The sequence below is a fragment of the Sminthopsis crassicaudata genome, chromosome 3, assembly GCF_048593235.1.
Source record: "Sminthopsis crassicaudata isolate SCR6 chromosome 3, ASM4859323v1, whole genome shotgun sequence".
Lineage (NCBI taxonomy): Eukaryota > Metazoa > Chordata > Mammalia > Dasyuromorphia > Dasyuridae > Sminthopsis > Sminthopsis crassicaudata.
In genome coordinates, this window is record NC_133619.1 from 227,325,338 (window position 1) to 227,466,992 (window position 141,655).

Consider the following 141,655-nt stretch of genomic DNA (forward strand, 5'->3'; position numbering starts at 1 on the left):
GGGAGCTCAGAAGGTAGGGTGAAAGGGGAGCCCGAAGGAATACCTGACAGATGAGCCCCAGATCTGTCTAAAAGATACACTAATCCATGTCTCAAAGGTTGTTTAAAGATGTCCAGAGCTTGGGGGACAGACAAGGGAGGTTGATTGATATAGAAATCTACTCTCACAATCATTCTATACAAACAGGATAATCTGGCACTTGTTAAGCCTTTTTATAGCTGGCTGGGCTTCTTCCAGACTCCAAGAAGCCATCAATGGTGGCTGTGTTCGCAAAGGAGGAAGGTAGAACACCTTTACTTGACCTTTCTATCCCTTAGGGCATTTCTCTATATTTCTAGTATTCCTTTGAAAGTTGGCTACACTCTCAACTTCTACTTCCTCACTTCAACCTTGCAAGTCTGGCTGCTGCTCTCCAAGGCCATGGATGAGCTTAACTTCTAAATCCAATGGCTTTTTCTCATCCTCCACTTCTTTGACTTCTACACTTTTGATATTAATATATACCTTTCACATGATATTTTTTTTTTCCTAATTCTCCTCTGTCCTACCATTTCTCACCTGGTTCACCATCAAAACCTTTCACTCCCTAAGTATGGGTTATTCTCAAACATTCATCCTGGGACCTTTTCTCTTTTCTCCTGATACTCCCCTGGTGAGCTCCATAACTTCCACAGCTTCAATTTTCAACACTATGCAGATGACCCCTGAATTTATATCTCCCATCCTAATTTCTCTTCTAAGTGTTGGTTCTGCTTTCACTGATTGTCTGCCTGATACCTTCACCTGATGGCACCTCAAATTCAACATATTCAAGACAGAACTCATCATCATACTCTCCAACCTGCCCCTTCTCCCAAGTTCCCCATTTCTGTAGCAGGTATCACCATATACCTTGGTTTGAAATCCTTTAATTCCCATATCAAATAGTTTCCCAAATCTTGCAGATTCTTTATTTACAATGTCTTTTGCCTCTGCCTTTTTCTACTTTCCTGGTCACCATCCTATTTTAAGACCTTATTATCCATTTACCTGGATTCTTGCCATAGCCTCTCAGTTGTCTTCCTTATGTTCAGCCTTTCTAGCTTCTCCCTTATTTCCAATCCATCCTTCACTTAGCTGTCAAAAGAACTTTCCCAGCAAAGTGTTTATGGAACTGTGTTTGGAACGTATGGAAATGTGTTTAAAAGGATTGCACATATTTAGCTTATATTGCATTGCTTGCTATCTTGGGGAGGAGGGAGAAAAAAATTTGGAACACAAAGTCTTACAAAAATCAGTGTTGAAAACTATCTTTACATGTATTGAACATTAAAAGCACACACACAAACCAAAAGGACTTTCCCAGGATCTGAAAGAAGCCCCATCATTGCTTGCTTACAGCCTCCAGGAAAAAATAGAGACTCTTTTCCCAGCATTGGAGGACCTTGGCAATCTACCTTCCATCTAGCTTTATTTCCATCTGTATTTCTCACCCCTCTTTTTCTGCACTCTGCGTCCTAGCCAAACTGTTCCTCGACTAAAAGCCATCTCCTACATTCAGGCATTTACCTGGAGGGCTATCCATGCCCCCATCCCCACCCCTCACCTCCATTTTTGGATGAGCTCTTTTTCTCAGTTGGCCCTTCCAAGAAGACTTATTTTTTTTAGGTTCAGCTTAGGAAGTACCTTCTCCATGTAGCCTTCCTAGATCCTAGACACCTGAAATTTCTCTCCCCACATTTTCTCTGTATTTTGTATAGCTCTGGATCCCAAAATTGTACCACACTTAATGTGTGACTGTGCCTTCTCCCTCTCCCCTCTGGCTGTGGAAGTTCCTTGAGAGCAGGAGTAGTTTCCCTGGAGCCTCCGAAGAAGGCTAGTAAATGCTTGTTGAGTTTTGGAAGTGAGGGGAAAGAAACACTCTCACTGGAAGGGAGACAGAAGAACTTCCTCACAAGCTCAGTAGTAGCTGAGACACCATTTCCCAAGAACTAGATGGGAGTTTTTGGAGAGGGTTGGGGGGGAGGAGTTGGGTCTCATTAATCTCTGCTGAGTTCCAGCAGGCAGGACTGGTGTCCCAAAACCGAGCTCCCAAGGCCACCACAGGAATCCTCTCGGAGTGGGGCCGGACCAAGGGGAAGGGATTTCAGCTTCCATCTACCCTCCAGCCTCCCTCAGCACCCCCTCCCAGTGCTAGCCACTCCCATAGACATCAGGCTCTTCCCTCCCTTTCCCCTCTTCCCCCCCCCCCAGCTCACAATGTCCTCCCCCTACCCAGGCTGGGGTGCAAGGCAAGCAGGAGGTTCTTGAGGGGGATGGGCTGGGTGGGCGGTTTTCCCAGAGCGAGGAGTGGAGCGGGGCCGAGTTGGCGCCAGCTCCCACAGATAAAGACACTCCTGGCCAGCTGACCATCCAGCTCAGGCCAGCTCCAGCCCAGGGGCCCACACAGGAGCCGCTTCCCTGTCCGGTGGGCAGCACCCATCTCAGCAGGGTGACATGACACAGAGGGAAGCCAGGACTTCTCCCAGGATGCCTGGCCTGGGCGGCCCCGGCGGCGGCGGACCTGGGCTGGCACTGGGCACTGACAGGAAGCGGAGCCGCCTGATGAAGGCGAAGCAGGGACTATGGGGAGAAACTAGCTGGGGAAGTCAGAGATGGAGCAGACCGAGCCCCGCCATCCATAATCCCAGAGCCAGGAGCTTGGCCGTTGGCAGGGTAAGGAGAAAGGGCATCCCTAGAGAAGGTCATCGGAGGTCTGACCCACCAGGAGGAGGGGAAGATGGAGAGCCTCTATGTGGAGGCTATGGCAGGAGGGTGGCAGCGAAGCGCCATGTTGGAGGGCTGGAGCTAGACAATGCTAGTGCTGCCCTCCTAGAAACGGGGTCATCGCTGGCACGGCGGGCACCTGCTCTGGCACGGAGCACTGGGAAGAATGACCGGGGAATCCAAATGCCAGCCTTGCCACTCGCTGCTGACACAGGCAAATCATGTCAGCTCTTTGAGAGATTCCATTCTCCCATCTATAAAGTAGAGCTCACAGTACTTGTATGACCTACCATACGCTGGTAGGAGGAATGAACTTGGTAAAATGCAAAGTGATGTAGAAACGTTCATGATTATTGCTAGTTATTCACCTTTCCGCAGCCTGGCTAAGCCTAACACCTGAGTTTTAGGGGCTCAGAATGGGGTTCGTTATCAGTCAGAGGCTGAGAACTAGGTTTGGGAGGAGGTGCTATGAGCTGGAATAGTAAGATAAAGGAGCCAAATAGTCTATTTTGGAGGAAAGATGGTAGTATTAATTCTGTCTTGGGCCCCTACACAGGGTGAGTCCAGTCCGGAGAATGCAGCCCGGGAGCGGAGTAGAGTAAGGACTCTGCGCCAGGCCTTTCTGGCTCTGCAAGCAGCATTGCCTGCAGTGCCCCCAGACACTAAACTCTCGAAACTGGATGTCCTCGTCTTGGCCACAAGCTACATAGCCCACCTTACGCAAGCGCTTGGCCAGGAGCTGCCGGGGGCGGCCTGGCCCCCCTTCTTGCGCGGGCTCCGCTACCTGCACCCTCTCAAGGTAACTGGGAGATTCTTCTCCCTAGGATGGGGATGAAGTATGCCTGAGACAGTGGGCTCTTCTTGGCGTAGGAAATACTCTGTAGCCGGCAGATTCAGGGATGGAGGAAGGGGAGCTGGCTGCCGAGCTGGGGATGCCCAGGATGCGTGTTGGGTTGTGGGGAGGAACCAAGAACAAATCTCAGAAAGAAGAGCATGCTATAGTGGAAAGGTGACCATGGGCTGCTCCTCTAGGCTTCAACGCCCTTTTTTCTCAGATGGAAGTCCTGGATTAGATGGCCTCTGTGGTCTCTTGCAGCTCTGAGGCTGACCCCGTCTGCCTCCTGAATAGAGAGGAATAGCTAGGAAGACACTGGGAGCTGGCCGGCTCCCAGTAATCTCTTCCTAACACTACTGTACAGCTCTCCTTTGATGGAAAACAGGTTTGGGGACCAAGGCGCTTACCCAACACATCTCCGTCCACAGCAGCACACTCTCCTCACACACAGGTGGTAGAGTCTGGGCAAGGGGCAGCTCTTATTCCTGGAAAACAGTATTGTGGTGGGGGTCAACTGTGTCAACTGGGAAACTTAACTTTAGCCTTCTTTATGACACTTTTCTAATGATTTTTAAAATTAAATAGTATCAAGAAAATATTTGAATTTATTAAAAACTTCTTCCACTAAATCCCTATTCTGAAACCTTATCATGACAGAGTTGTAACCCTGGATTAGAAAGATAGCTTGATATATCATTATCATTCTCAAAGCTTGTGCCTAGTAGGGAGCAACCTCTGAGTGGTTCTCCTGGGCTGAAGAAACTTCACAGACATATGTGTCTGTTATCCCAAGGCCCTGCCTAACTAAATTGGGTAAGGCCCATTGCCAGATTAACTACAGAGTAGAGATTTCTGTCTTCAAAAAATATTATATTGACCTTTAAGGTTTTCAAAGCACTTTTCATTAATATCCTATCCTCAAAACAACCTTATGAGATAACTATTGTTGTCATTTTATAGATAGAAAAACTGAGCCTCAGAGAGTGTGTGAATAGTCCAGGTTTAAGCAATTTGTTAAGTATAGAAAGCAAGATTTGATAAGTCTTCCTGTCTCCAAGCCTAACTCTCTATGCCCTACCACTGTTTTTCATTTATAACCCTAACAATTATCTAAAAACATGAAAGGTGATGAGCTGTTAGTAGACAAATTATCTGGAACTTCTGGAGTAGGAAAACTTAAGTCAAAGCCAAGAATCTGAGTCCAAAGGGGTGAGAATTTTGAATGATAATCCTGACATCACATAGGTAATACAATTGACTTGGTTAAAGAGGTAGGAAAGGGATGGGGTATCACTTCCCTCTACCTTTCATCCAGCTAAAGAAAAAGCCTTCATATATTGGAGAAGGCCAACCTCCTCATTCTCTAGATGAGAAAACTTGGCTTTAGTAAGGGAAGTGGTTTCCAAGTGGAAAAGGTGGGGCTTAAACCCAGAGCTTCTAACACTGAAACAAATGCTCTTTCCACTGTAGCAAATGGTTCTCAAACTTTTGGTCTCATCTTAGGACCAGCTTACTCTTTAAGTTACTTAAAGATTCCAAAGAACTTGTTTATTTGGGTTAGATCTAGCTATATTTGCAGTTTGCTTTGGAAGTTAAAATTTTTTTTTATTATTATTATAAATTGTTCTTATATACTGCTTTGAAAGGGTTTTGGTCCTGAGGCCACACTTTGAGAATGGCTGTGAAGATGACTGACTATTTGGCCCGAGAACCATTGCCTTAAAATTGACAAGAGAATTTAGTCAAACTCAGGAAAAACTGCTTAATAATTAAAGCCATCCAACTGCAGACTAAACTACCTCTAGAATGGATAAGTGGATCCTCACCAGAAAGCCTTCAAGAATACTTAGTGAAAACATTAGTGAGAATTCTTTTAGGTGTGAGTTAGACTTGATGGTCCCAGAGATCCCTCCTAACCCTTAAATTCTATGAATCTCTGATGAGCTATGTCAAAGGGACAGAAGCTCAGGCTTCTCCTTACTCAGGGACCCCATGAGAAAGGGTTGGGATGGAGCAGTACAGGGAATGGACAACAGGTGCTAAATTGACCAAGTCCTTTCACTGGCCAATTAAATTCAGGGCAGAATTCTGGTTATTCATTTAATGACCTCAAGGTGGATGTAGGTTCCTAATGGCCTCCAACTACTGTCAACTTGCCAGGCCCAAGCACTGCCTTCAGAGTGGGTGGAGTTTCATTCTCTACTGGCTTTTTCTCTTATCAATTTTAATTTGACTTTTCAACCAGCACTTAATCAATTGTGTGCCAGGTGTTAGGGAAACAAAGACAATTAATCAGTCCCAGTCCCCACCAGCTTGCTTTTCCAGGAGGGAATGAGAGAAAATCACGTTGATATGGATGTAAATACAAATTAAATGCAAAGTAATTTCATGGAGTGTATGAAGTTTAATGAGGTAGAGATGCTAAAGGAAGGTTAGATTTGGGTTCTAAGAGATCAGGATCTGCAAGAAGATGATTTGAGGTTTCTACTACATGTATTATTAACATTACTTCTTTCCTATCCTTATGTCTTGCAGAAATGGCCAATGAGATCTCGCCTTTATGCTGGAGCCTTGGGGCCATCTGGCCTTGATCCTCCTACTACCAGTGCTCCTGGCCAGAGAATGTGGGAATCAGCAATCAGCCCCCAAGTCCCTGGAGAGGTGGAATTCATTCCTCCCAAGCCAGTCTCACCAACTTGCAGCAGCAAATAACTTCATTTGTTTTCCCTGTGCTTGGCCCCTTAACTTAGTGAGAGGGCCAACTTCCTCAATCTGGCCTTACTTATCTCTTCTATGACTTTCTAGCCTACCAGGTCCATTTCAGGGTCTGCTTTCAGAATTTCCCAGTACACATACATTCCTCATGAAGAAAGAAGTTAGGGTTTAGGGAGGGGCAAAGAGATTTTTTGGCTTAAGGGGCAACAGGGAGTTGAAGGCAGAAATACTGGGACTTTACTCTGAAATATGCTTCAAAGGACTCAGTTCCCACTGTTGGGATTGACAGCTTGGATGCTTGTTATCATATTGGAGTGATGGAATCTTCAAAACCATCTCTCCCTCTTGTCTTTTTTGCAAAGATCTTAATTAACTCTCTGTGCAACCTGAGAATAGCTAAGGATGGCAGGTGTAGCAAGGCATTCAGCTCCAATGAGAATTAAGGAAAGGAGGATGTTCAATGTGATCTTAGCCAAATTCAAAATTGTAATAAGAACTAAGCACCAATTTTGACCCAAGGACCAAAGAAACATCACTGGGAATGATGGAAAAGTGTACCATAAGTGGTTCTAACATAAACCAAATTGAAGGTGACCAGATAGCCCTCATTAGCAGGACATTCATGAATTCTTACTCTTCCAGATATGGCCCCTAAATGCCCATTTTTGTCCTTTACTGTACTCTGCTACTTTTCTTCTCCATTCCTTTTCCTTCCTCTACAAATCAAATTTACTTGTAAACAAATCCTCAGCTCTTACATTTCCAATTTCCCAGCTGCGTTGTCTATCTACTTCAGTATTACCAGATCCTAAATCCAAAACTAGAAGGATCCTCGGGGACCATCTAGTCCAACACATTTTTAGAGTTGAGGAAATTAAGCTCCAGGTAAGTTGTGACTGCCTAAAGTCACATGCCTCTGAGGTAGGATTTGAATCCTACAAATCTGTGTCCAGTGATTCTAGAACCAGTGTACTTGCCACATTAGGCCTCTCCCTAATAGGGCAAATGTTACTCTACAGGTTCATCCTGACCTGCACTGGTGGTCACTACAACCAAGAAGTTCCCTGCCCCTAAAGTAACATGGAACGGAGCCCAAAGCTCATTTGGAGCTAATATCACTGTCAAGATCAGTCCTCAGCCCAAAACCTTCTAAGGATCTGGTTGGGGCATAGGGATGGAAAGAGAGATTTTAGTCTCCTCCAAACTGGTCTTTACATAGAAGCTATTACAGAGGCATGGGAACATTAAGGAACATTTATTTCAATACTTAAGACCAAAGAGGCCATAGACCTGGAATCTAAGATGAAGATACAAATTTAGGGGTCAGGGGCACAGAAAAGAATGAGGCTGGAGGAGAAAGATCAGATTATTGAGGTGGGGTAGAAGAGGAAACAGGGAGAGTTTGAGCTCTGGGGCTGCCCAGGATGTGGAGGAGCAGTTGAGACATGGCTGGAAGCCATGAGAAGGAGGCCTCAGCCAAGGCTAAACTCATAAATCTGCTTAGGACCAGTCTATGGGGAGCCTGGATGGAGTTGCTTCTCAGGCAGCTGCACTGGGGGTGGGAGGGAATTGGGGGCTGTGGAGTGTCCAGGTGTGGGAGGAGGGTGTGAGCACAGTGTTCTTCACTCCAAGACCATAAAAGTCCAACTCAAATATTCTATTTTTAAAAGTTGAATAGCAACGTCTTCTTCATTAGGCCAAGATGGCCTGGGCTGGGGAGAGTGGAGGGGGGAGGATTTTGAAGGGGGAGAAAGTTTGGCAATGCACACTCTAGGGATGAAGGACAGGGGAGCAATCTTTCCAGGGAATAACAAGGGTCAGAATTAGCTAGCTTAGCTTGGGGTGGGGAAGTCTCTTCAACTGCCTATTTCTCCCTTAACCTTTTCAGCAAATATATCTACCTTCTTCAAGTCTCAAGAGAGTCCTGGATTCCTTACTTCAGGACATCACACACTACATGAACTTTTTTCCCTCAACTTTTTTTCCCTCGAGGGAAGGCAGAGATAATAGGTGTGCCAGATGAGAGGTAGGGTAGTGCGGGGATAACCCTGACCTTGCCCCTACCTAGGATCTGATTGTCACACTCTCCTCTGGGGCCGAAGGGAATGACCCTTTTAAATCTCATCACAGGGGCCAAAGAGCACCTCTCCAAGTGCAGCCCTGGCCCCAGGGAGCTTCTGCTTATCAGCAAGAAAGGCTTGAGCCAAGACAGAAGAAGAGGGATGGAAAAGGAAGGCAACCGAAAGGACAAGGGATAAAGGGGACTTGGGAAATGAGTTTCCCAGTGATGGCTTTTATGGTATTTAACCATAAAAAGGTGCCTTCAGAGTAGGCCCAAGACAGCTGTAATAAAGAGGCGGTGAGATGAGTCCAGGTAAAAGAACTGTATTCCCCATATGTGAAGAAGCCTCAATAAGAGGCAGACTGACATTCCAGGGGATGGCACGGAGCGATAGACCCATAGGGACCACTGATGGGAGACTAGGACCAGTTAGAGGGCGGACGGGAGCCAGCTAGTCAGTGCTTTTTGCTTGGGCCTCTACTCAGGGCCTATCCTACCTCATTTGCCCCTATAGAGTATGCTAGAAGCTTCATCTACCAGTCTAACAGGGCCTATGAAACCCCTTAGTTCTGATTAGCAACAGGAGCAAAACAGACATGTTTTCCACCAAAGGGAGATCCTGGGAACCGTGTTTCTTTTGGACCTCTGTCTGAAGATCCTTGTGTCCTTTGGGGGCTGCTGGGCTAGGTCACTGGCAACTTGTCATCCAGGATTGGTGTACGAAGTTGCAGTTGCGGGGAATGGAAGGTTTGAAGTTAAACCCATCTCCCATGAGATCCCTTTTACTCTCCCTGGAGACAATACATTGGTTCTTCTTCTGCATAGACTCCTTTCTGCTTAGGAGCATGAGAAAGTCCAACAATAATCAGAAATAACAAGATGGTGAGTGACAGAAAATCTTATCGTGAGGTTCTTTGGTGCACACTAGATCACCAGGCTCCAATATCCCTGCTGGAGCAGACACTGGCTCACTCTTGGTTTACTGGGAGAGAGGGTTGATGCATTTGCCTTGTGGGTAGATGGAGAAACAAAGACAGCAGATCCTGTTCTGCTCCCAGGTCACAGTGATGTCTCCTGTAGTATGAAGGAATGACCATGGTCTCCCTGGATATGGCCTTGCTCAGGGACTGCCACCACTTCCTCTTCCCCAATGCTAGTCAGCATTCCATTGCTCAGCTTCTCTGGTATCTTCTCTGTCTTATAGGAGAAATCCTGGAGATAAAACAGATGGTAAGGTTGGCACGCTAGAATTGGAGAGACAGGAGTCCTGGGAAAGGATTTTAGACCCCACTTTATACAGATGGAAAAATGTAAGAGATGATTCTTTCCTCTACCCTGTGAGGACCAAGGCATATGATATGGGTCAAGTCAGGAATCTCCCATGAGGTCTTTAGAAAAACTTCACAATTGTCAGAAAAAAAAGAAAGAAAGAAAGAAAGAAAAATGGGGGAAAAAATTAGGCAAGGTAAGGGAATGGATGTGATAAGAAGGTGCTGGAGAGGACGTGGGGGAGGGTACATAAAGAACAAAAGTAAAAGGGTATTTAAATACTACATGTATTACTTCATTATAGTCCTGGCAGGGCAGTCGGTCTCGACAGGAGATGGGCAGGAGGGCCAACAGTCGTGGCAACACTGGATAAATCGTCCGAGGGTTTGGGGGCTGGCCCCTTGTTCCACCTAAAGGCCAAAGGTCCTGATTAGTCTCTCCTAGGCCCTCAGCTCTCCCCAGTCCTAAAGCAATCATTTCTTCAACAATGCTCTTTTATCCTCACACATTTTAGATAAAAATCCTGGCATAGAGAATTGCCTCCTCTCAGAAGCTCCTCCAACCTCTACTTCCTATATAGCCCCCATTATCATTTCTACCTGCTCCCAGCTCGGTTTCTCCTTACCAGTGAGGAGACTGACAAGCAGTCCGATGACAATGACGGTGGTGGAACTGTGTGCACTATACCATAAATAAGAGAGGCTATAGAACCGCTGCAGTCCGGTGGGCCTGGGAGGAGCAGAAGGAAAGAGAGCTACAGTGACCTTGAGGCACCACAACACCCTAAGCCTTCCTCTTGCTGTTCCTCACCTGACCCCTTAGGAGCACATTTCCAAGCCTTGGATGGGCCCCGAGAGCAACCCCCTTCTTCTTTCCCCCCCCAGACCCAGCCTTCACTCACTTGGACCCTGATGAGGGCATCAGTGTGGTCATGGAGACCAACGTCGTGTTTCTATACGAAGGGAAGCCAGTGCCATTGAGTGGAGAGGACACCATCCTCGAGGTCATGTTGGTCACCATACTTCCAATGCCGATCCAGAAAGCCATGATGAGTCCAGCCAGCAGGCCCACCACGGCACCCTGCACCACATACTGCTGCTGAGAATTCAAAGGCTCCTCCTATTCCTCCCAAGCACATACCCCCTCCCCCACTACTGCCAAAATCAAGACCCTGACCCAGGCTTCTTGGCCCTCCCTGGGGCTCCTCTGCATCCGGCTGACAGGGAGCACTTACATTTGAGTTGGCACAAGGGAAGAAAATGCCAAGACAGAAGAGTCCAAGCAGAGGCCCCCCAACCATCCCAAAGATGCTGATTGCTGCCTGGAACGGGTTAAACAAGAAACAAAGCAACATATTCAGTAGCCTCATAGATATCTGGGAACAACTACTTTCTAATCATTTCTAATTCCCAGGATTTGAAGAGTTTTTCCCATCAGTCACCTCATACAGGGTAGAATAAGGAGAGGGGATGAGAAATTTCTTTTGGATTCCTTTCCATGGGAGTAAGCTTTCTACAATTTCTACTCAACCCACTCAGTTTACAAATAATAAACTAAGCTTAAACATTGGAACTGCCAAAAGAATTCTGCTTCATCAGTGTAATTCATAGGTGAGCACAAGTGGATGATTAAGCATGAACATGGAAGGTCATTTCTAACTAGGGGAAGCCAACTCCTACCTTGACCTCATGTCCCACCCTCCCCCAACGTCCCTAAGGAAACCATACCTGCTCTTTCCCACTGTATTCCTCACCTGCAACACAGGCCCCATTAAGGAGGAAACATAGGCCATTCCCAGACATACCAGGCCATAGACTACAGCTAGAGAAGGAGAAAGGAAGAAGACAAAGAGATGCATCCTAATATGGAAGAAGGAAGAAGCAGGACTAAACTCCTTCTTGCCTCCTTTTAAGGTTCTCCCAGTTTCTCCCACCCAGGAGCCTCTTTCTTTACTCTCCCAAGGGAGCCTGGGGCTTCTCCAGCCTGAACACAAGAGGGGCTTTATATTCTAAATACTGAATCAATTATGCACTTAATCCTCTAGGTAAAAAAGTCAGCTCAGTCTGGGCTAGGAACAAGTGTTTAATAAATCAAATCACAATGGAAATGAGTCTGAAAGTGACAAAAAAAAGTATAGAAGAGTCAATTCAATTGAATCCAACAAGCCCTTATTAGTCATTTACTATGTGTCAGAGGCTGTGGATATAAAGACAAACAACTTCAGCCCTTCTTACTCTCAAGCAAGCTACCAGAGTGAAGGGTATGGGAATAAGAGCTTACCAAGGACCTTAGAAATCAAAGTGGCCCGATTCTCTGAGATTTCCGGGAAGTGGGGCCGGATCAGATCCTCTATGGTGACTGTTGCAAGTGAATTAAAAGCTGAGGAGATAGTGCTGAAAAGCAAGATGAAGATGGAGATTTGCTCTGGCTCCAGGGCAGAGCTGGGAGGTTTTTGCACTAAGTAGCCCAACTGGTTGTATTATATGGGATATGGACAAAGTTGTGAAAATATTACAGGAGAGCTGTCATCCTAGTCCATAGCCTGAATGGCCTTCTGGTAGATCAAGGAAATACTAAACAGAACCAGCCTTCTTTCTAGGTGGCAGAGCTCAAGGATAAATTCTGTTAAAGGGCCTTAATTTCAGAGAATGATTTAGTGTCATCCATGAAAAAGCTATCTATGGAAAAAGAGGGAAGACATTCTGGAAGGTAGTCTTCCTATTTGATCTACACAGACAATGGAGTCCTTTGTCAAACTTGAAGGATAAAATAAAGCCAGTCACAAAGTGCTCCACCTTCTGAGATTCCCTCTCAGGGCAGGCAGATCCCTCTGCACGATCTCAGAAGTAGGGCCAACAAACAGCATTGTTAGCTCTGTAAGGAGTTACCTGACAAAACCTTACCTGAGAGAACCACTGAAGAGACAAGCAACAAAGAGCCCAGGTAAGCCAGGCAGTTCCCCCAGGATATCCATCACAAAGTACAGAACCAGCTGTGGACAAAGCAGTGCATTAAATGGTCTAAGAGCTGTGGTGATGAGTCAAACACAGGACCTTCCCAACTCTCTGTGGGATATTACAAAGATGCCTCAAAGCATCCAAGACAGCCAGATTATCCCAAACCTGGAATGCAGCAGGATTGGGAAAGGCTAAATATGTATGTCTATGTGTATGCCAGCAGGAGGTGTAGGATATCAGAATGTTGCCTATATGAATGTTTCACCATACTAGGCCTTAATAGCATGATTAGGAGGAAAGAATTCTGGATTTAGAGTTAAAGGGCTTAGTGTTAAGCCCCCAACTCCATCTGACAGATGCTGAGAGAGAGACTAAAATAATTAAGATTGGGTGCCTGCTTTCACAGGGGCTAGGGGGGGAAGTAGCAGAGAGCCTGGCACAAAGCAAGCTCTCAATATCCACATAGAAATGGAACAATGGAAAAGGTCTTGGATTTGGAATCAAAAGATCTGTATTTGAATCCCCGGTTCTGCCACTTCCTAGCTATGTGACTTAGGGCTACTTAATCTCATAATTTCCTTATCTGTGCCAAGGAAACAAAGGCAGATGAAAATGCCCCTACTCTCAAGGAGCTTCTGTTCTATTGCCAAGAAAAGTGAGTGCTTTGTGCTGTTATTCTTATGGCAGAGCAGCACGATGTCCTATAGGAGGCTCACCTGGTCAGAGGAGTCTTGAGCTTTTGCCCAGGGGTGGTCATGGTAATAGACAAACATAACAAGACCAATGAGGCAGCCAATACAGAGTGTTACCTGTTGGCAGGGGAATACAGCATAGCAGGAACTGCAAGAGAAGACGGGTAGGGGGGGTGGGCACATACATCATAGAGTGCCAGGATACAACAACCCAAATCTCCAGAAGAGTCACCCCATGGTTCTGGGGTGCAGCTGCCATTCCAGGGACAACCATTCCAACAGACTCCCCAAGAATCCCTCCCGTCTCATCTCTTCCTTCTCCTTCAACTCACAGAATGGCAGCCTTCTCGGTGCGAGAGCTGAGGTAGCGCTGAACCTGGGCCTGATTAACTCCATATAAGGAGAGCATCATAAAGACTCCCCCAAAAGCCAGAGTCCAGAAGGTATGCCGCACAAATGGGTCTGGATTCAGGCTGAAACAGAGAATAATCACCTTATGATGGGTCCATGGATAGACTCCCTGCTCTCCTTTGAGAAGATACCAGAGACTGGGGCCAGTCTGGGTGGGTGGAGATTGAGGGAGGACACCCAAAGTCCAAACCACTATACAAGTACTAGATGCACTGAGGGAAAAATCCAGAAGAGCTGCAGAAAGTGAATGTTCCAACTAAGTAAAAAATAAGCTCTTCTGTTTCTCCCTACAAGTCCTGTATATATGTGCTAGGGATGGCCCTCTGCCTAAACCACACTTGACTTCTCAGGTAAAATCTTGGCTCTCTGGACACTTCAAATGTTTCCCTTGCTTTCTTCAATTATCAGGTTCCTTGTCTCAGAATTTCACCTAGTGCTTAGAGCAGCTGCCTTGTGGATAGATCTCAGGTCACAAGTTCCCACATGTTACAGCTGCCTTGGGAGTAGGGGCATACTCACTCAATTCCAGAGATATGGCCATGCTGTGAAGCCACGTCCCAAACACGCCCAATGCCGCCCACCTTGGCAGCCCCCACGATGACCACAGCTAGTTGCCCCAGGAACATGACAGCTGTCTGGAACACATCTGTCCAAATGACTGCCTTCAGCCCCCCCTGCAGAACAAAAGAAGACAGCTTTTTCCACACGTATGGAATCCAGGTCCACCCGCTTTCCTCCTGGTATCATAGTGTTGGGATCCTTTCAAAATCATGGCTACTTTTGTCCCCCATTCCATCCCATCCTATCCCATTTCTCAAAACACAGAGCACTTACCAGACTTGTATAGATAGTACAGACAATGCCTAGAGCTAGCACTGAACCCCACAGATCCAGGCCTGTCACTGCAAGCAAATAACAAAAAAAAAAAAAAAATCCTCACTAGGGGAAGGTTCCTAAATACAACTGATTTTTATAAAACAACCACAATCACAATCATATATACACACAATCTATGCATATAAATATTTTTGTCTTCAAATAACCTTCACTTCTGAAACATATTCCTCCTGCCATGCTCTTGTAATAGAGTAAGAAAAAAGAAGTTCAATATATCAACTCTTGTCTGACAATATGTGTCATGTGCTAGACCCACAGTTCTCCCTCCCACCTCTACCAAGAAAAGGGGAGATGTATTTTCTTAATTCTTCTCTAGAGCCAAGGTTGGTTGTCATATCTGGTGTGTTCAGTTTTTAGTTTTTTCCTCAGACACAATTTAATTCAATTCAAAAAGTTTTCAAATGTAGGCTGAGAGTACTCTGGTAAAGACAGATATCTTGATGCATGTCACTCTAAAGCCAAAGTGAATCGTTATTTGATTTTAAAGTACTTGAATAATAACACTGAGTGAGGTTTGTAATCAATTTAGACTAAGTAGTGAGAGATTAACAAATTTCTAGTTACCGGAATTACCATTTCCCTCACACAAAGTAGTCCAAAGTGACAAACCTCCCCTTTCTACATTGATTCTTATTTGGAAAGCTCTATCCTCCCTCATTTCTTGGGCATTCTGCCAGCCCTATACAGGGGCCATGACTTTTTACCTGCATTGAGTGCCAAGGCTGGGGCATACAAAACAACACCCATGTAGATCACCTATTGGAGGAAGAAAGAAGGAAAAAGGAAAAGAGAAAAGGAAAAAGTTAGAGAAGGATAAGAAAGAGTGGGAAGGGGAGAAAGAACAATATTTCAGCTCCAATATCCCACATTGCTCCTTTGTACCCAAGTACACTTCTCTATGTCTTCTTTTAGTCCTTGGCTTCTCTCCATAGTTCCAGCCCAGGGCTTGAGAATATTTCAAAGTTTAAAGCAACAGGGATATCTCTTTATCTATCTATGTGGGTGTGTATGCCCATATTCTTTGTGCCAGTGGAGGCAAATGAGGGAAGGATTATGTTAATTTCCTGTGTACCTCTCTCTGTCTCATTCATTACCTATCATCTTTTTTTTTTTTAAATCACTAATATTACTTCAATAACTCCATAAGAATAGGGTCTTTCCTTGTAACAAAATACAGTTAAATAAAACAAATGAATACATGGGCCAGATCTGAAAAACGTATGCCCCATTCCACACCTAACTTCCTATTATCCTTTTCCTACTTACCATCTGAAAGATGAAGGTTATGGTTCCACACAGTCGCACAACCTTAGTAAATCGAAGTTCCAGGTACTAGAATATGTCAGGGTAAAGAGAATTATGTCAAAGTCTAGATTTCCCCACCTTTTCCTTCATTCCACATTTCTAATCTCATGCTGTTTATGGAGGCACAGCGGGCAAGGAGTAGCAGGGAAAAATCTTACTTAGTTCCACCACAGACCAGATTTTGGGAATTCTGCCCCATCCCCTCATCACTTTCACAGTCTGCTCTTACAGGATAGAAAAAACCCTGGGATATGAGAGCCTGAAAACCCTTCCTCCCCATCCCTGTATCCTCTTCCCTTTCCACCCACCTCATAAGCACTGGAGATATTCAGTCGGTAGAAGATGGGTATGAAGATATGGGCAGGCACCAGCAGACCTAGTAAGTAGGAACAGCCTAGGAACCAATACTCAGTGCCAGAACGATAGATCTCCCCAGGTACTCCTAGGATGGCCACAGCTGACTGAAAGGTGGCAAGCAAAGAGAGCGCCACAGGTAGGGAGCCCATGCTACGGTTAGCCAACAAGAACTGGCGGACCGTGTTCTGGCCCCGGCTTCGGCGGGCATAGAAGAGCCCAATGGCAAGCGATGACACCAGCAAGAGTACACAGACTCCATAGTCCACAATGGTGAAGTGGGAAGGGGTTGCCGGAGGGGTCGTCGTCGGAAGGGCTGTGGTGGAAGGACTTACCCCCGTATAGAACTCTCTGATGCCCATGCCCTCTACCTAGGTATCCCTCACAGATTCTGCAATGCTTTCCAGCCGTGCAAAGGCAAAAGATGGATTGCAACTACAACCTGGTGCCCAGTCACTCTCCTCACAGTTCTCCTCCTCTGCCGGGGGGCATGGTAGAAGCCAAGCTGTCAAGGGAATCAGGGAATCCTGTCAAAGGAACTCATACCAAGTCAGGCCAGTCCTCCTCCTCTCACTTCCAGGCCTCTTGGTGCTTCCCATGCCTTGGACTACAGAAAGACTGGAAAGCAGACAGATATTATATGCATATATATCTGTAGTGTAGGCTAGAGGAGGATGGAGCAGGGCAGAAAGCCAACACAAAGGTAGGAGAGGAGACATCAGGCCTGGCGAGGAGCAGGATCTGCTCAAATTCAAAGCCCTTGGTGGGTCACCACTCCAACAACTAGACAAAAGTCAACACAGCACAGAACCAAGAATTACAGTTCACCATGTCAGTGGAGCCCGTCTGGCGCCAGACCCCAGCAGGGAATAGGAATGTGAGATTAACCATTTCAATCAGTACTTCTGGTCAAGCTCCCACCTCTAAATGTCTTCCTCGGCCCCTCTGATGTCTCTTTTCATATCCTCCTGAAGTAACCCCATGTCCCTGCAATTCTCCACTACTCTACATCCCCAGTTACAATATGGACCCCTTCCTCCAAAACTCCCTTAGCAGAAACATGGAAGAGTACTGGTGAAGCTGAGGGGCTCAGACCTGGAGAAGGAAGGCAGACATGATAGTGACTTTCCTAGGGGCAGACACATACCTGGAGAGGAGATTCTGCTATAGTTCAGCTTGGCTGATCGAGTGGCAAGAGCTGTCAAGCTTCCTCTGATTAGAGTTCTGACAAGGGACTAAGGATCTGATCTTTTAAGTTGGGCTGAGGTGGGGCCAAGGATGGGGGTGTGAACAAATTCCTACAACTAAAGAGTAAAGTTCCATTCCAGCCTTTCATAGAATTAGTCGTTAAAGCCAGAGTTCCCCTGACAGCCAGGGTGCAGTGACCCCTATGGCCAAGCCCAGAGAGACTGGGAGTAGGTGAATGGCAGAGCTACAGGGTACAGGAATATCCCTAGACAGCTGAGGTTTCTTATAGGGCACCACATGACACTAGGCTAAAGGGGGTAAGAGAACAGGCAGAAGGAAAAGGCACTTCTTTAATCTCACAGATTATACCAGATCAGGAAATTTATGTTTGCTCCAGGAGAAAATATAAACAATTTAGGGAAAACCAATGACTGTAAATGCTATAGGTTCTGCATGCAGAACAGGGGGAAATATGAGAGAGACAAGATCAGTACAAGAGAGAAATAAACAAGGAAAGCACTAGAACTTTGCGGGTGCTGAGAAGTGCTCTTGCTGATACTCTGATCTTCTAACCTTTACTGCAAGAATCAGGGAAGGGGCAGTCAAGTAACCCTAGAAACAGAGTTTAGCTTTCATGTAATCTAGAGACTGATTAACATACTTTACTTTGTATTTTCCTCTCTCTCCCCAGTGGTTCTCTCCCCCCTCCTCCCAGCCTAATCCTCCCTTTTCAGACTTCTCCTTAAGGAAACAGTCTGGCCTTCCTCCCCCAAGTGTCTCTGCCCCTGTAGGCAGAGTATGACTAGACTGTGAGTTCACAAAGTTCAGCCCTGTCTAGGAATCTCTTAAAAACAAGATGGAAGGAGACTGGGGTCTGGCAGATCAGAGGAATCACATGCTCTGCACAATCATAAACCCTATTCTTCCCATAAACCACTTCCCATGGTTTTTGATTGGAACCCTTCCATTTGACACAAAAATAATCTTGATATTATTGCAACATTCTGAGTTTCAAAATTATGGTGGGGATGAAGGTGATCACAACTGTGGCAAAACTAATGAAAGACGGCTGATAGTTGAATATCCTATGAATCGGATGAGATGGAATCTAGTTCCAGCATTACCATTAAATGATTAACTTTGGTCAAATTACTTGACCTCATAGTTTCCTTACATAAAATGAGGAAGGTCTAATATTATGTGCTTCGGGGTAGAGGAATCCTCAGGGATTACCAGCTGCCCTTCCCAAATCCATATCTGGCTTTAAAAAGCTAGGAAACAATCTCCTAAAATCTAGAAATGGGGAATCTTAATAGGTAGGGCCAGTTTCACAAGTAGGGAGAAGACTAAAGGATAGGATGTCCTGCTCTGAAATACTTCCTCCAATGCTTGTCACTGTGTGTCTGATATTCCTTTGAGGTTAAAAATAAAGAAAAGGACTTTTAGTTTTTTAAGAATCCTCCTTTAAAAGGCGAATACCAAAAAATAAAATAAAATAAAATGCAGATGTCACCAATGTCTTAGCTGAAGCCTTGTTTCATCAAATACAGGATAAGAGCCCTTGAAAGCAGATAACTTAAGTACAGATTTCTAATCTCATATTTTCAACTGCCACATGGTTATCTCAAACTGAATGTCCCGCAAACATCTTAAACTCAATCTATCCAGTTCTAAATTCAGTATTTTTCTCTAAGTCTTCCCTTCTTCCTAACTTTTCTGTTATAGTTAAGAGATAACTGCCTATTCCTGGATTCCTTCAAGTGCCAGCTAAATCCCACTTCCTGCAAAAAAGTTTTTTCTAACTCCCCCTCTCCGTCTGGAGGCAGGTGCCCCTCCTCTGGGGTCTATGGGATAGCTTATTGTTCACAGTTGTTTCGGGGCGTCTCCCCTCCACTAACTAACCTTGAGCTCCCTGAGAAGAAGGAATGTCTTTTTTGGCTTTCCTTTCCATCCTGAGTGCTTGGTACGGAGCCTGACATACAGTATGTGCTAATAAATGCTTCAAGTGTGAATGCTGAAAACTATCTGTGCGTGTATTTTGAAAAATAAAAAGCTTTACTAACTGAAATAAAAGCTTGTTGAATGTCATTGTGTCTGATATTCCTTAGGGAGTAAAAAAAAGGGATTTAATTGTTAAGAATTCTCTTTTAAAATACAAATATTAAAAAACTAAAAAAATAAAATAAAATGCAGATGCCTCCAATCTATTGTAAGCTAGCGAGGCCTTGTTCCATCAGATACACGCAGGACAAGCGCTCAAAGGCACTCAAACAAATCCTCTCAAACGCATCCGTCAAAAGTCCTTCTGCCGGAAGAAGAAGCTGCTCAGGGCCCTTGGAAAGGGCAGAGCCTCCTCCTTAGGGAAGCCTTCCTCGTTTTGGAGACCAGCGAGTCACAAAGCTGGAAGTGCGTGGCCCCCGCCTTACCTCCTGGGCTCAGACAAGCGCTAAGAAGTCCCCTCCATCTCTTTCCGGCTCCTCATCACTGGCTGGTCTGTGATTAAGGAAAGGGCAGATCCAATGGGCTTCCCTAAGCGCTTCCCTCTCTTCACCTCTCTGCGCCCCTTCCACCACCACCACGAGGGTCCTCCCGTCTCTCTTTATGTACCACCAGTCACCCACCGCTCACTCTCCCTCCTCCTCCCCCTTTCACTCGGTGTCTGCGGGCAGCAAGCGCTCCCCCCCCACAAAGGGCACGGACCCCGAAGCTGCAAAAAGTCCCTCCCAAAACAGAACAACAAAAGAGAAAAGGCTCGGCTCGCTAACCCCAGGCTGGGATGCTCGTGCCCTCCTCCCTCCCGGCTCCCTCTCCGAGGCTCACCTCGACCGGGCGGGCTGCTCACTTCCTTGCCTCCGAGGCATACTGCACTCCGGCACTGAGAAGAGCAGATAGCTCTAGCTCTCCAGACCCGCCCCCATCCCACCCCAACCTGACCCACCGGCGCTACCCCCAGCGGAGCAGGACGCCTTCAGCACACGTGGGTTTCTTGGGAAGGAGGTACTCGGGGCCGGGAGCGCGCGGATTGATGACACTACGGCCGTGCCTCCGCAACCTCGCCTCCTGATTGGAGGAAAGGCAGCCCACCGAGGCTACGCCCACCATGTTAACTGAGGGCACGGGAAGCTGTACATCAAGTGTCCCTAGAGTCCTTGAGTTGGGCGCTGGCAGGCGAGCCCGGAACTGCAGGCCGGGAAGCCCCCCGAACCTGCTGAAAGAACAGGCGAAGGCCTCAGAGACTGGGAAAGAAAGGAGCTCTGCCCTCCAACGGGAATCGGGAGAGGAAATCCTAAGAAGACCGTCGAACAACTCGAGGGTTGGGGGCAGGAAGGGCCCACTCGCCAGCAAAGAAAGAGCATCTCCTAAAGCCCTCAAGGCGCCCGCGAAACTTAACTCGGAAAGATCATTCCACGGCCGGGGTGGGGGGGGGGAGTCACGTCAAGGTGACGCGCCGCGTAGTCTGACACGTGACCATCCCACGTCACGCGCTCGGGGAAGAGGGAGAAAAATGGCGCCTGTGTGTATGAGCCGGTCTCTGGGCTGGTTGTCTAGGGCTATACCCCTTCTCCTCGCTCTGAGCGTGGGAAGGGCCCCGGCGCTGCCCGAGGTACTGAAGATACAATCGGTGGGCTCGGGGAGGTGGGAGAAGGGATAATGGACCCCGGACCTTGCTCAGGCGCCGCCGCCGCCGCCGCCGCTCGTCTTCGCGGGGCTGAGGCGCGGGACAGGGACCCCCGAGCCAGCCCGAGGCTTCTGGGCCTTCCCGAACCTCTGGGCACCTTCTCCTGACTGTCGCTTCCCTGATCCCCAGGCCCCCGCCCCGTGCCCTTCCGAGTCTTACATGACCTAAAATGTTAGTAAAAGGTCAGCCCAGTGTTCCGCGGAAGGAGTCAAGGAGCTACTACGTGGGGGGGAGACAAGACCATTAACCTATTGGGGGGCCATGTAGTAAAATGTTAGGTCAGCACCCTGGCTGGTGTAGGGACGGCGAGATCCGGGGGGAATTCCCTTTGTGAAACCCCCAGTACCAATGTAGATGAGCTGCTTTAGAGATTTGAGAGCTGCCTGGAGGCAGAGATTGAAGGACTTGCCAAAGGGTCGCCCGTCCTATACCCCTGAAACTGAACTGAAACCCAGGTTTTTCTGACCTTCATACTCCTAAAGATCGATCTAAATACCTGTTGCTGTTTGTGCAATTAATTATAAATTCCAGTTACTATTATTAGTTATAAGCAAGCCTGGAACTGGAAGTCAGACTATATGAAATTTTACAAATGTTATTTAATACACTATTTCTCCACCCCCCCCCCCAAAAAAATCCTGGCTGGTAGATGGTATTATTACCATTTTACAGATGCTGAAACTGAGAGACTGAGGTCAAGTGACATGCCCAGGGTCACACAGCTGGTGTCTTAAGACCTGTTCTATCCCCTGCATTATTTAGCTGTTTCTATTCACTCACACTTAATTAGTTGTATGACCTTGGGCAAGTCACTTTCCTTCCATTTAGTCTTAAAATCTTATAGAGCTAAAAAGTGCCTCGGAATCCAACTTCATTTTGAGAACTAGGGATTTAAGAGTATTTTATATTTAAGAGATAGAATTCAAACTCTGCTCCTTGGACAGCAGAGGCAAAGATCTCTCTGTTGTATAATCTTGGTTGTGTTTGGGAGGGACAGATTTAAGTGATTTACCCAGAGTAACATCCAGGATACTTCTGGTCCCCAGTAAATCTGAGGTCGAGAGGCAGAGGCTGTTGGAGGAAATGATCTCCAAAAATATAACATTCTATGAGTCTGAAGTAGCACTGCTATTATTAAAGTTTCCTAAAATGTCACTTCTTTATCTTCTCCATTTTAATGGGTAACTCATACTCTCCGTGAACAAATGATGGCCTCTCATGCAGATCTAAAACTGTTGCCAGTATTGAGTTCTTGTAAAAATCTTTTGTCTCTCCAACTTGACAGGTCTGTATTTTAAAAGTTATTATACTTATTTAATAAATATTTTGAATGGTAATGTATAAGTAGGTGAAGAACTTTTTATCAACAGATTCAGGTTTGGAAAGAGTGGAAAGTAGTTTCTGAAGGATATTATCTGATGAAAGAATTGATACCTAACACAAAAGAAGGGAAAAAAAAGAGGAATATGTTCTTTTCCAGGCCAGAATGTGGGGAGGGGTGAATAGAGCCTCTTTTAGAGAATCTGGAGTATGAATTTAACTTTTCTATATTAGATGATGAAATAATGCAATCTCATTGTCCCTTTTTAAGGTAGGAATTTACCCTTTTATAAAGTAAGAATTTGGTGGTCAGCACTATGATCATTTCTTTTTCTTGTCTGTCCTTAATCTTTCACATCCTGCAGATATGCAAATACTGTCCAGGGCCTGTATATGACAAGTCAGAGGTTGACCTTTACTGTAAACAGAGACAAGAGTTAAAGCTGAGCGATCGTTGCTGTCTGACCCAACAGGGCACCATTGTGGGGTAAGAAATAGGAATAAGCTGTGTGACTATATACAATTGTGTGATTTGAAACATCATTTTTGATTCTCAAAATACTGTTATGGGCCAGAACTCTGAACCTGAAACAAAGGATTGAAACAAGGTGCTAAGTCAGTGGAATCGATAGAAACAATGATTATTTAGCATGGTATTTAATAGTTCTCTAGTTCAGTACATGTACTTAGTACTTACTTATAGTTCTACAAGATTCACACCTTTAAGAGAGCATATATAAGCTAGGAGCCTCAGCCAGGATTCAGTCTGGGAGATTCAGAAGCCAGAGCTCAAGCTCTTGGAACCAAGACTGCAGAGGGCCTCTAAGAAAGCTACCTGGGCCACAGGAAAGGAGACAAGACTTGGAAAGAGACAATAAAGGATTTGGACTTTAATCCCTGGCTGAGGCTCCCAGAGCTTCTAGTGCACTTGTCTTTCTGGCCCTGAGAGCTTCTTGCTTATATGCCCCATACTGAGTATACACCAGTCATTACATCACTAGGAAACCATTATTTGTTGTAGGATTAAATCAGTGCTAAACTAGATTTAACCACTGTCTCCTCAATTCCACTTAGTACCTCATTTCAAGTTCTGGCCCATGACATCTCCTTGTAGAATTAAATCAATCATACTCAACCATGCTAAATTAGATAACTACTGTCTCTTATCAATTCCACTGACATAGTACCTTGTAAGAATCCTTTGTTTCAAGTTCAGAGTTCTGGGCCATAACAAAATACAACTCTACAGCTACATGGTCCTTATACTTTTTAATCTGCATGTCCTTTTGGGTAGGGAAAACCCTATGGACCACCTGTCACATTTGACTATATAACTACTGAACAAAAACAGTATGATGTTACTTTTGCCTAGCAAGTTTAGTCTTTTCAGTCTTATCGGATTTGGGGTTTTCTTGGCAAAGATAATGGAGTAGTTTGCCATTTCCTTCCCCAGCTCATTTGTTTAGGTAACTAAGGCAAATTAGCTTAAATGACTTAGGGTCACACACAGCTAGACAGTTTCTGAGGCCACCTTTGAACTTAGATAACTGATTCTAGGTCTACCACTCCATCCATTTTGCCACTTAGGAGCTTTATAGACAATTAATAATTGCTGTTAAACTTGTAAAATATATATCTATATCTTTTGTTTTAACACTAAAGCTAATTTTGGATGGTGAAGCAAAAAGGACCACATCTCAAGTGTAAAAATGTATCCTCCTTTGAATGTTACAAAATGTTTCTGTGTAGTTCAGCTGAATAGAAAACAGTAATTGATTTGAGCTGAGTTTTATGACTATGCATCTTTGCATTTTGCATTTTATATTTGAAATTGAGCCTTTTTTGTTGTTTCTTTATCTAGTGATTGTATTAATTATTTTGATCCATAAATGTGTTTTTTGTTTTCTAAAATAACTTAAGATAAATTATTTTTAAAATTTCAACAGTAATGATTTCTTTCTCTTGTGGTTTTTCACATGAATACCAATAAATGTATTCTTTTAGGACAGAATATTATCATATGTATATTTCCAGTTACTTGTTTAATTTTTCATGGAATTGCTTCAAATATAGTCTGAAGGTATCCTTCTAGTCATTTTGACTCCTCCCTCTTCTTTGCCCCAGTAAGTTCACCAACTTTGTCCATTCTTCCTTTATTCTGTTTCTCATATATTTCAGCCTATTACTCTCCATTCCCACTAGCATTATTATAATCTAGCCTTGAATGCATGTATTTTGTGGTCTCTTAATTGATCTTCCTTCCTTTAGTTTTTCTGTACTCTGGAATGTTGCTTATTTTATTGCTAGATCAACTTTAAGATTTCTTATACCAACAGAATAAAGCTTGAATTTTTGAGCCTGGTATTCTAGACACAAGTTTATCTAACAACTACTCTGTGACATGAATATGGCTGTAGCTAGATTTTTTAATGCTTTTTTTTTCTTTCTTCCTACAATACTGGTTATATTCTATATCCATCTCAGCTTGTCTCATTTCTCTTATGAAGCCTTCACTGATCATTCTAGCTCATCCTGATTCATCTCTCAGTAACACATGATATCAAATGCTTCTTTATGATATTGTTATGTTGTTCTTAAATTCCTACATAATTTTTTGTGTGTCTTGTTCTTGTCCTTTCCCTCTAATACATTGTAAGCTCCTTGAGATCAGGAATCTTTTTACACATACCAGTTTAATAGTTCACAGTACTATTACATAGTAATACACAGCATATGGTAGGTTCTCAATACATATTTGTTTAAAAATATATTAAAAATATTGAAGGAAAAGCAATAATAAAGCAGAGTTTTAAATCCAGAGGATTTTGCAGTTTGTACACATCTGCACTTGAGGAAAAACACAAATTCAGTTTTTATTAACTTACATTTTGTACCATCCTTTAATGAGCCATCAGTGATCTGATAAAATATGAGAAACTTTTTTCTAGATGAGAAATACAGAATCTTTTCCTTATTTCCTAATAGGCACAGATATTTTGACAGGTTGGTCTCAGGAGGTAAGATTAAGATGAAGCCCAGCACTTAGGGTGTGTTGTCTGCTCAGCTGGTCTGCAAAAAACAATGTCTAGTTGGAAAAGGAGACAAAAAGACAGGTGGCAAAACAGTCCTGCTGGCAGGAAGAAAAAGTGGCTGTGCCAAGAGGGACAGGATCACACTGACCTTTCTTTTCTTTTAGACTAGATCTTCAGAACTGTTCCTTGAAAGAACTGGATCCACTCTTTACTGAGGCCCATTCTGCCATTGTTCTGTAAGTGTTCTCAGATCCCTTTCTCTGACAGAATAAAAGTGTAGAGGAAGAAGTGGGGGCAAGGGAGGAAAGCTCTTCCAGAAGAAATGTGGGTGCCCTTTTATCTGTTATCAGGTTATCAACCTAGATAGTCCTTTGATTGTTTCAAACTAAAGATCCCTAATGGCAGCGTGTAATGTCTGGGCTAGCTTTCTGGAGGTCCTTTGGACGGGCCTTGGTCTCAGGAGGATAGACAACATGAGAATGGTCAGGACTAGAGTCTAGAGTCTTTATTGTCTCTTTCACAGTCCTTTACAATCTGTATCTGTTATAGTCTGACTCAGTCTTGATCTTAGTGGAGGAGTAGAGGAGGCAGGAGAGCCACCAGGAGGATGGTCAAAAATGAATCATTTCCCGCTTCAGTCCTTATATACCTTAGTACAATTATATCACTACAGCATACTGAATATTGTATAAACTAGAGAACATTATATTGACATACTGAGTACTAAGTATATATGTGAACTAGAGAAGAATCATCATTTCATCAATTCCACTGAGTCAATGCCTTGTTTCAAGTGTACTTCTCCAGCAGCTCTGTACAGCAGGGGTTTTCAAACTACAGCCCGAGGGCCAGATGTGTGCCCTCCTCCCCCCACGTTTATGCATCCTGGGGGATTATGGCATATGGGCTGAGGGGCAGAGACAGAGTGTGAAATTTTGTTTTTACTATAGTCTGACCCTCCAACAATCTGAGGGACAGTGAACTGGCCCCCTGTTTAAAAAGTTTGAGGACCACTGCTCTATATGCCCTTCAAAGAGGAAGTATTCCTGAGGGATATGTAATCACTTCTGATTGGTTTTACACAATAGGAGGTGGTCTGTCATGAAGAGTGTCACTCAAGTGGTCAAAAAGATATAAATTTTCAAATCACCTATCTTTGATAATAGAATCAACATTTTCCCAAGCCTGTCTGAGCAAACACATGAGCAGGAATACACCCATTAGCTAAAACCTAGAATTTCTTTTATTATCTGATTAGATCTAGACCTGGGTAACTCCCCAAAAGAGATTTCCTATACTGGTTGATTTCTGGATGAGGAAGTAGAAAAAAAGAGGGATAGAGGAAATCTTGGTCCTAATGCAATATTTATCAAATATAAGAGAGAAATATTCACTTCTCAGAAGTAGAATTAAGGAGCTTCCCCAGGTATTGCATAGTAACAATTGGTGTTTTTGATTTGCAGGGACTTACAAGCAAATCCCTTCCTGAATATATCTCCCTCAGTCTTTCGTAACTTCACTGAGCTTCAGACACTGTGAGTAGAGTGACATAGGAAACATATAATAAGATCAGCAATATCCAATTGCATGGTATAACAACTATGTATTATATTCAGGGTGCTGCCACGAAAAGTAGACTGTCCTGGAGGACAGAATGCGTGGGAGAATATCACCTGTGGCCCTGACAGCTGTACCTGCTATGGGCAAATTCAATGCAATAGTACTGTGGAGCCAGGTACAAGTTTTCACTTCTGTAATTCTGGGGATTGTCTCACTTCCCTTAGATTCTACTCTTTAAAAAATGGAAATTAGCCCCAGATTTTAATTAGCAGACATGTTTGTTTTTTGTTTTTTTTTTCCTGAGGCTGGGGTTAAGTGACTTGCCCAGGGTCACACAGCTAGGAAGTGCTAAGTGTCTGAGATCAGTTTGAACTCTGGTCCTCCTGAATTCAAGACTGGTGCTCTATCCACTGCGCCACCTAGCTGGTCCTAGCAGACATGTTTTTAAGAGCTTTCTTATATTTCACATACCCTCAATCCATGTAGATAAATTATTCCCATCCTTTCTATTGTTGCTGCTGTCCTGGAAAGCAGTTTGAAGGATTTGGGGTTGGACCAGAAGTGCGGACAGTCTCAACTATAATCGGTCTGATATTAACACAGTTTCTCTTGCCAGCTTTGTGTCCTGAGAATGCATATTGTGTCTCTGATGGCCCAGGCCTCTTCCAGTGTCTTTGTACTACTGGCTTCCATGGCTACAAGTGTTTACGTGAGGTGAAGACTGGGGATGTGAATGAACTGGGGATGAGAAAATTGCACTGAACACCGGGGTGTGGGATGTGGGTTTGTGACAAGAAGCAGGTTGGATTCAACTGCATTGAGGAAACTTCCAGGAGAGAGCTTCAGTTTGTTCCTGGGTGAAGGGGGAATGAGAAAGATGGATGTGTCTTTGAAAGGCTCTGCTGACTGGTTTCTCCTGGCATTTTGCTTTACAGGGCTCCTTCCCACTCCTCATGTTCTCTGGAATTCTGGGCACTACCACGTTTTGCATCTCCATCTTGCTGTGGGGGACCCAGCTTCGCAAAATCAAAGCTTCCTGAACCCGGTCTTCCTATGGAACTAGAAAAAGTATAAGCTCTTACGTGGTTGTCTCGGCCCAGGAGTTTCCTTGCACAGACAGCTCCGGCCTTGACCCGCGGTGCAGGAAAGCAGAGGGTGGAGAGGAGAGCTTTCCTACAGGTGGTCTGGCTGGTTCTAGACCAGGCTCGAAGTTAGAAGTGTTTGTAAAGGCTCCTAATAAAACCCCTCTTTTTAAGGAAAGGTTCGGTGTGAGTGATTTTTTTCTGAGCCGCGCGGCTTGCAGCTGGTATGAAAAGTTATTCCCCTCGGGTTCTTTCCAAAGCCCAAAGAGCGCTCCGGCCCGCCCCGAGCAGCTCTCCCTCCCCGGACCTAAGCAGATTTGGTGACGTAGCGTCTCGTCATCCAGCCACGCCTCCTTTGCGTCTGCTTGGCCCCGCCCTTGACGTCGTGGGTTAGTGGCGCCGTCTCTGCAGCCGCTCCCGCCACCTGGGAGTGAGACTGGGAGTATAGACACCGGTTCGGCCACCTCCGCCGCCGTAGGCCACGTGGAAGGCCAGCGCGCCGCCCAGCTTGGCTGCCCCGCTCCGCACGTGGTCCCCGACGAGTCCTGTGGCTCACAGACTACCTGCGCTCTCCGCGGTAATACGGCTCCGGCTCCATGGCGGCGCTAGTACTGGAGGATGGCTCGGTCCTGCGGGGCCAGCCCTTCGGCGCGGCCGTGAGCGCCGCCGGGGAAGTGGGTAAGCCCCCGGTTTAGGCTCCCCCGCCCCCTCTTTCCTTTGCCCCGGGTCGCTGCCCCGAACAGCCCCCTGCACCCCGGCCCGGACCGTGTCTGACGTGCCCCACCTGTCTCTCCCCAGTGTTCCAGACTGGCATGGTGGGCTACCCCGAGGCGCTCACCGACCCCTCCTACAAAGCCCAGATCCTGGTCCTGACCTATCCGCTCGTGGGCAACTACGGCATCCCTCCTGAGGAGGAGGACGAGTTCAGCCTCAGCCAGGTACGGCCTCCCGCTCCCCGCCGCACCTGGCTGCCCCGGCTCCGCGGGCGGAGAGCGAAGTGCAGCTTTCCCGGGAGAGCGCTAACAGCGCACCTGCAGCCTCGGCTGATGGGGGGGGAGCCTGGTGAGGGGTCTGCGCCCGCCTTCAAGAACCGGGGTCTCTGCCCTTCCGGCCCCTTAGCGCGCATTTGCGGAGCCCCGGCCTCGGACCGTGGAGGGGAAACCGGCCGGGCCCGGAATCGGAGCCCTCCGGGCCCGGGCGGCGGCAATTCGGCTGATGATGCTGATAAGGGCCCGGTCTTCTCTTTAGAATCTATGCAGAGGGCGGCCGCCACACCCATTTCACTTTAAATATTTATGGACTGCCTATGAACTTGATACCCCTGCTGGGTGCTCCGGGAAAGGGATGGGGGGAGTGCCCTTTAATTCTAAAACTAACTAACTCATCCCCTCCGCGGGAAGTTTAACCGGGCAGTTATCCGACTTACTTTACAGATAAGGAAATTCTGGTCTAAACACTGTTCACTATCGCTTAGATAACCCTCGGATTTGGTCTTTCCACCCTCCCGGCCTCCAGAAGCTTTTGGTGGAAGGGGGACGGGAGCCAATTGTACGGGCTTCCGGAGTGGGTGTGTGGTGCCGGGTTTGAGTTATGAACAACCAGCCTAAGTTTAAGAGACTCAGGAAAGTGTTCGGGTACTTGGCCTTTGAGCTAAGCCTCTAAAGGGCCGCAGCAAAGCAGGGGGCGGAGGCCGCTCACCTGAGGAGGATCGGAGCCGAGGCTCGAAGGCAGGAAACCATTGGGTATCAGGAGTTCCCTTTTACGGGGGCAGTGCTGGGTGACTTGGTTAGAATAACCGATTGCATCCAGTCATATAAATAAGGCCTCGAGAACCGGACTTCAGAGTAGTGTGGAATGGCCACTAGATAGTGACAGGTCAGAGCAGTGGTCCTCCAGTTCACTGCCCCTCAGAATGTGGGGGGCCGGACTAGAGTAACAACAAAACCCCACACTCTGTCTCCGCCCCTCGGCCCATTGGCCATAACCTGGAGGGCACATAAACGTCTGAGAACCCCTGGGATAGATAGAGCACTGGGCCTGGCCGCAGGAAGGTCCCATGTGGCTCCGGACTAGTGGGTGACTCTGGACCCCTGGTGGAGAAAAAAGTGGCAAACCACTCCCCTACTTTTGTATGGAAAACGTCCCAGACGGCTTTGATGGGCTGTGCTCACAAAAGAGGTGGACACAACTGAGCTGCTGAGCAACAATTGAAGTTTGTTTGAGTTGGGTAGTGTTATTAGCTGTAAATACAATAGAATAGTGTGGGAGAGGGGCTGAGAAGCTCTGTTGGAAGGTGGAATGACTAATTATAAAGCTCATGTATTTACTTAAAGCTAGAAGTGCCAGTTTCTCCTACTTTAATGACCAAGTCATTCCTTTAGGAGTCATGAGAGTTTTGGGAAACTAAAAATCTAGAACTGATTTCTGGTTTTCCAGAATAGCATTCCCCAACTCTCTTACTGTCTGTTATTTTCTGGCTTAATTATTGTTTCTAGCTCTTTTTTGTAAGATGTTTCTTTTGTCACTTGGAGATGTTGCCATCCTGCTTTTGCCTGAGCTCTTCTTTGGAAAGGGTTCCCAGTTTTCTTTTATAAAGTCCCCTCCATCCTTAAAGAGGGGCCCTCACTTGGCTTTGCCATAGAACATTCCACTGTTAATGCCTGAGTAATGTCTTTTTCAGTCCCAAGTGAACTGAATGTTTCTCTTTGTTATATTTCATTTCAGTCCATGTTTCTTGTTTAGCAATTTTATTTTTCATGTCTTACAAATTATGAGCATCTCTAAGGCAAGGAACTTCAACATCTCCAAATTATGCCAATTTTCTAGGCGCCCTGCTAAATGCCGTACAGTGTTCAGAGAGTAGTAATGATTGCTATCTTACGGCATTTTTCCCACTGACTCTTTTGTAGTGGTTTGAGTCATCAGGGATTCACGTGGCGGGACTGGTGGTGGGAGAATGCTGCTCCACACCCAGTCACTGGAGCGCCACCCGAACCTTGCACCAATGGCTAGAGGAGCATGGCATCCCTGGTCTTCAAGGTACTAGAGGGGAAAGTGCTGACAGAGCAAACATTGTGTGCTGGAGCTGGGGCGAATCAAGAACTGTCCTTAGGGGGAGATGGGATAAAATTGGGACAAGAGATCTGAGGCTGAGATATAAAGGGATCACTAGGAAGAAAAGGGCCTGAGGCTATGGAAGGAAAGGAAGTCTGGGCTCTGGGGCAGATGCTAGGATTTGGATCTAGGTCTAGGACTTGGATCCCAGTGGAAGTAGTTGTGTCATCCTGAAGGGGAAGTTCACCCCCGAAGTCTGAATCTTTGCAGAGCTATTGATTAATAACTTGATCTCCTGGTCTAACAGGAGTTGATACAAGGGAACTGACAAAGAAGTTGCGGGAACAGGGATCACTTCTGGGAAAGCTGGTGCAAGATGGGATAGAGCCTTCATCTCTACCATTTTTGGATCCCAATGCTCGAGCTCTTGTACCTGAGGTTTCCATTAAGGTATGGATTATTGGGGGATGGAATGGAGCTCTGGTGTCACCAGGGCTAACTTTGTATCAGTTATGCCATTAACAGTTGTCCAGAAAACCACAGATTTTCTCCCTTCATCAGGTTTCTCATAGACTTTAGAAGTTGTGTAGTTCCATCTCTCAGAAAGACCATCTCCTTGAACTCCAGAACTGTTTTGGTTTTATCTTGGTTTCTCCGTCACCTTGCACATAGATGCCTAATGTTAGTTTTGTTTTTTTTTTTACATATTGTATTCATATTGAAAAATAAAACAGATTATATTATCTCAAAATACAGTTGCCTACAGGTGGGCCTTGAGAACAGGGAGTAGTAAACTTTTTAATTTGAAGAATGGAAAGGTTGTGAAATATTGGGGAAAGTAGGCTGATAACTGCTATGGTAGCTCTTAAAATGTTACCTTTCCTATCCTTAGGAACCAAAGGTGTACAATGCAGGGGGGTGCCCAAAGATTCTTGCCCTGGATTGTGGCCTAAAATACAGTCAGATCCGATGCCTATGCCAGCGTGGAGCTGAGGTCACTGTGGTGCCCTGGGACTACAATTTAGACAGCCAAGGTGAGTGGAGCAGTGACTAGGAATCACTGACAGTAGCCAGAGCTAGTGGTTATAAACTTGCAGGGGATTCCTGCCCTCAGGAAGAATGAGATTTGTTCTAGCAATAGTGTCTTTGTTGATGCCATATTTTCTGCCCTTATAGATTATGAAGGGTTGTTTCTAAGCAATGGTCCTGGGGATCCTGCGTCTTGCCCCACTGTGATAGCTACACTGAGCCGTGTCCTCTCTGAGCCAAACCCCCGACCTATCTTTGGTATCTGCTTGGGTCATCAGCTGTTGGCCTTAGCCATCGGGGCCAAGACTTACAAGATGAGGTGAGATGTTTGGAAAAGGGTGTGTGCCTCTAGGATGAGGAGGGATGGGGATGGAGCTTGGGGTTAGTGCCATTAGAGAAGGACTTTGAAATGCTTGGGGAGGGGTAAAAATAAGTGTCCTGGCAAGGCGAGATACTTGTTAAGGCAGGTCAAGTTGTGAATTGGTGTTCTGGCTGATTTCTCCCACAGATATGGTAACCGTGGCCACAACCAGCCATGTCTACTGAAGGGCTCTGGACGGTGCTTCTTGACTTCCCAGAATCATGGCTTTGCAGTGGAAACAGACTCTCTGCCTCCAGGCTGGACTCCACTCTTCACAAATGCTAATGATCATTCCAATGAAGGCATTGTCCACGAGACCCTGCCCTTCTTCAGGTGGGGGCCAGATGTGGGGCTGGCTGGCATTTGTGTCTGGTGATTGCTCCAACAAAGGAGCAGTCACTAGACAGAAGAGCTTTCATCCAGGATGGGGGTTGAGGGTGGTGATGAAGGATAGATTGGCAATACTAGAAACTAAAATAATGGCAGTGTGCTACTCCCGGCTCCCCTTCTACAGCGTCCAGTTCCATCCTGAGCACCGAGCAGGCCCCTCTGATATGGAGTTGCTTTTTGACATCTTCCTGGAGACCGTGAAGGAGAACAGGGCTGGGGGCAAGACAGGTGGGGGGCCTAAAGGCAGACAAGATTGGATGGGGGTGGCTCTGGGATGGGAATAAATGTGGGTGTGACTAGAGAAACTGGTATGGTTTGAAGGTTCTGGGACTAAGCCACAAAGTGATTGTTTCATTTTTTTTTTCCCTAGTGGAAAAAGACTAGGCTGGAAGTAAGGGAATCCAGGATCTAGTCTTTGCTATTCTGTTACTAACTCTGTGATTTGGGACAAACTCCCTTTTTTTTTTTTTTTTTTTTTTTAATCTTTCAGGGCCTCAGTTTCTTCATCAGTAAAATTAGGAGGCTGAAGTAGATAATCTCTGTAGTCCTTTTAACTCTAAGTTTCTGTGACTAACTGTTCTTATCTTTTTGTAGTTCATGAAAGGTTAATGGAGCGACTTTGTCCCTCTGGTACCCCCACCCCGAGAGACAGACCTCCATTTCCCCGAAAGGTGCTGATCCTGGGCTCAGGGGGTCTCTCCATTGGCCAGGCTGGAGAGTTTGACTATTCCGGCTCTCAGGTCAGGCTCCCCTTTATTCTTTCTTCCTTCTGGTGTCTGTGTTACTCCCTTTTCCCCAGTTGTCCCCTCCCCTTCCACTTCCTCATCCCACCCTAGAGTGGGCAGAAAGTATAAGAAGAGAGGGGCTGAATCTTGAGTGTGCCTTTGGGATGAAAATGACTCAGATTTGGACAAGTGTAGGTGGATGATGAGGAAGAGTTGGAAGGGAATAATGTTACTAGGGAGTGTTAGGGAACAGTTGAAGATTGATACAAAGGTAGTTTGGCCTCTGGGTGATGACAAACTTCCTACAATTTCAGGCAATCAAGGCTCTAAAGGAGGAAAATATTCAGACACTGCTAATCAATCCCAATATTGCCACAGTGCAAACTTCTCAGGGATTGGCAGACAAAGTCTACTTCTTGCCTATTACCCCTCATTATGTGACCCAGGTATTGTGGTGGTGGTGCTGGGGAGAGGGTGGTGGCTTGATGGTTACTGCTTTGGGAGTCTGAGCTTTATGCCCCTTGCCTATCAGTATGCAGTATTTGCCCCCTTCCACTTCAGGTGATTCGTAATGAGCGTCCGGATGGGGTGTTACTGACATTTGGAGGCCAGACAGCATTGAATTGTGGTGTGGAGCTAACTAAAGCGGGGGTTCTGGCCCGATATGGAGTACGTGTCCTAGGCACCCCTGTGGAGACAATTGAGCTGACTGAGGATCGGCGTGTTTTTGCAGCAAAAATGGCAGAGATTGAAGAATACGTGGCCCCAAGTGAGGCTGCAAACTCCCTGGAGCAGGTATAGTCCTGGGCACTATTTAGAACCTTCCCTTTTTCCTTTGGGCAGGGGTAGGAGGTGAAAGCTTGGGCACTTACCTATGTTCCACCTTTTTTTTTTTTTTTTGCTTTAGGCACAAGCTGCTGCAGAGCGACTGGGGTACCCTGTCCTGGTGCGTGCTGCCTTTGCCCTGGGAGGCCTTGGCTCTGGCTTTGCCTCCAGCAGAGAAGAGCTTTCCTCCCTGGTGGCCCCAGCCTTTGCTCATACCAGCCAAGTGCTGGTGGACAAGTCTCTCAAGGGATGGAAAGAAATAGAGTATGAAGTGGTGAGAGATGCCTACGGCAACTGTGTCACGGTAAGTTGTGTCGGGGAGGGATCCCCACATTTCTGGACAGTCTTTGGATCAGTTGAGCTTAAGGGGAGATGATGGGAAGACTTTAGATATTAAGGAATCAGAGGTAAAACCTATATTAGATTGTGTCCCTGAGACTAGAAATAGGGGAGGGACTCTCAGAAAGGATCCCTTGGATTGATCATTAATGCTTTTCTTATGTTGACCCTTAGTGCAACCTCTTGTCTTTCTAGGTCTGTAACATGGAGAACTTAGATCCACTGGGCATTCACACTGGTGAATCTATAGTTGTGGCCCCAAGCCAGACCCTAAATGACAGGGAATACCAGCTGTTGCGACAAACTGCTATCAAGGTGACCCAGCATTTGGGCATTGTTGGGGAGTGCAATGTACAATATGCCTTGAATCCTGAGTCTGAACAGGTAAAAGACCCTGTGTCTTAGAACTTTGCATATTCCTCTGCCCAACCAGCCACCCAAACCCAACTTTCCTGAGATACATTTCATTGGCTATATGTCCTCTCTCCCCAATTCCACCTCCTCCACCTTCCATCTAGCAAAACCATAGGGCCCTCAAACTGTAAGACTATTGAGGCCTAAAGAAATGGGGAGTCTCAGATCCCCGAGTCTTCTTGCTGAGTTGTGTAGGCCTTGTGAGTTCTTTTTCTCCTGCTGTCCATTTCAGGGAGGACTTTGCGCTCTCTCTCTCTCTCTCTCTCTCTCTCTCTCTCTCTCTCTCAATTAATCAATGGGGATATTGTCCTCCTCTTTCCTAATCTTTCCGTAATATAGCCAGGTAAAAATAGCCCTGCAAAGCTTCCCTAGCCAACAAGATCCTGGGCTTCTGAGTTGGACTCAGCTTATTTATTCCTTCTACCTTACATACTTTTGCAGTACTACATCATTGAAGTGAACGCACGACTGTCTCGAAGTTCAGCTCTTGCCAGTAAGGCTACTGGCTATCCTCTGGCTTATGTAGCAGCCAAGTTGGCTTTGGGAATCCCCCTGCCAGAACTCAGGTATGAGGTGTAGAGGGAGGGATTTGAGGATGATGGAGGATGGGAATGAAAGTACGCAATCCTTTTAGACAGAGAAGATGAAAAGAGTATCCTACGAGAGTTATGGGAATATCAAGGGGCATTGTTAGATTTTCTCTCCACCTCTCCCTTGGCCACTGCTTCTCAGGAACTCAGTTACCGGAGGCACAGCTGCCTTTGAACCCAGCCTGGATTACTGCGTGGTTAAGGTCCCTCGCTGGGACCTCAGCAAGTTCCTACGCGTTAGCACACAAATTGGAAGCTGCATGAAGAGTGTTGGTAAGAAATCAAAAGACCCCATTTCCTGATAAGCATCTGTTTTAGCATGACAGTACACCTCAGCCTGAGTGCCCTTTTAGCTCTGTGAGGGCATTTTCCATAAAGAATATGTCCAGTGTTTCTCACATGTGGGTGTACTTCTTTGCCTTCTCCATGGAGCAGCAGCAATTCAAGGAATTCTGTAGGAACCCTTCTCTTATGGAGGAATTCTAACAACTTAGGTGATAGCTGAAACAGAAATCAGAAACAAGATATAATCCACAATACTTGTGATTCAGCTTAATTAGTTGAAACGAGGGCAATCAAAAGACTTGGCTTACTGTTTAATAGCATATCTTTTCTTGCTCATTCATAATGGAAATTTCTTATTTTATGTTTATTACACTATTTAAAAGCAAAAAAGACACCTTTTTAGCAAAACTAGGTTCATATAGCAAGTAAAAATCAAGCATCAGGAGTAGAAGTGGGATTTTGCTAGATTCTGAAATGACTTTTTTGAGTAATTTTGGGAAAATTAGCAGTTGTAATAGTAATTTTATAAGTAGCAAACCAAAGCTAGGGAGCACAGTGGATAGAGCACAGGGCCTAGAGTCAGGAAAACCTGGATTCAAATCCAGCCTAAGACAAGTAATAGCAGTGTGGCCTTGAGCAAATAAATCACTTAATTTCTGTCTGCCTCACTTTTCTCATCTGTAAAAATAGGGGTAATATTTACATCTCAGTTTTGTTGTAGGAATAAAATCAGACTATATTTGTAAAGCATTTTCCAAAGCTTAAAGTTCTAAGTAAATATGAGCTCTTATTTTTTAGCCAACTCTATGGGAGTTTGTCCTATGTCAGCAGTACACATGCAGAACTTGAAATAGATATTGTAAAATATTAGGAAATAATGGAAACAAAATGACATTGTAATAGGAACAAAGTAATTGGATAAGATTCTTCAGTGTTTTTTGTGGCGATTTTAGACTTCCAAATATATACATAATTTAGACAGTGTGGTCACATATAAAACTGTATTAAACTTTAACCCAAAATGGCTGAACTGGGTGTCTTTGTAAAACATTGTGGAGAGGCCTTGTAGCATTGCCAGGCTCAGAAGCAGACCTCTTGAGTTCAAGGCCCTCTTCTGCCACCTCTCTGCTGGGTGACCTTGGTAAAACTAAGTTGCTGATCTGCCCTGGTAGAAGGAGTTCCTACACTGATGAAATCACAGCTTTGGTCCCTGTGTCATTCTCCCCCTGCCACTCCCATATCCCCCTCGGCAGGGCCTCTCTCCCGCATCCCCTCTTATCCTTGTACTGTGGCCTGCCTGAGCACTTCACAAGTCTCAGACTCCCTTCCTTCTTCACTCCCCCAGGTGAGGTCATGGCTATCGGACGTGGATTCGAGGAGGCATTCCAGAAGGCATTACGCATGGTGGATGAGAATTGTGTTGGCTTTGATCACACGGTGAAGCCTGTCAGTGACATGGTGAGAGGGCACCCCCCCCCATCCATTCTAATGATAGATGAAACCTACTCTCGTTCCCTAGTGTTAGCCTATCACGGATAGCGCCAACTACTGACACTCCCCGGGACCTAGTTGGGTTGGTGACCTATGCCAGAGGCAGCCAGATGGCACAGTGGATAGAGTGCCAGCCCCGGAATCGGAAAAGTCTGAGTTCAAATCCAGCCACAGATATTTACTATCTATGTGACCCCAGGCAAATTACTTTATCTCTGTCTGCCTCGGTTTCCTTAACTGTAATATAGGAATAAAAATAACACCTACCTCTTATTGTTGGGTGGATCAAATGAGATAGTATGGGATACTATTATACTCAGTGGTTGTTAACCCAGTGCCTGGCCCATAGTAGCCATATAGAAGTGCTTGTTCTTCTTCCTTCATGGAATATCTTGATCTTATGTTCAGTATTCTTGCTCAAACCTTAAACTCTTTTTTTCCAACTCCCCTTACTCTCAACCCCACCAGGAGCTGGAGACGCCAACTGATAAGCGGATCTTTGTAGTGGCAGCTGCTCTGTGGGCAGGATACACCATAGACCGACTCTATGAGCTCACTCGCATTGATCGGTGGTTCCTTCAGTGTATGAAGCGCATTATAGAATACACCCGAAAACTAGAAGGATACCGTGGGCAGCCCTTGCCCCCCGACGTGTTGCACCAGGCCAAACGCCTTGGCTTCTCTGACAAGCAGATTGCTCTTGCAGTGCTCAGGTCAGAGTCAGGGATTGTTAGTTGGATTAGGGAACCTTGGAAAGGGGCAGCGATGTGGGTGTTTTTTGGTTGGTTTTTGTGAGGAGAAATCTGAAGACTTCAAAGTCTTTTCTTTGGGAAGGGGGCTAATTAGTTGGTTTGAATTGTTATAAGTTTTCCTTTCTAATCTTTGCCTTAGAACACTTTTATGGACCACTCCTTCTATGCCCATTTCCGACCTTGCTTTCTCTCCAGCACAGAGTTGGCTGTCCGAAAACTACGGCAGGAACTGGGTATCTGTCCGGCAGTAAAACAGATTGATACAGTGGCAGCAGAATGGCCAGCTCAGACTAACTATCTGTACCTGACTTATGGGGTACCACCCATGACCTGACTTTCCATGCTCCTCATGTCTTAGTCCTGGGCTCTGGCGTCTACCGAATTGGCTCCAGTGTTGAATTTGATTGGTGTGCTGTGGGCTGCATCCGGCAGCTGCGCAAGGTATAGGCTTTAATAGAAACTCAGGATTAGATCTCCTTCCTGTTTCCATAATGCCTAACAAATGAATTGTGCCCATAATTAATTGGGAAGGAGATTCCTTCTCACACTTACTTAATGATGATTGATTACTACCCAAGCTACTGTTCTTAGCTCTGCCATAGGATCATGTTACGTATTTGGAGGTCATCTAGTTCAGCCTTCTACCGTGTAGGGATGCCTGTTGCAGCATTTGCAGAAACATTTTGAGTCATGGTGACTTGTTAATTGTTGAGGCAGCTTGTTCCATTGTCTGACAATTATGGGGGAGGGCAATTCTTGGACCCTGAAGCTCAAAGAAACTTTTTGTCTCTATCTAATTCTCCTTCTTCCTTGATACCCCATAGTTGAATAGTATTTCCTTTCATGTCTGAATATCATTTCCATATCTCAGATGGGGTATAAGACCATCATGGTGAACTACAATCCTGAGACAGTCAGTACTGACTATGACATGTGTGACCGACTCTACTTTGATGAGATCTCTTTTGAGGTAAGGGAAGGGAAGAAAAGGTCAAGGTTAACTTGCTTTATTGGAATTTTTCTGAGCTTCAGGAGGTGGGCAGATGGCGACTGTTCCTTGACTCCTCCCATCTCGCCCTCCTGCAGGTGGTGATGGATATCTATGAGCTGGAAAACCCTGAGGGTGTGATCCTCTCCATGGGAGGTCAGCTGCCCAACAACATGGCGATGGCTCTGCATCGGCAGCAGTGTTGGGTTCTTGGAACCTCCCCAGAGGCCATTGACTCTGCTGAGAACCGATTCAAGTTCTCCCGACTGCTTGATACCATTGGCATCAGCCAGCCTCAGTGGCGAGAGCTCAGTGACTTGGAGGTAGGCCTGGTGTGGGGGCTGCAAAACACAAGTGCCTCTTGGTCTGAAGAGCACTGCCTGACTTTGTTGCTCTTCTTAGTCTGCCCGCCAGTTCTGCCAGACTGTGGGGTATCCTTGTGTTGTCCGTCCTTCTTATGTGCTGAGTGGTGCTGCCATGAACGTGGCCTACACCGATGGAGACCTGGAGCGCTTCCTGAGCAGTGCGGCTGCTGTTTCCAAAGAGCACCCCGTGGTCATCTCCAAGTTCATTCAGGAGGCCAAGGTTGGTGACAGCAAAGAGCAGAAATGTCTCTGGTCCTCCCCCTCCCAGGTGCTGCCTTTTCCCACCTCTGGGGGCTGCCAGGTGCTGCCTTCCTCCCCTCCCCCCCACGCCTTCTCCTGTGTCATGAGGCACTGATTTCGGTTGCTTGGGGGTGGTATTTGGTAGGGAGAACTGTGATACTGCATGGTCATTCTCTCGTTGTGGTCCCAGGAAATTGACGTGGATGCTGTGGCTTGTGATGGCGTGGTGGTAGCTGTAGCCATCTCAGAGCACGTGGAAAATGCAGGGGTACACTCGGGAGATGCCACTTTGGTGACTCCACCACAAGATATCACACCCAAGACACTGGAAAGGATCAAAGCAATTGTTCATGCTGTGGGTCAGGAGTTGCAAGTCACGGGGCCTTTCAACCTGCAGCTCATTGCCAAGGTAACAAGGTTGGAAGTGGATGTTAGAGGTTAATGGCTTCTTTACTGCTAGAGCAGAACTCTGGAGCTCAAACTTGGTCATGAGGAGCTATTGTGTTCTGTGCCTAAAAGGTTTGTGATTAGAAGGGGAGAGCATTTTGCCAGTATTCAGAATCTTGAAAGCTTGTAGTCATTGTCCTCTAGGCACAGAGAGCGGTCTTGCTGGCAGCTGTGGACACATACAATTCCAGGAAGCCTTACCCCCAGCCCCTTGGATATTTTAAGTCAGAAGCTGGCACAGGGAAAGGGGGCTCTATAGCCTGCCTGCTTGCCTTCATTTCGTTCCTTCAGGGCCACAATCAACAAGTTGATTGCAGAAAGAGGTAGTAGAGAATGGGGAAATAAGAGGCTGATTAACCAGCAGCAGCAGGTCCTGTTCCTTATGGGTCTTGGGTAATCATTACCAATTCTCTCTTCCCAGGATGACCAACTCAAGGTTATTGAGTGCAATGTCCGTGTCTCTCGGTCCTTCCCCTTTGTCTCCAAGACGCTTGGAGTGGATCTGGTGGCCCTGGCTACCCGGATCATCATGGGTGAGGAGGTGGAGCCTGTTGGGCTCATGACAGGAACCGGTGTTGTAGGAGTTAAGGTAAGAAAGAAGGGGGTTGGAAATTCCTAGAAGTTGGGGTTATGTCCTTTTTCATCCTGGCTATAATCAGCCTTCTGATTAAAATAACATTTCCAAAGAAATCCTTAAAACATTTTCCCCCATCTCACCCCCTCAGGTGCCCCAGTTCTCCTTCTCCCGCCTGGCAGGAGCAGATGTGGTGCTGGGGGTAGAGATGACCAGCACAGGGGAGGTGGCTGGCTTTGGAGAGAGCCGCTGTGAGGCCTACCTTAAGGCTATGCTAAGCACGGGCTTCAAGATCCCCAAAAAGAATATTCTGCTAACTATTGGTAGTTACAAGGTATGGTAATTGGGGTCAAACTAACTTGAAGAAGGGAGGAGATAGAGTTGGTCTCTGAAATGCTTTCTTCCCACCCCCTATTCCCCTCAGAACAAGAGTGAGCTGCTCCCCACCGTGAGGCTGCTGGAGAGTCTAGGCTATAGCTTATATGCCAGTTTGGGCACCGCAGACTTCTATACTGAGCATGGTGTCAAGGTACCTGCCATCTTCTCCACCACATTATTTCTCTTTTACAGTTGTATCCCACTTTTCTGCACCCCCACCCCGCAAAGGGGAGTTTTTGTCCCTTCATTTCCCAAGGTTCGCCTGGGGGGTGGGCGGGACAACAAATAATATAATTTTATGATTTTAAACGGTCTTACTGCAACATAACCCTGTGAGGCAAGTGAAGCTATTGTTTTACACATGAGAAAACTGATCTTCAGAATATAAGTGACTTACTTGCCCATTATCTTATAGTTAGAAAATTTCAAATTTCAACCTTGGTCTCCCTGAGGTTTTTGGCATATCTGCAAAGTCTGGATTCAAACTCTCAGGACCTAGACTACTTTAGATGGGACTCATTTCTGCATCATAGCTAAAAATAGAAACTTACCCCTGAGGGCTTTTCCATGGAGGTAATTGATTACCATTAAAAGTATTCCCTAATCTGCCTTTTCCCTGGGTACCACTTCATTTGGGAGAGGCTAACCTTGCTTTAAGTTATTTTGATGATCTATATTGGGCTTGTTGGGTATATAGGTCACAGCTGTGGACTGGCACTTTGAGGAGGCAGTGGAAGGTGAATGTCCCCCACAGCGAAGCATCCTGGAACAGTTGGCAGAAAACCACTTTGAGTTGGTGATCAACCTATCAATGCGTGGGGCAGGGGGTCGGCGGCTGTCCTCCTTCGTAACCAAGGGCTACCGGACCCGTCGCCTTGCCGCTGACTTTTCTGTGCCTCTCATCATCGACATCAAGTGCACTAAGCTGTTTGTAGAGGTGACTGGGACTTAAAGAATAATTGGGATTTTATCATGACAGTGCTGGCATTAAATGGCATTTCTGCTGAATAAATTGGGTGGCTGGAACCTGGGAAGGCAGACATCCAAATTGTAACATATCTTATTATTGTAACATATCTTATTATTGCCTAACTGGGAGGAGAGAAAGAAACTGGTTGGCTTCCATGTGTCTGAGGTTTGACTAAATACAGTCCTTTGGCAAACAAGTCAAACCAAGGTAGTACAAGGTATTAACAAGATAGTAAATGGGAAATAAAGGAAGGTAGATGAAACACAGTGAAGATCCACAGCATAAGCTTAGAGTGGTGGCTCTCAAAACATTCTTAGAAACATATTAATGGATAATTGATAACAGGGAGTTTAGTCAAACAAGTTACAACACTTCCATTGTTCTTTTTAAAGGCATCAGGTGTTTTCCACAGGAACTTATTTTCTTATAGATCTGCAGGGGAGCAGTAGCGAATGTATCCATCTCTCTTTTTGATGTCAAATTCTATTAAAACACAACACAATAAGGCTGGTCTAGAATCCTTATTCTGCCAGTAATAGTTTTGGACACTCCTAAAATCATCTTCCCTAAATAAAACTTGGTTGTCATCCACTTGCAGGCATTGGGCCAGATCGGGCCAGCTCCCCCACTGAAGGTTCATGTAGATTGCATGACCTCACAGAAGCTGGTGCGTTTGCCAGGTCAGTGGCACATTTCTGCCTCTACCTTGATCCCAACCTTGGCTAACAGGAGCTAGAATATATGGGACTAGGGTTGTGGACCATGCCTATCTCTACATACAGGCATCTTTTCTTTGTTTTCCCCATTTTATTTTTCCTCAGGGTTATTTCCTTGTACTAGTTCCTATCCTTTCTTATTGAAAACTCCAACTTTTCTTTCTCATCTAACTCCTCATTTTTATCTTTCTGTTGGGGGATGGAGTCTCACAAAAAAACTACTCAAATGCCTTTAACAGATTTTGTTTTCCTAGAGAGAAACTTGCCCTCTTCCTCTTTAACTTTTTCCAGGGCTAATTGATGTACATGTGCACCTACGGGAACCAGGTGGTATCCACAAGGAGGACTTTGCATCAGGCACAGCAGCTGCTTTAGCTGGGGGGGTCACTATGGTGTGTGCCATGCCCAATACCCGGCCTCCCATCATAGATGCCCCAGCATTTGCTCTTGCTCAGAAGGTGAGAGATCCCATTCAAAGAGAAACTACTGTTGACTGTGCTGTCCTCCTTGGTCAGCTTCCTCTCCTGGTAGATCTCTATTTTATTTTATTTTCCTGGTAGATCTTTTCATTAATCCTGACCCTAACTCCCTTAAGACACATTGAGGCCCCAGGCTCCCAAACTAATTTTCTTGAGGATATACTCAAGTAGCCCTGAGATATAAGGCCTACACTGATAGTTTATTATTGTCCTCCAGTTGGCAGAGACTGGGGCCCGCTGTGACTATGCCTTGTTCCTTGGGGCCTCATCAGAGAATGCAGGAACCCTGGGTGCTGTGGCTGGGGCAGCTGCAGGATTGAAACTCTATCTCAATGAAACATTCTCCGAACTTCGCCTGGACAGCCTTGCCAATTGGATGGAGGTGGGAAGTCTGAGACTGGGCTGAGAAGGTGGGAGGGTGGTGTTAAGATCATCAGAAGGGGGGAGTGGACCAGCTCTGGCAAGCAGTAGGATGAGAAGGGCTGCAGGAAGGACCAGGAGTACATAGCTGCCCTGCCCAAATGGCCCAAACTTAGCTTAGCATACCTTCTCTGTCCGTAGCACTTTGAGACTTGGCCACGCCATCTTCCTATTGTGGCTCATGCAGAACGACAGACTGTTGCTGCCATCCTCATGGTTGCCCAGCTGGCTCAACGGCCTGTACACATCTGCCATGTGGCCCGGAAGGAAGAGGTAAGAAACAAAAGGCAAAAGAAATTGTTATAGTGTGCGCGCATGTGTGTGTGTGTATGTGTTTGGGTAGGGGGGGAATAGAAGCAATGAGGCAATAGAAAAACTAGTAGTACAATGTAGAAAAATGGGACTGCAATCAGGATCTTTACATCTTTCTGGTAGACCAGATAAAATTCCGAAGTTTGGGGAATTGTCCCCAAAAGTTGGGCCTTTCTGAACTCCCTGTTCCCTTAATCTCCAGATCCTATTAATTAAAGCAGCAAAGGCACGGGGGGTACCAGTGACTTGTGAAGTGGCCCCTCACCATCTGTTTCTAAGCCAAACTGACCTTGAGCGCCTAGGGCCTGGGAAAGGAGAAGTCCGGCCTGAGCTTGGCTCCCCTGAGGATGTGGAGGCTCTCTGGGAAAACATGGCTGTCATTGATTGTTTTGCCTCTGACCATGGTAAGGAGAGGAGATCCCCATGCCCACTTCTTCCAGATGCCAGTTTGGTTTATAATGGGTTAGATATTCATTATGGTAAAAAAAATATGGGGGTGTTAAGCTCTTGATTGAGGGCCTAATGATGTAGAGGGGCTAGCTTCCCCTCTACTTTTGCCTCATTTCAAATAAAGAAAGACAAGCACCCTTCCCAAAACCACCTTTTCCAGTTCTCCCTTAAAGAGGAGCTGGATTCTGAGATGGGTCTGAGAATTCCCATAGGAAAAGCATTTGGGCCTTTCAACAATGATTCCTGTCTTACAGCTCCTCACACCCTGGAAGAAAAAACAGGATCCAAAGCTCCCCCTGGCTTCCCTGGGCTGGAGACAATGCTCCCGCTGTTGCTGACGGCTGTGAGTGAGGGCCGTCTCAGCCTGGATGATCTGGTGCAGAAGCTACACCACAACCCTCGGAGAATCTTTCACTTGCCCCCGCAGGAGGACACCTACATTGAGGTGTGTGGGCTTGGGTAGGAAAATGCACAGAGGAAAACAAGACCCTGGAGGCCTGTGGGAAAGAGGATGTCAGGGTTGGGGTGGGTAGTTTTGAACACAGAAGTTGGAGAGTATGCCCACTTATGATACCCCCCCACCCCTCCACCGTGTTTGGAACAGGTGGATTTGGAGCATGAATGGACCATCCCCAGCTACATGCCTTTTTCCAAGGCACACTGGACACCTTTTGAGGGGCAGCGAGTGAAGGGCACCATTCGGCGAGTTGTCCTTCGAGGGGAAGTTGCCTATATTGATGGCCAGGTATCTGAGCTCATGATTCCCGTCTCTCCCTCGATTCTTGGTCAAACTCTCCTAATTTCTAATTCTACTTAATTCAGATAATTCAATTGTTTCTCCTTCCATACCTTTACTTTCAGTCATTTAAGTCACATTTCATAGAATCTTAGAATTTAAAGGACCTTTGAGGCCATTATTTTCAATTTGGCATGCCAACAATTTTATCATCTGAGCAATTCATGATGGGAAACTTTCTCCATGCCCCTTCTTCCCCCACTCACCTCAATTCATCCTATTTCGATTTATTAGGAAATATTTTTCTCATTTTGAGATAAAAAACTGCTTTAACTGTTACCCATTCATTGATCACGAGTTAGCCTTGGGGGTCAACCAGAATAAGCATATTTATTTCAAAATAAGAACACTTATTTCAATGACAATCCTTTAACAATTTGCAGAAATCATTATATGAGATGGGTCTGCCTTTCCAGCTGCTTATACTCCTCAGGTTCAGGTATGACTTAGAGTTTAGCTACAGCAGCTGTTTCCTCATTGCTGAAGACCATCTGTCAGGTTTGCTGTGTGCCAGCAATTTCCAGGTGGCAATTGGATGCCAACCATTGGCTTTACAATATACACACATTATGAAGGCATTGACTCCCAACTCTTGGTCACTCTCCTGTCCTTCAGCTTACTCTGTTTCCGGAGTCTTCCCTCCCTAATCCTATTCTCATTCCCTCTTTCCTGGTCTCTTGTGTACAGGTGCTGGTGCTTCCTGGTTATGGTCAAGATGTGAGAAAGTGGCCCCAAGGTGCAGTGCCTCAACTGCTGCCCTCTGCTCCACCCAGTGAGAGCACCAAGGTACAGAGCCAAGGATATAGGTGGTCATGGCCAGCTGATTCAAGTGGGGCCACTGGGGCCTCTCAGATCTTTTCAAGATAATTTCAATTGGAAGACAACTTAAGGTCTTCTTTTCAAGATAATTTCAATTGGAAGACAACTTAAAGTCCTCTAATCTAACCTGTATTGTGCAGGTATTTCTTACATAGGTTATAAACCTCTGCTTGAAGACCTTCCTCCCTCCCCAGGCAACATTTCACATTTTGAACAGCTCTGATGAAGACTTTGCCCCCAAAATATTATTTCTACTTTTTCTTATATCTGCCTTTTGGGGCCATATGTCTGATTGTTCTTGTAAATAGTAGCCTCCCTTATTTAAAGATGACTATCATGTTTCCTCAGGTATTTCCTTTGCCAGTCAAAACAACTGATTCTGGCATGGCGGGGTCTCAGATCCCTTCACTGTTAAAGCCCCGCTCCTCTGGAGCACTACTTTGCCATTGCAGGAAACACAGAATTAATTAGAATTAATGGGGAGAATGGTGGTGCCTTTTGGAACAGTCGTGACTCACATAGAGTCATTTTTAACTTGAACCAAAAGCCACCTTAAACACACTATCATGTCATAAGCAAGAGCATTCTAAGGATGGTTCCTTAAATTTGCAGATGATATTGAAGATTGTTTTCTTAAGTGATGAGAGATAAGGGATATTTGTGAGAACAGTGAGTTTGATTTTCTTCAGGGAGGGGAAGGAAGAAGGAACTTTTGGTTGATGTCTCAAAAGGATAGACCCATATTACATTCACAGACTCCTGAAAGGCCTCGACGTGGCATCCCAGGCCTTCCTGATGGGCGTTTCCATCTCCCACCTCGAATCCACCGAGCTTCTGACCCTGGCCTTCCAGGTAAGAGTGCCAGTATTAAATATAGGGATGCTCTTTCCTCATTTCTTTAAAGACCCAGCATAGAGGAGTAGGTCTTTGGGGGCTCAGCATTTTTTCCAAATTGTCTAATTGCTTAACTCCCTAGTTTAAAGAGTCTCCCCACTCTAGCTCTTGCCCTTTCCCTGTTCTTGTTTCCCCATCTTATCCCCATCCTTTCTACCAAGATTGTTCCATTTTTTTCATCCTTGATTTTGGTAATTATCACTAGGGGTGATTGTCCCCTCCCTAGCTTCCCCTTATTCCTCCTCTCTTGTTACGGGCAGCTGTGTTCATCAGCCCAAGAGCCAGGACCCCACAAGGCAACAGAATGTGGGGTAAATCTGGGGCTCTTTCCCCATGGAGTGTCTCAAGTTGCTGTGAGCCTGGTCTTTCCATCTTGCATAAAAGCCATACTGTCATGGGGCTGAGGACTGAGGTTGGGGGAGAAGGGGTGGAAAAGAACTGCTCCCTATGAGTTTGCTTGGTCAGGTCATGTGTGTCTTTGTGTACATGTTTGTGTACTTATTGCAGAACAGAGCTACTCATTTCTTTTCCCTTTACTAACCTGCTATGGCTGCTTTGGTGTGAGCTGGTTTAACATTCACGATGTGATCTATAAGGATCCTGGGAGATAAATAGCTACTCTTGACTCCAACCAAAAACTTATTTCTGCCCTTTTTCCTTTGTAGCTGAAGAACCCAAGGAAAAGCCCTCCCGGAAGGCCGTGGAGCCAGGTGGGAAACTCTTTGTCTAGTGGAAAGTGGCAGGGCTGGTAGGAAGAAAGGGGAGGTTGAAGCAGGCCATGCTCTGACCAGTCACTCGTCTTGTCCCCTGCTGCAGATCTAGCAGGAACTCCTGATAGTTGCTGCTACCCTCCTCCAGTGCCTAGGCAAGCATCGCCCCAAAATCTGGGTGCACCCAGCCTGTTACATCCTCAGACCTCACCCTTGCTGCATTCTCTAGTTGGACAGCATATACTGTCCGTTCGTCAGTTTACCAAAGATCAGGTATCTGTCTTGGGGGGAGGTGGTACATTAGGAGAGTTCTGGGGTCTGAAGGGATTTGGAAGAGGAAATCTGAGAAAGTATTATCCCTGACTGACTCGTGGCCCTCTTCAGATGTCCCACCTCTTCAATGTGGCACACACCCTGCGGATGATGGTGCAGAAGGAACGAAGCATAGACATTCTCAAGGTCAGAACCAAAGGTGTGGGTCGGGGGGAAGAAGGGCTTGAGTTGCCTCTGATGGGAAGACTTCTGTCAGCAATAAGAGGGAGAATAGTCTGTCATTTTCACTTATGGGTCCTCATCACCATATGCGTATGGGATATTACAGCTTGTGATGTGTCTCTTCCCCAGAATATCACAAGAGATTAATGTTTATGTAGTGTCCTATGGAATATTAACCACTCTATCCCTTCAAACATACCCATCCTCATTTCTGCTTTGCTTACCAGAATCTCAGCCTAGCTGACTTAAGGTAGCTTTGTCATATTGCTGAAAAGGCAACCAGATCTTTCACCCCTGCCAGGGAGTATATACTTGTGAATTTCTAGAGAAAAAGTTTTAACCAAAAACTGATGGTGGGATTTCTGTTCTATAACAGGCCTGTGGGGCAAATACTTCTGGGTAGATACACCTTTTCAGGTTCTCTTAAATTACATACTGTGTAGACTTTCAATTGTCCTTGTGGCTAAGATGGAGCCTTGGGGAAAGTTATTGCCTTTGTATTCTTTGGGGTGAATCTATTTCCCATTTGTCCTTTCTCATTAGGGCAAGGTGATGGCCTCCATGTTTTATGAAGTGAGCACTCGTACCAGCAGCTCCTTTGCAGCCGCCATGGCCCGTCTTGGGGGCTCTGTGCTCAGCTTCTCTGAAGCCACATCATCTGTCCAGAAGGGGGAATCCCTAGCAGACTCTGTCCAGACTATGAGCTGCTATGCTGATGTCGTTGTGCTCCGGCACCCCCAGCCTGGAGCTGTGGAGGTAAGAAGGGCCAGGGGTTGTAGGGGAAGTAAAGAGATGCAGGCTTTTGGATTGGACCAGGGAGACTGGTGACCCAACTATGATTGATGATATTTATGCAAAAGACGGGATGGGCAATTTTATTGGCAATGTTATAGTCTCCACTTTGTTTTTAAGTCCTTTTTTGTTTAAAGTCTTCAACTTTGTATTGAGAAATTTTAACAAATGCAAATACATCTAGTATACCTCTGAATTGAGTCAGTCATAATAATGTACAGGCAACAATCAGAGTTAAGGTGCCTCCAGTGCTATCTAATGTAATCCATATATGACATGTACTTCTGGGGGTGGAATGTAAAGATGGCAGAGTAAAGCCAGGAAAGCTGCTCAACCTCTCCTAGTTTCCATGGAAAACCACAAGAAACCAAGCATCTGAACAGAATGAAATCACTCTCCAGCTCAAGCTAGAATGAAAAAACTTCAAGAAAGGTCAGTCTCACTAGGGTGAAAAGGGGGTTCAGCCCAGTTCAGACAGACTAAGAAAGCTGATGAGAAGGTCTATCAGCGTCTAATATCCTCAGTCCTGGCTCACTGGGAGAGCAGTTCAATAGGGCTGTTTCCTGAAAAGAGCAGGCAAAACTGCCCACTGAAACACAAGGGGCCTCTATGCTCAAAGCCAAGACTCAGAGTTTCACAGAAAACTTGGGGCAGCACCCACTTTTACCCTAGAGATCCACCTTAAAAGTAAAAAAAGAGAGACAATGTCAAAAGAAAAGGAAAGAAAATGAGCAAGAAACAGAAAATAATCTTGATCATAGAAAGCCACTATGAGGACACTGTGCACAGAAGAAATCTTAAAAAGTAACATATGAATTGGTCTCAAGCCCAAAGAGGCTTCTTGGAAGTGTTTATGAAAGATTTTAAGAGAGATAGAAGAAAAAATGAGAAAAGAAATGAGAGGTATGCATGAGTCAACAGCTTTAGATAGGAAGGAGGAAATTTGAAGAAAACAACTCCTTAAAAAGTAACCTTAATGTGCAAAATCATACATTAAAAACTATAATAGGGCAAATGAAAGCTAATGACTGAGGCGGCAAGAATCGGTCAAGCAAACAATAAAATGGAAGAAAATATGAAATACTTCATTGGAAGAAACGGCCAATATAGAAAACAGATCTAATTTTAAAATTATTGACCTACCTGAAGACCATGACCAAAATAAAAAGAGCCTAGATAGCATTCTTCAAGAGATCATTAAGGAAAACTACCCTGATATTCCAGAGAAACAGAGAGGGAAACTCATTGAAAGAATTCATTTATCATCTTTGGAAAGAGATCCTACAAGTAAAACTCCAAGGAACATCATTGTGAAACTCCAGAACTACAGGGGGAAAAATATTGCCGGACAAAAACAATTCAAATATCAAGGAGCAACAGCCAGGATTACAAGGCAGGATACAAGAGAAACACTAGGGTAAAAGGTAAGAGAAGGGATAAGTGTGATAGGAAATAAGGTATTGGGTGGGGTGGATAAAAAAAACTTCTAAGGACTGTGGAAAGAGCAAAAGTATATACGGGGAGAAAATAGGATGGAGGCAACTAGAACTAATCATAACTGAATATAATTCTGAAGTTCAGTGGGAATATTAATAGCATCTACTCCTTGGGATTGTTAGAATCAAATAAGATTGTATTTATAAAGCTCTTAGCTCAGAACCTGGTACAATGTATGCATTGTATAAATGCTATTTTTTAGATTGTTTAATTTACAATTAGTTTTTAGTCTCTTTCCTGATCTTACTGTAATTTTAATTGCATCATAATCTGACAACAATGCAAATATTTTTGCCTTTCTGCATTTTTGAGGTTTGTACACCTAATACATACATGCTCAATTTTTATGTAGGTGCCATGTACCTTCATAATTAATATACAATATAATACAATAATTAGTTACTAATAATAGTTAACTTCCCTCCCACCTCCTGATTCTGAAGGGGAAGGTTGAGGTTCCCCATTAATATATTTTGTTATTTATATCTTCATGTTACTGACTTAACTTCTAAGAATTTGGATGTTGGACATTGTGCATATATGTTTAATATTGATATTACTTCATTGTCTGTGGTGCCTTTTAACTAAGTTTTCTTAGCTTCCTTTCTTATCTCTTATAATTAGATTATTTTCGCTTTAGCTTTGTTTGAGATCAGGAATGCTATCCTTGCTTTTTTGTCTTCAGCTGAAGCATAAGATATTCTGCTCCAGCCTTTTACCCATACCTTGTCTGTATCTCTGTTTCAAATGTGTTTGAAAGGGTATGCAGCATTTTTCTTCAGACGATTTTTGTTCTTCCTTTTCCAAGCTATTTGACACTCACTTGCATGTCTATCATTTCTTTTTTCAATTTTTCTTCTACCTCATTTATTTGACTTAACATTCTTTATGAGCTCTTCCAAGAAGGCTCTTTGGGTTTGAGAGGTTTTACATGCAGGTATATGTCCTTTTCTGAGTTGGTGTTTGGATCTTCCTTGTCACTATGGTAGCTTTCTAGGTCAGAGTTCTTTTTTTGTTTCTTGCTCATTTTCTTTCCTTTCCCCACCCCACCTCCCCATTTTGTGGCTTTTACAGTTGAGCTCTGCTCTTGGGCCACCGGGGGCACTTGGGGGTCCCAAGGTTCCTGTGCAGCTTTGTGCCTTGGCTTTGAGCACAGGACCCCCCTTATGTTTTATGTTTTACTCACAGCAGGAAGTAGCCAGACTTCTTGATGTTGCCTGGCAGTTTGCTTTCTGTGCTGGAATTAGAAGCCACCCCTCTTGTCTGCTTTGTTGCTGTTTTATTGGACCAATATCAAGTCTTGGTTGTTGATCCATTGGGATCAAGACCTCCCACTGCTTTTCCCAGATACCATCTGAACTGGATTGCGTGCCTCTTTTCACCCCAGTGAGGCTGATCTTTCTCAAAGTCCTTCCAATCTATCTTAAGCTGGAAAATTGTTTCATTCCATCTTTTCTTGGCTCTGTCATTCTAAATTCTGTACAGAAGCTTGTCCTTCAAGGTTTTCAGGGAAACTAGAAGAGCTCAAATAGCTTCTTCCATCTTGACCACCCTCTTGATTTCTCCAGGAGTCCCTTCCATCTTGACCACCCTCTTGATTTCTCCAGGAGTCCTCTTTCCCTTTTTGAATCAGAGCATCATTTGTCCTTCTCCAATCTTGTGGTATCTTTCTTATTCTCCATGATTTTTCAATATCCTTGACAAAAACTTAGTCACAGTTCCTAGTTCTTTCAGGTCAGTATTGGAGGGTATAATTAAATTATCTGGACTGGGTACCTTGAATTCACTTGGTGCTGCTCTTTATTTATGTTGAACATTAGCTTCCTGTTAGTCATTGATATATCTGTCATTTCCTATGTAAAGGCCACTCTTTCTGAGAAAACAGAAACAAGGTGAGTCAGGCAGGCTTGCCTTCTCCCTGTTGTCACTGCTATCCTCCTATCCTGCCTCTTAGATCTTCTGTTTTCTCCCAGCATACTTAGCCAAAATGCCATTTGATTGTGTTTAGTGACCCCATCATTCAACCTCAAATCATTCTGAAATTGAAGCATTCTTCACTCCTTTTGAATGTCACACTATATTCATTTTCTGTTATTTGTCATTCCTTCTGTGGTTAACCCTACAATATTTAACATATTTATCAACAATGTAGATCAAGATAAAAATTGCTGTGCTGCTTGAATCTGTGAGGGGCAGGTAACACAGGATGAGTTGTCAGAAGTTCAAACTATCTCATTAGGCTAGAGCCTTGTGCTGGATATACTAAGATGAAAAGCTTGGTGCAAATTAAGTGTAAATTTTCATTTGGATACAAAAAAAAAAAGAAATCCGCTTTACAAACAGAAGAGGAGAGAAAGATGATTAGCCAGCAGGTGTTCTGTATGACCTCAAGTGGACCTCAAACTCTGTATGACTCAGCAGCTGGACATGACAGCCGGCAGCATGAATTTGATCTTGCCCTGCAATGAAAGGCATGACTTCCAGAAATAGGAAGGTGATGTAGACCTGGGTCAGGCCTCTTCTGGAGTGTTGGGTTCAGGTCTTGGCAGCATGTCACAGTCTGAATAGTGCTCAGAAATGTTTAACTTAGGGAAAAGAAGACTTGAAGACACCATGACTGTAATTGTAATTTAAAGTGTTGTTTTGTGGAAGAGACATGAGACATGGTTTTTGTTTGGCCTAGAGTACAGAAACAAGTAGGAGTGCAAAATCAATTTAAACTAAATATCAGACAGAGCCTTTGAACAGTTGTTGTTTAGTTATTTATCACTCTTTGTAACCCCATTCAGGATTTTCTTGGTGGAGGTATTAGTTTGCCATTTTCTTTTCTAGCTTATTTGACAGAGGAGGGAAATGAAACAAATGGTATTAAGTGACCTTCTGGGGGTCAGGTTAGTATCTGAGGCTGGATTTGAATTCTGGCCTTCCTGACTCCAGGCCCAGTACTCTGTCCATTGAGAAGTCAAGGGTGCCACCTCTTGGGGAGTAGTTAGTCTTTTACACTAGAAGACTTTCATTTGTTTAAAAAGATATTTCACTTTTTTATCTTTTTGTTGCCACTTAAAACTATGTTTAACATACTACATTAGTAGTAGTTGGGTATGTTGTTCTTTTGCTTTTACTTTATTTGTTCTTTGTCATTTCATAAATGTATACTTCCCTTTTTTCCATTATTCATTACAGTGCAGAATTTAAAGAAGTCCTTTGGGGGGGGGGCAGGTGGCACTTGGGCGCAGCAGCAGGCAAGGGGTTTCAAGAGGCCCTTGGGGGGAGGCAGAAGGTGAATATCTTCACCATCTCATCAAAGAACAAGGAAGCCAGTTTGGATAAATTGTAGCATATCCATGAGTCTATCCATACACCTCATGAGGCCACCTTGTGTTCCTAATGCACAGTTCTTAGACACTGCCCATAGTTGGGTGACCTGAGAGTTAAAACCTTCTCCAACCCATATTGTGCAGATTCATCCAGTTTTAGCCAAACTGCCCCTTTATCATTCTCTTGTTTCCTGGGTCTCGGTTTTTTCTCTCTCTAAAATGGGGGTGCTGGGCTAACTCACCTCTGGACCTCTTTCTTACTGTATGAGCCATAGTCTCCAGATTCTGTCCCTTTTAAGTGGTCAACTCAGGTGTCCCTATTTTTTCTCAGTTTCCTCAGTTGTTAGCACTCTTTCTTTGGTAACCACAAGAAAAGACTTTGTATTAATACATAATTACATCTTGTGTGTGTTGTCTTCTCTTCCACCATTAAAACGGAAAAATCACATAGTAGGATCACCACTTAGGAACAATTTTTAACTTTTCCTGAATAAATGTCAAAAACATTCTACCAGCAATGAAAGCAATAATACCTGTTTTCATTTGCATTACTTTTCATTATTATTAAATGTAGACAATTTTTTAGACTTAACATTTTGCAGTTATTCTCTAGAGAGTTGTTGATAAACTACTTCCCCAACATCTCTTGTGTAGCTTGCAGCAAAGCACTGCCGGAGGCCTGTGATCAATGCCGGGGATGGAGTAGGGGAACACCCAACGCAGGCCTTGCTGGATGTCTTTACCATTCGAGAGGAACTGGGAACTGTCAATGGCATGACGGTAAGAGGAAAGGCCCCTGGTGGATTGAGGTCTTCCCCACATCTTCAGCAGTCTCCAGCCTCCAAAGGGGCCCTGGGTGTCTTAGTGTGACCCTGATGAGAGTGACTTGGGAGACAGTCGTGGGGGTGGTAGGCTCTGAAGGAGATCCTGGAGCTCTTGCATCTGCTGACAGCTTGTGGCAGAGTAGCCTGAGTGAAGGGGCTGGCTCTCTTCCCCAGATCACGATGGTAGGAGATCTCAAGCACGGGCGGACGGTGCATTCCCTGGCCTGCCTACTCACCCAGTATCGGGTCAGCCTTCGCTATGTGGCGCCCCCGAGCCTGCGCATGCCGCACGATGTCTTGTCTTTTGTAGCCTCCAGAGGGACTAAGCAGGTGAGCTCCCCCACACTGCTGCAGTGCGGCATCCCCTCTGGGCCGGGGGGCGGGCTCCTGGCTGACTGGGCGCTTCCCTGCTTTCTTCACCCTTTCTTCTTTTTCCTAGGAGGAATTTGAGAGCATTGAGGAGGCGCTGCCTGACACAGACGTCCTTTACATGACTCGGATTCAGAAGGAACGGTTTGGCTCCAGCCAGGAATATGAAGCTGTGAGTGCTCAAGACAGGGGCATTGCTTGGGGGGGGGGGGTTACTTGGGGAGAAAATGTGGGGCCTTCTCTAGGGGAGGGGTCAAGGAGACCTTGAGCCCAGCCACCTTCCCTCCCTTCAGTGCTTTGGCCAGTTTATCCTCACACCCCACATCATGACACGGGCGAAGAAGAAGATGGTGGTGATGCACCCAATGCCTCGAGTCAACGAGATCAGGTGAGGAGGCTTGTGGGAAAGGCAGTAGAGGCAACTCTGGCTCCCTGAGGCCCTCTGGGATGAGGCCTTTCTTCTCAGGGCTGCCTGAGGGGAAAAGGTGTAACTGGGGACTCACTTTCTGGGAGCACCACAGTGACCTCTCACTTCCCCCCTGCAGTGTGGAAGTGGACTCCGACCCCCGGGCAGCCTACTTCCGGCAGGCTGAGAACGGCATGTATATGCGGATGGCCCTCCTTGCTACTGTATTGGGGCGATACTAGAGCCCAACTCTTAACAGCTGCTCTCTGCTGCTCCTGCCACTGGGCAAGGATTCCTGGTGCCCCCCAGGGGGGCAGCGTACTGAATGTGAGACTGTGGGGTGGCCCCAGACACATACAGACTTGCAAGCCTTTGGGCTGGAACTTCTCCAGCCTGGGGCTGGGGTAGGGTGCCAGGTATGGGAGCCTCCACCTCACCTCATCCTCAGCCCTGCCCCTCTCCCCCCTCACTAGCCTTTAAAGGTTTATAGTAACTTTTCTATTATCTGATCTCAGAGCCATTTCTTGGAATTAATAAACAGCTGAGCTGCCTCTATTTATCCTTTTTTTTCCTCCAAGTCTGCCACTCTCCATAAAGGAAAAGATTTTCTCATGGCCAAGTCTACACAGGACTAGGATTACTTAACGGAACTGTGAGGGCTACGTCTTCATCATCCCACATTGAGATACCCATTAATTCCAGACACTAGTGCTTCTTGGGGAGTTAAAACTCCAGGTACTCTGAACTTAGGGCACAAGTCTGTGAAAGGGTTTAGCTTTTCAGACAATGAGATTCAAAAAGGGCAGAGCCTTCTCATGCCTCTGAAAACTGCTCATCTTTTTGGTTTATATTTTTATTGTGACCTAAAAGACTAGCTTACAAAGTTCAATGTGGAGGGTGGGGGGGTTGAATTATTCAAGTAGGATTATGGTAAAGTAATAAGAGATAAGATTTGGGACTTAGGACACTGTATTTTCCAGAAGGAACAGAGAGGCATAAGTATACTTCTGTATCTTGCAAACACATCCTAATGCTGGAACCATCCTGAGCAAGAAGAATGCAGGGAGTATTTATCTCCTTTCCAAGCAGAGTACTCTTTTCCACTTTCCAAATAGACTTGAAGGTTCTAGATTAGGCCAGCCTTTTTAATTCTAAGGAGACCCACAATATCTGTTGGTCTCCACAAAAAGCCCTATTTTCCCAAAATTTTGTAGTTTCAGAAACAAAATTTAGTAAATTTAATCCAACTTCTTTCTCCACTTTACAAATGAGATATCTGAGAAGTTAAATGAATTGCCTAAAATGGCATAGAGAATCCTATTTGCCTCAGTTTCTCATCTGTAAAATGGGGACATCTTGGTGAAGGAAATGGCAAATCAGTGTAATGCTTTGCCAAGAGAACTCCAAGTGGGATCACACAGAGTTGGACACAACTGAAATTACTGAACAACTATGTGCCAAGAATAAAACTTGAAACTTTGCAAAAGAGAGACAGTCCCATCCTCCAGTTTACATTCTAAAAGGGGGTGACAGCACTTTTATAGGAAAATGGTAGCTAAAGGCAGGGAAGGGAGTTTGGTCTAGGGAGCTAGCGGAATGGGTGAGAGCTGTCATATGGCAATGTATTGCTGTGCCTTTTACAAAAACAATAGCAACACTGAGCTAGAAAGCATATTATAGTTACAGGCAGCTGAATGGTACAGTTGATAAAAGAGATGGGCTAGGAATTATCTAGGTCAAAATAGACCTTACTTGTTAGCTCTAACTCCAGGTAATTCATTTAAGCTCTCCCTGCTTGTTTCCTTACCTTTGAAGTGGGAATAACACCTACCTCCCTGGTCAGGGACGATTATTTGAGGTATTTGTAAAGCACTTAGCCCAGTGTCTGGTATATGGTGGATGCTTAATAAATGCTTGTTTCTTTTGGTGCTAGAGGGAGAGGGGGGAATGATGGTGTTTCATGCCCATAATCTTTACAAACCATGTTTTAAAAACTAAGATGACTGCAGCTATAAGTCGAATTACCTGTCCAAAGATGTGATAAATTTTGATGTGTATAAGTAAATATAATCAAAAAAACTATCAAATTCTAATTAGAAAATTAAAAGTTATAATCATAAAACAACCTCATGAAAAAAAACCATGCCTCAACAGTCTAAAATTAGGAAAGGATATAAATGTGTGTCACACCTGCCTTTATACTTGGAGGTTCAGTATATAGATTATCCTTTAAACATCCTGGCCTCCCTGTTTCTCAATCTTTTCATTTCCTATGTAACCTTACTCCTCCCCCATGAGATGAATGAAGAACCCATGAAACTGAATTTCTGGATAATTAATAATTTTTTTAAATTTAGGCTAGCTGACAATAAATCTGTGGTCAGTGGTTTCACTATATAATCAAAGACTGATCATGGAGAAATTAAATACCTTAATATGCTTTTAGAAAGTATATATTACCCTGACAGGTGAAAATCTATCCTGATGGAAGAATCATTAATGAGGAAGTAGGCTAAAAAGTCTTCTCCTCTGAGAAGTTTGGGGTTTTTTTTCTTTTGACTCAGACTCCTCCCAACAATCTAGATAAATTCAACTCTATAGCTACAACTCCAGTTTGTTAGGAGTGCTAGTGCATAGAATTAACCTAGATTAGATTCTGTTTTACAAAGTTAGGGTCTAGTTGGGTGGGGTCCTACCCAAGATCTAGGAGCATGTTCTCTGAGGATTTAGGAAATCTCATCTATCAGCAATGTCCTTCAGAGATTAGCTGACCTATAACTGGTCGTTGAATGAGGATATAAAGAGAAAAGGCCTTTATCCTAGTTTAATAACTGATTATTAATACTTTCACTCCCACCTCAATTATTCACAGGAGGGATATACACAGGTCTTGCCAACACCACAAATGAACCATTTCTATATTCCTGAACTCCGAAATTCCCTTAACTCATCATCTTGTCATTCTACCTCAACTTTTCAGCTCCAAAGCCTGTTCTCACTGTGATTTCAACCTACTTTCCTCCCTTTCCCATTTGACCTCTTGGTGAGCTAGTTCAGCTTTATACTGTCCTTTTAAGTCCTTTGCCCCCTCATTCTGTGACTGATTATGCCCTGCCATGCCTCAGACCTGGATCACCCACCATCTGCTGTCTTCTCTCCTCATGGATTTTGGGGGTCGTGAGGGGAGGCAATCCAGGTTAAGTGACTTGCCCAGCCTCACTTGACCTGACTCCAGGGTGGGTTTACTCATGGACTGCCCACAAATTAAGAAAATCAAAACCATGTTGACCAGATCCACCCCATGTATGTTAAATGGTATCAGCCAGGTTCTCTGCAACCTGTTTTTTGTTTTTAGTTGTGTCCTGCCCTTTGTAAACCCATCAGGAATTTTCCTTGTGGAGATGCTAGAGTGCTTTGGCATTTCCTTCTCCAGCTCATTTGACAGATGAGGAAAGGGAGTACAGGGTTAAGTGACTTGCCGGGGCTCACACTGAGTCTGGATAACTGGGGGGGGGTAAGCAGAGAGACTGAAGTATTGCCCGAAGGCAAACAGAAGGGCCCTGATGGGCTCAGGTTAGCCTTACAGTTCCCCCTTGCTAGGTCTAGCCAACAAAGCCTAGTCACGCCTCTGAGTTAAATTTCCCCTGTAAAGTCTGTGCAAAGCGGCTACCACCTTTGACACTTTGGGTCAGCGTTTGGGGTACTGCCTCCTGTGGCTTTCCTGACACCCCTCCCCCTTGCCACGTGGTGCATCTCTCCACACCCTGCCTTCTATCTCCTCAGCCCCCATCTGGCTTCCTGGTCTCTCCTTAAGATCTCCACCATGTCTTTGGGTGACTTTCTCATACCTTTTAGGGTGTTGCCAGCAAAGTGCGTGCTCCCATCTCATGGAATGTTTCCTTTCACTTTGGTAATTGTGAGTTTCACCAGGGAATTTGTCTTCCCGTCGTTAATTATTAAAACCCCCTTTCCTTGCAATGTGCTCTCCCAACTCTTTCATATTTGCCATTCCTGGTGTCTATTGGATTTCTTCATTTTGTCTCCTAAATAAAACTACCTTTTGCCAAAAAGAATGACCATTGTGAATTCTTCACATGACTGAAGCCCTCTTTCCTAAATTGCACCATCTGCCTGCAGCCACACCATTCGCTGCAACAGCCACATCAGCTAGTGTCTGAGACCATATTTGAACTCAGGAAGATGAGGTTTCCTGACTCTAGGGCTGGCACTCTATCTGCTCCATCACGTAGTAAAGTAACCCTTTTTCATCTCCCTAAGTTGACTCACTATCCCACGTAGCACACCGAACCTTTTCATTCCTGCTCAGAACTTCCGTAGATTTCCTTCCTTCCACCCTCGGCTGACAACATTCCCTCATGTCCCAGAAAAAAATGGAGGCCATTTGCTGAGAGTGCAGTCTTCTCCCTTCCCTCGTGTCCCATCACTCAGATGCCTTCTGCCACTATTTCTGTCTTTGTCCCTCTCTCACTTGCAAAAATGGCCCTTATTGCCAAAGTTAAGCCCTCTACAGAATGAGTGATTCCATTCCATTGTCTTCTTCAGCAGATTGTCTGAAATTCTATCTCGAATTTATCTTCAGTCTCTCCCTGTCTACTGGCTGCTTCCCCACTCTGTACTCCCTCTCTAAAATCTCTCAACTGATCCACTCCCCCATCCATCCCCCACTAGCTATCACCCAATATCTCCTCCATGTGGGGGCCAAATTTGAGAAGGCATCTCTCCCTTACCTCCCTAAGTTATGGCTTCTCGACCTGATCATTGAACTGAAACTGCTTTTTCCAGAGAGACTATTGTTGTTTGTCCTTCATTCCAGAAGACAACCTTGTCATCAGGGGAATGATGTCATGACTTGGATTTCAATGAGGGAGGGTAGTGCAACGTCAGGGGGTCACTTTCCCCTCGGTCTGGGACCTTCTGAGTCTTGTGGCAGATATAGATCGTACCCAGGAGATGGCCCTAGGCAATGGGAGTTGGCTTGTAAGGTTTCACTTTGACTGAGGCAAGATCCATTCAGTGATTAAGGCTTGGTTAGAAAGAAATGAAGTAAAGAATGGCTTTTTTTTCCCCCTACCAAATCAAAAAGAAAAGGAATCTCAGCAGGGAAACCCTTAGGTTTTCTGACCAATACCACCTCTATTGTTAGTACTTTTGAGACAATTGGAGCCAAGTGGGCTTGGCCTATTACTTTTGTTGGGCAATCCATGAGAGCCAGAGTGATCTCAATTTAAGGGTATAAGTCTTAAGAAATTTAGCCTATGGATCCCAAGATAGGAAGGAGGGGAAGAATGGGAGGGAAGAAGGAAGGAATGACAGAAAAAAAAAAAGGAAGGGAGAGAGAGAGGGTAGGAGAAAGATATGAAGGCTGGCCTCTGGGCCCTTGTTTATCACCCCGTCAAGTGCAACCCACTGAGACAGGAACAACTTTGCCCCGTGTCAGTTTGGATCCTATTTAAAGGAGATGTTAAGGTCCGGGGTGATCTTGCTGTTAAAGAAGAAAGCCTAAATCTTCGTAAATCATCTGGAAGGCTAGTTACTCCCTGAGGCAAACTGGGAGGAGCGCTATTAAGATATAAATGGACCCTTTTGATTTTGTTTAGGCCTTTTGTTCTTAAGTAAGCCTTTTATTCTAGTGGACTTTCCCTTACAGTTCCTCCCAAAGTAGAAGTCTCTTTAAATCTGCCTTATTGTATCTAATTTGAAAGCCAAATTTTGACGTCAAACTCCCGGGTTTTTTTTCCCTATGAATGATCTGCTCTTACTATAGATTTCTGCTAAATCCCTTTTAAGGTTAGTCTGATGTATTCCTTCCTCTCAATGACATTTTCCTCCCGGTTAATGAGTTCCACTAAAGATTGTCTTTCCCCTTGTTAATTGTTAAAAATTCCTTTTCCTTGCTAAAAACTTAGGTATTTAGCCTGCTCTTAGCAACATAATAATATCTGCCCTTTTATTTGGAGGATGTCTAAGCTTACAAATTCTTCTGAGGCAGTTCTCCACACCGGTACATGATCCCAATATATTTTTGGGGTTGGAACCCATAATCTGAACATTTGGGTAGCTAACCCCATCGTTTCGGTAGCCTAGTACAGGAAGAATCTGACTGCACCCCAAAACCTTAACATTCCCATTTTCCAACTCCTATCAGATATCTCAAGTATGACCTATAGACATCTTAAACTCAACATGTCTAGAATTGAACACATTATTTTTGTCCTCAAATCCTCCCCTCTTCCTAACTTGCTTATTACTGTCTCACAAAAATCTTTATAGTGCAGCTACTGGACAGAATTCCAAAACTGATCAGATTAACTCTGAGGACTACAGTGTTTGTGGAGGTCTAGTCCAGATCGGAAAAAGCTGTGGGAGGGAGCTCTCAGGAGGATAAATGGCAAAATACCCAAAGGGGATGGAGCAAAGGCATTTTATTAATCCTAAATAGGAAGACAGCTACAAAATGTAGAAAAGGATTTAAATTAGTGTGAAATAATGAGGATCTGAACTGGAGTGGCAGAGTGACTGGAAGTGGAGATCTGAACAGTCAACAATCAAGTTTATTAAGTGTTTACTATGTGCCAGGTAAGGCACTAAGCATTGGAGACACAAGGAAAATGCAAAAAAAAAAAAAAACCCAAAAAACAAAAAATCTGTGTCTAAGGAGCTCACATTTCTATTGTCTGGTGTTCTCTGACTCTCTGTGATAAATATTAATTAATTAGTTGATGTTGGGAGCTCCCCTTACTAATTCAGATTGCACTTTCTCAGTTTAGTAGGACCTGAATCTGGCTCTAACTAACTTTGAGGCTGATATTCTATGGACTCCACCAAGCTGTCTCTCCTATGCTATGGTTGACATGAATATAGAAGTATCCTGCTTCCTGACAAGCTAAAGGAAGGGAAGGCAAAAAACTCCAATTGGTTGAAATTAGCACAAGCTGCCAACTGGGAGATAAATGAGAGTGTTATTAGAAATCATCAGGAACTATCAACAAGCATATGAAAGATGGTTCCAAATCACTAATAATAGAAATGCAAATTCAAAAAGCTCTGAAGTTTCACCTCACATTCATCAGATTAGCAATTGTGAATAAAGAGGAAAATGCTTGAGGGCCTGTGGGAAAACATGTGAATTGGTCCAATTGTTCTGACAAAGCATTTGGAATTATTCTAGAGAAATCAATGAACTGCGCATATCCTTTGACTGATCAATGCCACAGTTAGGCCTTTATCTGCCTGGACTTCATAGACTGAGGGAAAGGACCCCTTCATAAATATTTATAGACGCACTTTATGTGATCATAGAAGACAACAAAACAAAAAGCCTGGAAACAAAATGAGTATTGAATAACTGGGAACAGACCAGCATATTGTAATATGTAAAAGTAATGAAGCAGAATTATGACAAAAGGATATATAATATGCAAAAGGAAGACTTCAGAGATGGGTATGATGGAGTATTGTTGCCTCATTCTCAGTAGGAAGGATTGGATGATAGATGTGGAATAAGGCATGTATAGTCAGACAAGACCAATAGGTTTGTTTTATATATACATATATGTATATAAACGCATATGTTTAATATTTCTTTGTTGCAATTTAGACTGGCCAGCACTTGGGAGAAAGGGAAAAAGAGAGGGAAGAAAAGACAGGACAAAAGAGGAAAGGGGAGGAGGGGGAGTCTGGGACAGAACCCTGGCAAATACCTATATATTGTGGGTGAGACATTAGAGTGTCCTTGTATTATTTTTTCTGACCATATAAAATATTTTATGCAAAATACTGGCACAGAACCAGCCAGCATGATGTGCCCTCATCAGAGAAGGTATTGTGCTCTATGAGGAAAACAGAATTGGATTAGTCCAGAAGAAACATGAGATATGAAAAGTTAGGGAAATCATTTCAAATGTTCATATGGACTATTGGAGTCCAGCCTGTGGCAGAGCATTCCAAGTTGGTATTGGTCTGATCAGCCACAGTTGGCACACTAACTCAATTCTAACATAGTGATGTCGATTTGTTCCTCTTCAAGAACGAAGGGTAGTAACCAACCAACCAATGGATGAGGCATAGATGAGGATCTTACAAAACAGCCTGAGAAAGTCCAACATGTAACAGAAGCATGACAGTATATCATGAAAACCAAAGAGAGACCATCTTGAAGGAGAAATAGCAGAGTTAGTATTTTGTGCTTCATAAAGGCCAAGAAGGATGAAGGGTGAAAAAAGGCCATTTGTTTAGTAATAAATATTATTCATTATCTTGGAAAGAGCTGACTAACTAGTGAAGAATGGAGCCAGATACCAAGAGATTGAGATGTAATTGGAATTTCTTGGCAGAGAGATAAAACAGAGAGTGTAGAATGAGACATATATTTTCAATGTCTTGATTTCTTTTGATAGACTATCCACATTTTTATAAGGGGGAATTCTATTTGGGGTTGGTATACATTCATGGATAGTAAAAAAGATGCAAAATGAAAAAAAAGAAAGAAGAGCAATTAAAGAAGATGCATTAAGAATACACAGAAGAAAAATGAAATTCAGAAGAGAACACAGCAATTTTATTTTTTGTTTAAATGCATACACTTTAAAGAAAAACATGTCTATCACTATAGACTATATTATAACTTAAGTATCTACAATTATATACTACATAACTATATAATTATATGCTATACTAGTATAATCATCTTGCGCATCCCTTTACAAGTTTCTTTTTCTTCCCAAGGTCACACATTATCTCTCATGCTCTCCTTCTTTGCTCCTGTCTAAAAACTCGATCCTTTGATCATTTCTGCTCTTTCCTAATTTTTTTTAGTCTTTCTCTTATTCATAAGCTTCTTCCTTCTCCATACAAACACGGTCCAATCTACTCTATCCTTAAAAGACCTTTACTTGATTATTCTCTCCTTTAAAGTTATCCTGACCATGCCCAAAAAGTTATCAAACTGTGCATACCCTTTGATCCAGCAGTGCTACTACTGGGCTTATATCCCAAGGAAATACTAAAGAAGGGAAAGGGACCTGTATGTGCCAAAATGTTTGTGGCAGCCCTTTTTGTAGTATCTAGAAACTAGAAGATGAATGGATGTCCATCAATTGGAGAATGGTTGGGTAAATTATGGTATATGAATGTTATGGAATATTATTGCTCTGTAAGAAATGACCAGCAGGATGAATACAGAGACGCTTGGAGAGACTTGATGAACTGATGCTGAGTGAAATGAGCAGAACCAGAAGATTGCTGTACACTTCAACAACAATGCTGTATGAGGATATATTCTGATGGAAGTGGAAATCTTCAACATAAAGAAGATCCAACTCACTTCCAGCTGATCAATGATGGACAAAAATAACTACACCCAGAGAAGGAACACTGGGAAGTGAATGTAAAATATTAGCACTACTGTCTATCTACCCAGGTTACTTATACCTTCGGAATCCAATACTTAACTGCAACAAGAAAGTGGGATTTACACACATATATTATATCTAGGTTATACTGTAACACATGTAAAATGTATGAGATTGCCTGTCATCTAGGGAAGGGAGTAAAGGGAGGGAGGGGAAAATCTGGAAAAATGAATACAAGGGATAATGTTATAAAAAAAATTACTCATGCATATATACTGTCAAAAAATGTATAATTATAAAATTAATTAAAAAAAATAAAGTTATCCTGTATGTCTCCTCCTTTTCACAACCAAACTCACTGAAAAAGGTGTCTACATTAATTTTTTCATCTTTCATTCACTTCATATTCCTACTTTGAAGGCAACTAAATAGTACAATGAATAGAACATTGAGCCTGGATTCTTGGAGGACCTGATTTAAAATCTGACATTTGACACTAATGAGTTGCATGACTCTGGGCAATTCAGTTAATCTCTGCTTCAGTTTATTTAGTTAAAAAGGAGGATAATAGAGGTAACTAGACAGCATAAAGGGCCCACCAGCCCTGAAGTCAGGAAAAACCAAGTTCAGTTCAAATCTAGCCTCAACAGCTAACACTTAACCCCAATTGCAATGGAAACCTCCTTGTAAAGGGAAAAAAAAAAAAGTTTTGTTTTTCTTTTTAATGGGGATAATAGCATCTACTTCCCAGGGTTTCCATGAAGATCAAATGAGATAATAATTATACAATTTTTCACAAATACTTAAGCTCTATATAAACAGATATAAGAAAATGGTAAACAAGATGGTTTCAGAAAAACCTTGAAAGACTTATATGATCTAATACTAAGTGAAGTGAGCAGAACAAGGAGAATATTATACACAGTAACAGCAAAAGACTTACTCTGGTTAATACAATATTCCAAGACAGTTCCAAGGACCCATTATAGGTAGGAAAAAAAAAAAAAAAAAGCCATCCTCTAGAAAAAGTCTAAGTGAAGATTGAAGCACACAGTTTTTACTTTGTTTTACTTTTTCTTTTTTTTTTTTACGTGGCTCATATGGTAATATGTTTTGTATGATGCCACATATATAATTGATGTCATATTCCTTGCCTTAATGGGTGTGAAGTAGAGAATTTTGAACTCAAAGTTTCGAAAAATGAGTTAATAAGAAAAAAAGAGAGAAAATATATGGGATTTTGTGTATTTTGTTTTTGTCATTTAACTTGTTTGGCTTTATGAGATTGGATCCTCCCTATCTCACCCAGGCAGGAGGATTATTGGCTGTTCTTGGGCCCAATCTCAAATTGGTATAGGAGCTTTGACCTGTTCCATTTATTACCTGGGCCAGGTTTCCTTTCTTGGGACATTCTTACCCCTTCACTCCCAGGACATCACTCTTTTGCTAATGAACTTAATGTGAACACCCACTTGGTTTAGCCCACATCCATCAGTCTTAGCTCCCTTGGCAGCAGGAATTACAGGCATGTGCCACCAGTTAAGAAGAGAATATTTGTAACAGATTCTGTGGGAAATTTAAGACTCAATCACGATCAAGTAAAAGGATTGGCTGGCAGCAATAAGAATTACCCAGTTGAAATTAGATCACATAAATTTGTAGCAGACACAATCATCAGGGACATGTAATTTCCATGTATACCAATGGTCAGTGCGTAGCTGCACGTGAGTAGAAGTGAAAAAGTAGATGATTGGGGTTCAGAAAGGAACGAGTGGTGAGAGAGACAAGATAGGATTGTGTTGGAAAAGGTAAAAGTACTGAAGAAGTGACAGCAATATCTAAGAAAACATCAAGAACTTTTATACACTAATAAAGGGGCAGCTAGGTGGTGCAGTGGATAGAGCACCAGTCCTGAAGTCAGGAGGACCCGAGTTCAAGTCCCTTAACTCCAATCACCTCAATAACAACAATAATACAAAGTTACACTTCCTCTTACATAATAGCAATGTGATAGGATTGGAAAAGATCTATAGGAAGAAAAATATGATTGGACAAATTGAGATGGGAACGAACTAGGGAAATGCTTGGATACCAGTTCCTAACCTGCTCTGTGGAGCCCCATTTTCCCACCCCAGTATACAGTCAGTTGCCAACTCTTGCTGTTTCTGTCTCCTCACCCGTCTCCCATTGGACTTTTTTTCTCTACTCGTTCCCTTAGATTATTGTAACAGCCTCCTAACTGGTCTTCTTGCCTTGAGTCTCTTCTACTTCAGCCCATTCTCCACAGTTCATTTGGCTTTATTTATTTTTTTTATTTTTTTATTTTTTTGCTGAGGCAATGAGGTTCAGTGACTTGCCCAGGGACACACAGCTAGTCCGTGCTAAGTGTCGGAGGACCCTTTTGAAAGTCCTCCCCCTGACTTCCAGGCCAGTGCTCTGTCTGCTGCACCATCTAGATGCCTTGATTCTCCCTACTTTTGCCAAAGTGATTTTCCTTAAACACAAATCAGACCATGCCATTAGTCCATATCATTCCCCTACTTAATAAACACCAGTGACTTTCTATTGTGTCCTTTCATCAGGTATAAATCACTCTACTTGTTTTTTTTTAAAGTTTGCAGCCTGATTGTACATTACTTCATAGAGTGTAAAACAGATCTAATAACAACAGTATCTGCTTCTCAGGCTTGTTGTGAAGATCAGGTGAAATAATACTTGCAGAGTGCTTAGCATATAGTAAGTGCTCAATTAATGCTTGTTTCTGTCCCTTCTGTTCCTTACCCACCATGTCATCTCTTACCTCTATGACTTCTTACTGGCTAATACCCCCTTCCTGGAATGTATTTCCCCTTCATCTTTGTCTCACTGAATCTTCTTTCTTCAAACCCCAGATTTTGTTTATTTTCTTGATCCCAACTGTGAGCTCTCCTACAAACTGTCTTATAAATAAGCATAGCTTGTTTTATTTATTTATTATGTATATACTTATGTATGTACTTGCTCCTTCCCCTATTAGAATGTAAGTTTCTTTTGAATAGGGATTATTTAGTTCATTGTATTTTTATTCCCAGCCTCTAGCACAGTGCCTGGTACATAGTTGGTGCTTAATACTTGTTGGTTAATTGTACTATATAATGTAAACAGACAGTGTCTCCTAAAGTATGAAGTTAGATATATATGTCCATTCATTATTCAGTCATGTTCTTCCCTGTGACCTCATTTGGGGTTTTCTTGGCTATAGTACTGGAGTAGTTTGGCATTTCCTTCTCCAGCTCATTTTACAGGTGAAGAAACAGAGGCAAACAGCATTAAGTTATTTACCTGGATCACTCACATAGCTAGTTTAGCATCTGAGGCCAGATTTGAACTCAGGAAGATTTCTTTCTGACTCCAAGCTGGGTACCTCCACTATACTCCCTAGCTGCTCTTAGGTATACATACATATCAAAATGTGATTTTTAAAGGTATTTTGATATATACATATCAAAAGATTACCTGTGACAATTTTTAATGAAAATAAACTCCTTAATTTTGTTTTAAAAGCCACTCTCTTAAAAACTGAAACAGATTTTTTTCCCAGTTTATTTTTTCTTGCTACCAACCCCTCCCCCTCTCCCCTACACATACCATACATGGCTAATATGAAAGTGTTTTTCGTGGCTTCATATGCATAATGGATGTTGTATTTCTTGTCTTAATGAGGGGGAAGGAGTGGAGGAAGAGAATTTGGAATGAAAAAAATATATATTAAATAGTAAAACAACAAAAAAGCCATCCCCCAACCCATTTCTCTTAACCTTAAAGAACACTTCACATCCCTGAATCTCCAAATTTGCACATGGGGTCCATCTATAGATTTCAAATTTATAAGTGTTTCAGTGTTTCATGGGCTATTTGGAAATATTGACAAAGACAATGTTGAGTCATTGCAGATTTTTGTGCGTGGATGGGATTAAATGAAATTGTTTTTAGAAAAAACTAATCCAATAGCAGTATGAAATCTTATCATCAAAGTGCAATGCTAAAAGCACTGAATTTGTATCTAGTGAATTTTGTTTAAAAACTCTGTCCCTCACGAATGCATTGTTGGTGGAGTTGTAAAATGATCCAACCATTTTGGAGAGAAATCTGGAACTATGCCCAAAGGGCTATAAAACTGTGCATAAAATTTGATCCAGCTGTGTCTCCACTGGGTCTGTATCCCAAGGAAATCACAAAAAAGGGGAAAGGACCCACATGTGCAAAAATGTTTGTAGCAACTCTTTTTGTGGTAACAAAGAATTAAAAAATGAGTAGATGTCCATCATTTGGGAAAGACTGAATAAACTATGGTATATAAAGGTAATGGAAGATTATTGTTATAAAAAAATGATGAACAAGTTGATTTTAGAAAGATTTATACAAATTGATGCTAAGCGAAACAAACAGAACCAGGAATACATTGTACATAATAACAGCAAGAATGTGCAATAATCAACTATGAAAGACTTGGTTCTTCTCGTGGTTCAATGATCCAAAGCAATCCCAACAGACTTTGGACAGACAATGTCATTTGTGAAGAGAGCCATCTGCACCCAGAGAAAGGATTGTGGGGACTGAGTGTAGATCACAATATAATGTTTTCCCTTTATTTTGTTGTTTGCTTGCATTTTGTTTTCTTTCTCATTTTTTCCCTCTTTGATCTAATTTTTATTGTGCAGCATGATAATTGTGGGAATATATATAGAAGAATTGTACATGTTTAACATATATTGGATTACTTGCCATCTGGGGAGGGTGTGAGGGAAGGAAGGGAGAAAAAAATTTGTAAGACAAGGTTTTGCAAGCAACTATGCTTATGTTTTGAAAACAAAAAAAGCTTTAAAAAAAAAAAAAAAAAAAGAAATGAAAACAAATTTTAAAAAGAAAGAAAATGCCATCCTCATCCAGAAAAAGAACTATGGAGATTGAATATAAATTAACACATGCTATGTTCACTTTTTTTTTCTGTTTTTTTTTTCCCCCTCTCCCATGGTTTTTCTGATTTTTGTTCTGATTTTTCTCTCCCGATGTGATTTATAAAGCAATATGTATTAAAATAAACAAGCTAATTAAAAACAACAACTCAGTCCCTACTTGCTGTACAAACTTGGGTGAGTTATTTGAGCTCTCTGAGCCTCTGTTTTCTCATTTATAAAATTTGAACACTAATATTTGTATTATCCACCTCACTGACTTTTTGTGAGAAAAGTGAAGCAAACCTTAAGACCATTATAGACATATTTTTTTTCTTCCAGGGGTGGAGACTGGGAACTGTCCGGCACCTCTCTTTCTGTAGTTCTCCCTTAAAGGAAAGTAAGGAACCTTAAATGTTAGGATTATAAGGTGATAACTCAGGTTGTCTAAACAATTCTCTAGCTCAGAATTCACACCTTTGGTTCAGGCCTTTGAAAGGAGTTTGCACCTTTGGACTTCTGGGGGGGAGTTTACATGTTTAAAGGAGTTTGCACCTTTAAGAGGAGCAAGTTCATTAGTTGAAATATTTCCCGCAGGCCCCTGAATTCTCACGGGCCCATTCTCTGGGAGGATACAAGAAGACAACATTGGGCCTGGATGAGCAATCTGGATTGGGGAAGAACAAGAGCTGGAGGAGATTTAGAGCCAGGATTCAGGAAGAAGAGGATTCGAGATTCTACCTTCGCTCTGGCTGGAGGCTCCAGAAGCTTCCCAAGAAACCTGCACATAGAGAAAAAGATTTTACAGAAAAGAGATCTCCTTCCAGAGAAGAATTACAACTGAGAGGCAACAGGACCTTTGCACTTAGATGCTCCCAGAATTTGGAGATATAAGTGGGAAAGGGTGGCTCAAAATAAGTACACTATTATATTGGTGGTAACAATGTAGATTGCTCTAACCATTCTAGAAGGCAATTTGGATTATACTAACATCTTATTGCTAAGTTTGAAAGAAAAGCCTTTTAAGGTTTAGTTCAAGTCCTATTTTCTACATGAAGCTTTTGTTGATCTTGTCCCCACAAATTGTCTTGCACCTATATATCTATAACTATCTGTCTGAGTCTCTGTTTTCTCTCCATATTAGGATATAAACTCCTTCAAAGAAGTGACTTTTTCCCTTCACTCTTTATATTCAGAGCACTTGGCATAGTGTCTGACACAAGTAGGCACTTGATAAATGCTCATAGATTGAAAGGATACCAAGGATATCAAAACCAGAAAGGAGGGTCTAATATGCACCAAAACAGTCTTTGCAACACTTGCTGTGATATTCAGAAACAAAATTAGATTCCCATTGCTTTGGGAATGGCTAAACAAATCCTGTTTCATGATGTAATGACATTTTGCTGTATTGTAAAAAAGAAATAATATAAAGAATTAAAAAAAAACATAGAAATAAATATAAATTGAGGTAGTGAACTAAACAACTATTTAAAAATAATATATTCAATAATGACCACAAGATACAGAAAAAAACTGAAATGAAACTGAATGTCAATCATGATTTAACTCTGTAGAAGAACAGAGACAATGAGTATTCCTCTCATTGGGGATGGGGGTGGGGAGGAGAGGAAGAACAGGGGTGGGATGGGGGGGGTATGACTAGGGAATATTGCAACATTCTGAAACAATGTGTTGGCTGGTTTTGCTTGTTTTACTTTTTTTTTTCTTTGTTGCCAGGGAAGGCTCCCTAAGTAGGGGAGAGAAGAAAAATATATTGGAAAAATCAATATGTTGTTTAAAAAAAAGTTTTTTGGGGGGAGGCATTAGTTTAAAATTTTTGAAAATGAATTAATAAAATAATAAAATAAAAATGAGGGGGACATGTACTTCACTTGAGGTCTAATATTTGACTAAAATCAAATTTAAATGATTTTTGTTGGTAAAATAGCTGACAATAACAAAAGAAAGTGAAAGGGTGACTTGGAAGAATAAGTGCATCTGGTGCACCATGAGGTTCACCCAGACAAGAGGGACACAGAAGGGTAGCCAAGAAATAAGGCTATTTTTGAGAAGTCGTTTAAGGCTGGAGTGGTTAAGGTAGGAGGAGTTTGAAGGTCTGGCTTTTGCTCCGACTTTTTGCCCTCTTCTTCTGCCCACTTTGGAGATATTAACTGAGACCTGTTCTGATAAGGGGCCACCACTGGTCTATTGCACCAGAGGGAGTCCTGGCCCTACAGCCTCAAGGTAAGAGGAATAATAGTGACTCGAAGGCTTGGGGGAAGGTCCATCCAGAGGGAGCCCTAAGGTTTTTTTATACAGTCACCCGGTCCTCACCATGATTCTTTTTCTCTCACTGCACATGTGTTCACTTGTTCTCTGAAGCTGGCTAGACACTGTATGTGTGTGCTCTGATCCACTGCTCACTCTTACATGCGCTCCCTCCTCCCTCTCTCAGAGTTAATCAGCTGTGTAAAGTGCTGCCAGGGCCGCTGCTGATGGATAAGGAAGGGAGGCGGCACTGGACACCCATTTCCCACTTTCTCTTTGTTTTCTCCTCGAGCCTCATCCCCTTTCTTCTTGCCATACCCTCCTCCCGATATTCTGATTGCCTTTCCCTCTCACCCCTTCCCCTCCTGAGATAAAGGAAAAAGGGAGGGAAGACACCTAATCTCAGCTGAGACAGCTGGGAGGAGAGATAAGGCATGAGTCAAGTCCCACTGGAGAAGCCATGGCTAATGGGAAAGAACTCCAGGGAGACCCAGCCTCCCCCCACCCCTGAAATTCAGTGGTATTTCACTGTTCTTCCCGGACAGATACTCTGAAGCCCATTATTTGTGAGGAAAGGTAGGGAATCTGCTGCGCTTTAGCTGAGGCTCCATCCAATCTCCAGACTTTTTTCCCCTCCGCTTCCGTCCTAACCCACCAGACTTTCCAGAAGAGGCTCCCCGTTTTCCTGTCTAAAAATCTCTTCCCAGTCCTCTGGGCCAAAACTTGCCCCGGACGTCTTCCAAAACAGCAGTCCCTAGACTTAGGCTAAATATTGTTTGAGATCACAGGTCACAGTGTGAGTGTGGTAGTGTTTTCACCTCCTTAGGCTGATAACTGGAACTGGAAGAATTAACTGGAATAATTCAGGTTCTCTGATGGGGAAGGACCTATAACTATCCTATGAACCCAGCAACAGCTCAGACTGCTCCTTGTTGACAGGGCTGGCCTGGCTCCTCTCTGGCACTATGGTTCAGGATAACTACTATTCCTCTTATAGCAAGGAGAATTTAGGGGGTAGATATAGAGTGCAAGAGTGTCATAGGTTGTTATAGGATGGCTATGGGAAAAGGCCAAGAGAAACTCTGATTATAGAGGGAATTGGGACACTTGGAGAAAACTGGGAAGGGGGCCAGGGCAATGTGAAATGGACAGAACACTGGCCTAGAGGCATAAGACCCAGCTGTGTACTAACTGTTTTCTTGGTCTAGTTTCTGCATTGGCTTTTCACTCTATGAAATAAGAGCATTGAAATGGTTGGTGGCCTAGATCTCCTATAGCTCTGAAATTTTATGTTTCAGGGATTTGTGGTAGTAGGCAGCAAGCTGGGGACAAGCTGAGCTGCTTTCTGTGCAATGGGGAACTAGTCTGGGACCAGAGGGCTTTTAGCACACAAGCAATACACTAAGACTCCATTATTTAACCCCAATATATGGATTGCAGGATTCACTCCAGAAGAGATCCATGTTGCAATTTCACTCAACTGTGCCTGGAAAAGCTGCCACTGGAGAATATTTCCAAGATAAAATTAAACACATTAACCTCCTTCCCTCTTTTTCTCCCACCATCTCTATTCCCCTCCCCTCCCTCTCTGTCTCACCTTTCTCATCTTCCTTTATTATCTTCCTCCTGTCTCTCCTTCACCCCGATCCCATCCCTGGGGGCCATAGTCAATGAGTCAGAAAACAAGAAGGTATCAGGGACTAGCTAAGCGTGGAAACCAGCTGGGGCTGTTAGTCAGACTTCCCCTCCCTTAAATTCCTGATAGACTGTCAGTCATTTAACCTCCCTCCCACTCTTACTCCATAACGGTCCCTTCTATAAGTCATTTCATCCTATTTCCGGAGTAAAAGGCTCAGGTCTCTTATCTTCATTGCCATGTTCCAGACACCCTCTCAATCTCAGGGTATTACCAGCTGCCACCTTCTCTCTGGAACATGGCACTCTGGGGACTTGAGATGCCTCAGTCCTAGAACTACTGACTAGCCCTGATATTGAGAACCCAGAGATAAGCAGAACTTAAGTCTCCCAAAGTCTGAATCTTTTGGCACCATAGTTGGATATAGGGTCAGAAGACCTAGGTTTATTTAAACCCTGGGTCTGCCATTATGATCCATGAGATCACGGTTATCTAACTTTTCTAGGCTGCAGTTTTTTCAGCTGTAAAATGCGGACAATGTACTTAAGATGGCCTCTGATGTCCATTCTGACTCTAAGCCTAGAATTCTATAATAATGAGTACTTCACCCTAAGATTCTACAGACTTCTCTTAAGACTACAACCAGTCTGCAGGGGAGATCATAACTGTGAACCTCCAGGTCTTCTCCAAAACAGCTCAGGAAGTGGAAATGGAATTGAAGCTGTTCATGCCAAGCATCTTGTAGATTGAACAAATAGGCAGGACTCCACTGGTGCTGGGTGTTTTGAGGTGGATTATTAGCTCTCAAGGGGCAGGAATAAGAAACATGTTGGGACAATTCAGACTCCTGGAGGGCAAGAAAGAGCTGATCCGTTCTTGTCTTAAATCTTTAACTTCCAGCGGGGTACCTGGCGTGTGGAAGGTGCTTTGATAAATGAGTGACTCCGAGAAGTTCTGAGTGCCAGTTTCCAGTTTCACTGGCTCTTTCCCTCCCTGTCCAGCTCCCCCACAGAAGACAGTGCCCGGCACGGTTTGGCATTCCTTTATTGGCCCGAAGCTGCTGTGGTGTCTCCCCCTGCCCTGGCAGAGTGAGAGCACAGCACCGATAGAGGAACAGACAGGACACGACACAAAGAGTCGGCTCACAGAGGCCGCACAGACAGACACGACACAGCACCAATACACGGACAAGCCACAGGCTGTGACAGAGTGCAGACTGAGGGACCCATGGATGCCCAGAGAGCAGCATTGAAGAGGGCTACACGCAGACAGGGGTACAGCAGGCAGACAGACACCGAGAACCACGACCACACGACAGCATAGCCAGCCAGCCACAAGAGATGAATGAGGTACACAGATATGAGGTTATATGGAGTCCTTGGAGGAACAGGGGAGGGAAGATTAGGTTACTCCCCAGCAGCCTTCTCCCCTCCTCATTTTGGCTGCACTTTAATCCGAGACCTTCCCCTCTGAATCTGGTCACACCCAGTAGTGTACCCCCCTATTTTGGTCATGCCCACTGGGGCTACAAGGCTTGGAGGGTAGGAGAGTGGGGCTCAGAGTTGAGGTTGCTGGGGAAGGGAGGGTTATTGACCCATCCTTGGTCCACTCTGCCCAGGCAGAGAAATCAGGTTTTCAGACTTTCAGACCCTCCCTCCCAAAAGGGACCTAGCAAATAAAGAGACCAATACTGAATGTGGGCCTGGCAGCAGCCTGGTGAGGAGATGGTGGTGAGGGGAGTCAAGGAGGTCCCTGGGCAGCAGGAAGAAAGACAGGTGGAGGAGCCTGAAATGCTCAGGCCTGGGGGGGTTCCTGGCAGTTGGGGCACTGAACCATATCAGGTTGGTACTGCTCCACCTGGAGTGTTATGGAACAGAATCCAAAGCGGGTATGGAGCAGAGAGGCGGCTTCTGCCCGGACGGCCTCGGGGTCTGCAGTGGCATCTGTGGAAGAATGATAAGAAGGCGGCGTCAGAGTCCTAAGGGAGATTAGAATGGGGCAAAAGAGAATGAGCTGAAGACTAATGGGGCTTGACATTATGGGGAGGGACCCTTGGGTATTTCACTAAAACCAGTTTGAATTGAGATGGAAACAAGGAGCTGTCCAAGGTTCCTAATTTCATTTTAATGCTTGTGAAAGAGTGAAATCCTTTCCAGAATCCCCCCCCAAAACTATTAGTTCCCCGCTTCTACATGGCCATGTGTGTGTGTGTGTGTGTGTTAGGGGTGGGGGGCATGCATGATTGTACAGGGAACAAAGAGGAGACATCTTATTCCCCCTCCCCCACTCTGGTTCTGCATTCTAGGATTTAATGAAAAGAAGATATCCTGGGAGTGTTATGTCCTGCATATACATTGCCTGGGGCAGCTCTGACACTTACCAATGGCCAGGTGGGCAGAAATAGCGTGGTAGGTGAGAGTCAGGGCCCATAGGTGCAGTTCATGAATTGCCCTGACTCCTGGTACTGACAGGAGCAGGTCCCGAACTGGTTCGTAGTAGATGCCATAGGGAGTACCTATAACGTAATACAATGACTCCATAGTTAAGGGGATCTGGGTCAAATCCTATGCTACTATTTGTATGACCTTCAGCTTCAAAATGACTGGTTAGACTAATTTACTTCTGAGGTCCTTTCAAGACCTGTGAATTTGATTCCCATCCTGCTTGTCTCTAGTTCATGCTTCTTTTCTTTACCTTTAGATAATATTCTAATCCTTAAATTTCAATAATCATCTTTCCACAGGAAACTGTTTCCAAGTGACCTTGCTAATAGTTGTTCCACTTTTGTATTTCCTCCTTCTATAGGAAGAGAGAAAGTTAAGGTAAAAGTCTGAGATGGAGCCAGTCAACTTAAGGGGAAGAGGATAAAAACACCCTGATATTATAGCATTGCTGGGAGATCCCTTAAATGCTGAGTTTATTTTGGAAAGCAAATATGGAACCATACAGCGAGAGCTACAAAAGGGATCCATAGCCTTTGATCTAGTGATCCCCTTGCTAGGGCAATACTGTTAAGATGTTACTGTTCAGAGTGGGGGGGGGGTATTTATCTGTACAAAGATTACACTCCAAGCAATTACCATTTATAATAGCCACAAACTGGAAATCTTTTTCCATGTATTGTGTTCAATGATAGGAAAATTGATCAACAGATGTGTTAGATAGATGCAATAGAATATATTTCCTTATTACACTGAAGAAAGGAAATATGGAAAGATTTTCCTTGAACATAGGAATCAAAATGGATCATTTTGTTACTATTAACAAAGTTTATGTTTTTTTGGGTTTTTTTGTTTTTTTTAATGGAAGAAAAATAAATGGAGGAGCATCTAGGCAGGGCAGTGGATAGAACACTGGCTCTGGAATCAGGAGGACCTGAGTTCAAATCTAGACTCAGTCTTGGCCCTGTTCCTTGGCCCTGATTCCTTCAGAAAGAAAGAAAAACAGGTGGTTGAATTTGTATATTCAATATCGGAGGTTGCTGATAATAGAGGGTCTTTTTTGGGGGGGATTGTTTTAGAAACAGCTTGCACAAAGTAGATTGAGTGGAGCTTGTAGTTTACCTTCCATGAGGATCCGAAGAACATCCCGGAGGGTGGGAGCAGTGGAACCCAGGGCACAGATGGAAAACAGGAAGGTGCTGATAGGGTCAGCTGCTTTATACTGGGGCTAGAGAGAAAGAAGCCAGTAACCATGATGTGGATGGTAAGAGGACTGAAACCTTTAAAGTAGGGGCCCCTTGGAAGTGGGATAGCTGTGCCAGCCTCAAGAAGTCACATTGACCAGTGCCCCTGAATGAAGAATAGGAAATGTGACTAAGGGGCAGCTAAATGGCACAATGTGATAGTGCACTGGCCCTGAAGTCAAGAAAACCTGAGGTCAAATCTGACCTCAGATACTTAACACTTATTAGGCTGTGTGACTCTAGGCAAGCAAATCCCAATTACCTCCAAAAACAAAACAAAACAAAAAACTAAAGGAGATGTAGCTGAGAGCAAGGTCAAGTGTTCTTTGGGAGATATGATGGGCTGCAGAGCCTGAGGTGAGAGTAGGGGGTGATAAAGAGGGGCCAGAGTTTCCCCGTGACCATACCTTGAAGTAAATGAGGATAGATGCAGCCAGAACTCCGAAACTTTGAAGTAAGTCCCCCAGAACATGAACAAACGCCGCCCGTACGCTGGTATTATAGAGATTCAGAGAGCCCCTTTGCCCTTCCTCCAGTGGAGCATACTCAGTTCCCTTGGACCCGTGGCTATGTCCTGGAGAGGCCTGGTGCAGCACAAAAGCCATTCTGGGGAGGAAGGAATCCAGAAGATACTGGACCAGGGTACCAGTCACTTGCTCCACCCTATCCCCAGTTCTCTCCCCTTCTCTGCATCTTTGCTCCCTAGCTCTACTGCATCCAGGCTCAGATCCCAAAAGAAAGGTGGGAGAAGGGAGGGGAAGGCAACCTTCAACTCTCCTAGAGGGAGGAGAGGAACTCTGGTATTTCCAGCCTATTCTCCAAGGCAGACTGTGTCCTCCCTGGGGCTACTGGGAAGTATGTGTGTGCTCATTTAATCTTACAGTCTATGAATGAATGAGTCACACCTGTCTCCCATCTCTGAGCTCTGCCTGGCAAGGCTCCCCTCTTAGACATGAAGCCTTTTAGGTGACCCTAGGGCAGTGCATACGTACAAAAGGTTGGCACAGACAGCAATGCCTGCAGTGATCAACATGGCATCTCCCTCAATGTGGTAGTCACTGTTCAGGAGACGCACAAAGGCCAGATAGAGCAAGACAGCAGTGACAATCCAGAGGGACAGCACAGATGCTAAAGCCCCCAAGGTTTCTGTGGGAGGGAAGCAAGATATTAAGAGAATTCTATGGAGATCAAGTCCTCTGTGAGAAGGGGGAAAATGAGGAGAAAATCATGAGGACAAGAAGACCAAAGGTTGAAGGGGAAAGGATAACCAGGTCTGGTGAGGTCTGCAGAGCTCCCAGGGGTCTTTGAGGGACCCATAGAGTCACATTAAAGCCCTTACCTGAGCGGTGCCAGCCAAAGGTCATGGTTCGGGTTGCTGGGCGAGTAGAGAGCCAGAGAGAAAAGAGACTGCCTGCCATGCTGCCTACATCTGCCAGCAGGTGGACGGCATCAGTCATGATGGCGAGGCTGTGGGCTAAATATCCACCTGCAATACCCCAAGACTAGGGCTAGCTCCTTGATACCATCCTACCCCCAGCTCTGAATCCATCCCCTTGTTTCCTTCAAGAGTCAGTTCAAATGTGATTTCTAATAGGAGGTTTTTCCCGGATCCTACTCCCACAAGTTGACATTGAGTTTTTCCTGTTTGCTGTCTATCTCTAATTTATATGTACACATGTGTACATATAAATTACATCTCCTTGTTAGGGTATACATACATCTCCTTGTTAGGGTGAAAGCTCCTTATATCTCCAGTACTTAACACTGTGCTGAGTACATAGTAAATTCACAAATACATGTCTGTTGACTGATAATGCCCTCATCATTACTGTTCCCTTTCTAGAGTTCCCAAGTCCTCACACCATCCCCTTTTCATTCACTATTCATCCATCCTTAACCTCTTTCCTGTTATGTCCTCAGACCCTTCCAGGGAGTAAAGATTGAAAGGAAACAGCTGCTGAGAGTTGTGCAGGGAAGAGGATCAGGACTATGGAAAGACTCTAAGGCAAGGGGTAGGATGGAAGTTGTCAGACATACCCACAATCTCCCCTGCCATGAAGAGGAAACAGACAGCACAGGCAGCAGACAGTTGCTTCTGGGCCTGCAGCTGCTCGGGGCTAAGGCCAGACCGAGGAACAGAGTCTATGTGGCAGTGATGGAACCTAGGTTGCTCCACAGGTTCTTGTTCTTCCGGGGGGGACTTTGAAGGCTCTGTGAAGAGACTGTTGCCAGGGATGTCCTAAGCCAAGCAGCCTTCATCAGGCAATCCCCTAGGATTGGAGCTGAAAACACCACTTGGCTTTGGTTGTCACTGAGAATCTAGTCCCCACTGAGCAATCCTCTCAAACAACAGAGCTGGGATCCCAGTCCCAGAAATTTAGCAACCCCCCATCCCTACCCCGTATACACCATGAGATTCAGATGCTGTACTAAGCACAGTGCTAAGTACTGGAGATATAAGGAGCTCAGTCTATCACTCTGGAGCTATCTCAAAGCCTTTCCATATCTTACTCCCATCAGAATCTAAGAATCAGCCCTTAAACTTCCCAATTCTTTTTAGTAATCGGTTTGTTTGTTTGTTTGTCTGTCTGTTTTTTGCTTTTCATAAAAAATTAACGAATGGCCCATTTAACAGAAGAATGGAATGCTTTCTTAAAATAAAACCCAAAGAACCAGTGACAGTGGGGAAGAAAATGAAGGAGGGAGTTTCAGAAAAGGGTGGGATGGGGGCCAAGAAGCTAGGGTTGAACCTTTTTCCTATAAGGATGAAGACAAATTCCATATCCAAATGTTTGAGGTTTAGATGGATTTTTCAGCCTCATTCTTGTTCTAAAGAGTGCTATATGAACTGAGCTCTAAAAGGGTCTCCCATCCATTCAGAACCTAGAATAATTGCACCAAATGATGATAGTTATGTACAGACTGCATTCAAGTGCATTCAGTGTAGAAACACACACTCAGATGAGATGTAAGGCCATTTCACATACACGAACACCCCATAACCAGAGAGAGAGAAAGAGAGAGAGAGGGAGAGAGAGAATCTATCTTCCTAGAGAGGCAACAGGCCTTTCTTTTGTTCTATCAGATGAGGAATGGGTTTATGTTCATTTTTCAGTAGCAGGATCTGGATGATTCAATTCTGCTTTGCGGAAGTCTTTTTCCAGGTCTCTTTTAATCTCCCCAAACCCTTCTTTAGAAAGAAAAATTTGAAAGGTGTAAGAGGGACAATTTGGATATGGAAAAGAAAGGAAAATAGAGAAAAAAGAATCCTGTCCAGAGCTTCAGGGACCAAAGGCCCTAAATCTAAATATTCTGTTCTTTTGCAAAAGTCTTTTCCTCTCCCCTCAGCCCCTCACATTGTCTTCTTGTTCCATCCTCCTAGGACTTCCTACACACAATTCCTAAAATCTGTAAGGAGAAGAGAATGAGAAATATAGAAAAAAACAAAAAACAAAAAACAAAAAAAAAAAACAAAGAAAAAGGGACAAAGGAGGGAGATAGAGCGATTGAGAGCTTTAGCCAGAAAGATAGAGACTAAGGAGCAAATCCAGAGAAAGACAGACGGTCCGAGGACCGCAAGCAGCAGACAGCTAAGTGGAGACAAGGCACGCACGCACAGTCTGGCCAGGGTGCAGAGAGAGGGAAGGCAAGATTGAGGGGGTGGGTGGGAAGGGTGTAGCAGCATGGGATTGGGGGGGGATATTAAATAGGAAAGCCAACCAAGGCTGTGGGGGCGGTTCTCCCGCCCCCAGCCCCTCTGTCCCTGGCGGCTTCGCGGCTCATTTCACACCTCGCCGCCCCCGGAACCACGTCTGTGCTGAGCCGGGAATACCCCCCATCGCCCAAACCGCACCTGCTCCTTTTCTCCCCCCTTCCTCGCTTTCCCCGACACTAGTTTTGATCCCTTATCCCCTTCAGGAGAAGACCCACCTCCCCCATGCCGACTTCAGAGCTCGCCTTCCTCAAAGACCGTCAGGTGCCAAGGCCTGCATCCCCACTGCCCCTCTGGCCGCAGCTGGAGTGAAGCCCCCCTCCTTCGCCTCATAGCAAAAAAGAAGGACAGGGGATGCAGGGGGGGGGAGAGGGAAGAAGAGGAGCTGAGGATGTTGGAATTGGGAGCCTCGGGATCTGGGACACCCAGCGTGGTTCGGAAGGACTGCCTCCTGCCAGAAATGTGCCCCTCTCTTCTTCCAGCGAATACATTTGCGGGTAATTGGGATCCCAGTCCTGCTGGCCTAGAGCGATCTGCTTCTCCCTCCCAGTCAGTGAGTGTTCAGGAGGTCAGCTCTGGGCGGCAAGCCGTAGTGGGAGGCATGGGATGAGGGGGGCTAATGATTGGGGGGAATCATGGAGTGGGGGGGATAATGCGGACAGAGGGGAGGGCAGCCTGCAAGAGCAGAGCAAAGGCTGTCCCTGCGGCAGCTGCAACCCGGTGGCCGAGGAAATAAGGAGAGCAGAAGGGAAAAGGGGGACAGTGAGGGGACACTAAAATACCGACCCTGAGGGGGGAAGTACAGGGGAGCAGAGGAAACCTAAGGAATTCGAAGAGACAAATGGGGAAACAGAGGAAATCCTCCTAGGGATAAAGTGAGGGCGGGTGACAGCCGTGGGACAGGCGAACGGATGAATCAAAAGGTCTAGACATGGAAGGTGGGACTACATAGACAGCAGAGAGATTCTGGGGGGAGTGGGATAGGAAGAGAGAAAAGGAGACAACGAAAGGAGGGAAAGCACCATACACAGAGGGAAGCTGTGGGACCGGGGTCTAATAGGGAAGAATTAGGCTCTGACCTCTTGAGACGGAGGCTGCCGGCGCAGCTGTGAGCCCCGGGCTTCACCAAGCGAGTTGTCTCTGAGTCTCCCGCGGCTACTGGATGAGGGTCCATCCCGGGTCCACACGGACCGTCAGTCCGGGTCACTGGGACAGAGGAAGAGGTCGGCCCTTCACGAGCTGATTGGGGCCTGGGGACCGCTCAGTTGGGATCAGGATCCTGAACCCCCGGAGGGGCTCTTCTGGGCAGCGGGGACAGCTGAGACTGTGAGAACTGCGGCGGCGACAGTGGCGACGGGCATCCGGACTGCAGCGCCCCCAGCCACCAGAGCCCCGCCCCACCCCGCATCTTGGGGGCTCTGCCTCTCCCCACTAGGGCCCCGCCCCTTGGCGCCAGCCCCGCCCCCATCTTCAGGTCCCACCTCTCCCCCCACGAGGCCCCGCCTCCAGCTCGCTACCTGGAGACCACGGCCTTAGAACAAGGGCAGCCTCTATAGTACTGGATACTGAGTACCCCACCCTCTAGGAATGTGAGCTCGGGAATCCCCCCTACCTCCCAGAGTCTTTAACCCCTATCGAGTAGGCTGCGGCTCATCGGTTCTCCTGGGAGCAAGGACTGATATCATTCATCACTTAAGAGCTCCCTAGCCCCCTGGTTGAAGGCCATCATAAGGATTGGTCCAAGACCAGGCGCATTAGACTCTCTAGGGCTGGACAGGGCAGGGCAGTGGAGACTGTTCCGGACGCGTGCTGAGCGCGACACTTCGCTCTCCGAGGTAAGTCACTGAGTCTCATTTCATTTTGGGAAATGAGAATGATGCGCCTATTACCTACACCACCTGAAAGCTTTACATGAGCCTTTGTTATTCTGATTCTGGGCAAGGAAGATTGTGGTGGGCGGGAGGGAGAAGAGAGCCTCAGATTTAAGTGTAGCGGGCAGACCTCGAGTCCGGGCAGGGAACGGAGCCTGAGGGCAGATGGGATGGAGGGGTTGCCCGGAACCAGGACTTCCGAGTATCCTAAGGAAGCCTAGGAGGAGCGGAGCATGTAGGAGAGATGCAGGGAGAAGTACGAGGGAGCAGAGGGGCGTGCAGAAAAGCAGGAGAGAGGAACAAGAAAGCAGTCAAGCTAACGCTTTAGGGAGTGGGGCCCGCAGGATCTGAACACTGTATACACAGATACGTTAAATATTAATAGGTATATTGGGTTTACTCCAGACAAGTAAACTCTTCCACTGCAAATTAGGTACCTTCTTTGCAACTTACAGTCTCAGAGTTTGCTAGAACACTAAGATGTTAATTGTCACACAGCTAGTAGTTGTCGGAGGCATAACTCTTCCCACGTCTTTTTGACTCTCTTTGTCATTATGACAAAACTGCCCTTTCTTTTACTATTTATGATAAATAGTGATCGTCATTATCATAAGTAGCTGGGTATATAGTTAGGGCTTAATAGATATTCCTTGATTGATTGCATGATCATGGGCAAGTCTGCTAACTTTCGGTGCCCACACACCCCACTTTTAGACTTAATTTTTTTAATTGATATGTTATTTTTACATCACCTACAGTGATAATCAATAGTCAATAAACACTTATTAGGCGCCTTTTATGTGCTAGGCACTTTGCCAAGCGCTAAGGACACAAATATAAAGACAGTCACATGATCTCAAGGAACTTACATGTTAATGGGGAAGTCAACACACAAAAGAAACATTTTGGGGGGGGAGGGATGACTTTATCTGGTGTAGAGCTCTGCAATTATTTGTACAAATTTTATTCTAAACTTAACACATAGGCAACAAAATGAGCACACTGCACACATATATATTAAAACAGAAAGGAAGACTATGATGTCTTGTGCTCAGCACAAGCACATTTTCTTTTAAAATACATAATATATGTAATTTTCAAAGCAGTCCCGATTGTCTTTGATTCTTTTTGATCTTCTCTACATTTGTAAAAAAAAAAAAAAAAAAAAAAAAAAAAAAAAAAAAAAAAAAAGCAACAGCAATGATGGTCTCTTAGGGCTTCTCACTGGGAAAAGAAAAAAAAAATTTTTATTTATTTTTATTTATGATACTATTGTTTAACTTGTTTTCCTAATTGTGATCACTTACTTCACTCTGACTCAGTTCAAACAAGTCTTTTTCTCAGTTTCTCTGAAATCATCCCTTTTCTCATGTTTTATGAGGGCAATACTATTTCATTACATGCATATTTCATAATTTGCTCTGTCTCTCCCCAATTGATTGTCACTCTTCAGTTTCTGGTTCTTTGCTATGTAATTGCGTTATTATATTTTTGTATTTTTCCTTTATCTCTGTAGGGTGTGGATCTAATAATGATATTGGTGGATTAAAATGTAGACACAATTCAGTGACTTTTGGAGCATAGTTCCAAACTGCTTTCCAGAAGAGTAATACTGCAATTTACACCTCCACTATTAGAAAATCAATATGCTTGTTTTTCCTAGCCCCTCCAGCAATTGTCGTTTTTCCATTGTTGTCATATTTGCCAATCTGATCAGGATATTACTTACATTTCCCAATGTAGCCCTCCTCTCTGTGTCTTCCTAAATTACAGACAGGTTGTTAGTCTGCAATGAAAACAATTACAACACTGGGAGTCATACACATACCCTTCTCAACAAATAAAATGGAAGGATTCCTAAAATTCTACAAAATTCCTAAAATAATATCTTACTTTTTGCATAATTCTTTTTCATTTACAAAGCACTTACATATCGAGTCTCCCAACTGATTCTCATATTTATTTTGTAAAGCTAGAGAGAGAGGAAGCCTGAGGAAAGGTTAAGGGACTAGGTGGGGGGGTAGGGGGTGTTATACAATTAGTTTGATACCAAATTAACATAGTCTCTATCCCTAAAGAGCTTGCAGTCTAAATGAGGATTTAACACAATCTACATACACATACAAAGCTTTTCAAAACAGGTGAGGAAGAAAATGAGGACCATAATGCACATCACTATTTAAGGGCTAAAAGGGAATGCCAGATAATTGAATAGTTGGAATTAAGAAAAGAAAATATAGGACAATCTGAAGAGTTTGGGATGGAGCTGTGAAAGGGTTTGGTGGACAGCAAGACATTTAGAACTTGAGAGAATGGCATATACTCACCTTTGTAAAATGGGAATGGGCAAATCATTTGTAGGGTGGGCGATAAATTGGAATCTGGAGTAACAAAAAATGAAAGTGTTGTTTCCCTAATCCCTCCCTCATCCCATCCTCCCCTTCCCACAAACTTCCCCATTTCTCTTCAACTTTGTTCATATGGCTCCTACCTTGTCTTCTACTTTTTTCCATCTTTCTAGATCTAGTCAAATCTCCTTCATGAGGCCATCTTGGTGCTATGGGAAAAAAAATTTGGGATCTGCAATCAGGAGAGCAAGCTTTCTATCTGTTAGCTGACCTTAGGTAAGTCACTGCCTCAGTTCCTCTATCTATAAAATAGGGAACAACAATATTTAGGTAAGTACTACCCAACTTTGGGGGGGAAGGAATCAAATAAGATCAATTAATTAATATTCACATATTCAGTCATTTAAGGATAAAAAGACCAAAAAAAATGAGTTTTTAGCTTCAAAGAACTTACATTCTATAGGACTGAAGGATTGAAATGTAATATATGTATATATTCACACACATACATTATACACACACACACACACACACACATATATATATATATATATATATATATATATATATATATATATAGGACTTTGAAGGTAAAAAACTATTAGAAGTTGGAGGGGGTGTCAAGAAAGTCTTCAAGATTATGTATGTAAAGCATTTGGTATGCTATAAAAATTTTATCATATATTAAGTCTTTTTTCTCTCCTCCTTTGAAACATCCGTGATTTCAACGGTGTAAAGATAGGTTCCAATCTTTCCATAATTTAGTAGGTAAATTTTAGAAAGTCGGGTGAATCTCAGATTATACGACTTTTTCAGGGTCACACCACTAGTATTAGAGGAAGAATAGAAACCAGCTTTTCCTGATGCTAAGTTTGTTTCGCCCGCTCCACACTGCTCTATCATTCCTGGTCTAGGTATTAGTCATTTTATTTTGTCTATGTATTGCATCTGGGTCCATCTCTAGTTGTTCTGATCTATATCTTGCCACTAGATCCAGATGGCTCCAGAGGAGAAAGTGAAGCTGGTGACTTTGTATAGCCCTTTCTCATTTAAATCCAATCCAATTGCAAGACATGACATCACCTTCCTGATGTCATGGTCCTTTTGGACAGTGTAGGACAAATAACAACAATAATTTCCAGAGCATTTGCTAAACCTGAGAGAGCAAGGGACTATGCATTACCCAGTGCTAAAAATACACTGGGCTAAAAGTTCCATCCATTGTTCCAAGGAAAATAATCAAAGGGAAGCACACATTGTGATGATAATGACGATGATAAATGTCTATTTGGTGCTAACAGCTCATCTCCTTGGACCCTATAATCATGTGCAAGGTTAAAATTTTGAGATGGTCTCATTAGTATAGAGGGATGTGTGCGTTTGTTGATTCTTTAAATCTTATGCATTGTTAATTTGTTTAACTTTGTTAATACCTAACTATTGATACCAACTGGCAACTCATACAGTATTTAAGATTACAGGATATGTTTTGATCCTCACAACAACTTCATAAATTGAAGACTTAGTAGTATTATCATTTTACAAATAAGGAAGCTGAAACATAGAGAGCTGAGACCCAGGAAGCAACTTCCTTGAGTTTCAGTTAGGATTAGTTAGATCTTAAGTTTGCAAATCCAATGACTTGCTTATCTTCTGAAGCATCAACGGTTAATGGCAAGTTCCGACTGAAAGTATAACTGAGATTTAGACCTCCTTATCATAGAGGTAAGGAAGCAGAGACCAATAGAAAGCAAGGGGCTTGCTGAGATCATCCAGAGATCATCAGTTCTGCAGCTAGAGCCAGAATCTAGATCTCCTTCTCCCAAGCCCAGGACTATTTCAAGAGGATCCTAAGTCATTAGAATACTAGAGGCAGGGGCTCTTGGATTGAAGAGTCCTTTGTCCCAGCTAGTGATGAAAGAACAAGTGATAAAGGGGATTTATGAGATCAAGGAAAATGAAGAACATTCTCTGCCACAGGATCATAGGATCAAAAAATCTTAGAACTGGAAGATTCCTTAGAGACCGTCTAATTCACTCTAGCCCCCTCATTTCACAGGCGAGGAAACGGAGGTCCAGAGAGGAGAAATATTGCCCGAGATCACACAGGAAAAATGGAACTGAATTCCGACATTGTGCCCTGTGAGTTCCATGGATCTGTACGTATGTATATATGATATCTGTACTCATAAATATATAGGTATGGGTACATACACACATTTATACCTATATACATACGTGTATCATATAGACATATTTGCATTTTAATGTCTGTATATCTGTATTTATACACACACACTTTGCACTTAATGGGCGTGTGTGATTGGCTGACTTTTACTCTCAGCGTGGGAGGAAGCGGCTGGGACAAAGCGCTCTACCTGCTTCTCAGTGGCAGTTGTGGCCAGCCCGCTTTGTAAACCGCTAAGAGCCCCAGGCAGGCACCTGCTGCTTAGATGAATGGGCAGGGAAGGGAGGGACTCCCGAAGGGTCCCCGGGAAGGAGCGTGCCTTGGACGTCTGCGAGGACGGCCCCAGGGCCGCCTCCTGGCTCCCACAGGCCGGCGGGCTGACCTCCGCGGGGGCTGGGTGGGATGCTAGCCCTGGTGTAGCCTCCACACTCTGAGCCGCTGCCAGGAGCGGAGGAGGTGTGGATTCGCACCTGAAACACTACTAGAAAGCTTGGCAAGGAGCGTGAGGGGAAGGGGAGCGCACGTAACGCGCGACAGCTTTTCTGCATTTGCCAAGTCTGCCCAGCCGGTTTTCCCTAACGAGAATCTGTGACCACTCCGCCCCCGCCACCCGCCTGTACCGGTTTAGAGTTTACCCAACGGGTCCCGTGGTGCTGGAGATGAACTTGATACTTCTTTTCCTCCCGCCCAGTCTCCCCTGCCTTTCACAAGCTGTCTCTAGAATGTTTAGACTTGGCCCCTGCTGACACTCGTCTGTCATCCAATATCTTTATATAATCTTCCTTTAATGCGGCAATCTGAGTAGGCAGGCCAGCTTGAGTGGAGCGAAAGGTTCATGCAATTACAGTAACTTGGAGTCACATCGAGTCTGAGGGACTACAAAGGATTTCTCTCGCTATAGCTGGAATGGTTGTGTCCCATCCTGGAGAGCCTTAAATGCCAAGCCAAGGAGTTTGCATTTCATAATATAAAAGTTAGGGGAAAATATTAAAAAAAAAAAAGTTAGGTGGCTCAGTGAATAAAGCGAAGGTTGCGGACACGGGAAGGACTAAGTTCAAATTCGACTTCAGACATATACTACCTGTGTGGCCCAGGGAAAGCCGTTCGTTCAGTTACCTCACCTATAAGATGAGCTACAGAAGGAAATGGCAAATCACTCCTGTATCTTGGCCAAGGAAACCCGGGAAAAGTTAGGCTCGACTAAACAACGATCCCTAGTGAGAACTAAAATGGGGTTTGAGCAGGCAAATGACTTGATGAAATTAGTGTCTTCAGAAGATTAATCGGACAGCGTTATCTGTTATGAATAGAAGCAGAAGAAAGACTGAAGTGGGAACAGGAAGATAGGCAAAAGTAAAAATAAATAAATGAATGAAATCCAAAAACACCCAATTAAAAAAGAATGAACAGAACTTGGCTTCTGAGAATTGGTATAATGGAAAGAAAAGCATGTGTTTCCTTCCTACTTTGCAGAGGACAGAATGATAAAATTTATGGGAGAGCACTTTGTCAATCTATAAAAGCAGCATGTGTAAGTGATAAATTATCATTTAAAATTTGAGGTGCAAAAAGGATAAATCAAAAGTTGTTTTGAGCCTGAATTTGGTAGAACTTCAGTACCATCAACTAACAGGGAAATTAAGAGAGAAAGCCAATTTGGAAAAGAAGCTGAGGAAACAGTTAGACCAAATACATTTATTAGAAGTGTTAGAAAAAAGTTTCAAAGCTCTCATTTTACAGATGGAGTTAAGATTGAAGTTAGCTCCACAGGGGGAATCAGTGGTAAAAATGATTTGCCCCATAGTAGTAGCAAGAAGTATGACTAAGACCAGTATTTCTCCTGTTATGGAATAAAACCTTTCACTTAGGTCACACATTTCAATGTTTCTTTTTGTTTTAAAAGGGAAAAATTCCACATTTCTTCTCTATAACCAAAATTATTTAAACATGTGCTTGTTTTCTCAACATCAGCATAAAGAATATACTTGGAGCCATAGATGAGATCTCTGAGGGGAGTGAGCTGAATGAGAAGAAATGACATCTGAAGATTGAATTTGGGGGAATCCCATCCTTTTGGAGGTGGAAAAAAAAGAGCTAAGTACTGAAGAATGCAGGTTCAACATATGCTGAAATACTCAGCCAACACTCTTATGGCTAGCAAAGAACTCTGAAACAAAGTGGGTGCATATCAATTGACAAACAGCTGAAAAAATCATGTCATTTGAATGTGTTGGAAATGTTATTGTTCAATGAAAATGAAGACTAAGGGGAATTCAGAGAAATGTGGGAAGACTAGTATGGATTAATAATGCAACCTTGAAAAAAGCATAGCTAAGAAAGTAATACGCATAATAATCACAATGCAAAAGAGCTCTAAAAGGAAACAAGTGCTGAGTATATTTGAAAAAGTGGTGAAAATCGTCTAAGAAGATGCTGAAACAGCAAATTCCCCTTAGACCAGAAAGACAGAACTGCTCGGACACGGACAAAAAGTGATCTATATGCTCTGATTCTGTCACAGTATCAAATGTTTCTGTTGATTTTTATTTTATTTTTTAAAAGGAAAAAGAATTGGGGAAGGATAAGGAAAAGATGTTGCAGAAAGGTAGAAGGAGAACTGGGAGTTTGGTATCATAGAATTCAAGAAAGGAGGCATCAAATTGGTGTGCTCAAATGGGAAGAAGAGACTAGAGAGGCACAAAGATTTCTTTTCCCCTTAAACACCCCAAGACCACCCTGTTAGTGACCTATAAGGAAGGACTAATTTAAAGGACATTGACCATTCCCTCAATCTGCCAGAACATTTTCAATTAACTTTGTTGTATTAATTGAAATTCTACTAATTAAAAATTCATTGGCTTGAGAAATGACATTTTCTTTAAATTTTTTTTTTCTTCAGGCTGTTTATTTATTTGTTGCACAGTCATTTTCCAATAACCACATGCTAGAATCCTCCCAGAAAGAAAACAGTTCAGTGAAATCTACTACTTCTAACAGCAAATGTAATATTCTGTTCACCACTTTAATACCAAGAGGATAATAGAGCAGTGTGTATAAGTGTTTTTTCTTAAAATTCAATTAACAGTATACTACTAAGGGAAAGGTTGGATTATATGACTAAAGGAGAAGGTGTCATGCATATCTTGATGGGAATGATATATTCCCATTACTCTCCTAATATTAGACCAGATAAATTCCATAAGGGTGAATAGGAATTCATATGTGGCAGAGGGAAAGGAGAAGTGAAAAAAGTCATTTTGATGCATGAGAAAATGAAGTAGAGGACAAGTCTGGGGGAAGTTCTACAATAGGGACTTTAGATAAATCAGAGAGGAGGGGAGCACGAAAACACTAAGAATGTAGGAAGCGGAGGAGTGGGACTGCCAGAAGGCTGAAAGAAAGAAAGAAAAAAGGTTTGAAGGTTTTTTGGAGGATCTCCTAATCCTCCCCTCCTCCCAGATAGATGACAAACTATTCCTCCCTTCAGAAAACCAAAGCCATGAAAGGAAAACTCCACAGTTCATTATCTTGCCCTAGATAAGTGAAGGATGGCAGGTAGGGAAAAAAGGGGGGAGAGGGGTTCATGAACTGTTTCCTCGAGGATAGAAGTCTTTCACAGAGAATCCAGGATTGGACAGTGGTAAACAGGAGCTGTACACAGGAATTTTTTAGTCAGGTAGGCCCAGAACCTGGGTGGATGGATAGGGAGCTGGTGAGAAGAATCATTACCTGACGTCATCTGGGTCCACCCCTTGGGGAAGAGAAAATGTATGAGTCACTTGTTTGGTTTTTATCCAGGTCTGTTTTCCAGGAATGGATTTTTCCAGGCAAAGCATACATTCTCTCTCTATACATATAACTAGGGATTTGATAACATTTGGCAAATGCACGAATGAGTGAATGATTGAATATCCATCGTGGGATCTCCACAGGAGCATACTGCCTGTTCTGTGAGTGACATAGTCCTTAAAGGTGTCTGGGGCTACCTCTGAAAAAGGATTCAAGGTTTCTGGCCAAGGCAACCAGCAAGTTTAAAGATGCCCCAAAGCATAGTGTGGTGAAGAGTTCTGGATTTTGAATCACGAGTCAATGTCTGTGTAATAGTCTCCTCTCTGCAATGAGATTTGGTCTAGAAGACCTCAAAGGTCCCTTTAAATCTGTGATCTTTTTAAAAGACCTTCATAAAGACAGATTCCAATTAAAAGCCCTTGAAATAAGGTATTAGGGTAGCAGAGCAGATCAAGTAAAAAAAAAAAAAAACATAGATCATAGCCTTCTGATAGAATATGTTCACATCTGTGTTTTCTCTTTCCTATTAACATAAGTATGTAGGTGCCCAAGATTCAGATTTTTGGGTTTCTAAGCTCATTGTCTGCCCTACCACCCACTTGACTATAGCCTTGTGTGTAAAATTAGGATTATTTTTTCTTTCTTCTCCAGGGGAGACCAAATGTTTCTGAAAGTAGAAAATAGATTAAAAAAAAAAAATCTCAGGCTTGGAGGCAGGAGGCAAGAAAGAAAAAAACAGGTTTTAGCTCAGTAATAATAATATATTTTTCAAAGCTATGTGCTTGTGTAAAACAGGTATGACTGATAAGTTTTTAATAGATAAGGAAACATAGAACTTAAGTCATATGCTCAGGATCAATCAAAAAGCATTAAACATTTGTGTCAGGTAGCATTCTAATGGATAGAAATCAAGCTAGGGAGTGGCAGAACTGACACTGGAATACATCTCTCCTTATTCCCTAATCCAGTGTTCAGAAAAAAATAGGGGAAACAATGGATTTTCAGGAGTAGATCTGAGTGTGTGTGTGTGTGTGTGTGTGTGTGTGTGTGTGTGTGTGTGTGTGTGCCCAAAGTCAGATCTGGAGCTTAATTTTATCCAGCTACTGGGCCAAAATTTCTGTGACCATTTCAGTCCAAAGAATAATTTATCCTCTGATTGAATAACAGCTATTCCATTTAAAGCAGAACCTTATTTTATAACACTTCCCACCATGATTTCTACATTTCAGTCAATCTAATCCAATAAGTATTTGTCAAATTATTGTGCTGGGAATATATCAGACCAAATCATTACATCCAATAAAATCCAAAGAGAATTTGTTAATTACTATGTTTAAGGCATTGTTCCAGTTAGGCTAGCACAAACAGACAGAAACAAAAGACTCCACCAGCAAACAGTCCTTACCCTTAAGAAATGTACATTTTCCTGGACTAAAACACACCTCCCATCCTCTTTTTCTTTATGCTGTTTTACCTCACTTCACCTATTGAATTTCACCTATCTTGTTGTTGTTGTTGTTGTTGTTGTTGTTGTTGTTGTTGTTTGTGTGTGTATATGTGTGTGTATGATTTCTTTTTCATTGAGGCAATTGGGATTAAAGTGACTTACGCAGGGTCACACAGCTAGGAACTGTTAAGTGTCTGAGGCTAGAATTGAACTTGAGTCCACCTGTCTTCAGGGCTGGTGCTCTCTCTACTACACCACCTAACTGCCCTCTACCTGTCTTTTAAATCCCAACACTCAGGAACTATACTAACACAATTACCAAAAATTTTACCCAGAGACAGTTTTAAATAACTGTAGAAATGTTAATTACACAGCAGTAGGCTGAGCCAATATAATAAAAATGGCAATATTACTTAATTTATCCACTTATTGCCATGCCAATCAAACTACAAAAGAAATTATCTTATATAGCTAGAAAAAAAGACAACAAAAAAGAATCAAGAAAATCAAGGAATCCATGGGGCAAGGGGGGAGGAGGAGGAAGAGGAGGAGGAAAGAAAGGAAGTTTAAGCAGTACTAGTTCTCTTAACTATATAATAATCAAAACAATTTGATATGGATAAGAAATCAGCTAATTTTAAGAAGATTAGGTACATAATATACAAAAACAAGTGAGCATAATTAGTGTTTGATAAACCCAAAGATCCCAACTATTGGGACAAGAACTCGATGTTTTGCAAAAACTACTGGGAAAACTAGAAAGGAATCTTGCAGAAATTAAATATACCAAGATGTGTTCAAAATGGATGAATTATTTAGACAAAAATGTGAGAGATGATTCAAATTAGTGGAGCAGGGAGAAAATGACCAATTAGTTTATGGATAGGGGGAGAATTCATGAATAAAAGAGAGAGAAGGGTTCACAGGAGTTAAAATGGACAATTTCTAAAATATATATAGAGAACTGAGTCAAATTTGTAAGAATAAAAGCCATTTCCCAACTGATAAATGATAAAGAATCTTAATAATTTTCAGAAAAAATCCAAACTATCAATAGCCATATTAAAAAACTGTTCTAAATCACTAATAATTTTAAAAGTACAAATTTAAATCACCCTGAGATACCATTTCACACTCATCAAATAAGATGACCAAAAAGGAAAATGACTAATACTGAAGAGAATAGGGGAAATGGTGAAACTGTGAACTAATCAAACCATTCTGAAAAGCAAAAGCTACTGAATTATATGTACCCTTTGACTGAACAATACTGTGGTTAGGATATACCCTAGAAAAGATCGAAGAGAGGAAAAGGACACATCTATACAAAAATATTAACAACTTTTTTTTTTCTTTTTTCTTTTTGGTGGTGGAAAAGAATAGGAAGCAGGATACCTATCAACTGGGGAATGGCTGAAGAAGTTGTAGTGATGGAATACTATTATGGTATAAGAAATGACGAGCAAGATGGTATCAGAAAAACAGAAGACCTATATGGACTGATACAAAATGAAATGAGCAGAACTCAGGAGAGCATCATAGATGGTAACAGCAATATTGTATTGATAATCAATTATGAAAAACTTAGCCACTCTGATTAATACAATAATCCATGACATTTCCAAAGGATTCATGTGGAAAATGCTATCCACCTCCCAAAAGAGAAAACCATTGAGCTTTGAATGTAAATTGAAGTATATTTTCTTTCATTTTAAAACCTTTTTCTAGCTTTTTTTTTTTTTTTCAGGGGTAGGGGGAAGATGACAAATTTATTAATGTGGAAGTTTATTTTGTATAATTATGCACATTTGTAATAGGTTTTGTTTTTCTTGCCTTCTTATTGGGTGGGAGAGGGGGAAGAAAAAAGGGGAGAACTTGAACCTAAAAAGAGAAAAGAATAAAAAAAAAAAAAGACATAAATAATGATCTAGCAAAGAATCCTGAGAAGGAGTGGTAAGACAGGCAAGACAGGAAGGGATTCAAGAGAGCAAGTTTGCAAAAAATAAGGGAGAAATCTCACTAGTGTCAAATGCTGTAGAAAGGTTAGAAGGGTAATAGATTTTGCAGCTGAATGAACAAGAAAAACATTTATTGATCATTATTTATATGGAAGTCTGCTAAGCTCTAGGGAGGCAAAAGACATGGAGATCACTTTTCAATAAAAATGGTGAGCTCCTTGAGGGCAGAGGTTGTATTCTCCCTCCCTTCCTCCTTTCCCTCTTTCCTTTCTTCCTCCTTTCCTCTCTTCTTCCCTTCCTCCCTCCCTCCCTTCCTTTTCTTTATTTTTTTTAAAGTTTGGCATTCCTAACACAGCACAGTGCCTCACATATAGTAGATGATTAATATTTATTGACTGGGTAGGAGGTGTCATAATACAACCTAGTTCTGAAATCAAGAAGACCTGAGTTCAAATCTGTACTCGGACATTTATTTAGCTCTTTTCTTGAGCAAGTCAATTAACTTTGGTTTGTTTCAGTTTCCTCATCTTTAAAATGGAGGAAATCAATTGTGAGAATCAATCAAGATAATAATTGTAAAGGACTTAGCACAGCGCTGGACACATAGTAAGCATTTATATGTGTTAATTATTATTATTACTTAATATTACTGTGTTTTACAGTTATGGGGAACACCAAATCTTATTTTTCTAACTTCCTAGGAATTTTACTATCACTGCTGGATAAATGGTTGTTGAAATGAGAGATAAAGACTTTCTAAGACCCTTAAACTGGGGTTAATTGTTCAATTAGCACTTCAAAGGACAGTGTTGAGAGAAAATAACAATAAACCTTTGGAAGCTTAGAGTGGGTGGGTGGGGGAAGCTGAGTAAGAAAAGGAGCTTGTTTGTCCAAAGTTCCCAATTGATTGGCCCTCCAGTCCTTTCTTCTGTCCTCACCCTTTCTACTTTCTCTTTCTTCTCCCCTCTCACTAAGTACTTGTGTAGTAGTAGAATGCCAGTTCTTGGGTTTCACTCAGATCTTTTTTTAGGATAGCATCTTATTGTTACCAGTGAGTCCAGCCTTAGTAGTACTAGACCTTTTTGCCCATTGAGGCTGTAGCTTTCAAGGATTGGTCCAGGAACAGCTGTGAAAGGTAAACGGAAGATGTTCCTAGTGGCCTCTTGGATTTCATAACCAGAACTCTAAGGATAGAGAGTAACTGACTGGTTTTTTTTTTTTTTTTTCTCTCCCATTTGCTGCAGAAATTGTTGTTTATCCTTCCTTCTGGAAAAGGACTATAACATCAGGGAGAGGATCCATGACCTTCAAGTGAATTGGATTGAAGTGAGGAAGAGCTGGGCAAGGTCACCTGCCTTACCCTCCCCTATAGAGCCATCTGGGTCAGTGGACAGATAGAGATCAAGAGGGCTGGAGATGGCCCAGGATGCAGTGGGAGACTATGGCCTTTCTATGGTCTTCAATAGGTCTGTTTGACTGAGGCAGAACTTATTCAGTGATTAAGGCTGGATAGCAACTGAGGGAAAGAAATGGGAGGGAAAAGTGAGATAGCAGACTTTGCACATAGCTGTGGAACATTATTTGCCTCAATTTTCTTATGTATAAAATGAGCTGGAGAAGGAAATGGCAAAATGCTCCAGTATCTTTGCCAAGAAAACCCCAAATGGGATCACGAAGAGTTGGGCATGACTACAAAAATAATGTATAAAAATGAATACAAGTAGTATTAGGAGAGAGGGCACTAGCATCTGAGGTGTCAGGAAAATTTCCTGTAAAAGGTGGTACTTTTAACTGAGGAAACCAAGAAGTGGAGGTGAGGAGGGATGGTATTGCAAGAAGAGGAGACAGTGCAGCAAAGGAGAAAGAGAGGTAGATGGAGTGGAAGAATAAATTAGCACAATTGGATATTAGAGGGGAGGACTACATAGGAAAACTATGGGGAATGGTTAGTTTATAAAGTTAATGTAGTATCTCGAGCATTTAGCACAACACTTCTTATGTGTTTAATAAATGCTTATTGACAGACCAGGTGATGAAAGGCTAAATAGAGGAATTTATTCTTGACCCTAGTGCTTTAGGCACTTTAGCCTCCAAGTGGAGAATGGCTTGGAGGGGGGGAGGGGGAGGATAGGGAAAAGGGGGTAGGACTTGAGGAAAGGTGAGCAATTAAAAGTCCAGTTAAGAGGTGATGAGGAACAGAACTCAGGCGGTGGTTTTGTGAATGGAAAAGTCAGATGTGAGAAATGTGAAAAGACAAGATGTGGCAAAGAGTTATATATGTGAGGTAAGTGGATGTTGCCAAGGATATAAAGGACAATACCAAGATTGTAGAACTGGGTGACAGATGGTCAAAGGAGATAATATATGGAAAGAGCTTTGAAAACACAGCAGATAGTGGATAGAGTGTTGGGCCTAGAATTGGGAAGACCTGAATTTGAATGTGGCCTCAGATATTTACTAGCTGTGTGATCCAGGGCAAGTTACCTGTCTGTTTCCTTGTTTGTGAAATGGAGATAATGTTAGCATCTACCTCCTAAGGTTGTTGTGAAGATCAAATGTTTGTTTTTAATATTTAATTTTTATGCAGTTACATTTAAAACAATTTTTTAACATTTGTTTTTAAAACTATGAGTTCCAGATTCTGTCCCTTAGCCCCACTTCCAGCTCCCATTACGAAAACACATGTGAGGTTATGCAAAACATTTCCATAAAAGTTATGTTATGAAAGAAAACATAAGTGAGATATTTATAAAGCACTTTTCAAATAGAACAGTGGGTAGGCTTAGAATCAGGAAGACTTCTGAGTTCAAATCTTATTTTAGATATTTACTAGCAGTGTGACCTTGGACAAATCACTTAACCCTACCTATTTCCCTTAGTTTCCTCATTGTCAAATAAGCTAGAGAAGGAAATGGCAAACCATTTCAGGATCCAAATGAAATCATAGAGAATTGGACATGATAGAACAACTGCAACAAAAATGAACAGTGATGGTGATGCTATTTATGATATCTGAGACCTCATATCTCCTATATTTGTACATTACTGTATTGGGTTCCAGTGGAGTAGTAGGAGCTTTGGCATATCCTGTAAAGAAGGAATGATTTCAAGTATAGCTGATGAGATCACAGATTTTCACTCACTTATTTTTTTTTCCTTTTCCTTTTCCTTTTCCTTTTCTTTTTTATTTTATTAAAGCTTTTTACTTACAAAACATATGCTTAGGTAATTTTTCAACACTGACCCTTACAAAACCTTCTGTTCCAAATTTTCCCCTCCTTCCTCCAACCACCTCCCCTAGATGGCAGATAGTCCAATACATGTTAAATATGTTAAATCCAGTATATGTACACACACACACACACACACACACACACACAAACATATATATATATATATATATATATATATATATATATATATATATATATATATATAATTTATACAGTTATCTTGCTGCATAAGAAAAAATGGATCAAGAAGGAAAAAAACAAACAAACCTTAGAAAGGAAACAAAATATAAGCAAACAACAGGAAAGAGTCAAATGCTATGTTGTGTTCCACACTCATTTCCCACAGTTCTCTCTCTGGGGGTATATGGCTCTCTTCATCACTGAACAATTGGAACTGGTTTGAATCATCTAATTGTTGAAGAGAGCCATGTCCATCAGAACTGATCATCGTATAGTCTTATTGTTAATTATTTTCTAAGAAAAATGAAGCCCAGAAATATTTAGTGACTTGACTAATGTCAAACAAATGAAATTTGAAGTATGAATTCTAGTCCTATCATTATTATTATTTTTTTCTCCTTGAGGCTGGAGTTAAGTGACTTGCCCAGGGTCACACAGCTAGGAAGTGTTAAGTGTCTGAGACCACATTTGAACTCGGGTCCTCCTGAATTCAAGGCTGGTGCTCTATCCACTGCGCCACCTAGCTGTCCCTAGTTGTATCATTATAGAGACAACATGGTATAATGGAAAGAGCCTTGGCTATGGAATTAGAGAACCTGGATTCAAATTCTGCTCTTTCTCTTACTACCTGTGTGAGCTTGGGGAAAGCACTTAATTTCTTTGGTCTCAGTTGCTTCATTTATAAAATAAACTCATTAGGCTAGATGATCTCTAAAGGCCCTCTAAAGGCTGTCACTCCAGAATTAAGTTCAGAAAGGCTCATCATCAGAGCATTGCCCAACTAAGGAGTAAATTTTTTCAAGCACAGCAATTCATGGAAAATATTTACTAGAGGAGTAAAGAGATTATGATCTATAATGATGGAGAGCAGAGTGTACCCCATGTTTTGTGAAATAACAAGATGCATGATGTATTAAAGTATTAACTGATATCAGTAGAGAATGTTCCACTCCCTAAGTCTCAGAGCATTTTCTTTAGTGCCAATGTATTGATACATCCCATCTGCCTTGAACCCAACACATCCTCCTTTATTTCCCCCATTTTTCTCTGGTCGTCCCTCTTCTGCCCTTAGACAAGAATGGCCAGACATTCCCAGGAAAGTTTTCTTGAGAACTGATCACAGGCTGTGTAGGAAACTTTCAACTTTTATAAAAGGATCATTCCAACTCTGCCAATTCTGGCAGATGGAAAATGGGAATAATACTATTTGGACTATTTACCATAACAAGTATTTTATTTTTACAAATACATGCAAAGATAGTTTTCAACATTAACCTTTGCAAACCTTGTGTTCCAAATTTTTTCCCTCTTCCTTCCCCTCCCCGCTTTAGGTAGCAAGCAATCTGATATATTTCCATATTCATCATGCCATATAAGAAAAATCAGAAGGGGGAAAAAACGAAAAAGAAAAAAAAACTAAGCAAACAAACAATAACATCAAAAGGGTAAAAATACTATGCTTTGATCCACATTCAGTCTCCATAATTCTCTCTTTGTGTGCAGATTGCTCTTTCCAACACAAGTTTATTGGACTTACCTTCAACAAGGCTATTGTAATGTATCTTTAAAAACTTTTTGTCAACAAGAGTTATATTATGATTATAATGTTACATCTCCTTTCCTAGAGATACAGTGCCTCGCCCTCCTTTCCCCTCTCTCCCAGGGGGTTGCCACTCAAATCCATTGAATTAGAAGGAAAGTCATCTTACCACAACTTCCCTCAGTCTTTCTCTCCCCTTTTCCCCTTTTGCCTTTTTTCTTACTTCTCTTTACACTTCTCCTTTATTGACGCTAAAACAAAACAAAACAAAACAAAACAAAAAAACTGCATTAGTGATTTCATTGGCATAAGGAACACTCAAGGAAATAACACTATTTACCAAAATAGATGAGCTTGATTGGGGAATGGCTGAATAAATTGTGATATATGAAAGTAATGGAATATTATTGTTCTGCAAAAATGATGAACAGGCTGATTTTAGAAAGATCTGGAGATCTTTCTAAACTGATGCTGAAAGCCAGGAAAACATCTTACACAGCAACAGCAGGATTGTGCTATGACCAACTATGTCAGACTTGGTTCTTCTCAGCGAATCAGTGATCCAAAGCAATCCCAATAAATTTTGAATGGAAAATGCCATCTGAATTTAAAGAGAGAACTATGGAGACAGAATGGAAATCAACACATGCTATGTTCACTTTTTTCCCCCTTTTTCTTTTCTTTTTTTTTTTTCTTCTCTCACGGTTTTCCCTTTTGTTCTTATTTTTCTTTGCCAACATGATTCATAAGAAAATATGTAAAAAAATGTGCATGTATAATCAAAAAATATGTTGTTTTTCCACATAAGTAGGGAAACTAAAAAATTTCAAAATAGATGAGTATCTCCTGATATTTACAGCCTTAGAGATTTGCCTAGGTAATTAAGTTGACTTGTTAATGGTTGCTATGTTTCAGAAGACCTGAACCTAAGTCTTCCTAACTCCTCTTTGGGCTTTCTATGCTTTTTATCACTTATTTATTTGGGCATAATATGAAAAAATCATATGGTGAGGGAGTGTGGCACAGAGATGCTTTTTGAAGCAAAGGATCATTCAGGTATTTTGAGTCACGTTTAAGACATTCCCTTGTCATGAAGAAACTGAAACAAATAGGAGTAAGTGATTTACTGAGGGTTACACAGCTAGGAAGTGGCTAAGGCTGGATTTGAATAAAGATGAATCTTCTGACTTCAGGCCCAACATTCTATTCACCTGGTGCAGAAAGACTGGGAGTCAAATACCACCAATGGTACATATTGGCTGTGTGAAATCATATAGAGTGGTCTATTCCCCCATCTCCATGAAATGAAAACAGGAAAGAAAATAATATTTTACATGTGGAAATGCTCTTAGAGCTCAATAATTACATTTAATTATTTGATGTTCTTATTAAAAAGTTTTACATGCTCTACTAATTGAAAATCAAAGACTTGCCTGGTCTTAATTAGTCTCCTTACCCTACTCAGCTCTCTTCTTTCTATCCATTCTTTTTCTTTTAAGTTTTATTTATCCCTTTATGTTTTTACGTAAACCTGGTAGAAAAGGAAAAAAAAACACTCAGCAAAAATACTCCATAAACACTTCCAAACACTGGATACACTATCAAGAGTCTGCCTAGTAGTCCTCCACTTTTGTGCCATGAGACAGTACCATCACCTCTCATCCATTCTGCATGCTGCAGTTAGGTGAATCTTCCTATATTGTACTACTTGCAGAAAAACCTTTAATGTCTTCCAACTGCCCACACCAGTAGATTGGGAGATACTAATGAATCACAATATTTGCTTGGTAAATATTTGAAAACTTTATCATGTCCACATGCCTTCTCTGACATTTCCAGCTTCCAAGCACGGAAGGGATGGGGGCAAGGAAAGATGACGGCAGTGTTCCACTTACTTGTTGCTATCTTGATCATCACTGTTAGTATCCTGATCTCTTTCTTCATTGCTCATAAGATTTAGGGGAAATAAGTATCCCTTCTTCCTGAAAAGGTGGGGGCTCCTGGCTTAACAGAATAGTGCTTTATCTCTAAAGTACTTACTTTTTATATATAGTACATTACTATACAAGATGGCAAGCGATCTGGTATATTTTATACTACACAAGACAGCACACAATCTGATACAGGTTGTACGTGTACATCATGTTAAACACATTTCCACCATAGTCATAGTGGTGCTGCTACCTTTTCATCCTTATCACCCTCTACTTTTCTACGTCATCTACATCTATAACTGGGCTGATTCCTACTTCTCTATCAGGTTTCCCTTACTACCCCAGGTTACAGTCATCTTCCCGCCCTCACTCTTATTGTTCCTCACTCACTCGGCTTGCTGCCTTACATTGTTAGGCTATTGTGTTGGTTGTTTAATATGTCTCGATTCACTAACCAGCCATTCAATCATTCGGCAATTATTCATTAAATACCTACGAGGTGCAAGGCGCTTTACTGGGTACAAGAAGTGTAAGGCAAGATTTCTGCTCTCAGAAAAGTTGGGCTGTGATGGGCGACGCCATTAGAGCTCCAAGTCAGGGCAGTTAGGACTTCCCCAGCACAAGGATGTGGGCATTTCTTTAGGAAAGGGAAGACGTTTCTTTCCCATAATAATCTGATATCCGAAAGCCCCCAGTTTCATTGTTTTGTAGCCGCCTAGAGCTTTTAAACACTGTATGTCTCATCTTGAGTTAGGATCTGCCGTCCCCATTGTCCTATCCCCAAAGCACACCTTCTCTGAGGTTCCTCTTCCTCAGTGGTGTGACCTGGGCTTTCAGGTACAGATTTCCTCCTCTGCTTCTATTGCTGCATGACTTCCAGCCGACTCTCTTCTCCTCCAAACACACCACAGCAGCAACAATCTATTTTTTACCTTAGATGACATCATTCCTAGTTAAGGTTCTTGATATGATTCATGGATGTATTATTTATTTATTTTATTAATTTTATAATTATAATTTTTGACAGTACATATGCATGGGTAATTTTTTTTTTACAACATTGTCCCTTGCACTCCCTTCTGTTCCAAAATTTCCCCTCCTTCCCTGCATGCCTAGTTGGCAAGCAGTCTTATATATGTTAAATATATTACAGTATATCCTAGATACAATATATGTGTGCAGATCCGAATTTTTTGTTGCACAGGAAGAATTGGATTCAGAAGGTAAAACTAGCCTGTGTAGATAGACAGTAGTGCAAACAGTTCACACTCATTTCCCAGTGTTCCTTTTCTGGGTGTAGCTGATTCTGTCCATCATTAATCAATTGGAATTGGATTAGCTCTTCTCTATGTTGAAGATATCCACTTCCATCAGAATACATCCTCATACAGTATCATTGTTGAAGTGTATAATGATCTCCTGGTTCTGCTCATTTCACTCAGCATCAGTTGATGTAAGTCTCTCCAAACTTCTCTGTATTCATCCTGCTGGTCATTTCTTACAGAGCAATAATATTGCATAACCTTCATATACCATAATTTACCCAAACATTCTCCAATTGATGGACATCCATTCATCTTCCAGTTTCTAGCCACTACAAAAAGAGCTGCCACAAACATTTTGGCACATACAGGACCCTTTCCCTTCTTTAGTATTTCCTTGGGATATAATCCTAGTAATAGCACTGCTGGATTAAAGGGTATGCACAGTTTGATAACTTTTTGGGCATAGTTCCAGATTGCTCTCCAGAATAGTTGGATTCTTTCACAACTCCACCAACAATGCTTTAGTGTCCCAGTTTTCCCACATCCCCTCCAACATTCATCATTATTTGTTCCTGTCATCTTAGCCAATCTGACAGGTGTGTAATGATATCTCAGAGTTGTCTTAACTTGCATTTCTCTGATCAGTAGTGATTTGGAACACTCTTTCATATGAGTGGAAATAGTTTCAATTTCATCATCTGAGAATTGTCTGTTCATATGCTTTGAACATTTATCGATTGGAGAATGGTTTGATTTCTTACAGAGTCAGTTCTCTGTATGTTTTGGAGATGAGGCCTTCGATATATTATTATTAAAGCTAGAAATGATCTTCGCACCCATCTCGCTGACGCCTTCCTTTTACAAAGTAATTTTTCCCTTAAAGCGTCAGGATTCGAACCCAGATCCATCACTGCGTCTCACTATCTCGGTCTCATCTCCGCCCCCGGAGGGACGGGCGCTGAAACTCGAGACGGAGCGTTCTGATTCGCGCCCGCTTCTGTCTGTCACACGCGTGTGTGTGTGTGTGTGTGTGTGTGTGTGTGTGTGTGTGTGTGTGTGTGTGTGTGTGTGTGTGTGTGTGTGTGTGTGTGTGTGTGTGTGTGTGTGTGTGTGTGCGCGCGCGCATATATAACACATTTATGCACACATTATTCAGGTATGCATGAGCTAGATGCCAAATAATCATGTACTTAATAAAATGATTATTTCTATAAGATTTTTAAGTGCTTAATTATTGATTGACAAGAGTTTACTTTTATTATATATAATTACAATCTTGTTAAACAATAATCATTAAGTACTTAAGTGTCAGTCACTGGTATAAACCCAGAACCCCCCACCCAGGACTTGCCGCTCTACAGACTCCTCCCTCCGCCCCCTCCCGGGGAGCCAGGCCACGCCCAGCTTCTAGAAGAAGTCCGGAGGACCCTCCGCGCCGCCGGAGGACCCTCCGCGCCGCCGGAGTTCCGTGTGTGCTACAAAAAGTCCGCGGAGTGAGGCTGCCTCTGCGGCCTGCCGCGCAGCGGTCACACCAACGGCGACTGGGCAGAGACGGCGCTGAGTGCGCAGGCGCGGGCGCGCCCGCGGAGGATTAGAGCGCGGAGTGGACGCGGGTGTGTGGCGGTGCTCCTACATCCCGGCCTGCTCCTGGCGGCCTTGAGGGCCCGGCTGGCTGGGCTCGGGGAGCCGAGGGAGGGCGCGGCGGAGGCGGCCCGCTTGTAGGCTTTGCTCCCGGACCGAGCCCGGCCTCCGCGTCTGATTGGCCGGCTCCCCTCTGCCGGCGGAAACCGGAGTCCCCCCCCAGGCCTCGGCATCCGGGCCTCGACGCGCGCCCCCCAGAGCCCCTTCTCACCTTGGTGCCCACCCCAGGCCCTGCCCGTAGTAGTCCAACTGCCGCGAAACGCCCCCCTGCCAGAGCGCTTGCCCGCCCCAGGTACCCTCCCACCGCTACAGCGTCCCGGAGCCCTTCCCCCATTGCCCCCTCTCAGGGTCCCCTACCAGTGCTCCCCTCCCAGGGTCTCCCCTCCGTGCTCCCCTCCCAGCGTCTCCCCTCCCAGCGTCTCTCACCGGTGCTCCCCTCCCAGGGCCCCTCACCAGTGCTCCCCTCCCAGGGCCCCTCACCAGTGCTCCCTTCCCAGCATCCCCCCCCTCCCCTCCCAGCGTCTCCCCCGGTGCTCCCCTCCCAGGGTCTCCCCTTGGTGCTCCCCTCCCAGGGCCCCTCATCAGTGCTCCCCTCCCAGGGCCCCTCACCAGTGCTCCCCTCCCAGCGTCCCCCCCTCCCCTCCCAGGGTTTCCCCCGGTGCTCCCCTCCCAGGGTCTCCCCTCGGTGCCCCCCTCCCAGGGTCTCCCCTCGGTGCCCCCCTCCCAGGGTCTCTCACCCAGTGCTCCCCTCCCAGGGTCTCTCCCCTAGTGCTCTCCTCCCAGGGTCTCTCACCCAGTGCTCCCACCCAGGGTCTCCCCCCAGTGCTCTCCTCCCAGGGTCTCTCCCCCTAGTGCTCCCCTCCCAGGGTCTCTCACCCAGTGCTCCCCTCCCAGGGTCTCTCACCCAGTGCTCCCCTCCCAGGGTCTCTCACCCAGTGCTCCCCTCCCAGGGTCTCTCCCCTAGTGCTCTCCTCCCAGGGTCTCTCACCCAGTGCTCCCACCCAGGGTCTCCCCCCAGTGCTCTCCTCCCAGGGTCTCTCACCCAGTGCTCCCACCCAGGGTCTCCCCCCAGTGCTCTCCTCCCAGGGTCTCTCACCCAGCGCTCCCACCCAGGGTCTCCCCCCAGTGCTCCCCTCCCAGGGTCTCTCCCCCTAGTGCTCTCCTCCCAGGGTCTCTCCCCCTAGTGCTCTCCTTCCAGGGTCTCCCCCCAGTGCTTCCCTCCCAGGGTCTCTCCCTAGTGCTCTCCTCCCAGGGTCTCTCACCCAGTGCTCCCCTCCCAGGGTCTCTCACCCAGTGCTCCCCTCCCAGGGTCTCTCCCCTAGTGCTCTCCTCCCAGGGTCTCTCACCCAGTGCTCCCACCCAGGGTCTCCCCCCAGTGCTCCCCTCCCAGGGTCTCTCCCCTAGTGCTCTCCTCCCAGGGTCTCTCACCCAGCGCTCCCACCCAGGGTCTCCCCCCAGTGCTCTCCTCCCAAGGTCTCTCACCCTAGTGCTCTCCTCCCAGGGTCTCTCCCCCTAGTGCTCTCCTTCCAGGGTCTCCCCCCAGTGCTTCCCTCCCAGGGTCTCTCCCCCTAGTGCTCTCCTCCTAGGGTCTCTCACCCAGTGCTCCCCTCCAGGGTCTCTCACCCAGTGCTCCCACCCAGGGTCTCCCCCCAGTGCTCTCCTCCCAGGGTCTCTCACCCAGTGCTCCCACCCAGTGTCCACCCCAGATCTTCTCCCCAAGTCCCAGGCTCTCTCACTGCTCATCCCCAGGACCTGGGTGCTCCTATTTCCCGGTGCCCATTTCTGAAGGACCCTTCCAGAGGAGTGCTCTCCTGTGCCCTCAGCCTATCTCTTCCTCCAGTGCTCCCTCCTGCCCCTGAATCCACCTCCAGTGTCTAACCACAGAGACCCGCCCACCCCATAGCCTGGTCCTGATGCCCCTCCCTTCCCCAGTGTCTGTCCCCTGATCCCTCCTCTCGGTGCCCCTGTCTGTGCTGGAACACTGGTTTGCTCCAAGTGCCCCCCACCTCAGTGCCCTGCCTGCCCAAGAGCGGTCCTCACCGTGCCCAGGTCCAGAACCTCTCCCTGCCCTTGGGCACATGCTCAGGGTCCACTTTCCCATACTCCTGGCTGCCCCACCAGTTCTGGTCACCCCAGGAGCCAAGCCCAGTGTCTTTGACAGTCCTCAGCTGCTGCCCACCCCAGAACCTGGTTCGTGCCCATCCCCGATTCACCCTTGTTTTCCCGAATGCCCCCCTCAGTGCCCTTCCTCCTCCAGGGAGCTCTCTGCAGCTTCAGATCCCATTCACTAGTGCCCACTCCTAAAACCCTTGCTTGCCCTAGAACCCGATCCCAGTGCCGAGTCCAGAGCCTAGTCTCAGTGCCTGCCCTGTGATCCTGCTCACCTGAGAGAAGCCTGGTCTCAGCGACCACCAGGAGTGTCTGCCGTCCCAGAAGCTATTCCAGGGCCTCCCTGAGAAACTCCCCCAGTGTATTAAGGCCTCCTGCCGGCCCCAGGGTCCATCTGCAGCTCCCAGAGCTCAGCCCCACTGCCCACCTTCAGTGCCTCGGTCTGCCCCAGAGCTGCTCAGTGCCTCTGCACGCCCCAAAGGCTCACCACAAGTGCCCATCCTGAGCCTCTGCCTGCCCCAGAGGTGACTCCTAGAGTCCTACTCAATGTTCCTTCTCCTGCCTACCCCAGTGCCTAACCACTCCTTTCCACCCGAGGCAGGCTCCAAGGAAACCTGCCTGCCTGAGCCCTGTCCCCAATGTCCAGTTAAAGAGCCCACCCCTTGCCTTAGAACCTAGTCCCAGTGACTACCCCCAGCATTCGACCCACGCTAGAGTTCTTGCCCTCTAGTCCCAATCTCCACAGTCTGATCCAATGCTTGTCTGCACCAGAGCCAGGACCCAGTGCCTTTGCCTGCTCTATTCACAGTGCCCTGTCTGCTACAGAGGTCCTGCTTGCCCCAGGGCCCACCACCTCAGAGCCTCCGCCCAGACCTCTGCTTTTCTTAATGCCCATACTCAAACCTTTTGCCTACCTCAGAGCCAGGCCCCAGGACCCTTCCCCCAGGGCTGTCTACCCGCCCAGAACCTGACTCCTGTGACCTTGGCAGAACCCATTCCCAGAATTTCTTTTCACACCAGAACCTAGTCTCAGTCCACTCCATCCCAGAGACCACCTCTAGTACTCACCCCAGGAACCCCTGTCCACTCCAAAGCCCCAATGGTCACATGCCAGCCCTATTTCCTGACTCCCTTAGTTTCCTCACCTGCCCCAGAGCCCACCAGTAATCCTAACCCAAAAGTCTTACTTTCCCCACAACCCTCTTAGTGCTCATCTTCAGAGCTCCTGCCCATCCCAGATCCCTCTCCAGACGCCTACCCCAAGAGCCTTTAGCCAGCCCATAGCCTGATCCCAGCAGTAACCCCCAGAGTCCTTGCCTGCCCTAGAGCCTCCCAAGTGCCTCTGCTATTCCAGACCACCCCCACCAGAGGTCTGCCTGCTGCAGGGTTCTCCCTTAGTGTTCACCCTAAATCTAGGCTCTTGCTGGCTCTATTTGCTGCCAAACCTGGATCCACTGCTCATACCCAAAATTCCCCCCAGGGTAGCCCACTTCCAAGTGTGCTTGCTTGCTCAGAGCTGGCTCCAAGTGCTCCTGCTTGGGGCTCACCCACATTGTCTAATGCCATCAATCCTGATGCCCTACCTATCCAGTGCCCACCCCCAAAGCCGCCTCCCGATTCTCATCCCACAACCCTTACTCTCCTTGATGCTCATCCCAGAGACCCTGCCTGCCGAGGGCTTGCCTCTCATAAGCACCCCCAGACCCCAACCCACAATGGAGACTTGGCTCATTTCCATGGCAGGCTCAGTGTCCCTGCCTATGTCAGGGATCGCCTCCCTATCCTCCTCCCCGGTACCTCTGCCCACCCCAAAGACAGACACTAATGATCATCCTCAGAATGGTTGCTTTCTCCCACTCCCAGAATCCTGCCCGTTTCAGGGTCTGCTTCCAATGGTCACCGAGCCAAGGAGCAATGCCCGTTGACAGAGACTGGTGCCACTATCCACGCTTGTTCTTCTGCTCTACCTAGTTTCCTTGTTTGCCACAGGGGACACCCCAATATATGTATACTCCCAAACCCTATTTTCTCAGAAACCTGCTCCAAATCATTCTCCCATTCTAATCTACTACCTACCCAAGAACCCCTCCCACTGCTCATTTCCAGTGCTGCTGCCTGCTCCAGATCTTTCTCACCAGTGGCCGCTGGGGTCTCCTGCCTTCCCCTAGTGCTCACCCCTAGACCCTATGCCCAACCCAGAGTCTGATCCTAGGGCATTTGTTCACTCCAGAACTCCAACATTCTCCAGGGCTGCTGTCTATCCAAAGGCCCACCTCTAAAGCCTACCCCTAGGATGCCTCTCTACCACAGAGCCTGGTCTTAGGGCCCATCTCCAGTGGACCTGCCTGCTCCAGAGATTGATCCCAGTGACCACCCACTGAGACTGTCTGCCCCAGAGCCTGGACTCAGGCTACTTGCCTGCCACAGAGACTGGATATGTCAGAGCTCACCTCTAGCTCCTCTCTCTGGGACTCCTCAACCCACAATCTGGTTCCAGTAACTTTGCCCCAACCCCTACCTGCCTGTGTCTGGAAGCCTTGTCTCCTCTCATAAGCTCAAGAGTTGCTACTCCACCGCCTAGTCCCAATGCCTACTTCCAAAGGCCCTTCCCATGGCACAACTTGGTCTCAGTGCCCACCCCCAGTGCTACCCAGATCCTGGTCCAAGACTCTAGTGCCTCAGTTTCTCCAGTTCCCATGCCCTCTCCAGGGTCAATCTTAGAGTCCCTTCCTGTCCCCAGAGTCTGATCTCAGTGATTACTCCTGAGTATCTGCCTGCCCCAGACCTGGGAGTAAGTATTCCTGCCTCTTCAAGAGGTCTGCCCCATAACCCTCTCCCAGAGTCTGCCCAAGTATCCGTGAGAGTCCCAGAGTCTGACCCTAGTGCATATTTCCAGAGGATCTGCCTGCCCTAGAGCCCACCCCAAGTACCCATCCCTAGAATCCCCATCCAACACAGTCTAGTCCCAGTGACAATTTCCCAGAACCTTTAGTTATTCTGGTTACTCTGCCTATTCCAGAGCCTGATCTAGCTGAGTACACCTGGACTCTCTGCCACAGAACCAGAACCTAGTGTTCTGCCTTAGAGCCTACTGCAGACACCATCCATGGTACCCACCTTTATATCCCCTGCTTTTCTCAAACCTAACTTCCTGGTGTCCATCCCTAGAACCATTGCTTACCCTAGAATGTGATCCTCATGGCAACGACCCACTAAAGCCTCTGCCTTTCTTCTGCTTTCCCCAGATGTCTGGTCTGGGACAGGGCCTGCTTCCAGCACTCAATCTCAATACTCATTCCCAGTGCACACTCTCAAGAGTCCTTGCTTGCTCTAGAGCATGACTTTGTCTTTGCCTCAACCTAGTGCCCACTTCTGGACCCCTTGACCACCCTAAATCCCAGGCTCAGTGCCCTTGTTGCTAGTGCCCTTGTTGCTAGTGCCCTTGTCTACTCCAGTATCCTTGCCTATCAGGTGCCCATTGTTTTTCCCTTGCATATGCTAATGATTACCCCCAGAGCGCATCTCCAAAGCCTGGTCTCAGTGTTTAACACAGGGTCCTTGCTCCAGAGCCCCTAAATTTCCCAGTATTCATCCTCTGTGTCTATATCAAAACCAGGCCTTAGTGCTATGGCCTTCCCCAGATCCCAACCTCTAGTGACCCTACCTGCCCTTCATTGTCCTCAGCAATCCTAGAACCTGCTCTAGGTATCCACTAGCAGACCCCTATCTGTCCCCAAATCTGATATGTTTGCCAGTCCTAGAGCTGTGGTCTTAGGGCTCATTCACAATGACCCTACATGTTGTAGAGGCTGTACACTGTACCTCAAGTGTTCCTACCTTTCCCAATACTCACCTCAAATAGCTTTCATGTTTCAGTGCTCATTCAGTGCCTCTACCTTACTCAGTGCCCACCCACAGACCTCACCCCTATGAGCATGATCTTGTTGCCCATCCCACTCCTTTGTGCCTTAAGCCTATGCCTTCCCCCTACTACTTGCCCCTCAGGGGGCACTGGACAGCTCCTGCCTGCCTCAGAGTGTACCCTCAGAGCCCCTACTTGTTCCATAGTTTACCCTCCCAATTGCTTATACCTAAGCCATTCTTTAGTGCCAAGCCTCTAAACCCATGCTTTTCTCCTCCTTCCTATCCCAAAGGTGCTGCTTACTTCAGGGCTCACTCCCAGTGCTTACCTGCAGAGAACTTGACTTCCCCAGAGTATGTCCCCCAAACCAATCCCTATATAGAGCTGCTGCCCAGTCCAAAGCCTGGTCCTAATCCCCCAGAGACTGCCCCTGTCAATGCCCTTCCCTGTCCCAGAGGTCCTACCTATCTCAAGGCCTGCACCTAGTAACCATCCCTAGAATGTTTGTGCATCTGAGAGCAAGATCCCTGTTGCCTTGGTCATCCTATGGCTCACACCTAAGCTCGTTTCTAGAGCCCCTGATCACTCTAAAATCTGGCCCAAGTGGTCCTCAATGTCTTTGCCCATTCCAGAGCCCTTACTTTCCCCACTGCTCACCCTAGAACAGAGCTCCAGTGCCTCTTCCAGTCCAAAGACTCTCTCGCAGTGCCTATTTCCAGAGTCAATTTCTGCCAAAGGACTAATTCCCATCTCAGAGCCTGGTCCCAGTAACCATCCCCAGGGTCCCTGTCTGTCCTCTGCCTGCAGAAGGGGCTGACCCCAGTACTTCTGCCTATCCTAGAGATCTTGTCTGCTCCAAGACCTGTTCTCAGTGTCCCTGCCAGCTTCAGTCTACTCCCATGATCCACCCCCAAGACTCTATTCTCCCCAGTTCTTGGTCTCAGTAATCGCCCTCAGACCTCATTGCTAGAGCCCCAAACTGCTCCATAGTGGGTCCCCAATCTTCCTCTGGCACCAGATCCCACCTCTCTGCATCCTAGGTAGCCTACCTCTTCCAGCCCTCATCTGTCCGGGAAAGCACTGACCTTTTCCCCACCCCAAGCCTTCCACCTGGTCTGGCCATTCCTGCTAATTTAAGTTCCCCTGTCAAGTCCAGACAATACTTCACCCCTTGTCTGCTCTGAACAGTCCTGAACACTACTCAACTAATGGCTCTGAAATCATTGCCCCATCTCTGCCTGTCTAAGCTGGGCCACCCTGATTCAACTCATGCTTGGCGTGGGCAGTCCTGATCCTGCCTTACAGACCCTGGTCTCCTTGGTGGTCAGCCCTGACCTCTGTCCCTTCTCTAATTGTCCAGTTGTCTAGCCTTCCAGTCCCTATTTCTGCTCTTTCCTTTCTACCTGCACAAAGCCATCTGCCCACTGTAGATCCCAGTTACCTTTTCATCACATCTCTTATATGAATTCAATGTAACTTCAGTCTTTTCCATGCAAACCCAAAGTGACTTTCAGCAGCCTGACATCCCCTATTTTTCAAGTCAATGCCCCAAATTTTAAAACCCCTTTACCTCCATCTCAGATATATAGAGATATAGAGATAGAGTTATCTATCTGTATATAGATATATAGATATATAGATATATGGATATATACATTTCTTTTTTAACACAGACCCAGGGTGTTTTCCCTCACCTTATTCCTCCTGCCTCTAAGAACTCTATATCATCTCTGATACTGAGTATTATATGATACTAGTACTCTGGTGTTCTAGTACTAGGTACTGTACTGTATTAGCTCCCCTAAGCCCTAATTAAAGTGTCTAGACCCTATGTCCAGATTTTCTTCCAATACCAGTTTTCTTTCCTCCTGGCTCCAATTTATGTTTCCTTCAATTCTACTCCAAGGCAACCTCACAACTTCCATTTTAGTTCTTTTATTCAACAGACTCGATGTATTCTGCCTTCTCTCTATTTCCTCAGTTTTCCAAAGCTTATAGTTATTCGTGTTCCTAGAAGTATTTTCTCCCCACCTTTGACAAATCTTGCTCTTATCCTAACTTCAATAACTTTCCCTTTGTCTCCAATAATTGAACTGTCATAGCATCATAGGTGAGATCTCCTCTGGGATAGAGATGCCCTGAATGAATCACTAAAGGTGAATAGTGGTGAGCAATTCTTTGACCTCAGACACTAGGGAGACATGGTTTATTATCCTTAGCTTAGGGTTTGGGTCTGAATTGTATTTCCAGGGTAATCAAAGATCTAACCCACTTTTAACCTATTTTATTCGTATGGCTGGTTCACCAGTTAAGACCATTAGGGTGAGCAATGAAATCCTAGAGGCTTTATCTAATTTAGTAAGAATTTTAGATAGCAAAATATTTAGATGAGCCCTAATTTATCACACAACAGTGCAGATCAGGTCTCTTGATCCAGGTCAAAGCCATTTCATAGCATTTTAAACTTCTTTCTGCACTTCCTTGAGTTCCTTAGTGTCAGAGATTTATCGGTGCAGCATCTACTCCTTTAGAAAGATGTTCTACTGTAACCACTGGAAAGCGTAGTAGTCTGCTACTGGATATGCAGGCAAGTTTTGTTTCCCCATGGCTTCAACTCCTGTGTAAAATTCTCACATCTACTTCCTTGCTCTCTGGACCCAGAGAATGGCACAAGCACATCGGAAAAAGTATCGGCTGTCCAAAAGTGGAGAAACCCTCTATGAAGTGCTGGAACTGTCTCGGGGAGCAAAACCTGAAGAGATCAAGAAAGCCTACAGGTCCGAACTTAAGCTCCCCCCAAAGCCCTTGACTCTTGTACTCCCAAACCTTAAAACACAAACCCCACTGGCCAGCACCCCCTTCCTTATTTTCAAATTACCTGACCCCTCCATTAAGACCAGGGGAAGGCAGCATTCCCTTGTCTGTGTGGAAGAAGGAAGAGATTTTCCTGCATTCTCTATCCTTGTTACTGCATCTCTGAATGTTTAGATTTCTCCCATGCTGTCTCTATCTCATGTAATCCATCTTCCTTTCCCCTCTCCAATTTGGGTTTGTTCTGTTGCTCCTCTTTATGCTCTCCCTCATGGGCAATGGCTGGTAGGAAATTGGCACTGAAGTACCACCCAGACAAGAATCCAGAAGATCCTAAAGCGGAAGAGCGGTTCAAAGAGATCAATGCAGCCCATTCGATACTTGCTGATCCTGATCAGCGCCAGATCTACAATATGTATGGTGCCATGGGCCTATATATGGCTAACCAATATGGTACAGAAACTGTCAAAATCTGTTTCATTGTGACCAAGTGGTGGTTCAAGGTATGCATTCCTTGGAAGTCCCTCCAGTATTTGGGCAATAAAGATGCCCATACATTGGGCTTGTTGTCCTATTGCTCTTAGTGCTAGTAAAGTGGTAATAAAAGTACCAGAAGTGGTCATTTGAAATAGATTTGGGAGAGCATAATAGTTCAATTGACACAAAGAATTTATGTAATAGGCATCCATCACAGATTACAAAGGTTTGCTGTTTTATGTGAATAACACACTGGCTCAGATTAACCAGAAACTAAACAAAGTAGAGGCCTAAGTGATTTGAGTAGTTTACTTTTGGGGAACATGATTTTTAAGGTTTCTGGAGAGAAAGGGGAAATAAAGGAATCTAGGGAGTAAGAGAAGGAATCGGGAAGAGTTGGGGAAAGGTCAGGGAAGAGTCAAGGAAGATCTAGATGGCTGACCAGGTCCCAGAATTGTCTAAAAATAAGCTAATCAAGACAGTCTCAGAACGTGATCTGACTTAGAGTTTCAGCTTCACATCAATCTAAGCAAACTGGACAATTCAGGAAACTGACCTAATGATTTTTAACAACGGAGCAGGATTGTCTCCTTTTACAAATTCCTGAGAATTAAGTTAGGTTATGGTTCACATCACTAAGAAATTTGGGGGTGGAGAGCATAAAAAAACCATGAAGAAACTGTTGAACTTAAGCCATTTTCCCTAATCTCCCAGTGCCTGGTCCTTTTGTGTACACTGCTTTCTTGTTGTTGCTGCTGTTGCTGCTGCTGCTTTTGCTGTGGGAAGAATGCACCACCAGAATATGAGCGTTTTAAGTCTACCAGTGATCTGCAGACACAACCTCAAGACACAAAAATGCAAACACAACCTCCAAGGACAGGTGAGACCAAAGGAAAATGGTCAAGGCGAGAACTGGGCCAAAAGTCAAGGGAGAAAGTCTGGGATGAGAGGGATCTTGGAGCCTTGGGGTCTAATAGAACTCAGAAAATAAGGTCTGCGATTAGATCAGATTGAAGGGCAATCAGAGTATACAATCTGCTGCTTTCTCAGGGTGCATTTAATTTGAGTGAATGAAAAAGCTATTATATACCAAGCACTGTGCTAAGCATGGGAAAGACAATATAAATAGAGAGATAATCTCTGCCTTAAAGGAGTTTCTATTCTAACAAGGAGACACCACATGTAAGTAGTGGCCTGGGAAGGAAACTTTGGTTTGGGGAATCAAGGGGATATTGGGTTGATCTATATGACACTCTGATGACATATCCTTTCCAAAAGCAGGATGGTATTGGTTAGACTACTGAACCTTGGACATGGAAAAAGTTGGGGGGAGAGAGGGGGAAGAAAGAGTATCAGCACCTCATATGGTAAGATGGTCTGAAGGAACAGTGAGATGGGATGAGGCAGTCTGTTCTGGTGCTATTTTTACCCTTTTATTAATCATTTGAGTTTGATACTTATTCTGTCTGGGGTCTTTGTTGAGTTGGGAGATGAGACTAAAAGAAGTCATAGATGAATGTGGGTTAGGAGATTTACCTTATATTTGGCTCAAAAGATTTTTTTAACCTCAAAAGGTTTTATTTTTCAAATTAATTTGATCAGTTAAATGGTTAAATTTCTGCCTCATCGCCATCTAGTGGTGATCAGGACTTCTGTGTAATGACAGTAAGTTTTAGGTTAAAACTCCAATATTCCTGATCTATATATCTTGCCAGTGGATGCAGATGGCTCTGGTGAAGAAAGTGAGGCTGGTAACTTTGCCCAGCCCAGCCTCATTTAAATCCGACTCATTTGCTTGTCATGACATCATCTTCCTGATGGTGGTGATCCTTTTCCAAAATGAAGGACAAACAATTTGGAGCTCATTTCAAGAAATGTTTGTATTCCAAATTTCATAGGTGAAACTGAAGATGCTTTCTTCAATCTGAACATAGAAGAGGATGAAAATGAAAAGGACAAAATGCAGAAACTGGACCAAAATAGTATTTAAAGAGAAGAGAATAAAAGGGGCTAAGGCAAATAGTGAAAAAACTATATATTGTATTTTGATTACAAGTAAGTAATAAAAGTTTTTTCTGTATACTTTCTTTTAGGAGTTTCATCTTAATATGGTATAAGCTTCTTCTGTCTCCAGGTGCTGACCCTGTTAATATATATTCTGCCTGGTCTACCATGCACTTGGAAGAAGGGACCCCTAACTCCAGTCCTGATCTTGATGCCTATTTTGTAAGCATCATGAATGCCATAAGCACTGCTGAATTCTGGCCCTCTATGAGAACTCTCCATGGTATCACCAAATCTGTCTAGAATATTATAAACCTCCACATTTTCTTAGTGTCAACCTTACATAGTTTTCCTAACCTGGTCCCAAACCTAAATGCAGCTGGGAACAGCATTATTTTATGCCATCCTAACCTTGCAAAAACTTGCAGTGCTACCTTCTTCCCAAAAGAATTGTCTCTTGTTTCCATGTACTTTAATGGTAGTCAGTGGTTGTGGTGTCCCTAAGGTGTCTGGGAAAATGTCTCCCTCAAAGGTAGCTAATGCTACCTCTGAAAGAGCACTGGGTTATCATGAAGACCTGAATTCAAATATGGCCTTAAACATATGTATCCCTGGGCAAATCATATAACTTTGTTTTAGATCCTCAATCATAAAATGAGGATAATAATAGCACTTACCTCTCAAGATTGTTTTGAGGATCAAATTATAATCTATTTATATACATATATATCCACTTAGCATAGTGCTTAGCACATAGTAGGTATTATATAAATGTTTATTCTCCTCTTTCCCTAGCCTACTCCCTTTAAGGGCAGAAACTACCATCCTGTATTTGGACTTACTGTATCAACTAACCCTTCCCTCTCTTGCTTTAGATGAGGAATCCCATGAATAGGCTGAGCCCTAAGCTTCCTTTCCTGGGGTGGACCCCATTTATCCCTGCTTCTAGTATCCACAGAATCTGAAGCACTTTATTCTATGACTTAACTATTAGGAGGAAGTGGAAGAAGTTACCAACTTTTCCAAATATTCTAGAGGTTGGTTCTACAATCACAGATATCCACCAGCCTTATCCACATAGTATTCTTAGGACATAATCTTCTTCTCAAAGCACTTATTCCCAAGACAGACAAATGTTAATTGCATCTTAGAGGATGCTAACTTCTCACAAAACTTTACCGTTATTATGTCTTCTGTATCAAAGCACTCTATCTATGTCAGTTCCTTTCCTCAAATGTTCTACCAAGAGCCAGTCTATATAACCTCCCCTTAACTCAGTGAAGAAATCAAGCACTGTTTTGGAGCAGGAAGGCCTGAAAGGTTGAGTATATATCAGTGAATAAAGGAACTTTGTGCAGTTTCCAATGTGTGGGTTGGGGATGGAGAACCTATCTTGGAAATAGTCTTGGAGAAGGAAATGAATATTAGGATTCTGGTCCCAGGACTGACAAGTTTAATTACTAATTTGGTGGTGTTGACAGAATCTTCAGACCTCAAAGTTATGTCTTAATGGGTTAAAGTCATTTTTCTTAAGATCTTTTGCTCCTATCCCCAAAATGGGTTACAGGCACTTAAATCTCCTTTTTACTCACCTCAGATCTTAACTTTCTCCCAAGATCTGGAAATTTTGTAATGGCTGACAATTTGTTCGTGGAATTATGCTATCTCTATTACCTACCACCATTTACTTTCCTTGACTATATTCTTCCAACAGTACCAATGCAGAGCCCAGCACAGGTATGGAAGAAGGCAAATTGTTCTTTCCACAATAAGATAAATTCTTTCAAAGATTTCACAAGAAGAGGAACCTGGTCCTTGAGTCAATCCACAGTCTTTAAAATGGACTCTGATAAATTTCAAGCCTTGATTTGGACTTTTTAAGTGTTGGCACTCCAACTTATCTTTCACTAAAGTCTGATGTTTCACTGGTCTAATGGAGGCGAAGTTGGGTTCTTTATAACTATGCCAGCAGAACATAGGTTCTGCCATGTGCTATCGAGGCTAGAAAGATTTGGAGTATAGATTGGTGATATATATGCTCTGTGTATGTCTAAGGTCTAATCTAGCTAAGGTCCAGGAGACTCATCATGAGCTTGGCCACAAGGTGATTCAGTTTTTTTGATTACAGCAATTCTTGAACACCTGTAAAATGAAAGGGATTGCAATCTGCACCTATAGAATGAGCTCCACATTGAGGAAATAATTTTAATCTAGGTACCACTAATTCATTAAGTACCAAATTCCAGACTAACTTGGGCAAAATCTTGGCTGAAAAAAAAAGGGCAAGAACTTTCTTTTACCATGAATATGATGTGTTGTGGTTAGAGAAAGGAGGCCCAGGGTTATTGTGATGGGTCCGAGACTTATCTACACTCCCATTGTCCTTGTCAGGCTTTGCTGGGAATATTTGTAGAGTCACAGTCTCTGTATCTAGGATAAGATCCAAGCTAGAACATGACTGAGCAAGAGCCAGTGAGAGCCTTTTTAGAATCAGAGGGTGAGAGCCTGAAGTATTCCTATCTCTTTTTCTGGCTCAGGTTTGTCCCTATTCCCACAAAAGCTCTAGCCCCTCCTCCAGCCCCTAGACTATGTGACTCAGGGTCACTTGTTTGGTAACAGCTGTGGCTCGCCTTACACAAGCTAAATTGGGAATTGGAATGTGAGAGATTGTGTCACTGAAATGCCCCTAGTCTCCTCCATCCCCAAGTTAAAATTAGTCTCCTGCCTGAGGATTAAAGGAGCAAACAGCAGTGCCTAAGTTGTGAGCAACAGTCAGCCATTTGGGGAGCAGGAGATAAGACCACCCCAAGAGTGAGGGGAGAGCTATCAGAGGCGAGGGCAGGAGTTTTCATTTGCCTGAGCACTCAGAGTAGAAAAGGGAAAAACAACTATCCAAAGAGAAAATCAATTGGTCATCCAGGGGTCACAAGGTAGATTGATTAAGGGACAGAATAAAGGAAGACAGAAACAACTTTAAGAAAACTCTAGGCAGGCTGCAGCATAAAGGAAAAGGAGGGGCCAGCCGCTGGAGACAGACTCCCACAGCTGAGAGAATAAGCCAGAGTTGGAAAAAAGGCCGAGGAGGGGCACGACCACTGAGGGGATGAACTTCCCAGTGGGTTTCAAGCCGCTGCTGGGGGATGCACACAGCATGGATAACCTGGAGAAGCAACTCATCTGCCCTATTTGTCTGGAGATGTTTTCCAAACCAGTGGTGATCCTGCCCTGTCAACACAACCTGTGCCGCAAGTGTGCCAATGATGTCTTCCAGGTGGGCTCAGAGTCTGTTGGTGGTGTGGGAGCCATGGGGAAAGGAGAGGGAATCATTACTGATTAAAGTATGCTATTCAAGTTGGAGTTGGGAAATTAGAGCCCCAAGTGCCATTTATGGGGTGTACTGCTTTAGATGGACAAAGAAAGGTATAGGAAAGAGGTAGAGGCATGAGGGTGGGGGGAGAGCATGAACTGGACATGGACAGGCTGCTTGTGCCTAAGGGTAACAGAAAAGAACCTAAGGGGTTAAATGGACCACAAGCTATCAAGAGTGTCAACAATGTGAGGTTTACTTGTTTTGTGACACTACCCAGCAGAGTGCAATGCACAATAGTCAAAATAGTAGACAAGATGGAGATTTGTTAAGTGGATTTAAAATATTGGTTGACCAATCCCTAAAAGTAGCCTTTTAATAAACACATATATAGCCAAGCAAAACAAATTACCATATTGGCTCTGTCCAAAAATGTCTAAATCTGTACTCTGAGTAAATAGCATATTTAAGCGTCTTCTGGAATCATGATGGGTCATTGTATTTATCAGGGTTCCTAAGTTATTTTTACAATCTTTTCATTATTGTATAAATTGTTCTGGTTCTGCTCACTTCACTTTGCATCTATAGCTTATACAGTTTTCCCTAGGTTTCTCTGAAACCATCCTTTTCATTTCTTATAGCACTAATTTCATCACATTTATATATCATAAGTTGTTTAGTCATTTCTCAATTGGTGGACACTCCATCAGTTTCTAATTAAGTCTTTACCTCTGCAAAAAGATCAGATATAGCTAAATCTGCTATTTCTGTATATTCTTAGCTAATGTTTGTTTTGTTTAAGACTCCATTAACTTATTATCCCTTTTATTCCTCCTCCTCCCATTCTCCTCTTATTTCTCTGTTGAATGAAATGCATTTCTATACCCAACTGTATATGCATTTTTCCCTATTTTGATTAGTTTAGAAAAAATTAGGGCCAAGTATCACTTGCTTCTTCTAGCCCATTTTCTTTGTTTATCATTTATCTACTGTGTACCATGCTGGTGTGAGATCTTCCTCACTCTTTCTCTCCTTGTCCTACCTTTAAGCAACTCCCCTTTTTTGTTCTTCTGTTAAGATAATCAAACCATAACAGAACTACTACCAAGTGCTTTAATTAGATGCTCTCTCAAACCACTGACAATGATAGGGTACTGAGAGTACATTTGTATCATTTCCTCATAGTGTTGCATTATTTATTATTGTATGGTCCCTTGTAATTTTCTTATGTTTACTGTTTTTTGCACTTCTCTCAGCTCAGATGTATTTGTACTTCAGATCTCTACATAGCTCTTGCCTTTTCATCAGAAATGTTTGGAAATCTTTCATTAAATATTCCTTCCCTTCTCCCCTCTGCCCCTTCCCACCTCCCCCAGGATTAGCTGTTTCACTGAGTATATTCTTCTTCTTCTTCTTCTTTTTTTAAGTAAGTTATTCCTGTTAAATCCACTGGGCAAGTGTGTTATATCCTTTGTTTTCTGGAATACTTTATCTCTACACTCTCTTCTCCTTTATAATGGTGGTTGCTAAATATTTTATGATTCTAAGTGTTGCTCCTTGCTATGTGGATTGTTTCTTTTTGGTTCATTTAAGTACTGGACAGCTCTGGATCATGGCTCAAATATTTATGGGAGTTTTCATTTGGGGTTTTCTTTCAGGAAGTGATCAGTATATACTTTTTATGTCCATTTTGCCATTTGTTTGAGTAGTTTTATGATTATTTAAAATACAATATTTTGGATCTTTTGTTTGGTCATAACTTTAAGGCAGTACAACGATTCATAATTTCTATCTCCTTGATATGTTTTCCAGGTGAGTTGTTTTTGCTATATCTTCTATTTCCTTTTCTTTTTTCAGTCTTCTGACTTTGTTTTTACTATTTCTCATTGTCTTCTAGGATCGTTCTTTTCTACTTTTTGATACAGTCTAATTTTTAAAAAAAATTTACTTTTTGAACAAGATTTTTTTTAGTGTATATATATTTTTAATTAATTTTATAATTATAACTTTTTTTTTTGACAACAGTACATATGCATGGATAATTTTTTACAACATTATCCCTTGCACTCACTTCTGTTCTGATTTTTCACTTCCTTCCCTCCACCCTCTTCCCTAGATGGCAGGCATTCCCATACATATTAAATATGTTAAAGTATATCCTAGATACAATATATGTGTACAGAAACAAATTTCTTGTTGCACCGGAAGAATTGGATTTAGAAGGTAAAAATAACCTGGGAAGAAAAACAAAAATGCAAACAGTTTCTACTCATTTCCCAGTGTTCCTTCTCTGGGTGTAGCTGATTCTGTCCATCATTGATCAATTGGAACTGAATTAGATCTTCTCTTTATTGAAGATATCCACTTCCATCAGAATACACCCTCATATAGTATTGCTGTTGAAGTGTATAATGATCTCCTGGTTCTGCTCATTTCACTCAGCATCAGTTGAACAAGATTTTTAAATTCTTGTTTTAAGCTAATTCTTTCTTTCATGGCTTTCATTTGTCTTTCAATTTTTTTTCCTTTAGTATTCTTATTTCATCTTTTTTTTTTTTTAAATTTAAGGTCTTTCAAAAAGCTCTTTATTTCTTCCAGAAATTTTAGTTGAATTTGCACCCGAGTTATGGTTTACAATGAAACTTTGCTTGTAGATATTTTTAAATCATTCTCTTCCTCTGAACTTGTGTCTTGAGTGTCCTTATCACCATAATAACCTTTTATGATAAAATTCTTTTTTTGGGGGGGGTCTGCTTGTTCTTCCAGCTTACTTCTTGATTTTAGACTTTATGTTTAGATTCTGCACTCTTCTGAAGGAAATGCTTGAACTGACCTTGTGTCTTCTAAATTCTTGCTATTGCTTTCTTGGGGAGGTATTGAGTTATATTATCTCAGGATTTCAAAGTCAGTATAAGCTAGAGACATGCAAGCTTTTGATGATCCCAAAATTATCTGATCTAAGGCAAATCTGTTCTCTGCCTTCCTAGTTTGATTTGCAAAATTCCTGATATGAGTTTGAGCAATTCACTTGTCTCAGTTTTAATTTCAGTAAATTGCTCTTGGATTAAACTACTATCAGCCAACTAGAAAACTCTTCTGGTACAGAGTGACAGAACTGTTAGCTCCTCTGCAGTGTGATTCCTTTGCAGGCTCCAGACTGGGCTGGAGGATGGTAAGACCCTTCTCTTCCCCTGGGATCAGAGTAACACAGCTTCTACTTTCTTCTGAACATGGTTCTTGTTCAGTACATATGTCCCCTCCACAATCATTTTTGGATCTGTGACTTAAAACTAGGTAGTGAACAAAAAAGTTGCTATTTGACAGCTATTCTTATACCCTCAATAATTTGAGGCCTATTTTACTGAATTTAGAATTTCTTCTTGTTCAGTGTAATATCTCTTTGCAGAATGCTTGCTCCATGATAGAATCCCATGACCAATGTGTTTTTGTCTGCCTCCCTATGTTGACATGGTCTGAAAAAAAACTTTATTTTTTAAAATTTAAATTTAAAGATTAGGACTCAGTCTCAGTTTTCTTGATCTATTTGAAGGTGTGATAAAAGAAAGGAAGACTGTCAATATTTCTTCCTGCTATTCTGCTCTCTTAGTTCCACCCTAAATAATTTACATTCCTTTTTTTCATTAAATAGTTTCAGTTCTGAATTCTCTCCCTTATTCGGCCCTTCTCCTGCCCAGTGATAAAGCAAGACAAAAAAAATCCATTATAAATATATATAGTCGTGCGAAAAAAATTCCTGTATTAGCCATGTGAAAGAAAAAAAGAAGGATGGATGGATGAAAGGAAGGAAAAAAGGGAAAAAATTTAAAAAGAAAAGAAAATATGTGGAGGTAGCTAGGTGGCACAGTAGACAGAGCACTAGCCCTGAAGTCACGAGGATCCGAGTTCAAATTTGATCTCAGACACTTAACACTTCCTAGCTGTGTGACCCTGGGCAAGTCACTTTACCCCAATTGCCTCAGGAAAAAGAAAAGAAAATATGCTTGTCTGCATTCTTTTTTTAAAAAAAAAAACTTTAAATTGTATTTGTTTTCTAAATGCATGTAAAGATAGTTTTCAATATTCATTTTTGTAAGATTTTGTGTTCCAAATTTTCTCTCTTTCTCCCTTACCTCTACCCTCTTCAAGACAGCAAATAATTTGACATAGGTTAAATATGTGCAATTCTTTTAAACATATTTTCATGTTTGTCATGTGCAGGCCAAAAGAGAAAAAAATGAGAAAACAAATAAAAGGTGAAAATACTATGCTTCAATCCATATTCAGTCTCCATAATTCTCTCTTTGGAGTCTATTAGAATTGTCTTGAATCTCCTTATTGTTGAAAAGATCCAAGTCTATCAAAGTGATCATTACATGATCTTGTTATTGTGTACCGTGTTCTAGTTCTGCTCACTTTATTCAGCATCAGTTCATTTAAGTCTCTCCATACTTTTCTGAAATCAGCCTGCTGATCTTCTTATTACATTCATATACTATAACTTAATCAGCCATCCCCCAATTGGTGGACATCCACTCAATTTCCAGTTCCTTGTCACTAAAAAAACAAAAACAAAAAAGCCTGCTGCAAACATTTTTGTACATGTGGGTCTTTTTCCCTCCTTTAAGATACAGGCTCAGTAGACACTGATGAATCAAAGGTTATGCACAGTTTTATAGTTTTTTGAGTATGCATGCAAATTACACAAATTCACAGCTTCACTAACAGTGCAGTGATAGATCTGTTTTCTCGCAGCTCTCCAGTATTTATTATTTTCCTTCTTTTTATCAACCTAGTCAATCTGATGGGTGTGAGGTGAACTCTAAGAGTTATAATTTTCATTCCTCTCTGTATTAGTGATTTAGATCTTTTTAAATATGGTGGTTGATAGCTTGAATTTCTTCCTCTAAAAACTTCATGAGGCACTTATATTTCTATAGGAGAAGACAAAGCATAGAAGGGAATTAAAAAAGGTTGGGGGGAAATGGTATTTGCTTGAGGGTATGAGGACAGAAGTCCAGAGATTGAGAAGTTCAGATGTCAGGGCAATAAAACAAGGGCCCATCTATAAAATGGAAGCCCTCTATTCCGCATAAAACTTGCCAATGGCAGAAGGGGGCTGGCATACTGAAGGGAAGTTCTAGGAGGGGAAGTCAATTGAATCATGGTATAGAAGCCTGCAAAGCAGAATTGTAACCTAGAAGGGAACAAGACAACCTAAAAGGAAAGTTGCAGAAAGGTAGACTTAGAGTAGTTGTAAGGAGTAACTTTCAACAGTTAACTGTCTAAAACCAGCATGGCTGCCTTAGGAGGGACTGAGTGTTCCCTTCCCAGAGTTCTTCAAGCCTAGGCAGAATTAGCACTTGAGGATATTCTAGATGACCCAGGACTACGTGGCCTTGGAGGTCCCTTCCAACTCTTGAGATTCTGTCAGCAGACCTTTCTCAAATTGCAGTCCCAAAGGATCAAATTAACCAGAGAGAACAGGAAATAGCCTTCCATCTGAGTCAAAACAGAACAGGACCTGAAATCCAACAGCTTGTATGCGACCTTCCCCAAGCTTGCCCTCCCTCCTTCCTTCTCTCCCTCCTTCGCTTTCCCCACACTTCCACCCACTTAACTGCCAAGAATTTTGAGCTTGGAGAGGAAAGCTGTTTGTACATGTGTATATTTGACTCCAACAACTGTCTATGTTTCTGTATTTGTAAATGATCTCTTTTAGATCCTAGGCTGCTAAGGAACAGAATTTCAGTCTTTTTATGCACATGATCTTGTTCACAGGAGGCACTTGGTTATGTAGCCTCTGAAAGCTGCTATAATTCAACAGACCAGTAAATCTGTGTAAGAACAGAACCTAAGAATCTGTGTTTCTAGGAAGGGTATATCCCATTAGGGGGAGGGGACAATGTGCCTATTTCTTTGGCAAGTGGTATGAAGAGGTGGAAATTTTATTGTGGGGGAAGGGAACAGGGAAGGCATGATTCTATTTTTGTAAGGAAAAAGGAAGTTTGGGAACATTGACTACCCTACTTATGTTCTCCTGCCTAATTGAGCTAATTGAGGAAGGGGGTTCTTTATTTTTAATGTTGTGATTAATGATGTGATCAAATATTGAGATTATTTATCATGAGATTAACTCTAGAATTGTTTTATTAATTGTATTTTTAATTAAGAAAAAGACTTTTCCTCTTACCCCCCCCCAAAAATGAACAAACTGAGTTTTGATGGATTACAAGCTAAGTATAAGTCAATAGCATTACCAGGTCTGTCGCATCATATTTGTATAATTCTCCAGTTGTTTCAGGCTCCTCAATAAAGTCCTCTTCAGACTTCCTCAAAAATCAATCTCTTTGTGTTCTATTAGAGAAGTTGGTAGCTTTAACAAACTATTTTGTTGTTGTTGTTGAATACTGTTGACATGACCTTATTTGGGGTTTTCTTGGCAGGGATACTGGAGTGGTTTACCATTTCCTTCTCCAGATCATTTTACAGATAAGGAAACTGAGGCAAACAAAGTTAAGTGACTTGCTCAAGATCACAAAGGTAGTAAGTGTCTGAGTCCAGATTTGAACTCAGGGAGATGAGTCTTCCTGATCCTAAATCCTATACTCTTTCCACATGCACAGCCTCATGACATGAATGACAGTCTTTATTTTCTGAACCAAGTCTGAGGTTTTTTTAGAGGCAAATTGATTTTCTCACCCCTATCATTTTATAAACTCATTGAGGTCAGGAAAGATAAGACTTTTGTATTTGTATCCCTATTGCCTAGTACAGAGCCTGATATATAGTAGGTGTTTAATAAATACAAATTGATCCATTCTGGTAAAGCTTACCTAGGGCAGAAAAAATTTTAGATAAGAACTGGTTCATTCCAAGCCATAAATGAGCCTTCTTCCCACACCCCTTAACTCTGCAAGTGAGAACAGATGTATTTACAAGTGAATTCTATTAAACATTAAGAGAATAATTAATTCCCAAACTGTAAAAGCAGTTTTTAAAAATAGGAGAAGGCATCCTACCAAATTCCTTCTATGATACCATTATGATTCTGATACCTAAATCAAGGAGAATAAAAACAGACAAGCTATAGAACTACATCTTTATTGAATATTGATGCAAAATTTTAGATAAAATTTGCCAGAAGATTTACATCAACAGATTTATAAACTATGACCAGGTTGGATTAATACCTGAAGTACAAGTCTAGATTGATGTTAGGAAAACAATAAACATAATTGACCATTTAATAAATGGTTTGGTAGAGCAACAGTGGAGTAGTATAATTCTGTGTGGAATACTGCAATAATAATTTTTATTTCTGCTTCAAAGTCTGATTCTTTTTGTATAGCAAAATAACTATTTGGACATGTATGCATATATATTATTTAATTTATACTTTAACATATTTAACATGTATTGGTCAACCTGCCATCTGGGGAAAGGGGTAAGGGGAAGGAGGGGAAAAGTTGAAACAAAAGGTTTTGCAATTGTCAATGCTGGAAAATTACCTATGCATAAAATTTTTGTAAAAATAAATTAAATTAAATTTTAAAAAATAATAATTGTACTTTATTGCATCCCTAGTCTCTCCCCTCCCCAAAACTCAGGGTTCACATGACTGGATGTAATCTCAGAAGTTGGCCCCAAAAGTTCATTTTCTCTTTGGCTAGTTCCTTCTATTCAATGGTTTACTCTATGGGTAAATGGGGTCCCCAAGTCCTGTACAAATATTGAAAATAAAAAATTCATATCAGGTAGAGGATAGCCTTTATATCATCCCATAGAAAGTACTAAAGGTACAAAGGTTTCACAGGAACCCTTAAACAGATATAAAGCACATAAAACATTCATATTCATCTATAAACTTCTCTTCGAAAGGAAACTTAACTTGAGATTGTTAGTAGGGCAATACATTTATATTCCAGGGAAATCTTTTCTCTCAAGATTCCTGAAATATTACTCCCAATATTGTGTCACCCTTTAATTGACATCTTGCAAAAGAAGGCATCCATCCACACTTTGGTGCTGCTGAGCATTAACAAACCCCTTCCTTATTTGACCTATCTTTCAAAAAAATCATATTTCTAGCAATAAATTTGTACAAAATACAGGTCTTCTGTTGCTCATATTATGGCTTCAAATGCCTTAATGCTTCTCCAGCTGCAGGTGTCAACACAGGTTAACTCTTCCTCCGAGAGTTTCTCTTTCCAGAAGGTCAGATGTTCCACATGCCCAAGCTTGGGTTATTCTTTGGACAATTTCCAAGACTGGTTCTGTCCAAGAAATCTTCCTCCTTTACTAGAAAGCTAGTTTCCCAACTAGAAGTAAAAAGTTTCAGGAAATAAGGTTAAAGAATAACATTATTGTTGAATTTTTTCAAACTGTGTGAATGAGAACAAATAGCTTCTTTGTGGTTTCTAAGATACTTCATCATATACTGCAAGTGTTTAGCCTTAACATATTTATTTATTAAGATGTATTTGAGAAATATAATCATCATGACTGGAAAATATTTTTAAATTCATATCTGTGGTAGTAAGTTGCCTACAAGAATCTAAGAGTCTAAGAAAACAATACTGAAATGGACCGATATAAAAGAACTCAGTCAACTTTAAAAATTAATTCAAAACAAAAGCAATAAAGAATGTTAACACTTTGGGGAAATAAAGAAAATAATCTTAACATCATAGAGAAAGGCCGTATAGTAAATGGTGTGGAAGCATTAAATAGGGGAAAAGAAAGGGAGTGATCTTTTTTGGATGCGGCAGTGTTGGAGATAATTGGTTCCTCATTCCAATTACCAGTGATTATTTCTTAGAGGATTTGTAGAAAGGCAAAGCAAGCATACAGAAAGGAAGAAGCAACAAGGGCTAAAAGGAGGCACAAAAATGGCAGTGGGTTGATTGGACACAGGGCCAATTTTAAACAGTGGTAGAGTAGGCAGTTATACAAAAGGCTTGATAAAAGATCCTTTTTATCTAAAAATGGTTCCCCTACCAGTTTCAAAATATCTCTCTTCCTGGCTAATAATGATGGGAATTTAACTTCTCTTTTTAAAAAATTGTCACTTGATTGTGCTATAAGTAATGAGGAGAGTATGATTTCAGAAAGACACACTTCCATGAAGTGATACATAGTGAAGAGAGCAGAACCAGGAAAACATTATATGCAAAAGAACACTAACCGTGTAATGACCAACTATGAATGTTCCAAAAGACTCATGAAGAAAAATGCTATCCACCTCCAGAGAAAGAACTGATGAAGTTTGAATGCAGATTAAAGTATACTATTTTTCCTCTTCCTTCCTTGTCTCCCTCCCTTCCTTCCCTCTTCCCTTTTTCCTTCCCTCCTTCCTTCCCTCTTTCCTTTCCTCTCTCCCTCCCTTCTTTTCCTTCCCTTCTTCCCTCTCTCTTTTCTTCCCTCCCTCCCTTCCTTCCTTCCTTCCTTCCTTCCTTCCTTCCTTCCTTCCTTCCTTCCTTCCTTCCTTCCTTCCTTCCTCCCTTCCTCTCTTCTTCTCTCTCTTTTTCCTTCTTTCTTTTTCTTTGTCTTTTTAGAGTTTTCTTTCATAAATGAATAATGTGGAATATATTTTATATAATTTCACATGTACAAGGTCTATCAGATTGCTTATTATTTCAAAGAGGGAGAAGGGGAGAAAGAAGAGAGAGAATTTAGAACTCAAAATTTTAAGAGATGAACATTAAAAATTATTTTTAAATGTAATCGGGGGAAAATAAAATACTTTTTTTTTTTAAGTTACTCTTTTCATTTGGTTTTAACATCATCTAAGTTTTCCCTAGTATCTTTCTCCCTCCCACTCAGACAACCATCCTATCTAACAAAGAATTTCTTTAAAAAGGGAGGAGGTAAGAGAAGGAAAAAAAAAATCAAAACCCATAAATATATCAAAAGATTCTGGCAAAAATAGACAATATTCTTTCTTTTTTTTTCCTGAGGCTGGAGGTAAGTGACTTGCCCAGGATCACACAGCTAGGAAGTGTTAAGTGTCTGAGACCAGATTTGAACTCGGGTCCTCCTGAATTCAAGGCTGGTGCTCTATCCACTGTGCCATCCAGCTGCCCCTGACAGTATTCTTTCTACATACATGAACCCTACCTCCTGTCTCAAGTGAGTATAGGGAGATGTCTTCTCATATCTCTTTTTTGGGGGGTCATGCTTGTTCTTTGTAATTTTGGAACACATTCTTCCTACTTAAAAATAATTTTAATTGAATTTTTTGTTTTTGCATCACCTAAATTTCTCACAATATCTTTTCCCAACCCTGTCCCCCTCCCAGAGAGTCCTCCCATACAACAAAGCATTTTTAAAAAATTTTTATTATAGTTTTTTTATTTACAAAATATATACATGGGTAATTTTTCAGCATTAACAATTGCAAAAGCTTCGGTTCCAACTTTTCCGCTCCTTCCCCCCACCCCCTCCCCCAGATGGCAGGTAGACCAATACATGTTAAATATGTTAAAGCATATGTTAAATATAATATATGTATATATGTCCATACAGTTATTTTTGTTGCACAAGAAGAATCAGACTTTGAAATAGTGTACAATTAACCTGTGATCAAACATGCAGGCAGACAAAAACAGAGGGATTGGAAATGCTATATAGTGGTTCACACTCATTTCTCAGAGTTCTTTCACTGGGTGTAGCTGGTTCTATTCATTATGAACAAATGTAATTGATTTGGTTCATTTCATTGTTGAAGAGAGCCACGTCCATCAAAATTTATCATCATATAGTATTGTTGTTGAAGTATATAATGATCATCTGGTTCTGGTCTTTTCACTCTTTTCATATAAATCTCTCCAAGCCTTTCTGAAATCATCCCAACAAAACATATTTTTTAAAAAAGAAATAGAATAAGAGAGAAAAAAATTAGCAAAATCTATCAAGATATTAGCAAAATTTGAAAATGTAATATTCCACACCAAAGAACCTCTGTAAAAGTGGATGATAACATATATTAGTCTACCAGCCATCTGGGGTGGGGGGAAGGAAGGGAAAAATTGGAACAAAAGGTTTTGCAATTGTTAATGCTGAAAAATTACCCATGCATATATCTTGTAAATAAAAAGCTATATATAAAAAAGTGAATGATGTTGGTTTTGGTGTATTTTTTCATATCTCTTATTATTCTTTGTGGTTTTGTAGCATATGCCTTTGATTGTTTTGTAGTTGTTTTTCTTACTGTTTACATTATTATAGTCATTTTGTATATTGTTTTCTTGATTCTGTTTACTAACTTTGCATTAGTTCATCAATATATAAAATAATTGTAGATATTGTTTTCTTGGCTCTGTGCTCTTCACTTTGTGTCAGTTCATGTAACTATTGCTACTCTTCTCTGTAGTCATCATATTTGTCATTTTTTTAGAACATAACATTCCATTATATTCACGTGCTATAATTTGTTTGGCTATTCTTCAGTCAATATGCATCGCTTTTGTTCCCAGTTTTTTGTCACTATAAAAAAGTTCTTCTATAAATATTTTTTTTTATTTATAGGGACTTTCTTTTAATGACATTCTTGAGGTATATAGTGGAATCTCTGGGTCAAAGGTATCAACATTTTAAGTCATTTTATTTGCATATACCAAATTTGCATAAACCAAATTGCTCTCCAGAATGGTGGTTCTAATTTACAACTCTATCAATAATGTAGTAGTGTGCCTATCTTTCCACAACCTCCCTAAAGTGAGGCCTAAAAATCTTATCATTAGAATCATTACCATTAGAATTTACAGAATTAGAAGGGGTCTAAGGAGTGATTTCCAATATAAACTTGAGAAAGAATGCCAAATACAACATATTTGACATGTGATTATTTAGACTTTGAAGATCTTCCTTGGTAAATAAACCCATTACCTCCCCCTCCTTGCCCTTCCCTCCATCCCCAACTCAACCCAATCTACTTTGGAAAGCTCTAATTTTTAGAAAGTTTTAAATTATACCAAGGCTAAATTTGTCTTCTTCCCACTGTTCTCTCTGGGACCAAACAGAATAAGTTTATATGTTTCTTGGATGTGGCAATCTTTCAGGGTTTTGGTTTTGTTTGTTTGTTTTTAAAGACAATTATATTGTCTTCTTTGAGCCTTATCTTCCCCATTTCCTTCAACTGATTCTTATGTAGTATGTATTTGAGGGGTTTTTTAGAATAATTTTTTTCAATAAGAAATTGTCTTGCCTCCTTCCCACCCCCTCCTTAATTGAGAAATAAAGGAGGTGGGAGAGAATTCCATTGCAAACATATCTTGCCATATTGACTATGTTAAAAAAAAAAAAAAGTCTTATTCTATACTCTGAGTCCTTCACCACTTTATCAGGAGATGGGTCATTTTATGACATAGATTCTCTGGAATTGTGATTGGTCATTACTTTTATCAGACTTTCCAAGTTCTGATTTTACAATATTGCTGTCATTGTATAGCTTATCCTCCTGATTCTGCTCATTTCACTTTGTTTCATTTTATATGAATCTTTTCAGGTTTGTCTGAAACCATCTTCATCATTTCTTCCTTCCTGCCCATCATTTCTTACAGCATAATAGTATTCCATCATATATGTATACCATAATTTATTCTGCCATTAATGATTTGATGAGTATAATTTAGCTTCCAATTTTTTGACAGTGCAAAAAGAACTACTATAAATATCTTTGTACATTTTTAAAGTTTATTTTTCTTGGGCTTACTTCCACTGTTAATCTGTTGCCCTACTTATTCTCCTCCCCCATTCTCTTTCCTTCCTGTTTCTCTTTTTTTTGTACCCAACTCTCTGTATTTCTGTACCCAACAATGTGTGTGTATGTATATATATATATATATATATATGAAATCATCTTTGACAAGTTCAGAAGAAAGTGAAGTTCAAGGGTGATCCACTCTCCCTTTCCATTTCCTTCTTGTTTATACTTCTTGTGTAACCTGATTATGTGAGATTATTTACATAATTATTACATAGCAGAACTATTTCCAGGCCCTCTAGTTAGATATTCTTTCTGATCTCGGATGATGATTCTGAGAGAACATTTGTATTATTTCATATTATAATGTAAACAGTTTATCTTTTCTTAAAGTCCATTATGATTGCTTATTCATGTTTACCTTCTTGTATTTCTCTTGACTCATATATTTATACTTCAAATTTCTATACAATTGTCATTTTTCATCAAGAACACTTGAAAGTCCTCTTCTTATTAAAAATCCATTTCCCCCTTTAGGATTATACTGTTTTTCTAAGCTATTCTTGATCATAAGCCTATATCCTTTGTCTTCTAGAATATCTTATTCCAAGCTCTCTGTTCCTTTCAGATGGCAGCTATTAAATCTTTTGTGATTAATTCGGTGACTCTTTAGTACTTGAATTGTTTCTTTTTGGCTTGACTTGGAAGCTCTGGCTTTAGACTATTATGTTTTTGAGAGTTTTCATTTTAGGGTTTCTTTTAGGATACAACTTAAATATCCATTTTGACCCCAGGTTCTAAGAGGTATGACATGTTTTCTTTTATGCTTTCTTGAAATATGATGTCAAGGGTCTTTTTTTAGATGACTAAAAGGGTTTTAAATTATTTTTCCTTAAACTGGGACACTAATACACTGTTGGTGGAGTTGTGAATTAATCCAATAATTCTGGAGAGCAATTTAGAATTATACCCAAAGGGCTATCAAACCCTTTGATCTAGCAGTGTCTCTACTGGGCCTATATCCTAAAGAGATATTAAAGGAGAGAAAGGGACCCACATGTGCAAAAATATTTGCAGCAGCCCTTTTTGTAGTGGCAAGAAACTAGAAACTAAGTGAATGCCCATCAGAGAATGACTGAATAAGTTATGGTATATGAATGTTATGGAATATTATTGTTCTATAAGAAATGATCAGCAGGATGATTTCAAATAGGCCTGGAGAGACTTATCTGAACTGATACTAAGTGAAGTGAGCAGAACCAAGAGAACACTACTACACACCAACATCAAGATTACACAATGATCAATTCTGATGGACGCTCTTTTCAACAGCGAGATGATTCAGGCCAGTTCCAATGGTCTTGTGATAAAGAGAGCCATCTGCATCCAGAGAGAGGACTATGGGGACTGAGTATGGATCACAACATAGTATTTTCATTTTTTTTGTTGTTGTTTGATCGAATTTTGTTTTCTTTTTCCTTTTTTCCCTCTTTAACCTGATTTTTCTTGTGATAGTTGTGGAAATATGTATAGAAAAATTGTACATGTTTAACATATATTGGATTGCTTGTTATCTAGGGGAAGGGTGGGGGAAGAGGGAAAAACTTTGGAGCACAAGGTTTTGCAAGGGTAAATGTTGAAAATTATCTATGCATATGTTTTGAAAATAAAAAGTTTTTAATAAAAGCTATCTGCATATATTTTGAAACTAGAAACTATTATTTTAAAAAATATGATATCAATTATAAACATGAAATTATACAAACAAATTGAAGAAATTATGTTTCAAAAAAAAATCTCTTAATTCATTTTCTAGGTGAGTTGTTTTTGTTATCAGACACCTTACATAACTTTATTTTTTTCAATCTTTTGAATTTGTTTTAATATTTATTGTCATCTCACAAAATTGTTCTCTTCCATTTGATTGATTCTAATTTTTCATAAATATTATTGGTAAGGTTTTGTAATTTTTGTTCCAACCTGTTAAGTAAGTCCCTTTCCAATTTTTTCTTCCATGACTTTCATTTCTTTTCCAGTTTATTTTTAAACATTCTCATTTAAGTTAACAATATTTTAAACTCTTAAAAAGGAAAACCTCTTGCTTTGTCTTTTCCAGAAATTTTAGTTGAATTTCTATATGAGCTGCTTTTTACAATGAATCTTCCCTTGCAGATGTTTTGAAATGATTGTCTTTTCCTTTTTTTTTTTTTTTTTTACCATAATAACTATTGATGATGTCCTTTTTTTATCATAATAACAATTTATGAAGTAATTCGTTTTTTTTTTTTTGTCCCTGCTCATTCTTCCAGTTTACTTCCTGATTTTAGACTTTATATAGAGTTATAATTTATACTCTTCTGAAAGAAATGCTTAAACTGACCTTGTGTGCTCTAGGTTCTTAGTAACTTAGAGGTTAGTTTCCTTGGGGGTATTCAGTGTTATATTATTTCAGGATCTCAAAGACAGTGCAAGCTAGGGACCTGAAAGCTTCCAGTGTTCCAAAATCATCTGATTTAGGGCAAATTTGTTCTCTGCCTTTCTAGTCTGAGCTCTGCTAATTCCTGATCTGGGTTTGGGTCTGAGCAACATATTTGTGGACTTATCCTATTTTTAATTTTATTAGACTGCTGCTGACTCAGCTACTATTAACCAACTAGAAAACTATGCCAGTTCAGAGTGACAACTATGGGCTTCTAAGCAGGACTCAATCAAGTGTGTTTTCTGGATCATTTGGAGGGGGGGTGGAACTTAACTACACTTCTGTCTTGGCTCTGCCTAGATTCAAAAGTCCTTTATTATTCTAGTTGATTTCCTTAGAAAATTCTGGAGTTGATTATGTCATACTTAAAGTAAATATGATTCTCCAAATGTGGCCTGGAGTAAGGCAAAGTACAGAGGGATAATTGCTTTCTTATTCTTTGACACTGCCTCTCTTAACATGATTTAAGATCACATTCACATTTATGACTACCACTATTGATTCACAAAATTTGCAATCCAATTACACCTTGAAATCTTTTTCAGACAAACTGCTATCTACTATATTTCTTCTCTACTATACTTCTAAATCTATTTCCCAAGCCTACATTCAAGTATTTATATTTTTATCATTAAACTTAATCTCATAAGTTCAATTTTCTAGATTGTTTTTAGCATCTTTTTTGCTCCTGATATCCATTATGTTAGTTATTTCTCCTTATTACTTGCTTTACGTAATCTGCAAATTTGATAAAGTTGTTTTTTGTTTTTTTCCATATAACTAATAAAAATATTAAATAGCACTGGTGTAAGTACACATCTTTTGGGCTCTCTATTGAAGACTTCTTTTCAAGTTGATTTGGAACCATTCATGACCACCTTTAATGACCACTAAAATGGAATCATTCAACCATATACAAATTCAACTAATCATACTATCATTATACTTATATTTCTCCACATTTTTCTTTTTTTTATATTTTTTATCATTTTTTTATTTATAATTTTTTTCACAGTATATATGCATGAGTAATTTTTTAATAATATTATCCCTTGTATTCATTTTTCCAAATTATCCCCTCCCTCCCTTTACTCCCTCCCCTTGATGACAGGCAATCCCATACATTTTACATATGTTACAATATAACCTAGATACAATATATGTGTGTAAATACCATTTTCTTGTTGCACATTAAGTATTAGATTCCGACGGTATAAGTAACCTGGGTAGATAGACAGTAGTGCTAACAATTTACATTCACTTCCCAGTTTTCCTTCTCTGGGTGTAGTTATTTCTGTCCATCATTGATCAACTGGAAGTGAGTTATTTCTCCACATTTTCAAAAAATTGCAAGAAATACTTTATTTTTAATAGTATTTTATTTTTCCAAATACATGTATAGTTTTCAACATTCATTTAAAAAAAAAAAAAAACTTTGTTTCAAATTTTCCCCCTCCCTCCTTTACCCTCCCCTCCTTAAGACAGCAAGTAATCTGATATAGATTAAATATGTGCAATTCTTTTAAACATATGTCCATAGTTGTCATGTTGTACAAGAGAAATCAGATCAAAAGGGGGAAAAAACCACAAGAAAGAAAAAACAATAACAACAAAAGGTGAAAATACTATGCTTTGATCTACATTCAATCTCCATGGTTCTATCTCTGGATACATATGGCATTTTCCATTCCAAGGCTATTTGAATTGATTTGAATCACTGCATTGTTGAAAAGATTCAAGTCCATCACAGTTAATCCTCATATAATCTTCTTATTGCTGTATACAAATGTTCTCTTGGTTCTACTCACTTCACAAAGCATCAGTTCATGTAAGTCTTTTCAGGTTTTTCTGAAATCAGTCTGCTCCTCAAAAAAACACTTTATTAAGTGTGTGTGTGTGTGTGTGTGTGTGTGTGTGTGTGTCTGTAGCACTTAGTATCATTTATTTAATGTTTTAAGATTTGCAAAGTTCTTAATTAATTATCTCTTTGTTCCTTACAAGATAAGTGCTGCTGTTATTATGCCCATTGGAGGTTAAGCAAGATAAATGAATTGACTATGGTCACACAACTAATAAGAGGTTGGGTTTTGAACCCAGGTCCAATTCCAAGTGTAGCACTGTATCTCCATTTTGCCATATGCTTCTTTAGCTTGGCCTAAGGATCAAGGATTCACCAACCTATTCACCTAAAAGGAAAGAACAATTAAGAAAAGTGATGGTAGAAGGCAATAGATTTTTTTTTTTAATTGGAAGATGGACAAACTATTTTCTGGGGAAAAGTTGATGACAGGGTAATCAGATATGAGATTGCTGAGTTCTGCCCTAAGATGGAAAGTGAAGAGAGCTCTTGATAGGAATGGAAAAGTAGAGATGACGGGATCATAAAACGAAGAGCTGGAAGAGAATAGTACTGATCATTTAGTCCAAACCCATACCATTTATGAGAAAATTAAGTCCCAAAGAGGTAACAAGGTTGCCCAACATTACCCAGGGTAAGGCAGTGACAGAACTGAGATTTTTACTTTCATCTTCTCACTCTAAGTCCTATGCTCCTTGGAAAATATGGATTCCCTATATGATAACTGTGTTCCAAAGGACTTCCCTTTTTAAAGACATTGGTCAAGCCAGGGCACTATAGTAAATTAGGCCAACAGAGTGCCTCTGTTTTATTGTTCAGTATCTCTTTCAAGGCTTTGATGTTACCCCAATTAATCTTACTTTCCAGAGATTTTGTATAAACAATATATAAACAAAAATATTAAGATGTTCTAGACTAAATGTTTCTCTCCTTTTTTCCACTTCTTCCTTCCTTCCTTCCTTCCTCAGCCAAGGGTTATGTGGAATTGTTCCAGGCTTTCAGCAGTATGATCTGAAACATGCCACCTAGAGAAAGAAATCAGTGGGGAAAAAAGAAAGAGGCTTTCTGAAAGGAAATAGGAAAAAATGGCTGGTGCTAGACTGTCTTATTTCTGAAGAAAATAAGCCCAAAACTTGCCCTGATACTGTTCATGAAGAGTTCTGGAAATGGAGTTTATAAATGACTGGAAGTACATAGGACAAGTGGGGAAAGGTCAGATTTAAATTCAAGGGAACTGGTTTCAAATTCCCACTTTGCCATTTTTTATGTAACCTTGGGCAAATCGCTTAATAAATCACTGTGAAGCTCTTTTTCTGCATTCATTTGGAGAGATAATTTCAGGTTGGAATGGATGATTTCTCCCTAGATCTCAATCTATGCCTCTAGGATCCTGTTATTCCAAGAATGTTCAGGGACTCCAGGTGATGATGGGAGTTATTTAGGTATGGCTGTAGATTCAGGGCCAAATACCTAGAGATCTATATAAAATGGCTCTGGGGTAAAAGATTAGATAGGAAGATTAGATTAGGGAGCCTTTCGGGGTCTTGTAAAATCAGCTAAGGAGGAGAGGCATCTGTGTTGATTCCATACCCCCCATTTCCTAAGTTTCTCTCTCCCTATATTAAGCATAACACTTTACACTAAGAAATGGTAAATGAATGAATGAATATATTGAATCTGCTAACCTACATTGAGCCCTATAGGCTCACACCAGGAATACTTTTATTGTTTTAGAGCTTCAGGGATTTCTAAAATCTCTCTAGAAAGATATTTATTTAGGCTTAGATTTAGGTTTAGCATTGAACTAATTCAGAGTGTCTATATTAAGTCTGATGTGATACTTGTTTTACAGAAAAAGTGATTTCATATTGTACATAGTGTTAGACCAAATTAATAATTTTATTGATTTTGCTGAAATGCTTTTTTCTCTTTATTATGATTGTAATGCAATACTTGTGGGATCGATGCCAAAATCTCTCAGGCAAGGCATCTTGGGAGATGAAACTTTCCTTCCCAAAACTGCTGCAAGAGAAGAAAGGGAGTGGGGTTGAAATCTTCACAGACTATTACTATCTATGCTTTCTGAGTCAGTTTGGAAGTGGAACTCTATCCTCCAGCTCCTCTTAGCTCTTCCGTCGCTTCGTCCCTTGCCCTTGCCTTCTAGGTCTGGGTGGGATGACAGTTAAGCCACAGTATCTTACTCTCTAGATGAGCTATATTTACAATTACAACTAGATACTTCTTCTAGAGATAAAATGATCACATGAATATAAGCTTAAAAATAATTTTAAAATATATATAATAAATGGTTCACAAAACACCCCCCAACCAGAATGTAGGATTCTAGTTTACTCTGTTAAATATAAACTCTATCGAGCTATACCCCACCCTACACACACACACACACACACACACACACACACACACATACACACCCCATATGCACACACTGAACTTTAAAGGCTTTTAAAATCATACTGTGCCAGACAATGGAGAATGAATTCCTTTTATGTAAATGAATCAAGCTTAACAAAGAACCCCACTCCACAGTAAGAAATCTGCAGAAAGGCAATAAAAGATACTGAGATTGAATCTCAGTTGAGAAGGACAATGAGTAGGGGAAATAGGAAGGAGAAAGAAAATACCTCTCAGGTATTCCCTCAGGTTTTTGGATACCCTTCTGGTTACCACTGTGTCCTCTACTCAAGGTGGGTGATGACACTGGATTTCCCAAAGGGAACCCAGTCAGTCTCAACCATAATGTTGCCTTTCTTTGTATCTCAGCACTTAGTACAGTGACTGGTACTTAGGAAGCATTTAATAAAGATTTGTTGAAAAGACTGATTCGATTTAAACCAGCCAGACACCACTGCCATCTTAGCTCTTGCCCAACCCCTTCAAATTCTGCATGGTTCTGAGATCTCATGTTGTCATATATCATGTTTTGTACAGTATTTTATCCATCTTCTCATGGCCTAAGATGGGATGGTGGGGAGAAATGAAGGAAAGAGAAGAAACTATCTCACAAGGTGCTCGTCTGAAAGACTGTCCAGCCTGGTAGGAGTTGTCAGAAATTATCTCCACTGGTATAGCCTTGGAGAATCTAAAGTCATCTCCACATTATGATGAGATAATGGAGGAAGATTTTAGTGTAGAACATACATGATAACAGACAATAAATCCTGATTAAGTGCCTACTTTATGCCAGTGGTGTTAAGTTCTAGGGCTATAAAGATAAAATACAATGTCTGCTCTCGAGGGAAAAACATTCAAACAACTATAGACAAACAAGTTACAGACAGAATAAGTTTCACATAATCAGTAGAGGAAAGGCACACAAAGTATGCCCTTATTCCCCATCTATTCCAATAAGTTCACCATCATTATACCCAAACACTCTCCCAAAAATATAATTACACATTCACATGCCTAACTACATGTACTTTATACACACACACACACACACACACACACACACACACACACACACACACACATAGAGGTAGAGATGTTTCAAAGAACAAATGAATAAAAGGATAAAAGATGGTGGGATAGTCATGGCAAATAGAAGAGTGATCAAAAGTAGACAGGAGGCAGCATTATGTAATGAAAAGAGTATTGACTCTAGAATCAGAGGTTTGGGGTTCAAATTCTCTTGATGACCAGAGATCTATCTCTTAATATTTCTAGAAGGTACTAGAGGTTACCTTACTTTCCTCATCTGTAAAGTAAGGATGTCAAACTAGATGCTCTTCTGAGATTCTTTCCAGTTCAAAGTTCATTATTTTGTGATCTATGTTGGAGGTTCATCTGATGATTATTACCTTAATGCCAAATCACCAAACCTCCCTGGGCTCTGTTTTTTTCATCTACAAAGTGACAGGTTTGGGCTAAGTGAACTCAAAGACCATTCTAGTTTGATATTGATGATCCTTTTAAGGTAAAAGCCACATGAGAAGGAGAAGGGAAATAAGTAGGTACATAATAAAGGAAAATATGATTATGGGAGAGCAAATAGTGATTTTTACACTCTGATGATGATGATGACAATCAGAATTTATATAGTGCTTTAAAGTTTGCAAAATTATAGTTCATAATTTATTATAATTAAATTATTAATTATAACTAATATATTAATGAAATTATAATTTATGTATATATAAAATCTCTGGGGGAAATGTGGTAATGCAACAGATAGAGTGTCAAGTCTCATCTTCTTGAGTTCACATTTGGCCCTATGTACTTACTAGCTGTGTGACCCTGGACAGGTCATTTAATCCTGTTCACCTCTTCATCTGTAAAATGAGCTGGAGAAGAAAATGGCAAAATATTCCCATATCTTTGCTCAGAAAACTCCAAAACGGGTCATGAGGAATCAGACAGGACTGAAATGACTGAACAAAAATAGGAACAATATGTAAAATTTTATTTGATCTTTATAACAAGCCCATGACATAAATGATATTTTTACAGATAAGGAGACTGTTATGTACGTACATCCAGATATGGGTAGCAGTCAGGGCACAGGGAGCCTGCCTGCTCTATGAGCTCAAAGGCCCCCACTCAGAAAGCAATTCAAATGAGTTCTGCCACTCTTACTATTCCAGGTCTCCCATTCTCTTACTCTTACTCTTAAAAGTGGAGCCACCTAACCCACCCTATTCCCATCTCTCCTTTCTAGGATAAACATGCTGAAGAGGTTCGGAAAAACAAGGAGCTGAAGGAAGAGGCCTCCAGGTAAAGACCCTGAGGCAAGAAGAAATTTGGACCAGCAGCTCCAGCAGCAGTGGTGGCGGCTATCCCAGAACTGGGGTTTTTGGGGGGAGGGGGAGGGTAGTGGCCAAGGGAAGTTTCCTCTGCTTTCTTTGTTTGTACATGTAAAGAGTTGACCAGTGAAGCCATTCCTATTTGTTTCTGGGGAACAATGATGGGGTGGGAGAGGGGAGAGAAAGAGACTTGGAAAAAAGAAGGTCAGAGAGGGACCCATGGGGCCCTCATAGCTATTACACCCAGAGAAGCTCAGAATTGCATCCTCCACACTTTTTTCCCCCATTTCTTTGGCTGGGTATCAAGCATTGGACCAACAAGTCTTCAGGGTGGGTGGGTATGGGCAAAAAAAAAAGATGTTGGAAACAGGGGGAATAGAAATTAGTGGTGAAGTGGAAAGTACCTGGGTGGAAAGGAGTATCGAAGTGGTTTAAGCTAAGATCCTCAAACCTTTAAACTGGCCGGAGGGAGGCATGCTCAGCAGGTGTATTGTTTCCATCCTATAACAGGTGGGATGACCCACTGTTAGTGTGGGCGTCGTGCCCCACATATGTGTGTGTTTTTACATTCATCTTTTGATCTTCATTACAAATGGAATATTTACTCCATGTCTCTTGTTCTTTTTTCCTGTCCCCAAAAGGCCCAACTGGTAAAATATT

At 42.7% G+C, this 141,655-nt stretch overlaps 7 protein-coding genes and 1 long non-coding RNA gene across 22 annotated transcripts in view; 6 read left to right on the forward strand and 2 right to left on the reverse strand.

Annotated features, from left to right (window-relative positions):
* The first annotated feature begins 2,351 nt into the window (after nt 1-2,351).
* TCF23 (transcription factor 23) lies at nt 2,352-7,966 on the forward strand. Its single transcript, XM_074300172.1, has 3 exons — nt 2,352-2,694; nt 3,302-3,544; nt 6,116-7,966. Exons 1-3 carry the CDS (start codon nt 2,476-2,478, stop codon nt 6,290-6,292), a joined length of 639 nt encoding a protein of 212 aa, XP_074156273.1. The 5' UTR covers nt 2,352-2,475; the 3' UTR covers nt 6,293-7,966.
* Nucleotides 7,967-8,664: 698 nt separating this feature from the next.
* SLC5A6 (solute carrier family 5 member 6) lies at nt 8,665-20,433 on the reverse strand. The gene is made up of 17 exons (XM_074300170.1): nt 20,251-20,433; nt 19,857-19,923; nt 16,197-16,747; nt 15,850-15,915; nt 15,288-15,339; nt 14,521-14,588; nt 14,206-14,360; nt 13,608-13,748; nt 13,300-13,423; nt 12,530-12,618; nt 11,907-12,019; nt 11,380-11,447; nt 10,861-10,947; nt 10,528-10,706; nt 10,252-10,355; nt 9,921-10,036; nt 8,665-9,569 (listed from the first exon to the last, which is right to left on the reverse strand). Exons 3-17 carry the CDS (start codon nt 16,602-16,604, stop codon nt 9,417-9,419), a joined length of 1,923 nt encoding a protein of 640 aa, XP_074156271.1. The 5' UTR covers nt 16,605-16,747; nt 19,857-19,923; nt 20,251-20,433; the 3' UTR covers nt 8,665-9,416.
* A 102-nt stretch (nt 20,434-20,535) lies between these two features.
* ATRAID (all-trans retinoic acid induced differentiation factor) lies at nt 20,536-28,281 on the forward strand. The gene is made up of 7 exons (XM_074300171.1): nt 20,536-21,034; nt 22,795-22,916; nt 25,626-25,697; nt 26,925-26,996; nt 27,078-27,196; nt 27,638-27,735; nt 27,957-28,281. The coding sequence occupies exons 1-7, from the start codon at nt 20,936-20,938 to the stop codon at nt 28,059-28,061; spliced, it is 687 nt and encodes a 228-aa protein (XP_074156272.1). The 5' UTR covers nt 20,536-20,935; the 3' UTR covers nt 28,062-28,281.
* A 287-nt stretch (nt 28,282-28,568) lies between these two features.
* On the forward strand, nt 28,569-56,171 carry CAD (carbamoyl-phosphate synthetase 2, aspartate transcarbamylase, and dihydroorotase). Its single transcript, XM_074300169.1, is given in 45 exon segments — nt 28,569-28,781; nt 28,902-29,041; nt 31,013-31,142; nt 31,465-31,607; nt 32,050-32,191; nt 32,334-32,505; nt 32,695-32,880; nt 33,062-33,165; nt 33,532-33,677; nt 33,977-34,108; nt 34,224-34,457; nt 34,570-34,791; nt 35,022-35,210; nt 35,682-35,806; nt 35,973-36,103; nt 37,461-37,573; nt 38,075-38,319; nt 38,554-38,666; nt 38,669-38,799; nt 39,230-39,328; nt 39,445-39,669; nt 39,749-39,931; nt 40,142-40,360; nt 40,820-40,987; nt 41,124-41,306; nt 41,397-41,501; nt 42,048-42,287; nt 42,919-43,000; nt 43,328-43,494; nt 43,733-43,897; nt 44,077-44,208; nt 44,450-44,651; nt 44,952-45,142; nt 45,302-45,442; nt 46,181-46,279; nt 47,068-47,164; nt 47,872-47,916; nt 48,023-48,189; nt 48,301-48,375; nt 48,955-49,167; nt 54,672-54,797; nt 55,016-55,171; nt 55,281-55,382; nt 55,504-55,598; nt 55,756-56,171. Coding segments are annotated over 45 exon segments (6,660 nt in total). The 5' UTR covers nt 28,569-28,699; the 3' UTR covers nt 55,859-56,171.
* Nucleotides 56,172-74,854: 18,683 nt separating this feature from the next.
* On the reverse strand, nt 74,855-82,640 carry SLC30A3 (solute carrier family 30 member 3). The gene is made up of 8 exons (XM_074300173.1): nt 82,305-82,640; nt 79,551-79,735; nt 78,853-78,999; nt 78,506-78,659; nt 77,921-78,119; nt 77,392-77,497; nt 76,209-76,343; nt 74,855-75,771 (listed from the first exon to the last, which is right to left on the reverse strand). Exons 1-8 carry the CDS (start codon nt 82,397-82,399, stop codon nt 75,623-75,625), a joined length of 1,170 nt encoding a protein of 389 aa, XP_074156274.1. The 5' UTR covers nt 82,400-82,640; the 3' UTR covers nt 74,855-75,622.
* Nucleotides 82,641-82,737: 97 nt separating this feature from the next.
* Nucleotides 82,738-90,741, forward strand: LOC141561091 (uncharacterized). Of its 2 annotated transcripts, none has more exons than XR_012487961.1 (4): nt 82,738-83,060; nt 85,618-85,720; nt 87,504-87,603; nt 89,604-90,741. It is a non-coding gene; the product is annotated as an uncharacterized LOC141561091 (long non-coding RNA). The 2 variants fall into 2 exon arrangements; XR_012487960.1 differs by having other exon boundaries at nt 82,756-83,060; nt 87,504-87,586.
* Nucleotides 90,742-104,457: 13,716 nt separating this feature from the next.
* DNAJC5G (DnaJ heat shock protein family (Hsp40) member C5 gamma) lies at nt 104,458-117,811 on the forward strand. 14 transcript variants are annotated; one of them, XM_074300178.1, is made up of 7 exons: nt 104,509-104,591; nt 109,748-109,837; nt 110,883-110,943; nt 113,252-113,367; nt 113,691-113,904; nt 114,593-114,758; nt 115,777-115,958. In XM_074300178.1, the coding sequence occupies exons 4-7, from the start codon at nt 113,255-113,257 to the stop codon at nt 115,866-115,868; spliced, it is 585 nt and encodes a 194-aa protein (XP_074156279.1). In that variant the 5' UTR covers nt 104,509-104,591; nt 109,748-109,837; nt 110,883-110,943; nt 113,252-113,254; the 3' UTR covers nt 115,869-115,958. The 14 variants fall into 14 exon arrangements, 13 of the variants coding, with proteins under 13 accessions (XP_074156282.1, XP_074156288.1, XP_074156279.1 ...); XM_074300177.1 differs by lacking the exon at nt 109,748-109,837 and adding an exon at nt 106,616-106,809 and having other exon boundaries at nt 104,562-104,911; XM_074300179.1 differs by having other exon boundaries at nt 104,579-104,911.
* Nucleotides 117,812-119,323: 1,512 nt separating this feature from the next.
* The window catches only part of ANOS1 (anosmin 1), a 172,416-nt gene continuing 150,084 nt past the window's right edge, over nt 119,324-141,655 (forward strand). The window contains 2 exon segments of the mRNA XM_074302020.1: nt 119,324-119,437; nt 140,911-140,966. Coding sequence (XP_074158121.1) covers nt 119,324-119,437; nt 140,911-140,966 — 170 coding nt within the window.

Coding starts and splice junctions, on each gene's coding strand:
- SLC5A6 (XM_074300170.1), bottom strand. CDS start 16,604: ATGGGCATCAGAGAGTTCTATACGGGGGTAAGTCCTTCCACCACAGCC. Junction 14,361..14,520: donor GTACTATCTATACAAGTCTG/GTAAGTGCTCTG, acceptor TTTGTTCTGCAG/GGGGGGCTGAAGGCAGTCAT. Junction 10,948..11,379: donor TAATGGGGCCTGTGTTGCAG/GTGAGGAATACA, acceptor AACCCGTTCCAG/GCAGCAATCAGCATCTTTGG.
- SLC30A3 (XM_074300173.1), bottom strand. CDS start 82,399: ATGGACCCTCATCCAGTAGCCGCGGGAGACTCAGAGACAACTCGCTTG. Junction 79,000..79,550: donor CATGGCAGGGGAGATTGTGG/GTATGTCTGACA, acceptor GGGGTATTGCAG/GTGGATATTTAGCCCACAGC. Junction 78,660..78,852: donor CTTTGGCTGGCACCGCTCAG/GTAAGGGCTTTA, acceptor TCCCTCCCACAG/AAACCTTGGGGGCTTTAGCA.
- ATRAID (XM_074300171.1), top strand. CDS start 20,936: ATGGCGCCTGTGTGTATGAGCCGGTCTCTGGGCTGGTTGTCTAGGGCT. Junction 22,917..25,625: donor CAACAGGGCACCATTGTGGG/GTAAGAAATAGG, acceptor CTTTTCTTTTAG/ACTAGATCTTCAGAACTGTT. Junction 26,997..27,077: donor TTCACTGAGCTTCAGACACT/GTGAGTAGAGTG, acceptor TATTATATTCAG/GGTGCTGCCACGAAAAGTAG.
- DNAJC5G (XM_074300174.1), top strand. Junction 113,905..114,592: donor TGACCAAGTGGTGGTTCAAG/GTATGCATTCCT, acceptor CTAATCTCCCAG/TGCCTGGTCCTTTTGTGTAC. Junction 114,759..115,776: donor AACACAACCTCCAAGGACAG/GTGAGACCAAAG, acceptor CAAATTTCATAG/GTGAAACTGAAGATGCTTTC.
- TCF23 (XM_074300172.1), top strand. CDS start 2,476: ATGACACAGAGGGAAGCCAGGACTTCTCCCAGGATGCCTGGCCTGGGC. Junction 2,695..3,301: donor GGAGCTTGGCCGTTGGCAGG/GTAAGGAGAAAG, acceptor GCCCCTACACAG/GGTGAGTCCAGTCCGGAGAA. Junction 3,545..6,115: donor GCTACCTGCACCCTCTCAAG/GTAACTGGGAGA, acceptor TATGTCTTGCAG/AAATGGCCAATGAGATCTCG.